The sequence below is a fragment of the Pelophylax lessonae genome, assembly GCF_965119305.1.
Source record: "Pelophylax lessonae genome assembly, chromosome: 3".
NCBI lineage: Eukaryota > Metazoa > Chordata > Amphibia > Anura > Ranidae > Pelophylax > Pelophylax lessonae.
This window is the reverse complement of record NC_138770.1, coordinates 660,144,631-660,288,809: the sequence shown is the minus strand read 5'-3', so window position 1 is coordinate 660,288,809 and position 144,179 is coordinate 660,144,631. Positions and strand designations below refer to the sequence as shown.

General features: G+C 45.2%; 2 protein-coding genes across 2 annotated transcripts in view; one reads left to right on the top strand and one right to left on the bottom strand.

The window, feature by feature from the left end:
* The window catches only part of MCM8 (minichromosome maintenance 8 homologous recombination repair factor), a 92,637-nt gene extending 83,617 nt beyond the window's left edge, over nt 1-9,020 (bottom strand). Inside the window, exons 1-2 of the mRNA XM_082251237.1 lie at nt 8,822-9,020; nt 5,390-5,482 (exon numbers count right to left, since the gene is read on the bottom strand). Coding sequence (XP_082107363.1) covers nt 5,390-5,482; nt 8,822-8,984 — 256 coding nt within the window. The 5' untranslated portion in view covers nt 8,985-9,020. The remainder of the gene's footprint in view (nt 1-5,389; nt 5,483-8,821) is intronic.
* A 16,635-nt stretch (nt 9,021-25,655) lies between these two features.
* Nucleotides 25,656-125,347, top strand: TRMT6 (tRNA methyltransferase 6 non-catalytic subunit). The gene is made up of 11 exons (XM_082251243.1): nt 25,656-25,818; nt 46,424-46,548; nt 55,667-55,776; nt 61,596-61,687; nt 85,842-85,925; nt 89,871-89,995; nt 101,031-101,404; nt 108,155-108,240; nt 111,508-111,610; nt 117,892-117,978; nt 124,934-125,347. The coding sequence occupies exons 1-11, from the start codon at nt 25,718-25,720 to the stop codon at nt 125,099-125,101; spliced, it is 1,455 nt and encodes a 484-aa protein (XP_082107369.1). The 5' UTR covers nt 25,656-25,717; the 3' UTR covers nt 125,102-125,347.
* Nucleotides 125,348-144,179: the final 18,832 nt, after the last annotated feature.

The following is a 144,179-nucleotide window of genomic DNA, read 5'->3' as shown; positions in this document are numbered from 1 at the left end:
CTTGTGAGATCTGAGGACTTTTTGACCCCAGATCTCACAAAAAAGAGGTCCTGTCATGCCTATTTCTATTACGAGGAATATTTACATTTCTTTTAATAGAAATAAAAATGATCAATTTTTTTTTTTTTTTTAAACGGTGTAAAAATAAAAAATAATAAATAAAATAAATAGTAAAAAAAAAAAAAAAAAAAAATTAAAGCGCCCTGTCCCCGTTAGCTCGCGCGCAGAAGCGAATGCATACAGAAACCCCGCCCACATATGTAAACGGTGTTCAAACCACACATGTGAGGTATCGCCGCGATCGTTAGAGCAAGGGAAATAATTTGAGCCCTAGACCTCCTCTGTAACTCAAAGATGGCAACCTGTAGAAATTTTTAAATTGTCGCCTATGGGGATTTTTAAGTACCAAAGTTTGTCACCATTCCGTGAGCGTGCGCAATTTTGAAACATGACATGTTGGGTATCTATTTACTCGGCGTAACATTATCTTTCACATTATGGAAAAAAATTGGGCTAACTTTACTGGTTTCTTATTTTTTAATTAAAAAAAGTGAATTTTTTCCAAAAAAATTGCGTTTGGAAGACCGCTACGCAAATACGGTGTGATAAAAAATATTGCAATAATCTCCATTTTATTCTGTAGGGTCTCTGCTAAAAAAAAATATATAATGTTTGGGGGTTCTAAGCAGTTTTCTAGCAAAACAACTGATTTTAGCTTGTAAACACCAAATGTCAAAAATAGGCCTAGGCAAGTGGCTAGGATGCATGATGATGCTCCTTGGATGTTAGGCCCCTCTATATGGCTAGGCTGTGAAAAAGTCTCACACATGTGGTATTGCCATACTCAGGAGGAGTGGCAGAATGTATTTTGGGGTGTCATTTTTGCTGTGTACATGCTATGTGTTAGGAATATCCTATAAATTGACAACTTTGTGTAAAAAAAAAAAGTTTTCATTTTTTTCCCACATTTTCCAAAAACCTGTGGAAAAAAATGATATGTTCAAACGACCCATAATGCCTCATAGAATATACGTTGGAGTGTTTGCTTTCCAAAATGGGGTCATTTTGTGGACTTTTCCATTGTATTGGTGCTCTAGGGCCTTGAAAAGTGTGATAGGTAGTAAGAAAGTTTTATGTGTATTTATGCTCCTAGAACGCCTGAATGTGCTTCTTGGACGTGGAGTCTCTTTTTGTGGCCAGGCTGTGTAAAAGTCTCACACATGTGGTATCGCCATACTCGGAAGGAGTAGCAGAATGTATTTTTGGGTGTAATTTTTGCTGTGTACATGCTATGTGTTAGAAATAGCTTATAAATTGACAACTTTGTGGGAAAAAAAAGAAAAAAAAAATTTTTCTTCATTTTCCCAAGAATTGTGGGAAAAAATTACAATTTCAAAAAACTCACCATGCCTCTTACTAAATACCTTGGACTGTCTACTTTACAAAAAGGGGTCATTTGGTCGGTATTTGTACTGTCCTGACATTTCAGGGCCTCAAGAAAGGAGATAGGCAGTCAGTACATCTGGTGTGATCAATTTTCAGTAATTGGTACCATAGCTTCTAGACTCAATAACTTTCACACAGACTAAATAATATACACTAATTTGGGTTAATTTTACCAGAGACATGTAGCAGTATACATTTTGGCCCAAATGTATGAAGAAAAATTTATTTTTTGCAAAATTTCATAATTGAAACTAAAAAAAAGTGTTTTTTTTTCAAAATTTTTGCTCTTTTTTTGCATATATCACGAGAAAAAAAAACCCCAGTTGTGATCAAATACCACCAAAAGAAAGCTCTATTTGTGTGAAAAAAATGATAAAAATTTTGTTTGGTTATAGTGTAGCATGACTGAGCAATTGTCATTCAAAGTGTGAGAGTGCTGAAAGCTGAAAATTGGTCTGGGCAGGAAGGGTGTCTAACTGCTCTGTATGGAAGCGGTTAATGGAAATTAAAACTATCAACCTACAGAAGGCTGAATTCAAAGACACTTTGAAAATCAAAGTGAAAAAATGATGCAGCAGGCTAGTCCATTTTAAAAGTGCAGCAACTCAAAATGGTTCACAGTAGTCTGTATGGCCCCCATGTGCTTGTATGCATGCCTGACAACCTCAGGAAAAGCTCCTAATGAGACGGATGGTGTCCTGGGGTATTTCCTCCCAGATCTGGACCAGGGCATCACTGAGCTCCTGAACAGACTGAGGTGCAACCTGGTGGTGTCGGATGGAGGTGTTCTATTGGATTTAGGTCAGGCAATCATTGGGGGGGCCATTCAATGGTATCAATTCCTTCATCCTCCAGGAACTGGCTGCATACTCTCGCCACATGAGGCCGGGCATTGTCATGCACCAGGAGGAACCCAGGACCCACTGCACCAGCGTAGGGTCTGACAATGGGTCCAAGGATTTCATCCCGATACCTAATGGCAGTCAGGGTGCCATTGTCTAGTCTGTAGAGGTCTGTGAGTCCCTCCATGGATATGCCTCCCAGACCATCACTGACCAACCACCAAACCGGTCATGCTGAACAATGTTACAGGCAGCATAACGTTTTCCACGGCTTCTCCAGAACCTTTCATGTCTGTCACATGTGCTCCGGGTGAACCTGCTCTCATTTGTGAAAAACACAGAGCGCCAGTGGCGGACCTGCCAACTCTGGTGTACAATGGCAAATGCCAATCAAGCTTCACGGTGCCGGGCAGTGAGCACAGGGCCCACTAGAGGACGTCGGGTCCTCAGGCCACCCTCACGAAGTCTGCTTCTGATTGTTTGGGGAGAGACAATTTACACCAGTGGCCTGCTGGAGGTCATTTTGTAGGGCTCTGGCAGTGCTCATCCTGTTCCTCCTTGCACAAATGAGCAGATACCGGTCCTGCTGATGGGTTGGGGACCTTCTACGGTCCTGTCCAGCTCTCCTAGAGTAACTGCCTGTCTCCTGTAATCTCCTCCATGCGCTTGAGATTGTACTGGGAGACACAGCAAACCTTCTGGCAATGGCACATATTGATGTGCCACCCTGGAGGAATTGGACTGCCTGTGCAACCTCCATAGGGTCCAGGTATCGCCTCATACTACCAGTAGTAACACTGACTGAAGCCAAATGCAAAACTAGTGAAAAACAGTCAGTAAAGATAAAAAGTAGGGAAAAAAAATGTCAGTGACCATTCCTGTTTTGGAAGTCGTTTCATTGTTGCCCGTCTAGTGCACCTGTTAAATTAACACCAAAACAGCTGAAACTGATTAACAACCCCCTCTGCTACTTAACTGACCAGATCAATATCCCAGAAGTTTGACTTGATGCTATATTCCGATTAAAAAAAGTGTTCCTTTAATTTTTTTGAGCAGTGTGTGTGTATATACACACACACACACACACAGTTAGGACCATATATATTTGGACACAGGCACAATTTTCACACTTTTAGCTCTGTATGACACCAGAATAAAATTAAAACAAAACAATCCAAATTAATTTGAAGTGTTTTAATTCAAGGGGTTGAACATAATCAAGTACAAATTTTGGGAACTGCAACCATTTTTATACACACACACCCCCCCCCCCCCCATTTTCAGAGGCTAAAATGTAATTGGACAAATTAATATAATAATAAATAATGAAAAGACATAATAAAATATTTACAAAAATGTGAGGGGTGTACTTACTACTGTGAGATACTGGTGAGCAGCACTTCAGTGCAAAAGCAATCAGGCCGTCCCACCAGCCGTATATAGAAATAGTCCACAGGGATTGCTGCACATAAGATTTATTGGAAAAATTCCCTACAATTTCTCCAATAAATACCATGTGCAGCAAACCCTGTGGACTGTTTCTATATATATAATTATTATACACACACATCCTACTTACTACGCTTCCTGGTTTCTGGCCAAAACGAGGTTATACATCCCAGGAGTCTTCAAGGGAATTTTTTTTCATTCATCTAGAGGCCGCAGCTAGAAACGCTGGGGGGGGGGGGGTTAAAGTTATTTCTCAACAACCCAAAGCATGGAGACATGGATGGATGGTGGAGTTTGCTTAGAATATTAAAAAAATAATTAAATTGCGTTTGGTGCTCAGACACAGTTAAGTTCTGATTTAAGCAACTAGGTTGGGGCTTCCTGCAAAAATTCACAAAATTAAGTTGTGCGTTTCATATCTTGTAATAATCTGTATGTAAGTGGTATGACCAAATGACTTGAGGGTAGATCTGTGTCATAGACTGCTGGTTCTAGATCAGGGGCGTCAAACTCAATTTCATCAGAGGCCATATCAGCATTATGGTTGCCCTCAAAGGGGCTGGTTGCATCTGTAAGACTAGATGTCCAGAGCAATACACCCCCCCCACCCATTATATCAAATGTCAAGAGCCTCCTACCCTCCCATACATCACAGTGCACCCCCCTTCTCTTGTGCTGCTACCAGGAAGAAGCTGGAGGCAGAGCTGGTAAGCAAAGGTGCCGGGTTTGGAGGAGGACCAGAGGAGGGCTGAAGTCAGCTATACTAAGAGCAGGGGAGGCAGAGACAAGGGGGTGCTGCAGTTGCAAGAGAGGTGCAGGATCAGTTGGAGTTCTTCCCATTGCTGCATGAAGTAGTGCAGGATCAAGCAGAGGAGTTATGTCCTTCTCTCTGCTACAGACTGCTGAGACAAGGTGGGGACAGAGACGAATAAGCATAAAGAAATTAATGTTTGTGACGCTGCCCTCCTGAAATGATCGACAGACAACTGTATTTGGGAATTTGAAAGTGGTAACAGGTAAATGCCTTCTATTACTCTCTATAGATAAAAAAATAAAAAATAAAACACTACAACAACATAAAAACTACAGTTACGAAAACTGAAGTCAAAAGAACATAAGGATGTAACATGTTACTAAAATTTACATTTTTGTTTTTGTAATTTATGCATCACGACAAGCAATATCCAGAAATTTACATTCAGTCCAATCTACTTTAGTATAATCAGCTGTGCAAAGTAGAATATTCAACTGGGGAAAAAAAAAAAAAAAAAAGCAGAGATACAATGCTAAAGGGAAATAATGTAATTATTGGGAAATGTTGCTGCCAAAGATGCGTGTCCTCTTTGAGAGTTGACAGGGTTAAGTGCATGACTAGCATCAAAATGCTTTCATATATTGCACAGAGAAATTGTGCGTCTTCCCTGACTCCTGACACCGGCAATCATGAGCACAAATTGAAAAATGTTGCCCTGTTAAAGATAGTTGATGGAACAGAAAGGAGGAACAGAGGCAGCAGATGACTAATAGCATGCTGGAAATAAAAAGGATTGAGGAAGCAGAGTAAAGTACTTTTCCTTTATTTTCCTTTATTGCTGCTGCATCAACCCTAGCATGGAAAGGTTCTTTGTTATCTCTCACGTTTTATGTTGTACCTTCAGAGAAGTAAAGCTTCCAGCCTTTGTATGGGACATATTTATCCAAGGAAGTCTGGGTATATCGAGGTCTGGCAGGTGATCCAGGAAAACCTAAACAAATAATAAAATAAAAAGAAGAAAAAGAAACAAAAAAGTAAGGAAAAAGAAAAAAAAAAAAAAGAATAAGAAAACAATCAATTGAAAAAAAAAAAAAAATCAGAAGTTGATTTGGATGCATTACTAAGGTTAGCTATACACAATTATATTTCTTTAAAGGCTAACTCCACTTGTATTTAGGGTGTAACATGTTGCTAAGCAAACCCCCGTCCCCATGACAGCATGTTGGGTTCTACGCCGCAGCCTCTGTCACTTTTGAAATCTGTGCAGGGCTCTATCTGCACAGCCGCGTCATTTAGTCAGAGTTCTTCATCTGAATAAACTACAAGTCCTCTCTGCCACTGCGGAAGACGGACTTGTAGTTCTCAGTGCAATACAAGTGCAGTGATCACCACACTGGTAGTCCATTGAGCCTTCCTCCATCTCAGTAACTGAAAGCCTGTATCTCTCTATGTACAGAGGGCTGGTGCAAGAGACTGCAGGAGCCAGGCACTGCATCCACTATTTACTGGGACCATTTACAAAGCTGCATGCACTGGGGGCAACCTGCTGTGAAGCTACAAGGAATCACAATCAGCTGCCCACAGTAAACATGCCAATGCCGTCGGGGACCCAAAGACGGATAAAGAAGCAGTTTGGGTGAGGGCGACGATGGACCCCTGGACAGGTGACGGTCATTTTATTAAAAGTCAACAGCTACAGTATTTGTAACTGCTGACTTTTAAAGCCGAAGTCCACCCTAACACTAAAATCCCTGCATCTACAGACATCCACGATCTAACACTAACTTATCAACCCAGTAAAGAATAAATTAGTAAACATATCTTTTCTGAAGCAGATCTGACCCGATCCCACGCTGAGCTGTCAGCAGCGGCTTCACTGTGCAGGCGGGTGCAGAGGACACATCTGACAACACAAGCCCCATAGTAAGTCTATGGGTGACGTCACTTCCCATTCATCTCACACCCGTTATCGGCCGTGTCCTCTGCAGAGCTTCCGCCTCTGGAGACAGGATTGGATCAGCTTAAAAAAAGGTAAGAATACTGATTTCTTCTTTACAGGGTTAGACAGGTTAGTGTTAGATTGTGGAGATCTATAGATGCAGGGATTTTAGTTTTAGGGTGGACTTATCCTTTAACTTTTTTTTTTTTTAATACAGGGTGAAGATCCTCTTTACCATATGGAAGAAGTGGAGGATACCAGTGGAGCTGCATGAAACCAGGCTGATCAGTGTGATTTCTGAGGACAGCTTTAAGCTACAATCACACCTCTGCGTTTTAGGTCTGGAAGAGTTTTAGCACGGACCGTATGTTTAGGCTCCTTTCACATTTGTGCAGTTTGTCATGTCACTTTGGACATCAAAGTCACATGACAAATGGCTCCCTATTTTTTCAATGGCATTCGTTCAAATAGGAGCGACTTTGAAAAGGTGCGGGCACTACTTTGGTGCGACTTTTGGTAAGACTGTCGCAGAGAATGTAAAGTCGGATCACAAATGCTCCAGTTGCACACTTTCGGGCAATGCGCTAATGTGAATGAAGTCTAAAGGTGTATTTTAGGTTTGTGTTAACAAAAGATTTTCATGTTACAATTTATTTCTATGGAAGATGATGCATTTCACTAGAAAATGCACCTGAAAAACAGAAACTTAAGTGAGCAGCACAGTGGCCAAGTGCTTAGCACTTCCCCCTAGTAGCATTAGGGTTGTTGGCTCTGAATCCCAACCACAACACTACCTGCCTGGAGTTTGCATGTTCTCCCTGTATCTGCGTGGGTTTCCTCCAGGTACTCCGGTTTCCTCCCACACTCCAAGGACATGCTGGTCGGTTAATTGGCAACTGTCTAATTTGGCCCTTGTGTGTGTATGTAGGAAATTTGAGTTAGGCTAAGTTCACATGTAGGCGTTTTGGGGCATTTTTCTGCTCTAGGATCAGCTCAAAAAACACCCAACAAGATCACATCTGAGCGTTTTAACCACTTGCCGTCTGCTCACTAGAGCTCTACTGCGGCAAAGTGGTTCGTTATCGTCTGGCGACATAGACCTATGTCGCCAGACACTCCCCTTTCTCGGTGGCACGCGCGCGCTGCCGGAGGCCCGCTCCCGCTGTATTCAGTCACAGCGGGAGTCGGGTCAGGGCGCCGCTGCTCTTCCCCGATCGTCGGGGAATCGAGTGCAGAGATCCGCCTGCTTGTGTAAACAAAGCCGGCGGATCTCCTAAGTGACAGGCAGTGTCAGATTGCAGGGTTCAGCACAGCTGAACCTGCGATCTGTCCCTGTGTCACATAGTCCCCTCCGCCCACACACGTTAGTAAGCACCAGGCATACATTAACCCCTCCCTCTCCAATAAAATTAACCCCTTCCCTGCCAGTGTCATTTTTACAGTAACAGTGCATATATATATAGCACTGATTACTGTAGTAATATCACTGGTACCCCCAAAAGTTTAAAAAATGTCAGTCAAGGGTCCGATCTGTCCGCCACAATGTCGCAGTCCCGCAAAAAAAAAAAAAAAAAAAAATCGCAGATCGCCGCCATTAATCGTTAAAAAAAAAAAAAACACCAAAAATGACAGAAATCTTTCCCTTAGTTAGTAACGCAATAACTTTTGCGCAAACCAATCAAAATACGCTTATTGTGATTTTTTTTTACCAAAAACATAGGTAGCAGAAAACAAATTGGCCAAAAAATTAGATTTTTACATTTTTTTGGGGGGAATTTCACAAAATATTGTTATTTTTTCAAAATTTACGCTCTTTTTTTGTTTATAGCGCAAAAAGTAAAAATCGCACAGGTGATCAAATACCACCAAAAGAAACCTCTGTTTGTGGAAAAAAAAGGACGTAAATTTTGTTTGGGTACGGCGTCGCACGACCGCGCAATTGTCAGTTAAATTTGCACAGTGCCGAATCGCAAAAAGTGGCCTGGACGTTAGACAGCAAAATCCTCCGGTGGTAAAGTGGTTAAGCAAAAACGACCAACGCTCAAAAAAGTACATGAGCTTCTTTTTGGGCAGATTACAGGCGTTTTAATTTTTTTCCATTGGTCACTTGTCAACCTAAAAACGCCCGCACAAAAACACCTGTAAAACGACTGTAAAAACGCCTGAAAAAACGCCTAAAAAAAACCTGTAAATAGCAACGCCAAGATGTGAACATAGCCTTAATGATCTTAGACTGTAAGCTCCTCGAGGGCAGAGACTGATGTGAATGTACAATATATGTAAAGCGGTCCATAAATTGACAGCGCTATACAAGTACCTATAATAAATACAATGTTTAAAAAAATGAGAATGCATCAATGTATTTTTAATTAAAAAAATTGTCTCACTTACATGAAGGCTCATTTCCAGGGTTTTTGTTCCAAAGTGCACTCTGCCCCCTCCCGTTGCCTCTTTGCTTCCAGGGTCGGCCTCCTCCTCTCCATGCCCTCGAATATTGATTTTCTCCTCCACCACCTCTCCAACCTCTTGATCCTCCTCTAAAGCTCTGACTCATTCCATAGCTTTACAAATTACTCAAACAGCAATACGGCTCTCTGTAAATCAAAGAGAATAAAGAGAAAATGATTGGGCTGAGCATGTGGTGAAGCTGAAATGCTAGGAGCGGCTCTATGCCTAGACCTAGTCTTCTCTGTTTATTCTTATGTAATTCCATCACTATTTCTAATGTTTCTGAACAGACATTATTTTTAACCACTTCGCCTTTTTTCTGACACTTGTTGTTTACAAGTTAAAAATCAGTATTTTTTGCTAAAACCCCAAACATTTTATATATATTTTTTAGCCTAGACCCTAGAGAATAAAATGGCGATCGATGCAATATTTTATGTAACACTGTATTTGCTCAGCAGTCTTTAAAACACATTTTTTTTTTGGACAAAAGTACACTTTCATGAATACAAATAAAAAAACAAATAAATAAACACAACAAAATAGTAAAAAGTTAATCCAATTTTTTTGTATATTTTGAAAGATGTTACGCCGAGTAAATAGATACCTAACACGTCGCGATTTAAAATTGCGTACACACTCTTTTTGCCTGTTCTCCCCCACCTCTTGCCCTTGGGGCTCTGCGACGGGCGCTCAGCCGGCTTTACCTGCCGGTGGATACCGTCTTTTCCCAATGTGTTGTAAGCCCCTTTCCTTTTTTGGGTTTCATAGTGAGAAAAGTTTGCTCTGGGTTGATACCCAGCCCACGTTAACTGCTGTCTGGCATTGCTCTGATACACGATGTTCTCCATTATCTGTAGATCTACTGTAGTTTCACTGAGTATCTGATGATCTTAGTTTTTTTTCCATGTCCTTTCATGCTAAGAGCCGGTTCACACTGTCGCGACCATAAGTCGCCCCATGTCGGAGCGACTTTTTAACGCGATTTTACCGTGACTTTACCGCGACTTGTGAATTATTTTGCGTGACTTGTTTGGCCAATCAGAATATGATGTGTTGTGACCTAATTCCCCTTTTCTGTTTTTTTTTACTCATTTCCTCATTGCCCACTAGTGCCACGTATCAGTGTCCACCAGTGCCACGAATCAGTGTCCACCAGTGCCACAAATCAGTGTCCACCAGTGCCACAAATCAGTGTCCACCAGTGCCACAAATCAGTGTCCACCAGTGCCACAAATCAGTGTCCACCAGTGCCACAAATCAGTGTCCACCAGTGCCACAAATCAGTGTCCACCAGTGCCACAAATCAGTGCCCACCAGTGCCACAAATCAGTGCCCACCAGTGCCACGTATCAGTGCCCACCAGTGCCACGTATCAGTGCCCACCAGTGCCACGTATCAGTGCCCACCAGTGCCACGTATCAGTGCCCACCAGTGCCACGTATCAGTGCCCACCAGTGCCACGTATCAGTGCCCACCAGTGCCACGTATCAGTGCCACGAATCAGTGTCCACCAGTGCCACTCACACAGACCAAGCAGAGATAATGAAATATATATACCATTACACACACACACACATATACAGTGGGTACGGAAAGTATTCAGACCCCCTTAAATTTTTCACTCTTTGTTATATTGCAGCCATTTGCTAAAATCATTTAAGTTCATTCTTCTTCCTCATGAATGTACACATAGCACCCCATACTGACAGAAAAACACAGAATTGTTGACATTGTTGCAGATTTATTAAAAAAGAAAAACTGAAATATCACATGGTCCTAAGTATTCAGACCCTTTGCTCAGTATTTAGTAGAAGCCCCCTTTTGATCTAATACAGCCAGGAGTCTTTTTGGGAAAGATGCAACAAGTCTTTCACACCTGGATTTGGGGATCCTCTGCCATTCCTCCTTGCAGATCCTCTCCAGTTCTGTCAGGTTGGATGGTAAACGTTGGTGGACAGCCATTTTTAGGTCTCTCCAGAGATGCTCAATTGGGTTTAAGTCAGGGCTCTGGCTGGGCCATTCAAGAACAGTCACGGAGTTGTTGTGAAGCCACTCCTTCATTATTTTAGCTGTGTGCTTAGGGTCCTTGTCTTGTTGGAAGGTAAACCTTCGACCCAGTCTGAGGTCCAGAGCACTCTGGAGAAGGTTTTTGTCCAGGATATCCCTGTACTTGGCCGCATTCATCTTTCCCTCGATTGCAACCAGTCGTCCTGTCCCTGCAGCTGAAAAACACCCCCACAGCATAATGCTGCCACCACCATGCTTCACTGTTGGGACTGTATTGGACAGGTGATGAGCAGTGCCTGGTTTTCTCCACACATACCGCTTAGAATTAAGGCCAAAAAGTTCTATTTTGGTCTCATCAGACCAGAGAATCTTATTTCTCACCATCTTGGAGTCCTTCAGGTGTTTTTTAGCAAACTCCATGTGGGCTTTCATGTGTCTTACACTGAGGAGAGGCTTCCGTCGGGCCACTCTGCCATAAAGCCCCGACTGGTGGAGGGCTGCAGTGATGGTTGACTTTCTACAACTTTCTCCCATCTCCTGACTGCATCTCTGGAGCTCAGCCACAGTGATCTTTGGGTTCTTCTTTACCTCTCTCACCAAGGCTCTTCTCCCCCGATAGCTCAGTTTGGCCAGACAGCCAGCTCTAGGAAGGGTTCTGGTCGTCCCAAACGTCTTCCATTTGAGGATTATGGAGGCCACTGTGCTCTTAGCAATCTTAAGTGCAGCAGAAATCTTTTTGTAACCTTGGCCAGATCTGTGCCTTGCCACAATTCTGTCTCTGAGCTCTTCAGGCAGTTCCTTTGACCTCATGATTCTCATTTGCTCTGACATGCATTGTGATCTGGAAGGTCTTATATAGACAGGTGTGTGGCTTTCCTAATCAAGTCCAATCAGTATAATCAAACACAGCTGGACTCAAATGAAGGTGTAGAACCATATCAAGGATGATCAGAAGAAAAGGAAAGCACCTGAGTTAAATATATGAGTGTCACAGCAAATGGTCTGAATACTTAGGACCATGTGATATTTCAGTTTTTCTTTTTTAATAAATCTGCAACAATGTCAACAATTCTGTGTTTTTCTGTCAGTATGGGGTGCTATGTGTACATTCATGAGGAAGAAGAATGAACTTAAATGATTTTAGCAAATGGCTGCAATATAACAAAGAGTGAAAAATTTAAGGGGGTCTGAATACTTTCCGTACCCACTGTATATATATATATATATATATATATATATATATATATACACACACACACATATATATATATATATATATATATATACACATACCATATAGGCATGGCTGCAATGTGGGGAATGCCTGGCTAATCTTTCTTCTTCCTGGAAAGTCTGGCAAGTCGCTTCAATTAAGATAAGGAGGCCGCTCCCATTGAAGTATATGGGACAAGTCGGATCACAGGTCGCCTCAAAGTAGTACAGGACCCTTTTCTGAAGTCGGAGCGACTTCAGTAGTGCCAATTAAGACGGCACTGATTGATTAACATTGCTTTTGTTATGTCAAGCGACCTGGGGCAACCTGGGGCAACACAAGTCGTGCTAGTGTGAATGGGCTCTTAGAGTAGATCTGTTGTCTATTTACTTTTTCTGCCTGACATTGTCTTATTGTATTCACCTTTCTCACTTGTTTGATGTATTTTGATTCTGTACGCTTCAACACAGCTATGTTTGAAAATGTGTACATTACTTGTATTCTTTCTTGTCTTTAATAAAGAAGAATTTGAAAAAAAAAAAATTGCGTACACTCAAAGAATGGCGGCAAACTATGGTACTAAAAATGTCTGTAGGTGTCGCTTTAAACATCTTTACCAGTTACCAGTTTAGAGTTACAGAGAAGGTCTTGCACTAGAATTATTGCTCTCGCTCTAACAATCGTGGCAATATCTCACATGTGGTTTGAGTACGGGTTACATTTGCGGGCATGACTTACGTATGCCTTCGTATCAATGTGGCAAGTGATGGCGCCCTAAGTGAAAAGGTGAATAGCTCCCCTTTAAGAGTGATAAACCACTCTCGAATTGAAAAGGAAATTAATAAAAGGTGTTGGCGCTTTACCGTGTGTATACTCCTATATGAACATCCATGTCCCTAGAGGGCCATCTGAGACTGAATAGACAGTATGAGTGAAAGAGAATTACATATAAATTAATTACGTATAATTACGATAAATTAAAACGTAAAACAATAATTGCAAAAATAAAGCAAAAATGCATCCAATGTGACTGTGTTCACCACCAATAATCAAGTGCTTCTTGATGCATAGGTCTTCTAATTGCTTCACCACGGGGGCTCAGAAGGTAGATGGTAACTCACCAGAGGTGTTTGACCCCTTTTTTTACAGAAGGTCAAAATGCACTTTTTAGAAAACCAGATTGGTTTCTTAGCTCACGCCACTCCAATGATCCCTCGGTTGTAACTAGAAAGTAAGGATGTACTCCACCAGGGACACAAAGAAGGACTTTATAGTGTAGTATATTTATTGATGTTTAAAAGAAGGCATAAAAAAAGATATTGCACTCACATGTAACAGTGCCTAGGCCTGGCACTGGGGGATCTACAGCATGTATGGATCTGTCAGTTTAGCGCCCGCGTGCATTCCACGCCTCGTTCTCAGTACAGGGCCTTGCTAAGAAGTGACAAGGGAATCTGGAATTGACAAATCCCCGCTCCGACGTACGTTTCACTGTACTTGGCGTCCCTAAAACGCTCCGAAGTACCTTTCACCGTACTTTGCGTCCTTGTTTGTGTCCCTGGTGGAGTACATCCTTACTTTCTAGTTACAACCCGATGGATCATTGGAGTGGAGTGATGTGAGCTAAAAAAACAGTCTGGGTTTCTAAAAAGCACACATTTTGACCTTCTGTAAAAAAGGGGTCAAACACCTCTGGTGAGTTACCATTACCATCTGAGCCCCCGTGGTGAAGCAATTAGAAGAAATATGCATCAAGAAGCACATGATTATTGGTGGTGGGCACAGTCACATTGGATTTATTTTTGCTTTTTTTTTTTGCAATTATTATTTTTACATTTATTAATTTATATGTAATTCTCTTTCACTCATACTGTACATGCAGTCTCAGATGGTCCTCTAGGAGAAATGTATGTTCATATACGAGTACACATGGTGAAGCGCCAACACCTTTTATACATTTCCTTTTCAATATACATATGCGTTCACTTCTGCGTTCGAGCACAGAGGGATGGGACGCTTTCATTTTTTTTTTTTACACTTTACCTTTTAATATATTAATTTTTTTGATCAGTTTTATTGCTGTCACAAGGAATGAACGCATCCCTAGTGACAGTTATAGGCAGTGACAGGTCCTCTTTATGGACCCCAAATTCCTCCTTTGCACATAAAAGCATTCAAAAACGCCAAGTTTGGCTGTTTGGAATACTGACTTTTTTTTTTTTTTAAATCTGGCACCTTTAAGGCTCCAGTAACTAGAAGTGATGTCATGACGCCGCTTCTGGGTTACGAGATCCGATCAAAGCCGATTGAGGCTTTGTTCAGGTCCCCACCTGACCAGTGGGACGGGAGACCCAGGCGGAGTGGCGGAAGGTGGGGGGGGCGTTGGGACACACATCCCCTCCCGCTGCTTGCTAAGACAGTGGATCGGTTGATTAGCCGCATTAGTTGTGATCACAAGAAAGCCGACCGTCTGCTCTAAAAAAAAAAACAGTACCGGGGTAATGCTTGTAGCTGCAGGCATTGCTTCTGTACAACTCCTTGAAGCATATTTGCATTACATTGGCGTGAAGGGGTTAAGGCGCTGTATACTTGCTGTAACTGGGCGGTTGAAGTAGCTTAAAGATGAAGAGCGTTCAGCTGCAAACACTGGTTTGCTATTTATAAAAAGTTTTTCAATATTAGTAGAACTAAAGGCATTTATTTTTTTAATTTTAGATAAGGAGGGGGGGGGGGGGTACTTTGCCATATGTGTCCCATTGGGGAGATTTCCCTTCACTTCATGTCCCATGGCTAAAACAGGAAATCCCTCCAAAGTTAGGTAATCCCTGGTTGTCACCAGAACTATTTTTTGAGTGGTTTGGTGTGTTTTTCTCTGACACTGCTTTGATACAAAACTGACATCCTTTGCAGGAAGAGAGAGGGTGTACCCCCAGGGACTGCCCATAGGCATAGCCAGAACTTTTTTTCTGCCTAGTGTCCTACTCCTTTAGAGGGCAGTATTTTACGGTAAGTCAAAAATCCAGTTTTCTCTATCGTTCATTGACGGACGCAGTCCTCTGATGCATATCAGTAGGGACGTCCCAAAGCAGTGCCAAAATGAGGGGTGGGAACAGCAGAACAAAAGACAGTCCCCCAAGGCCTACTGATATGCATTAGAGGACTGCGTCCATCAATGAACGATAGAGAAATACTGATTTTAACTTGTAAGCAACAAGTGTCAGAAAAAGGCAAACTGACCTCATTTACAAACCGAAGTTCAGCCCTTTGATCTAAGACCCCATTCACACTAGCGCGACTTGTCAGGCAACTTGTCAGCCTGACAAGTCGCGCTCCCTCGCGGTCCATTGACTGCTACAGGACCCGTTCTAATAGGAGCGACACAAGTCGCTCCGACTTAGAAAAAGGGTCCTGTACTACTTCGGGGGGACCTGGAGCGACTTGGATAGATTTCCATTATGTGAAGTCCCTGCAAGTCGCTCTGAAGTCGTGGTGCATGGGAATGCACAAGTCCCCCCCGAAGTAGTACAGAGTCGTGACGCCTAAGCCCCGGTTCACACTAGGGCGACCTGGTCGCCTCACAGGTCGCCTCCCATAGGGAAGCTGCAGACCCGTTCTAATAGGAGCGACACAAGTCGCTCCGACCTAGAAAAAGGGTCCGGAGCTTCTTTGGGGCGACCAGGAGGCGACCGCCATAGACTTCAATGTTATGAAGTCCGTGGTGGCCGCTCCGAGGTCGTGGCGCGCTGCTCTCACCGCGATCTCGGAGGTCACCCCGGGAAGTAGCGTCGCGCGTATGTGAACCGGCGCTTAGTGTGAACCGGCTCTAAAGCAACCAAATGATACATTGTTTATAGTTATCTCTCAGCGCTGAGCAACGTTGATAAATATTTGATGGAGGCTTTTTTTTTTTTTTTTTGACAGCTGTGAGTGAGCAGAGAAAGGCTCTGCACTGTATGAATCATGGAAATGCTGGATTTAGAGCCGTTTCACACTGGTGCAATGCGAATCCACAGCGTGTTCCCGCATCGCACCGACTCGCAGGCAGTTCACACTGCCATATGCAAACTGCTGGGAGTGTCAATACAAAGTTAATGACACCCCCAGATTAGTTCGCATATCGCAGTGCGAACTGTCAATTCGGACAGGAAGCGGATCACATAGGTGTGAACACCCATGCGATCCGATTCTGGGGTAGACCAAGAAAAAGGTCCTGCACAACTTTTGGTCCGAATGCGATGCAAATTCAGCCATACAATCTGTATGTCTGAATTTGTATCGCACAGACATTGCATGTGATTTGCAGAGCAGAGCAGAGCAGTGCAGCTTGAATCACATGGCTATAGTGTGAACCGGCACTAATGCTGGCCATACACTATACAAAAAATCATTCAAACTGATATTCGAAAAACGAACACTCAGCCGTGAGAGCAGACGATCGTGCCTTCATGTATTGACTGAATTTGGAACAATAAATCGTTCAATGGGACATAAATGAATCATTTTGTCACATATACCTAGTGCAAAAGTTTGGGCAAGAAACACATTAACCTTTCAATTTCGAAATTCAAAACCGATTTTCTATTTGTGCCCATTAACCATTAAACGAACGAACGGACCAAATGACAGATGTTCGAACGATTTTTCGGCTAGTGTATGGCCAGCATATGATCTTGACGGGTTGAATTGAGATCGCACTTTAACGATTAATCGTGCAGCTGTGTCTGTGCAGCCACTGCATCCTAATTAATGTGAATGGGACTGCCTGCACACAGATGTAACTCCTGTGCACACCGTGCAGGCAAAACACGACCCTCACATGGGTGTACACCTAAAGTATGCCTGTGTGAAAGAGGCCTTAAAGCGGAGTTCCACCCTAATTTTGAACTTCACATCATGCATATCTATATCCCTATCTAAACTCGATTTGGCTATTTTTTTTTTTTATGTTCCCTTACCTAATTTTTAATGAAAAATAACTTCACTTCCTCCCACTTCCTCCTTATGCGGCCGCCAACGTCATTTCCTCCTTTGCATTGACTCCTGGGAGATGAGTGTCATCAATCCCAGGAATCAATGCGCGAAGTGACGAGGGACACTGGTGCAGGCACGAGAACAGCTTCTGGGCATGCGTAATGACACGGAACCAGCTGTAGGATGACGCACCTGCACAGGAAGTGATGAGGTATAGCATTCTGGGACTCGCAAAATCCAGGAAGAGGGACACTGAGGCTTCAGCTGCCCACACCACAGGTGGCCGCGCTGGACAAGAACTTCACAAGGTAATAAATTCATCCTGCAGGTTAGGGCTATATTCATATCGCCGAAGACACGATATTCAGGCATTAGGCAGGGAGAAGTCGGGATTCGGGGGGAGGAGGACGACTCACAGTGATTACATCCGTCCCACACTTCCCTCCCAGCTCTGCCTCTAGTATCCAGCCGACCACTCCGCCCTGCTCCGCCCATTGTCTCTCCTGGCTGCATCGGGGGCGGGATCAGGCTGTAATGTTTTGTAAATAGATTCAATGGAGAGACAATGGGCGGAGCAGGGCAGAGTAATGGTCGGCTGTTGACTAAGAGGCAGAGCTGGGAGGGCTGGAGTGCGGGGCGGATTGCATGGTGGCGGAGAGGCTACAGTGTTTGCAGCAGGAGAGGGGGGGAGAGACGTCCGGAGCATGGCGGAGGAGCACCGCGGGACAAAGGCTGCTTCACTCAGCCCGCTTCCTCTACACTCCGGCTCCGACACAAGGCTCGGGCGGGAGAAGTTCTACAAGTGTGGTGGATCCCCTGGCAGAAAGCTGAGCTCTGCTCACTGATCCCTCCTCCGGAGACTGTCTGGGAGAAATATCGCGATATATATCGTTAAAAACAAAATATCGCAATATACTTTTTCCCCAATATCGTGCAGCCCTACTGCAGGCACACTAAACAGGGGACAGTTTAGAGGATATCATTGTTTAAATGCACTAGCCCTGACTATTCTAGGGGAATTTTTAGGTTAAAAAAAAAAAAAAATTTGGTCGGAACTCCGCTTTAATGTAGAAATGAATTGCTGAAACAAATGGCTCCTAAACATGCAAGCTACACAAGTATCATGTGGTGATGAATGAGTGCTCTGGCGGGGTGGGGCGTCTCCTTGTCAGAACACAATAGCTCAGCGAGGGAGATCGCTGTACTGACATTGGATCATTAGTACAGCGGCTCTAGGACATAGTACAGCGGCTCTAGGACATAGTACAGCGGCTCTAGGACATATAAATTGTAATAAAAACACTTAGACAGAGCACACCATTAGCAATACTCTGTATCATGTTGCTCTCCCTGCATGCTTGTATAATAAATACATCTACTTTTTGAAATCGGCTTCAGCAAACAGAATGGTACAGAGACCAGATAAGTTTGGGTTTCCGTGTCACACATACAAGAAAAAAAACGAAATGCAGGGAAGGTCTTTAAATTGAGGTTATCATTTTTACCTCTACTGTTGCCACCCAGTAGGTGATCATCTCCTTGGTTCAAACCATACACAAAAAAACTCTCCTGTAAAGAACACAGAAAAAGAGCCATTTGGAGACGAAAAAATGACGCAGTAGGGTAGTAATCAAAGTGTAAATTTATTGGTTATGCATCAAAGTGCAGATAATGGTAAAAATTGTGTTGTTAACAACCATGAGGTTGTTAGGGTGTTAGAGTTAGGGGGTTAGGGTTGCCTATTGCCGGTAAAGACACAGGGGATGGTTTTGACACAGGAAATGGGTCATGGACCCACCCCAAAGGTCACTAGTTTTTGGCTCAGAGGTCAAAGGTCATAGCTCCACCTAGTGTTGGACACCCTAACCATGAGGTTGGTATATGAAAAAGGGTGAGAATTTGAAAACAAAATACCCGTGTAACAACATGTAACAAAAAAACAGAAATAAAAACGTGTGGTGTAAGTAAATTGCGTCCCGGACGGCAGGTACATATTGGCAGAAATAGCTGAATCCCCACGGCAAAACAGCCGTATATAACTATACTAGGGATCGACCGATTATCGGCAAAACCGATATATTGAGGGCCGATATGCACTTTCCCCGATATATCGGAAACTGCCCCTGAGGTTACCGATATTTCAGGAAGTGCATGTACCGGAGTGATGCCTGCAGCTAGAGGCATCTCCCCAGTACCGACGTCCATATCCGACGATCGGCTGTCTTGTAATGACAACCGATGCGGCTGAGAAGCCGCTCGGCTGTCATTACAAGGAGCGGGAGGGGACAGCGGCTCGCTCGGGTCTCCCTTCCCACCAGGAGACCCGGGCAAACAGCCTGCACGGCCGCCGATAACCCGATCAAAGTCTCATTTGGCTCTGAATGGCCCTTGTTCGGGTTTCCATGCAAAAACCTGGAAGTGATGTCATAACATCACTTCCGGGTACTCGGCACCAGATTAAAAAAATTACAGCATTCAAAACAGCCAAACTTGGCGTTTTGAATGCTTTTAAGTGCAGAGGAAGGGTTTGGGGTCTTTTAGACCCCCAGATCCCTCCACAAAAGTACCGGTCAAGTGATAAAAAAAAAAAAATAAAAAATAAAAAATAAAGATAACGATATTCAATGGCCACAATATCGGTATCGGCAACAAAAAACCTATATCGGTCGATCATTAAACTATACCTAATGTAATGGACTAGGGAATGTCACATATGCCAAGCCCCTGGGAGCTCGAGCTAAAACAAGGCAAAGGGAACAGGAGAGAGAAGAAAAGAAATAGAAGGAACATGGGGACTGGAGGTGGGAATGCTGAACTCAATAAGGGGCAAATTGATTTTTATTTATGTTTTTTTTTTTTTTTTGTTATATGTTGTTACACGGGTAATTGTTTTTGAATTCTCACACTTTTTCATATACTAACCTCATGTTTGTTAACAACCCCATTTTAAGACCCCGGTCGCTCCGACTTAGGGGAGGACCTGTCAAGTCGCGTGCAGCAAGAACTTCACATAATGGAAGTCAATGCAAGTCGCCTCCAGGTCGCCCCCCGAAATAGTACAGGACCCTTTTTCTAAGTCAGAGCGACTTGTGTCGCTCCTATTAGAACGGCTCCTGTACTACACAGTGGGAGCGACGGTGCACAACTTGTCAGGCTGACCAAGTCGCCTGACAAGTCGTACCAGTGTGAATGGAGTCTTACCATTACCTGCACTTTGTTGCATAACAAATTGACACTTTGGTTACTACCCTACTGCGTCAATTTTTCGCCACCAAATGGCTCTCATTTTCTGTGTTCTTTACAGGAGAGTTTTTTTTTTTGTGTTTCTCCGTCACACATACTTTAATATTTTGTTACAAACAGATTTATAAATATATAATGAACATTTTGGAAACATGGATTGCAATTTATATTTAATGTTCATGCATATCTTATGTTGCCACAGCTGGCAACTGCAGACTTACAATTTGTTCTTCATGCAGTGGTTTGCAACCATGAGTACGCACAAAAACATTTAGCGCCGGTTCACAAATATGCGATGACAGACATTGCATGTGATTCGCAGCGCACTGCTCTGCAACCAGTATGGCTGAATTTGCATCGCATTCAGACACAACTCGCACAGGATCCTTTTTTGGGTCCGCAGCAGAATCGGATCGCATGTGTATTCACATCTATGCAATGCGATTCATGTCCGAACTGACAGTTCGCACTGCGATATGTGAACTGATCTGGGGGTGTCGTCAACTTTGTACTGACACCTCCAGCGATTCGTATATGGCAGTGTGAACTGCCTGCGAGTTGAATGCGATGTGGGAACCCGCAGTGGATTCGTAAGGTTCCCGCATCACATATTTATGTGTGAACCGGGTCTTAGAGGTACAAAAAAAAAAAAAAAACTGAATATTGGCAGTAAAAGGCAGTGACATGCTTAGGGGGATGCGGTACATTTTTTTCTGATTGTAAACTAAGTTTTGCTTAGTAGACAGCGGTAGCGCAGACCTCAGCTATTTATGCTTAAAGTGGTTATAAAGCCTTACATACTGTAAACCCAGGGAAGCAACTATCCTCAGGTGATACACAGAGATGAAACAAATCCTGCTATACAAGTTGTACCCGTTTACCCGCGGTCTTCTCTTCTCTACATCTGTTCAAGAATTCATAAAAGGTTGTCTGACCTGTCAGAAAATAGGGAGCAGAGAACTGGAATTACACTCTGCAGAGCTCAGTAAAGAGAAGTCTGAGAGCTGATTGGAGGGAAGGGACATCCCCCCTTTCACATAGCACACAGGAACAGAGCTGAGCCTGTCAATCAGGTAGAGATCCCTCCCCTGTCACCATTTTTCTCTTGGTGTCAGGAACACTTGTCAGAAGTTACTCATGCAGGGAATAGAGGAATGAAGTAGCAGACAGAAATGACACTTGGTTCTCTGGATTGAGACAAGTACACACTATAGAGGGATAGGCTTTGTTTATATTTAATATCTGAGGTTAACAATCAGTTTAACCACTTGCTGCCCACCCTATAGCAGAAAGTGGTTGCACTATCGTTGACTGGCCATCATATGACGTCCAGCAGGATAGACCGCTCAGCGAGGCTGCGGGGGGCGCACAGAGCGGCAATCAGTGGTGCGGTGTGTCACTCTGACACACCGCATCTCCGATCCCGGTAAAGAGCCTAATGATGTAGACTCTTTACCATGTGACCAGCTGTCTCCAATCACAGCTGGTCACAAAGTAAATAGGAAGAGCCATTGATCGGCTTTCCTTAGTTCGTGCCTGACTGGCACAAGTAGAGGAGAGCCGATCGGTGGCTCTCCAGACGGGGATGGGGGGGGGGGGTCTGTGCTGGTAGTCAGGGGATTGATTACCAGTGCAGACCCTTGGGGGGGGGGGGGGTGCCACTAGAGCCACCAGGGATTTCCCACCCATTGCCACCTGGGATGGCAATCAGGGCTCAGGGACCTTTTCAGTGCCCTCCTCATCAGAGCTGCCCATGATTGCCATCTATCAGTGCCACCCACCAGTGCCGCCTATCAGTGCCACCTATCAGTGCTGCATATTAGTGCCACCCCATCAGTGTTTGTCAGGCGGCCTTATCAGTGCTCATCAGTACAGGAAAAAACGTATTTACAAAATTTTATAACTTATTTTTTTTTTTTCAAACTTATCAGTCTTTTTTTATTTGTGTAGCAAAAAAGAAAAAAACCTTGCGGTGATCAAATACCACCAAAAGAAAGCTCTATTTGTAGGGGGAAAAATGGCATAAATTTGGTTTAGGTACAGCATTGCATGACCGCGCAATTGTCATTCAAAATGCAACAGCGCTAAAAGCTGAATTGGCCTGGGCAGGAAGGAGGTGAAAGTGCCCAGTATTGGAGTGGTTAAGTTCTGCCTCCTGACAGCAGTCACAGCATGCTTCCAATGTATGGTGTAACTGGGAAAACAGAATGAGGCAGCAAATATTTCATCTGATTCTGTGTCCTTTGTTTAGTAAGCGCTGGAAAACCTCAATTACATTTCTGTATTTTCCTCCCATGTACATTTTGAAAAGCAGTTGCCTATAATTAGTCACAATGAACATATTTTGTGTGGGCGGTCCCTGTGTGACCCTTTGCAAATGATTCAAATGCAGAAAAAAAAAGCCCAGACAATCTTTAGGCCTGGTTCACACATACATTTTTAGGTGTGTTTTCAGTTTTGCACAAATGCACTACAGTCAGTTTAAAGCGGAGTTCCAGCCATTCACTCACCTGTCCAACGGTCCAGCGATGCGGCCTCCCGAAGCCTCGATCCTCTCCCTCGGCATCACTGCTGTGGGCACCCGGCTGTGACAGTTTGCGGCTTCACAGCCGGGTACCCACTGCGCATGCGCGAGTCGCGCTGCGCGCCGTGATTGGCCGGCAATCTTCTGGGACCTCTGACATGTCCCAGAAGATTGCAGGGAGGGAGGGGGAGAGGAGAACTTCCGCTCAGGGCGCCGCGGCGCTCCGAGCGGAAGTGGGAGCGGGTACCTGTCAAAACTAGGTACCCGCTCCCCCCCCCAAAAAAAATGACATGCCAAATGTGGCATGTCAGGGGGTCAGGACCACCTAAAGCGGAAGTTCCACTTTTGGGTGCAACTCCGCTTTAAAGTGGAACTTAACCTAAAAGGGAAAGTTCAGCACGATGCCTCCCCTTCCCTACTCTACCATTCCGCACTTCATTTCTTTGTCTGTGGCCTTTCTTTCTCTCTCTCTCCCCCCCCCTTCTCTCCCCCCTTCTCTCTCTCTCCCCCCCCCTTCTCTCTCTCTCCCCCCCCTTCTCTCTCTCTCTCCCCCCCTTCTCTCTCTCTCCCCCCCCCCCCTTCTCTCTCTCCCCCCCCTTCTCTCTCTCTCCCCCCCCCTTCTCTCTCTCCCCCCCCCCTTCTCTCTCCCCCCCCCCCCCCCTTCTCTCTCTCCCCCCCCCCCTTCTCTCTCTCTCCCCCCCCTTCTCTCTCTCTCCCCCCCCTTCTCTCTCTCCCCCCCCTTCTCTCTCTCCCCCCCTTCTCTCTCTCCCCCCCCCTTCTCTCTCCCCCCCCCTTCTCTCTCTCTCTCTCCCCCCCCTTCTCTCTCTCTCTCTCTCCCCCCCTTCTCTCTCTCTCTCTCCCCCCCCCCTTCTCTCTCTCTCTCCCCCCCCCCTTCTCTCTCTCTCTCCCCCCCCCCTTCTCTCTCTCTCTCTCCCCCCCTTCTCTCTCTCTCTCCCCCCCCCTTCTCTCTCTCTCCCCCCCCCTTCTCTCTCTCTCTCCCCCCCTTCTCTCTCTCTCTCCCCCCCCTTCTCTCTCTCTCTCCCCCCCCTTCTCTCTCTCTCCCCCCCCTTCTCTCTCTCTCTCTCCCCCCCCTTCTCTCTCTCTCTCTCCCCCCCCTTCTCTCTCTCTCTCTCCCCCCCTTCTCTCTCTCTCTCTCCCCCCCTTCTCTCTCTCTCTCCCCCCCTTCTCTCTCTCTCTCCCCCCCTTCTCTCTCTCTCTCCCCCCTTCTCTCTCTCTCTCCCCCCCTTCTCTCTCTCTCTCCCCCCCTTCTCTCTCTCTCTCCCCTTCTCTCTCTCTCTCCCCCCCCCTTCTCTCTCTCTCTCCCCCCCCCTTCTCTCTCTCTCTCCCCCCCCCCTTCTCTCTCTCTCTCCCCCCCCCCTTCTCTCTCTCTCTCCCCCCCCCTTCTCTCTCTCTCTCCCCCCCCCTTCTCTCTCTCTCTCCCCCCCCTTCTCTCTCTCTCTCTCCCCCCCTTCTCTCTCTCTCTCTCCCCCCCTTCTCTCTCTCTCTCCCCCCCTTCTCTCTCTCCCCCCCCTTCTCTCTCTCTCCCCCCTTCTCTCTCTCTCCCCCCCTTCTCTCTCTCTCCCCCCCCTTCTCTCTCTCTCCCCCCTTCTCTCTCTCTCCCCCCCCTTCTCTCTCTCTCTCTCCCCCCCTTCTCTCTCTCTCTCTCCCCCCTTCTCTCTCTCTCTCTCCCCCCCTTCTCTCTCTCTCTCTCCCCCCCTTCTCTCTCTCTCTCCCCCCCTTCTCTCTCTCTCTCTCCCCCCCTTCTTTCTCTCTCTCTCCCCCCCTTCTTTCTCTCTCTCTCCCCCCCTTCTTTCTCTCTCTCTCCCCCCCTTCTTTCTCTCTCTCTCTCTCTCTCTCTCTCTATCTCTCCCCCCCTCTCTCCCCCTTCTCTCCCCCTTCTCTCCCCCCCCTTCTCTCTCTCCCCCCCCCCCTTCTTTCTCTCCCCCCCTTTTCTCCCTCTCCCCCCCCCCCCTTCTTTCTCTCCCCCCCTTTTCTCCCTCTCCCCCCCCCTTCTCTCCCTCTCCCCCCCCCCCTTCTCTCCCTCTCCCCCCTTCCCTTCTCTCCCTCTCCCCCCTTCCCTTCTCTCCCCCCCCCTTCTCTCCCTCTCCCCCCTTCCCTTCTCTCCCCCCCCTTCTCTCCTCTCCCTCTCCCTCCTTCCCTCTATATTACCACACTCTCCACTATGTCAGTCATCTAAGACTCTATTTAATCACACGCCCATTATTTGGCATACTTGAAACCACACCCATTTTTCAATGCAGCACGCAAAGCTACCACCTGCTGGACCACGCCTACAAATGAATGCCCCTCCCCAAATAAAATAATACTCCGCCTACAGACAAAAAAATTGTCCCTATATATTTTTGAAAAATTTTGGCAACCATGTGTTATGGCCCCCAGCCCCCCACATATATGAATTACTCCCGGGGTCACACATTATACAGGACACAATGGGCCCTTACCACTCCACTCCACAGACTAGCAAAACAGAGGAGAATAGTCTCCTGAACCCTAAAGAGCCTTGTAACTCCTCTCAGCTCCCCTTCCTGTAGCTTTCCTTCTATATTTACCAGCAAAACTGCAGTGAGGAATAGAAAAGAGAAAGAAAAGCAGATACAAGTCATGTCATTAGAAGCTCAGCGCACTCATTTACCTCACAACTCTCTTCTACGTCTCCCTCAGCTTCCTCAGTTCTAGTTTAGCGCCTTCCTGACGTCATTTCCGGGAGTTGTCGCCCGTCGCCAAGGCAACGAGGCCTTACTGACGGAGTACATCAGGTCTGAGGCAGGAGGCCCCGCCCCCCGGAAGTAGAGTGTGTGAGTCACACGTGGGTTCTGCTGGGAAGTCGGAGGAAGAGATCGGGGTGTCAGTAGTCGGCATGGCGGAGGGAATCCCCGGAGGGCAGCTCATCCAGGAGGGGGACTATGTGGTGCTGAAGAAGCAGGACGTGTACAAGGCGGTGCCGGTGCAGAGGAGGAAGTGAGTGTCTATGGATGGCTGATCACTGCATTCATACATTCTATTACATCAACGTGGTGCTGAAGGGAAGACCCCCCCCCCCTATTTATATATACAGTCAGGGAGGGTCACACCTGTCAGGTTTGTTTTGCCATCTGTGTCCCACTGAGGAGATTTCCCTTCCTGTCCCATAGACACAAAATAGGAAGTGAATTGGTGTCCCCATTGGAAGATTTCTCTTCTGTTCCTGTTATGGTGACAACAAAATTTGGGGGTTTTCTTTCACCCTCAGTGATAACTTTAAACAGGACAAATAGGGTGAATCTCCCTAACAGGGACACCACTATAAAAACTCCCAGGGGTTCTAATCCATCTCCACTCTACCCAAAAAAAGATTTAACCACTTTACCCCCGGAGGATTTTCCTGCTGTACGTCAGGGCCACTTTTTGCAATTCGGCACTGTGCGAATTTAACTGACAATTTTGTGGTCATGCGACGCCGTACCCAAACGAAATTTACGTCCTTTTTTCCCCCCACAAACAGAGCTTTCTTTTGGTGGTATTTGATCACCTGTGCAATTTTCATTTTTTGCGATATTAATAAAAAAAAGCAACAATTTTGAAAAAATAACAATATTTTTCTACTTTGACAGTTAAAAAAATATCCAATATATTAAATTTTTGTCATATATTTAGGCCAAAATGTATTTAGCTACATGTCTTTGACAAAAAAATGAGCGTATTTTTAACCGCTTTAAGACCGGAAGATTTTACCCCCTTCCTGACCAGGCCATATTTTGCGATTTGGCACTGCGTCACTTTAACGGACAATTGCGCGGTCGTGCGACGATGTACCCAAATTACATTGATGTCCTTTTTTTTTCCCACAAACAGAGATTTCTTTTGGTGGTATTTAAACGCCTGTGCGATTTTTTTTTTTTTTTTTTTTTTTTTTTTTTTTTTTTTTTTTTTTTTTGATCATGCGCTATAAACAAAAAAAGTTACAATTTTGCAAATAAAACAATATTTTTCAAATTTTTTATATGAAATTCCCCCCTACCCCCCAAAAAATGTAAAAATCTAAATTTTTTAACATTTTAGGCCAATTTGTTTTCTGCTACATATGTTTGGTAAAAAAAAAATCGCAAAAAGCGTATTTTGATTGGTTTGCGCAAAAGTTATTGCGTTTACTAACTAAGGGAAAGATTTCTGTCATTTTTATTGTTTTTTTAATGAGTAATGGCGGCGATCTGCTATTTTTTTTTTTTTTTTTTTTTGCGGGACTGCGACATTGCGGCGGACAGATGGGACCCTTGATTGACATTTTTGACACTTTTGGGGGTACCAGTGACATTACTACAGTAATCACTGCTATACATATGCACTGTTACTGTAAAAATGACACTGGCAGGGAAGGGGTTAACTTTATTGGAGAAGGAGGGGTTAAGTGTGTCCCTAGGGGCGTGTTTCTAACTGTGATTGGATGTGGCTGTGTGTGTAACAGCAGAGATCTATGATCCTACATAGCAGGACCATATGATCTCTGCTGTTACACAAGGGAGAATGACAGGTGGCTGTGTTTACATTAGCCGCCTGCCTTTCTCCCGGTGTAACCGACGATTGCGAGTGACTGGTGGACATCGGGTCCGCCGGTCACACGCGCGGGGGGGTCTGTGTCCGAGCGGGAGCGCGCCTCCGGCGGTGCGCGCTCGCTCCCTAGAGCCTCACAGGCTATTGACGTAGACCTACGTCACTTTGCCTGTGAGGGGCTGACTGCCGACGTAAATCGTCGTCAGGCAGTCGGCAAATGGTTAAACAGGACAAATAGGGTGAATCTCCCTAACAGGGACACCACTATAAAAACTCACAGGGGTTCTAATCCATCTCCACTCTACCCAAAAAAGAATTTAAAGAAAGTTTTGCTTTTAATTATACTTTAACCACTTAGTGACCAGCCGCCGCGGATGTACGGCAGCAGGTTCCAGTGAATCGCCGTACCCGCACCGCGCTTCGGAAATGCAGTCGTGGGGGGCGTGCGTGCCCATTCTCCAGGAGGAAAGCAGATCCGCGGGGCTGGCGGTGAAATTGCACAAGAGACGAAGCTTTCTGATGATGAAGTGAAGCGGCTGTCCTAGGATGGTTCAGGAGTACTGACAAATCTTTCTATACCCAACCTTTCCAGGCATTAGGTAATCACTTGCCGATCGTCAGCAGTACATATACTGTGGCAGGTCGGCTCTGTCCTGCGAAACAGAACTGTACCTTGCTTTGCGGGACCGCGGGTGGGGGGGGGGGGGGGGCTCACGCACATTTGCTGCAGGGGAATCTGATCTGCGGGTCTGGCACCTGCAATTGCTCCCCGTGGAGACAGAACGGCGGTCTGCTGTTGTAGACTCGGCACACCGCTGTTCTGTCAGCAATCAACACAGGGCTCCTCCTATTCGGGAACACAGGTCCCTGTGTTGATTCCATAAGCCCCCCCCCACAGTTAGAAAACATCCCCTAGGCATACATTTAACCCTTTGATCACCCCTGTTGTTAACCCCCTCCCTGCCAGTGTCATTAGTACAGTAACTGCATATTTTTAGCACTGATTACTGTAGTAATGTCACTGCCCCCCCCCCCCCCCCCCCAAAAAAAGTGTCAAAAAATGTTAGTCGGGGGTCCGATCTGTCCACCGCAATGTCGCAGTCCCGCTAAAAATCGCAGATCGCCGCCATTACTAGTAAAAAATAACATAAATCTTTCCCCTAGTTAGTAGACGTGATAAGTTTTGTGCAAACCAATCAAAATACACTTATTGGGATTTTTTTTTTTAACCAAAAATATGTAGTAGAATACAAATTGGCCTAAAAGGGGAGGGAGAAAGACAGACGGCTGGTGTAAACACAGCCGTCTGTCATTCTCACTGAAGTAGGCACAGAGGCTATGCGATCCTGCTGTATAGGATCGCATTTCTCTGTGGTTACGTCACTAGCCACGCCCCCTGACAGTTAAAATCACGCCCCTAGGGACACACTTGATCACCAATAAAGTTAACCCCTTCCCTGCCAGTGTCATTTTTACAGTAACAGTGCATATGTATAGCACTGATTACTGTAGTAATGTCACTGGTACCCCCAAAAGTGTAAAAAATGTCAGGGGTCCGATCTGTCCGCTGCAATGTCGCAGTCCCGCAAAAAAAAATCGCAAATCGTCGCCATTACTAGTTAAAAAAAAAACAATAAAAATGACATAAATCTTTCCCGTAGTTAGTAAACGCAATAACTTTTGCGCAAACCAATCAAAATACGCTTATTGCGATTTTTTTTTTTTTTTTTTTTTTTACCAAAAATATGTAGCCGAAAACAAATTGGCCTAAAATGTTAAATTTTGATTTTTACTTTTTTTTTTTTTTTTTGAGAATTTCATATAAAAAAAAATGTGAAAAATGTTATTTTTTTCAAAATTGTTGCTCTTTTTTTGTTTATAGCGCAAAAAATAAAAATCGCACAGGGGATCAAATACCACCAAAAGAAAGCTCTGTCTGTGGGAAAAAAATGACGTCAATTTCATTTGGGTACAGCGTTGCACGACTGCGCAATTGTCCATTAAATTCACGCAGTGCTGAATCGCAAAATAGGCCCTGGTCTTTGAGCAGCCAATCCTCTGGGGCTAAAGTGGTTAAGGGGGAAAATCTTCAGGTCCAGAACTGGTTAAAGTAGAACTATAGGCAACCCTTTTTTTTTATATATATTTTGGATAGAGTAAGGGAGGGTTATGAGCCCTGTCGGTTTTTTTTCCCCCATCTGTATCCTATTAGGGAGATTTCCCTTCACTTCCTGTCCAATATCCACAACAGGAAGTGAGAACTCCCTCCCCCCAGGTCACCAGAACTAGTGACCTCATTGGAAGATTTCCCCTCTGTTCCTGTTCTGGGGAAAACACAAAATTTTTCATTCACTTTCAATGATAAACAGGACAAATAGAAAGGGTGAATCTCCCTAATGGGGACACAGACAGCAGTAACAACTGACGGGGGTTCTAATCCCTCTCCACTCTATCCAAAACTTTAGTTATAATTTAAAGGAGTTGTAAAAGCAGAAGTTTGTTTTATCCCTATACATTAGTATAAAAGAAAAAGCCCTCTGTGTACAGCAGCCTCCCTCATCCCCCCTAATATTTACCTGAGCCCATCTCTGTCCAGCGATGTGCCCTGTAACGTTTATCTGTGTCCCATTGGGGAGATTTATCTTCACTTCCTGTCCCATTCCCAAACCTGAAATGACAGGAAATCTCTGCAAATTAACCACTCAATTAACCGACCGCCCGCCGCAGTTGTACGTCGGTACTTTGACGCTAAATACCGGGGGTTATGGCAGCGGATAGCTGCCATAACCCCGGTATTTTTTTAAAACGGCGGGCGATCAGCTTTCAGGTAAGGGTGGTCCCAGCGGCGGATTCACCGCCGGATCACCCTTATGGTGCGGCGAAAGAGGTGCCCCCTCCCACCTCGTCCCAGTCATTTGCCCCTGCTTACCGGACCCGCCCACAGCGGGGAAAATGATCCAGTGTTCCGTGAGGAAAAACCTACCCGTGAGAAATGCCTACCCTCGTCACTTCCGGTGCACCTACGTCATGCACGGAGGGTATGAAATGATCACGGCAGTGTGTGTAACGTGGCGGTTACATTAAAACAGCTGTGCTGCAATATGAGTCATCTCCGCTCCTGTCCCTGGCACTTCCCTGATCTGGGCTAGTAAATATAAGCGGCGGCGGCTGTATGAAAAGATAAATCACAGAGCCGAGAGCCGCTTTTGGATTTACTTGCCGAGATCAGGGAAGTGCCAGGAGGAGATAGGAGCGGAGATGACTCGTATTGCAGCCCAGCTGTTTTAATGTAACCGCCGCGTTACACACACTGCCGTGATCATTTCATACCCTCCGAGCATGCGCACTAGTCAGCTCCTCACCTGTTCCATTACGTATCCGGAGCTTTGAGCATGCGCACTGCTGCGCTGCTCAGCTGTTCCTGACAGGAAGTGATGAGGGTAGGCATTTCTCACGGAACACCGGTGTTCCGTGAAAAAACCATACCCGTGAGAAAACCATACCCTCGTCACTTCCGGTTCAGCTACGGAGGGTATGGATTTCTCACGGTAGTTAAACTTGCGGCGCTTACATTAAAACAGCTCCTCTGCAACATAAATCATCTCCGCTCTTCGCCCTGTCACTGCCCTCATCTCCGGTAATAAATATAAGGCTGCATTCACATGTCAGCGTTTGGATCGCGGGCAGAACCGCCGCGGGCAGAACCGCCGCGGTTCCGCCCGCGATCCAGAGATTATTGCAAATCGCGGGACGCCTAGCGTTGCCCGTTGATTTGCAATAGCCCCCCAAACGCCGAGCGATGTTGCCGCGATTTCCGCCTGCCGAATCGCGGCAACATCGCGCAAACAAAATCGCGGGACGCAATACGCTCCAAAGAAGCTCTTGTACTTCTTTGGAGCGTATTGCGTCCCGCGATTTTGTTTGCGCGATGTTGCCGCGATTCGGCAGGCGGAAATCGCGGCAACATCGCTCGGCGTTTGGGGGGCTATTGCAAATCAACGGGCAACACTAGGCGTCCCGCGATTTGCAATAAATCTCCGGATCGCGGGCGGAACCGCGGCGGTTCTGCCCGCGATCCATACGCTCACATGTGAACGGAGCCTAAAAGCGGATCACGGAGCCGCGATCGCCGTCACATTTACATCTCATACTCCCGCCGCCGCTTTTATATTTATTACCGGAGATGAGGGAAGTTACAGCGATAGCAGAGGAGATGATTGATGTTGCAGCCGAAGTGTTTTAATGTACCCGCCGCAAGTATAATATTAGAGACAGTGCCGTGAGAATTTCATGCCCACCGAGCATGCGCACTTGTCAAATTCTTTCATGTTCATTTACGTATCCGGGGCTCTGAGCATGCGCACTGCTGCGCTGCTCAGCTGTTTCGGACCGGAAGTGACGACGGTATGGTTTCTCCACAGGGTATGGTTTTTTGACGTTACACCGGTCCTCTCTCCACACAGACAGGAAGTCCAGTGAGGGCAAGATGGCACCCACTCGACTCTATGTCCTTGTGAGATCTGAGGACTTTTTGACCCCAGATCTCTTAATAAAGAGGTCCTGTCATGGCTATTTCTATTACAATTCCTTGTAATAGGAATAAAAATTATCACATTTTTTTTTTTAAACTGTATAAAAATCAAAAATAATAAATAAAATAAATAGGGGGGGGGATTAAAGCGCCCTATCCCCGTTAGCTCACACGCAGAAGCGAACGCATTTGGAAGTCCCGCCCATATATGTAAACGGTGTTCCGCCCACATGTGAGGTATCGCCACAATCGTTAGAGCAAGAGCAAGACATTTTTAAAGTGTCGCCTATGCGATTTTTAACTGCCAAAGTTTGTCGCCATTTGGCGAGCGTTCGTAATTTTTAAGCATGACATGTTGGGTATCTATTTACTTGGCGTAGCATTATCTTTCACAATATAGAAAAACATTGGGCTAGCTTTACTGTTTTCTTATTTTTTAATTCAAAGAAGTGATTTTTTTTCTTCCAAGACCACTGTGCAAATACGGCGTGATAAAAAATATTGCAACGATCTCCATTTTATTCTATAGGGTCTCTGAAAAAAAAAGAAAAAAAAAAAAATATATATATATATATATATATATATATATATATATATATATATATATATATATATATATATATATATATATATATATATAATAAACAGGCAAAAAATTTGGGGGAGCATACCCATGTATTTCCAAAGCTGCTGCAGCTATGATCCAAAAGACATGTATATTAAAAAAGAATAGCGCGCAAATGCAAAAGAAATTACTACCAAATCTGAAGAGAGTCCATAAATAAAAATGGGGGTTTGGTCCCACCATATGGCCATATCGTGCTCAAGCCCACTACTGCGTCAAAGTACCCCATTATCAGTGGGTCCTACACTATCCATGAAAAAGAGATGAATCCAGCCTTTCTAACCCTTGGAGATAATACTCCTTGCTGGGAAAAATGTGCAAATGCACTACAGGGGACTCCTCCTATATCCACTTGATGGTGGACACTGATTGAGTACAGGTGTGTGTGGGGGGTGGGGAGGGTTGCTCAACCTCGATAGTCTGGTCAGACCGAATACATAATAAACAGGCAGAAAATTTGGGGGCTTGAGCACGATTTTCTTTCAGTGTCAATGATAATATTAAACAGGACAAATAGAGAGGGGGAATCTCCCTAACAACGACACGGACAGCAATAAAAACTGACAGGGGTTCTAATCCCTCTCCACTCTATCCAAAACGAAAAAAATAATTGCCTTTAGTTATAATATTTTTTATTTATTTATTTCTTTTGCAAAATCATACTTGCCTATATGGACCTGTCCCTTGCCGGCTCCAACACGGAGAATCAAGCACCACCAATCGCTCGGTTCTCAGTGCTCCGTGAGCAGAGAGCTGGTGACTGTCAGTCATCGGCTCTCTGCTCTGCCCCCCTTCGCTCACTGGAGTGCTGGGCTGTGGAGGGGGTGGGGAGTGGCCAGGTCAGACTCTCAGTGGCTCGCTGAGAGGCTGAGCTTTGTGCCAGTCCAGGCATGTGGGCGGATCCCGACTTCATTGGCACGATCTTGCCCGAGCCTGAACCGGCTCTGTGACATCAGCCGATAGCGGGCTGCAGCCCGCTGTCTGCTGAAAACGGGTCACAGGATTGCAGAACAAACTACTCTCCTGTGATCCACAGCTTTGACTGTACTTCTCCTTTAACCACTTCTGGAACTGAAGGATTTGCCCCCTTAATGACCTGGCCATTTTTTTGCAATTCGGCACTGCATTATTTTAACGGACAATTGCGCGGTTGCGCAATGCTGTACCCATATAAAATTGATGTCCTTTTTTCCCCACAAATAGAGATTTATTTTGGTGGTATTTGATCACCTCTGCGATTTTTTTTAGTTTTTTTGTGCTGTAAACAAAAAAAGAGCATCAATTCTGAAAAAAAGCAATATTTTTCACATTCTGCTATATAACATTCCCAAAAAAATAATTTAAAAATCTAATTTTTTTTTTTTTTTCACCTTCCCCCCATTTTTTGGGGCTAACATTACTGTTTTTTTTTATTTTTTTTAATTCAATAGTCAAAAAGTTTATTTTTTTCCCAAAAAATTGCTTTTGAAAGAACGCTGCGCAAATAGTGTGACATAAAATATTTAAGGAACCGCCATTTTATTCTCTAGGGTCTCTGCTAGAACAATATATATATATATATAATGTATATGTTTGGGGGTTCTAAGTAATTTTCTAGCAAAAAATACTGATTTTAACTTGTAAGCAACAAGTGTCAGAAAAAGGCTTAGTCTTTAAGTGGTTAATCTGGCCTCATTTACAGACCAAAGTTCATCGCTTTGATCTAAAAGAACCAAATGATACAATGTTTCTTTTTATCTCAATGTTGTAATAAACTTTGTTGGTTGCCCTTTTTTTTTTTTTTTGCAGCTCTGGGCAGGGATCGGCTTTGCGCTTGTTTAACCGCTTCCATACAGAGCAGTTAGACACCCTTCCTGCCCAGACCAATTTTCAGCTTTCAGCACTCTCACACTTTGAATGACAATTGCTCAGTCATGCTACACTATAACCAAACAAAATTTTTATCATTTTTTTCACACAAATAGAGCTTTCTTTTGGTGGTATTTGATCACAACTGGGGTTTTTTTTTTTCGTGATATATGCAAAAAAAGAGCAAAAATTTTGAAAAAAAACCACTTTTTTTTAGTTTCAATTATGAAATTTTGCAAAAAATAAATTTTTCTTCATACATTTGGGCCAAAATGTATACTGCTACATGTCTCTGGTAAAATTAACCCAAATTAGTGTATATTATTTAGTATGTGTGAAAGTTATTGAGTCTAGAAGCTATGGTACCAATTACTGAAAATTGATCACACCAGATGTACTGACTGCCTATCTCCTTTCTTGAGGCCCTGAAATGTCAGGACAGTACAAATACCGACCAAATGACCCCTTTTTGTAAAGTAGACAGTCCAAGGTATTTAGTAAGAGGCATGGTGAGTTTTTTGAAGTTGTAATTTTTTCCCACAATTCTTGGGAAAATGAAGAAAAAATTATTTTTTTTTTTCTTTTTTTTCCCACAAAGTTGTCAATTTATAAGCTATTTCTAACACATAGCATGTACACAGCAAAAATTACACCCAAAAATACATTCTGCTACTCCTTCCGAGTATGGCGATACCACATGTGTGAGACTTTTACACAGCCTGGCCACAAAAAGAGACTCCACGTCCAAGAAGCACATTCAGGCGTTCTAGGAGCATAAATACACATAAAACTTTCTTACTACCTATCACACTTTTCAAGGCCCTAGAGCACCAATACAATGGAAAAGTCCACAAAATGACCCCATTTTGGAATGCAAACACTCCAACATATATTCTATGAGGCATAATGGGTCATTTGAACATATCATTTTTTTCCACAGGTTTTTGGAAAATGTGGGAAAAAAATGAAAACTTTTTTTTTTTTTTTACACAAAGTTGTCAATTTATAGGATATTCCTAACACATAGCATGTACACAGCAAAAATGACACCCCAAAATACATTCTGCCACTCCTCCTGAGTATGGCAATACCACATGTGTGAGACTTTTTCACAGCCTAGCCATATAGAGGGGCCGAACATCCAAGGAGCATCATCATGCATCCTAGCCACTTGCCTAGGCCTATTTTTGACATTTGGTGTTTACAAGCTAAAATCAGTTGTTTTGCTAGAAAACTGCTTAGAACCCCCAAACATTATATATTTTTTTTTAGCAGAGACCCTGGAGAATAAAATGGAGATTATTGCAATATTTTTTATCACACCGTATTTGCGTAGCGGTCTTCCAAACGCAATTTTTTTGGAAAAAATTCACTTTTTTTAATTCAAAAATAAGAAACCAGTAAAGTTAGCCCAATTTTTTCCCATAATGTGAAAGATAATGTTAAGCCGAGTAAATAGATACCCAACATGTCATGTTTGAAAATTGCGCACGCTCACGGAATGGTGACAAACTTTGGTACTTAAAAATCCCCATAGGCGACAATTTAAAAATTTCTACAGGTTGCCATCTTTGAGTTATAGAGGAGGTCTAGGGCTCAAATTATTCCCCTTGCTCTAACGATCGCGGCGATACCTCACATGTGTGGTTTGAACACCGTTTACATATGTGGGCGGGGTTTCTGTATGCATTCGCTTCTGCGCGCGAGCTAACGGGGACAGGGCGCTTTAATTTTTTTTTTTTTTTTTTTACTATTTATTTTATTTTTTATTTTTACACCGTTTAAAAAAAAAAAAAAATTGATCATTTTTATTTCTATTAAAAGAAATGTAAATATTCCTCGTAATAGAAATAGGCACGACAGGACCTCTTTTTTGTGAGATCTGGGGTCAAAAAGTCCTCAGATCTCACAAGTACACTAAAAGATAGAAAAAAAAAAAAAAATAAAATAATTATAATATAAAATGAAAAAAAAAAAAAAAAAGGACCTTTAAACCGTTTGCTAGGCAACAACATTTTCCGTAGCTCCGGTCCTCCAAGACCATAGAGTCAAGTGAGGGCAAGCTTGCCCTCACTCGACATCCTGTCTGTGAGGATTCGGGACCGGATCGTTTTCCCCGCTGCCGGCGGGTCCGGTAAGCGGGGAAAAGGACCGGAACGCGTCGGGAGGGGGGGGGGCGCCTCTTCCGCCATCCCGGAAGGATGATCCCACGGCGAATCCGCCGCTGGGACCACCCTTATCGGAAAGCCAACCGTCCACCGTTTAAAAAAATACCAGGGTTATGGCAGCTATCTGCTGCCATAACACCGGTATTTAGGTTTAAACGGACGACGTATATAAACCTTTTTGGACTTGGACATGGTGGCTGTATGAAGGGTGACAGGTACTCGGGTACTTTGTTGGGCAGGTGACAGGTACTCTGGTACTGATGAGCAGGTGGCAGGTACTCGGGTACTCCGATAGGCAGGTGACAGGTACTCAGGTACTCTGATGGGCAGGTGACAGGCAGGTGATAGGTACTGATGAGTAGTACTCACTGACTGATAGGTGATACTGTACTGATGGGTACTGATGATCAGTACTGATACGTGATAGGTACTGATGAGTACTGATTAGTAGTGATGGGTACTGATGAGCAGGCGGCAAGTACTTGGGTACTTCAGGCGTCAGGTACTCTGATGAGCAGGTGGAAGGTACTCGGGTACTCTGATGGGTAGGTGACAGGTACTCAGGTACTCTGATGACGGGTACTCCGTTGACAGGTACTCAGAGTACCCGAGTACCCGTCATCAGAGTACCCGAGTACCCGTCATCAGAGTACCCGAGTACCCGTCATCAGAGTACCCGAGTACCCGTCATCAGAGTACCCGAGTACCCGTCATCAGAGTACCCGAGTACCCGTCATCAGAGTACCCGAGTACCCGTCATCAGAGTACCCGAGTACCCGTCATCAGAGTACCCGTCATCAGAGTACCCGATGACAGGTACTCGGGTACTTTGATGGGCTAGTGACAGGTGCTCTTTATTGGGGGGGGGGGGCAATCAGTGTGTTTAGGGTGCACTGTAGTTGGTAACTAGCTGTTACCACAATCTCCTCCTCACACAGGATCAGTGTGTGAGGAGGAGAACACGGTGACAGCTAGTTACCGTGTTCTCTGTTGACATTTGTGACCGGCTGTGATTGGACACAGCCGGTCACGTGGTAAAGAGCCAATTTCATTGGCTCTTTACCTAGATCGGGGATCGACTCTGTCCAAGGGACGAGCCTCGTCCCCGATCGCTGCTCTGCGCGCCCCCGGGGGCGCGCATTGCAGAGAGAACGAGCGGCTCGTGCTGGAGCCGCTCATGTGATCGGCTGTGATTGACACAGCTGATCACGTGGTAAACAGCCAATTTCTATTGGCTGTTTACCTTGATCAGTGATGGGCTATGTCCGAGGGACGAGCCTCATCCCTGATCGCGCCGCTGCGCGCCGCCGGGGGCGCGCAGTAGCAGCTAGAACGGGCCGACGTCATATGACGGCGGCCCGGATCTAGACAACCACTTTGCCGACGTCATTTTACATGACTCGGTATGGAAGTGGTTAACATGAATTGTGGAAATGCCAGATTGTGATCTCTAAGGCCTCATGCACACGGGGCGTTAGAAAAAACGTGCTGCAAAGTTAGTTCTGACGCCATGAAAAAGCAGCTGTTAAACGTGCTTTCAGTAGCTTTTTCCATTGGCGTTATTGCACGTTTGGCCACGTCGCTTTTAGCAGCATTTTTTCTGCCTCCATTCAAAATCAATGGTTCCCTATGGGAGCCTATTGATTTGAATGGAGGGCGCATCGCAACATCGCAAGTGAATTGCGGTGCGACTTGCGCTGTGAGAATCTTGAGGGGGAACTCCATGCCAAAATGGGAATAAAAACTGAGTGGGGGGTCCCCCCCCCAGGTTCCAAACCAGGCCCTTCGGGTCTGGTATGGAATTTGAGGGTAGCCCCACGCCGAAAAAACGGGGTGGGGTCTCCCCCCAAAATCCATACCAAATCCTTATCCAAGCATGCAGCCTGGTAGGGCAGGAAGGGGGAGGGAACGAGCAAGCGGCCCCACCCCCCCCCCAGACCATACCAGGCCACATACCCTCAACATGGGGGGGGTGTTGGTGCTCTGGGGCAGAGGGAGCTCTGCACCCCAAAGCACCTTGCCCCCATGTTGATGAGGACAAGGGCCTCATCCCCACAACCCTGGCCGGTGGTTGTGGGGGTCTGCGGGCAGGGGGCTTCTCGGTATCTGGAAGCCCCCTTTAAAAAGGGGGTCCCCCAAGATCCCGGACCCCCTCCCTATGTGAATGGGTATGGGGTACACTGACTGTACCCCTACCCATTCACCCCATAAAAGGCAATGTATGTAAATAACGACAGGAGACGTTTTGGAAAGTTTATTAAAAATCTTCATCAGGTCTTCTCCGCTCTTCTGCTCTTCTCCCACTCTGCTCTTTTGCGCTCGGCTCTTCTTCCTCTGGTCCTCCTCAGACGATGTTGTTCCCAGTGGGACGGGAGACCCGGGTGAGCCGCGGGAGGGGGGGGGGATGTCCCCTCCCGCTCCTTGTAACAGCCGACCGGCTTCTCAGCCACATCGGTTGTCATTACAAGACAGCCGACCGTCAGCTATGGACGCCGGTACCAGAGTGATGCCTCTAGCTGCAGGCATCACTCCAGTACAGCACTTTCTGAAATACCGGTAATATTGGCCACCTTGGTGGCCGATTCTGATATATCGGGGAAAGTGCATATCGGCCCCCGATATATATCCGCTTTGCAGATAATCGGTTGATCCCTACTGCATTGATGCATTCACACAATTTCACACTAACTACCAGCAAGAATGAATCCTTACATTTAAATAGCACCTGTCATTTCAGATCCATCATGGCAGCACCTGTTAGTGGGCATTCACTCACCTGCTGCCGCCATGTCCCTTACCTTGTTGTGTCACTGCCGCTTTACCAGCCGCCCCATTAACCACTTGCCGACTGCCTAACGCCGATCTACGTCGGCAGTCAGCCCCTCACAGGCAAAGTGACGTAGGGCTACGTCACTAGCTTGTGAGGGTCTAGGGAGCGAGCGCGCGCCCCCGGAGGCGTGCTCCCGCGTGGTCACGGACCCCCCCCCCCCGCGCGTGTGACCAGCGGACCCGATGTCCGCCGGTCACTCGGCGGGGGAGAGGGAGAATGTCAGGCAGCTTGTGTAAACAAGCCACCTGTCATTCTCCTTGCTGTAAAGACACTGATAAAACGGATCTAGTATGTAGATCCGTTGATCAGTGTCCTTACAGCTCAAGCCACAGCCAATCACAGTAGAAAGCACGCCCCTAGGGATACACACAGCCCCTCCCTTCCAAATAAAGTTAACCCCTTCACAACCAGTGTATTTTTACAGTAACAGTGCATATGTATAGCACTGATTACTGTAGAAATGTCACTGGTAACCCCAAAAGTGTCACAAATGTCAGTCAAGGGTCCGATCTGTCCGCCCCAATGTCGCAGTACCGCAAAAAAATCGCAGATCGCCGCCATTACGCGTTAAAAAAAAAAAAACAACAAAAATGACAAAAATCTTTCCCTTTGTTAGTAAACGCGATAACTTTTGCGCAAACCAATCTAAATACGCTTTTTGCGATTTTTTTTTTTTTTTTTTTTTTTTTTTTTTTTTTTTTTTTTTTTTTTACCAAACATATGTAGCATAAAACAAATTGGCCGAAAATTTTAAAAAATTTTGATTTTTACTTTTTTTTTGGGGGGAATTTCATATAAAAAAATGTGAAAAATATTGTTGTTTTTGCAAAATTGACGCTCTTTTTTTGTTTATAGCGCGTGATCAAAAAATCGCACAGGTGATCAAATACCACCAAAAAAAAGCTCTGTTTGTGGGGAAAAAAAGGACGTCAAATTCGTTTAGGTACAGCGTCGCACGACCGCGCAATTGTCCGTTAAAATCACGCAGTGCCGAATCGCAAAATACCCCCTGGTCAGGAAGGGGGTAAAATCTTCCGGGGCTCAAGTGGTTAAAGTGAATAGAACTGTTGGTTAGTCAACAGCGGGTTAGAGGACCATCCACTGTGGGACAGAGATGACAGTTGCTCTTCAAAAATAATGATTTAAATCGACTTGATTCAAATTAAATCCACCCCGTCCATAAGCGAGACATTTAAAGCCTTTATGGGTTCCCAATTGAGAGTTACACGGAAGGTCTGGCACTAGAATTATTGCTTTTACTCTGACGTTCATGGCAATACCTCACGTGTGTTGCGATCTCTGTTTACATATATGTGCAGGACCTTTGTGTGCATTTGCGTGTGAATACGGAGGGGGGGGGGGCCTTAATACTTCTTTATTATTAAATTTATTTTTACATTTTACCTTTTTTTTTTTTTTTTTAACGTTATTGCTTTTACAAGGGATGTACAACATCCCTTGTGATTGCATGGACTTTTACAGGAGAGATCTGGGGTCTATGAGGCCCCATATCTCTCCTGTGGACTTCAAAACATCTGATTTAGTTTGGCTGCTTAAAAAGTCGGAAACGGCTTGTAAACCACCAATCTAAAACCAGAAGTGACGACATCCTCGTTGCTTCCCGGGTTGCAACGTCCCAGAAGAGAAGAAGGAACTTGTGTTCCTTGCACTCTTCACAGTGCATGCCCTCTGAGTGGTCACATCAGTACAGGGCTCCCCAAAGGGCCTGATGTGGGAGGGGAAGGACACCCTTTCCCCCCCTGTAAAAGTGTTCGAGTGGCTATGCAGATCACTTTTACTCGCCTCCTGAAAAAAAAAAAAAAAGATACCAGGATATTGACTGTATCTGTGCACCAAAAATGCTATATCATTTACTGTTAAAGCAAACTCCCCCATCCATCAATGTCTCCATTCTTTATTGTGCTGGGAATTAACTTTGAAAATCACCCTCCCACCATTTCTAGCTGCTGCCATCTTGAGTAAGGGCAGATGATTCATATAGCATGTACTTCCTGGAATCCATCTGCCTTTAACTCAGGAATGTGTGCCAGAGGGTGTGCCTAGCTGAGAAAGCCCCTCCCCTCCCAAAGACTCCTGGGATGTATGACATATTTTGGTTAGGCCAGAAACCAGGAAGTAAATTTAAATAAAAAAAAGTTTAAAACAAGTAAATCTAATATACCTTCCTATTTATTTACTAATGCTAGCGACATAAGGATTAAAAATAGATGGAGTAGTACAGCAAAGCTCATTTGGCTGTATTCCTCCTGTTGATCACAGTTCGTTCTGCATTCCTGTGACCCGTTTTCAGCAGACAACGGGCCAATGTCTGCTGTCGGCAGACGTCATTGAGCTAGACCAGGCTCAGGCAAGATTGTGATAATAGAGTCAGGGACCGCCCACATGCCTGGACCGACACCTAGCTCAGCTTTTCAATGAGCTGCTGAGAGGCTGAGCCGGCCGCTCCTACCCCCTCCACAGCCCAGCGCTCCAGTGACCCTGGAGGTTGGGGACAGAACAGACAGCGGTGACTGACAGTCATCAGCTCTCTGCTCGGGGAGCTGTGAAAACTGAGTGATCGGCGGTGTTTGATCGCTCGTTTCTCAGTGTTAGAGCCGACAGGGGATAGATGCAGCATCCACCTAGGTTAGTATGAGTGTGGAAAAAAAAAAAAAAACCCAAACATCTCTTATATGTTTAACCACTTAAGGACCGCCCGCCGCAGATTTACTGCGTCAGGCAGCCCCTCCTGCGTGAACTGACGTAACTGTACGTTGGTCACGCGCCTGCAGCTAGGGGGCAAGCGCGCGCCGGCACGCTCCCGCACCCACTCGGCAGCGGCGACTCCAATTGCTGCCGGGCACCCACAATCGTTCCCTGCTGAGAGAGGACGGTCAGCTATTGTAAACACAGCTGACCCTTCGGCTCCGTTCACATGTAAGCGTTTTGGGGCGTTTTTGGGGAGTTTTTCTGCTCTAGGATCAGCTCTCAAAACGCCCAACAAGACAAATCCTATTCATTTCAATGGCCCCTGTTCACATCTGAGCGTTTTGACGCTGTGAGCAAAACGCCCAATGCTCAAAAAAGTACACGAGGAATGTTGTATAGCAGAATGTGAAAAATATAGTTATTTTTTTTTGTTTTTTTTGTTTTTGTTTATAGCGCAAAAGATAAAAATCGCAGAGGTGATCAAATACCACCAAAAGAAATTTCTATTTGTGGGAAAAAAAGGATACCAATTTTTTTTATGTACAGCGACGCAGGACCGCGCAATTGTCCGTTAAAGTAAGGCAGTGCCGAATCGCAAAAAATTGCCTGGTCATTAAGGGGGCAAATCCTTCTGGTCCAGAAGTGGTTAAATTACCAGGCCAGCAGGCTGCCATCTTCCTGATGTAAGAGAAACTATATTAGAACTTCTGCTGTGAACTTTAAGAAAGAATTACCCCACAGCATCTGCAGCTCTGTAGGTCAGTTTGGGCTCATTGTAAGGGTCCTTTCACACGGCCGCTCCGCTGCTTTCCGTGTGTCCGCAAATCATCCTATTTTTTTGCGGATGATTTGCGGACATCAATGTAAGTGAATGGCACTGCGGATGTCAGCGGAATACCATCCGCTGACATCCGATTTTCCTCCTTTCAGTTCTGTTCCGTTTTTTGGAACGGAACAGAAACCCATTTTTCCATCCGTGTAAAATCGGAAAGGAAGGAAAATCGGATGTCAGCAGTGTCATCCGCTGACATCCGCAGTGCCATATACTTACATTAGGTCCGCATATCATCCGCAAACGGATGGGATGATATGCGGGCACACGGAGCGGATGACACAAATGTCATCCGCTCCGTGGAAAAAAAAAAAAGTCCTGCAGCGGACCTTTCACACGGAGCGGCCGTGTGAAAGGAGCCTAAAGCTTTTTTTTTTTTTTTTACTGCTCATAAAAGTTTAAATCCCATAAATATAATATAATTTTCCATTTATTAACTAAATCTAGCCGTATAAGGATCATAAATAGGCACTATTGATTGATTGAGTGGGGTTCCGCTTTAATGATATATACATGATTACAGAACTCTGCTTTTTTTTATGTTTGGCACAGACTGGTCGGGGTTTCCAGGTAGACAAATTAATGGCTAATTGAGTAAACTTCTAGAAAAGCCAGGCACTGCGCTGATGTTCATCTCTTCCAAGTTTATTTCTCCAGAGCTGTCGCCTGAAGGCAAAAACCTATTTTTAATGGATGATGTCATTGCTGAATCTGCCACAAGAGCTGCATTTTCTGCGAGCCTCCTCCACATGGCATCTGCTTGATAACGACCTACGTCTCCATTTATTAAAATTAAAACTGATCTGTGGCGCGTTATTAGGTCACGTTCCAGTTATAGCGCCTGAAGGAAAGGCTGTGATTTTTCTGCCGCCTTCTAATAAAGGGAATCTGGAAGGTGGCAGAACCCATCTGCGAGTGCGACAATCCAGAGTTGTCATTCTCCGTCTCCTGGGGATGCTTATTAGTCCTGGAGCCGCCAGGGAAGGCTAGTATATGGTTAGTACCTTTCCTACAGACTATATTACCTATTCAAAAGTAGAAAATAAAAAGGGCACCATGGAAAAACACCTACAGCCATTTTATGGGTATGTACTTTACTGGTCATATACTCGCAGAATATCTTCGATTTTTAAATCCAATAATACTCAAACCTTTTTAAAGTTGTAGCACCTTTTACATTGCAAGTCACCCCAGTCTAAAAATAGTAAATGTTATTTATTTATCAATGGAAACTTAGCCTGGGGCAATGCACTCAACCACCTTGATTAACTTGACTTCACATTAGAAGCCCCCCTTTTATGTTAGAGGTTACCCCCTCCACATCGGAGCCCTACCTTTTTGTTTGCAGCAGGGCGGCAGAGGACGTGGGGTCTGGAAGAGGCAGACTTCGGCCCTAAATGACGCCTGCCCTCGATCAGAGTCATGCATTGCCATGGTGCAGGCGAGCTGGCCATAGCAACAAATGACCATATGCATCCTGGCCCTAAATGCCTCCTGCTCTGGATCAGTCACGCATTGCTGTAATGCAGACAAGCTGGCCTTCTCCACCATAGCAACAAATGACCATATGCATCCTGGCCCTAAATGCCTCCTGCCCTGGATCAGTCACACATTGCTATAATGAAGATGAGCTGGCCTTTGTCACCATAGCAACAAATGACACTGTGTGTCCTGGTTCTAAATGCGGCCTGCCCTGGATCCATCCTGCATTGCAATGGTGCAGGCGAGTTGGGCGTTGCTACCATAGCAACAAATGAAGATATACATCCTGGTCCTAAATGGCCCCTGCCCTGGATCAGTCATGCATTGCCATAGTGCAGACAAGCTGGTCTTGGCCACCAAAGCAACAAATGACCATATGCATCCTGGCCTTAAATGCCTCCTGCCCGGGATTAGTCCTGCATTGCCATGGTGCAGGCAAGTTGGGCGTCGCTACCATAGCAACAAATGAAGATATGCGTCCTGGTCCTACATGCCGCCTGTCCTGATTCAGACTCATGCATTGCCATGGTGCATACGAGCTGGCCGTCACCACTATAGTAACAAATGACGATGTGTGTCCTAGCTCTAAATGGCACCTGCTCTGGATCAGAGTCATGCACTGCCATGGTGCAAACCGTCACCACCATAGCGACAAATGACGCTGTGGGTTTTAGCCCTAAATGCTGCCTGCCCTTGATCAGCGTCATGCATTGCCATGGTACAGATGAGCTGGCTGTCATAGCAACAAATGATGCTGTGCTTCCTGGCCCTAGAATGTCATTGGTTGCTATGGTGTTGGCGCCAGTCAAAGGAACGCAGCACAGATAGACGCCCCCATGTGCAAGATCCCTAAAAGTCATCCTTGCACTTGTAGATTTCCACTTTATAGCTTCCATGGGGCGGAAATCAGCAGTAAGATGACTTTTCATTTCTTATCAGAAAAGAGGAATTTTGTGCATGGTTTGCCAACTCATGAATGTCCAGTTACCTCCATCCCTATGTATATATGTGTAAAAAGAGGAGAGATGTGGGACACTGTTTAAGGTAGCGTCTATCTCTATATATTCCATAATACCATCTATTTTCTTTTTTCATATTAATACACCAACATAACCCATATCTCCATTTTTTAGACATATTTTTAAGCTCCTGATGAATGGACAGAGGTCCACGAAACACGTAGAGCCTACAATTACTCCAATGTTTTATCTTAACATGTCATATTTAAAGATTATGAGCACAGAGAGCATTTATGCGTTGATGTATCCATTATATTCTTGAGTGTTCCAATTTTTGGTCCAAGAAATATTGTATTAATTTTGGTTTTATTATGCATTATTATATTTGCTCTGTGCTGTATCTCTGTATATGTTTATGTAACAGTGATTTTTTTATTATATGTATTCAATTAATAAAATATCTTATGTCCAATCTGCCTCATTTAAAGTCCCACAACTCTCCTCTTTTTTCATTTCTTATCTCTGCACTTTATTAACATGCGTTTTTATTTTTTTGCTGTCAGAATACTATTATAATACTGTAATGCCTTATAATTCTTTTATGTTTATGGTTTTTATTTCTTTTAGATCTCTGCATAAAATGGTAATCTAGGGTATATTGTCTGGAGCTGGAACTTGTCCTGGGGGCCCATGAAATCAGGGCACCCATACCAGTTCTTGGTCTATATTGTATCTGGTCCAAAATTCCTCCTTTTTTCATATACTGTGGTTCATTTCCTTATCCATTTGCTGAACTCTGGCACTATTCCTCCCCCTGACACCAGTGACGGGGCACTATTCCTCCCCCTGACACCAGGGACGGGGCACTATTCCTCCCCCTGACACCAGGGACGGGGCACTATTCCTCCCCCTGACACCAGTGACGGGGCACTATTCCTCCCCCTGACACCAGTGACGGGGCACTATTCCTCCCCCTGACACCTGGCTTTACTTAGCCCCCTAAGTGCAATTTCCACAGAATGTTAATATTTTTTTTTTTCTTTTATTTGCAGGAAAATAATATTTGAAAAGCAATGGATATATTTGGATAACGCTATCGGCAAACATTATGGCACAACGTTTGAAATAACTGGAGGTGGAAATCTTCAAACAAAGAGAAGTGAAGCTGCAGCAGCAGGTATAGTTGATGTCTTAAGTTTAAGCTCTGGTGGACCACGTAACGCACATGTGCGGAAACAGGAGGGTGGGTCTTAGTACCCACATGTCCGTCTGTGGTGGCCGAGGATTTTTTTGCTGGGAGCGTTATCACTGCATAGGCACAAACAGTAAACTGGCCAGACACTAGAGATGTACCGAAGATTCGGCAGCCAAATGATATGGTGTTACTCTTTCGTTCATTGACGGACACAGCTCTTATATTGCCCCCTACAGGAGTAGGACACTAGGCAGTTTTTTTTTTGCCTAGTCAGGAGTCAGGACCTAGTTCCTTGCTGGGATCTCTGGTCCTGGCAGTTTTTTCTTTTTGGATAGAAATTTTTCCTGTGAGATCTACAATCAACTGCTGGACTGGGCGACGGGTTGGGTAATCTAGATCCAGAGGTCACCCCAGTCTGGCCAGCAAGCGCACGCAGACTGCAGCTCTGCGCTAGGTCGACTGCGACATAGCCCCACAGGACGGCAACTGGCTTGAGTTAAACGCCTCGCGAGGTCGCACGCGGCCGGGTCTCGGCCCAAGTCGCAGCTTTCCTCCTGGCCACAGCCCCCCATTGCGATGGTGAGGGGTTTTGTCTTGAGCGGTACCCGCCTGGTTCATGGTATGGTGAGTAGCTGTCCCTCCTCTCCCCCCTGGGGGGTTTTGGAGTGGACATGGGCCCCTCCTTTGGGAAGGTCGGACCCCTGGCTTCCCCTCCTTCCCATCAGGCACCCCCCTTCATCTGCCCCCTCCTTCCCCTCCACTTATGCTGGTGCTGTGTGGGTGGTCTGGTCCATCACCTGGGGTGGGGACAGGGCGCTGCGCTGGCGATGAGGGGGGGTGCGCCGCCGGCAACTGGACGATCAGCTGTGCGGGGGGGGTTGTACCTGGTGGGGGCTCCTGTCAAGGCCCTCCCCTGTCCTGCCTGGGCCTGTCCTTGAGGCCTAGGGATCCCTCCTGGGAGCCGCATAGTGCTGCGCGGGTCTGCCATTTTGCTGTAGACTGTGTGCTTAATGCACGGCCGCCATTTTTGTGTAGTCCGGCGGCCATTTTGCTGCGGTTTGCCTTTGGAAATAGGGGCGGCCATGACTGTGGAGCCCTTAGGGCAGCGATTTTGGCGGTGGGAGCCCCTCCGCATCCCCTGGTGCTGACTCCTGGATCTTTTTACTTCCAAATCGCTGCACGTGGAGTGCAGATTATCCTGGTGGCTGCAGGTGCCTGTTTCTGCTGGGTGGTGAGTCTGGGGGGGGTCCTCCGTCTCTGTTGAGGATCACTTGGTGCTGCCAGTGCGGTGGGGGTTGTCCCTTTGCAGTGTTTTTTTACTTTTTTGTGAGGTTCTCCCTACTTACTCATGTAGTCTTTGGAGCACATCTCCCCACCTGATCCCCTCTCTGAGGCTGCGGGGCCCTCTGGGTCCCAACCATCCATCAATGCACTGACTGCGGTCCTGGAGTCCTTTTGTGTCCCAGGTGGAGGTGACTTTCGAGCGCCTCCGCCTTCCCCTGCCTCGCCTGTCTCATCAGATCCTGAATTTGATTTGACCGCCGCGGACGTGAGTCTCCCTGCTGGGTCTGCGACCACGTGCCCGAAATCCTCAGATAAGGATGATTCCTCCACATCTTCAACCGTGCACGAAAAGGCACTGGTGGAGGTACTGATTGTATCTGTGCGTGAGACCTTAAAAATGGAGAACGCGGCTGCAGCTGCGACGGAGGCGCAGGTTCCCTGTGGCACTCACAAGCCATCCAGAGAAACAATGGTGTTTCCTTTCCCCGCCTGTTTTGACAAAATTGTTGCTAAAGTTTGGGGACGACCAAAGTGTCCCCTTGGGGTCCCTAACTGATTTTTTAGGAGATACCCCTGTGAGGAGCCCCCTATTAAGTAGTGGAGTGTTCTACCAGTGGTGGACCCTCCGGTTTCTGGATTGAACAAGGCAACCATGATTCTGGTTGTAGAGTCCCTGCCTTTTAAGGATCTGGCTGACAGGAAGACGGAGGCTGTGGCCCACAATATGTACACTTTGGCTGGTTTAGCACTGAGGGCTGGTATTCACCATTGCCCTGGTGTCGCAAACTCTGAGTGGACTAAGCTTTTACGCCGTGACCTGGAGGGAGAACAGCTCCCCCTGCCTTTGCTGAGCTGGCAGACCAGCTGGTCCAAGGCCTGCAGTTTATCTGTGATGCCTCCTTGGATGCTGCTCTCTGTTTCAGCAGCGGTCCTTCAGCGTGTCTTTTGGCTCAAATGCTGGTCTGCGGTCGGACGTCTAAAAAGGCCTTGACTGATCTCCCCTTTCACGGAGATCACCTGTTTTGAGCTACCCTGGATAACATCATTCAAGGACTCACAGGGGGAAAGAGTACCTTTCTTCCGCAGGCTACTGAGGGCAATGACCCTCATCGTAGACGTGGGCCCTCCTTCTCGGCTCATAAGAAGTTTTTTTTGCCCCTCAGAGTACACTGACAAGGGCTCAAAGCCTTTCAGGGCCTCCTCTGGAGGATCCAAACGAACCTGGTCTGGCAAGCCGAGAGTGGGCTTCTCCAGACCCGTGGACAAGGCTCCTTCATCATGAATTTGCACCCTCACCAGTATCGGGGGGTGGGGGGACGTCTTCGCTGGTTTCCGGACCCGTGAACTTCCCAGGTACGTTTTCATGGTTTTTACTCAAACCTGTTTACAGTTCCCAGGAAGGAAGGAAGGCAAGGTGCGTCCAATCCTGGACCTCAAAGTGCTGAACTGCTTTGTGTGAATGCAGAAGTTCAGAATGGAGTCCATTTGCACAGTGGTGGCTTCCCTGCATCAGGGGGATTTTCTTGCCTCTATATGTGCAGGTCACCAGCGCTTCCTCCGCTTTGCCGTGGGAGAAGAGCATTATCAGTTTGTGGCGTTACCCTTTAATCTCACCTCTGCTCCTAGGATTATTACAAAAGTGTTCGCCCCGGTGCTAGCATTGTTACGCCAACGGGGGGATCACGGTACTGGGCTACTTGGACAACCTCCTTCTGCGAGCGGAGTCTCCTACTGCTGGTGGAAAACCTGGAACGAGGTTGTTTGGCTGGATTCTGAGTTTTCAGAAGTCTTCTCTGGTTCCGTCCACAAAGCTGGACTATCTGCCTTAGCCAGAGTGCTCCTGGACAAACTCCAGAAATTGCAAGCTGCAATTCATCTCCTGCTGTCCAGTAAATGGTCATCCCTCCGGACTTGCATGCTAGTAATGGGCCTGATTGTGTCTGCCTTCGAGGCGGTTCTGTTTGCACAGTTCTATATGAGGTCCCTGAAAAGGGAGATTCTGGTCACATGGGACAAGACTCTGCAGTCTCTGGTCAATCAGATCTGGCTGAGCCGGGGAACGAAGGAGTCTCTGATATGGTGGCTTCTTTCTCCGGTGCTTCGGCTGGGCAAATCCTTCCTTACCTTGTATTGGACAGTGGTTTGTGTCTGGCTGGGGAGGCATCCTCTACATAAATTCTGCTCAGGGGATCTGGACACTGGAAGAGTCCAGACCACCGATCAATGTCTTGGAACTACAAGCAGTCAGACTGTGCCTGCACCATTGGACAGATCGTCTTCAGGGATGTCCAGTGCGCATTCAATAGGATAATGCCACGGCCGTGGCCTATGTCAATCACCAGGGGGGCATAAGAAGTGTCCTGGTGGCTCTGGAGGTAGCCTGCATTCTAAGGTGGGCAGAACATTTTGTTCCAGCCCTCCTTGCCGTACACTTTCCCGGGGTGGAAAGCTGGCATTCAAGTTACTTGTCAGCAGGCGTTGGACCAAGGGGAGTGCTCCCTTCATCCTGAGGTGTTCCATCAGTTGTGTCTCCAGTGAGGCATCCCTGAGGTGGATCTGTTGGCTTCCCGGCTCAAAGGAAAGGCGCAGAGGTTTGTGGCTCGGTCACGGGATCCTCTGGGGGATGCCACCGAAGAGCTGGTGGCCCCGTGGGGTCAGTATTGTCTGATTTATGCCTTCCCTCCTCTCAAGCTTCTGCCAAAACTTTTACGCAGGATCGAGACAGAAGGAATTCCAGTCATCTTTGTGGCTTCGGAATGGCCTCGCTGTGTTTGGTACACTGATCTTGTGCCAGCGTTCCTTGGAAGCTTCCTCTCAGGGAGGATCTGCTGTCCCAAGGACCAATCTTCCATCCTGCTTTACAGATGCTGGCTTTGACGGCTTGGCTGTTAAACGTCAGGTGCTGATGGATAGAGGTTTGTCTGCGTCGTGATTCCAACGCTGTTAAAAGCTAAAAAATCTACTTCTAGGAAGATTTACCATCATACGTGAAAGTACTAAATTGTATGGTGTTAGTCTCTGTTAGTTCATCCTTGCTCTTTTCTCCATGGCTCGGATCTTGACCTTCCTTCAACAGGGTGTTGAGCAGAAACTGGCCATGAATACTATCAAGGGTCAGGTGTCTGCCCTGGTGGTCTTATTTCAATGGAACAAACAAAGATAAAATTCCCAGTTCAATTTGCCAACCAGTCTGCTTACCAACCAAATTAACCTGTCTAACAGTTTGCGTCAAAACAGGGGTTTAGTTAGCACACATTTGCTAGGACTGCAGGTAACACAGGGAGCCGTGGAGAGGCCCAGCAGCTTTCACATGCGTTTGCAAATGTGTGCTAACTAAACCCCTGTTTTGACGCAAACTGTTAGACAGGTTAATTTGGTTGGTAAGCAGACTGGTTGGCAAATTGAACTGGGAATTTTACTTTTGTTTCATGTGCGTTGGCCTTCCATGTGTTCTTTGCTATGAAGGCCAGTAATAGGTGGGGGTAGAGGCCATTTTCTTTGTTGTTAATGTGTACTGGTGAGTGGACATACTGGATGCCTTTGCTGTGATACTATCAGCTGGGCTTCCATTATGCCCCCAATTACCTTTCAGGAGGGATGGGCCACCTCCAGGCTCACCTGCCCCCTATCTATCCATTAGTTTGCATGTGCTTCCACTGTGAAGACTTATAAATTCATTAGAGCTAGGACTGCAGGTAACACAGGGAGCCGTGGAGTGGCCCTGCAGCTTTCGCATGCGTTTGCAAATGTGTGCTAACTAAACCCCTGTTTTGACACAAACTGTTAGACAGGTTAATTTGGTTGGTAAGCAGACTGGTTGGCAAATTGAACTGGGAATTTTATCTTTGTTTGTTTCATGTGTGTTGCCCTTCCATGTGTTCTTTGCTATGAAGGCCAGTTATAGGTGGGGGCAGAGGCCATTTTCTTTGTCTTATTTCAATGGCCCTTGGGCACATACTCCCTGGTGCGTACTTTTCTTCAGGGAGTTAGGCACTTGGTCCCTCCAGTGCAGTCTCCATTGCCACCTTGGGACCTCAATTTGGTGTTCTCAGTCCTCCAGAAGCCTCCTTTTGAGAATCTTCGTTAGATTCCCCTGCCCTCGCTGTCCCAGAAGGTGGCCGCCTTGGTGGCTATCACATCTGCGCTCAGGGTGTCGGAATTGGCGGCCTTATCGTATCGTTCACCTTACTTGGTGGTTTACAGAGATAAGGTGGTTCTTCATCCCTGTCCGTCGTTCCTTCCATAAGATGTCTCTGATTTTCATTTGAATGAGGACATTGTATTGCCTTCCCTGTGTCCCAGGCCAAAACATCCAAAGGAAATTGCCTTGCATGCCTTGGATAAAGCCCGGCCAATTATGGTGTACCTGGCAGCTACAGAGTCTTTTAGAAAGTCAGACTCACTATTTGTACTCACGGATGGGCCTCGGAAAGGGTTGTCTGCTTCCTCTGCGACCATTTCCAAATGGACCCGACAGACGGTGATCCAGGCCTATTCCATCAGGGGTCAGGTTCCTCCTTTCCCTGTCAAGGCGCACTCTACTCCTGGGCCTTCCGTCATCAGGCGTCAGTGACGCAGGTTTACAAGGCGGCCACCTGGTCGTCGGTGCACACTTTCACAAAGTTCTATAAAGTGGATGTGTTGACATCTGCGGATGCTTCCTTTGGCCGCAAGGTTTTGCAGGCTGCTGTTTGGAGAACCTGGTTCTCTTTGAGGATGTATTGTTTTTTTCAGATGAGCTCCAGTTGTTTAGGTTGAGCGCCTGTTTACTTGGTTGCTTATAGTTTCTTTTTCGCTGTTCTCACCCCTGATGTTTAACACTGCTTTGGGATGTCCCAATAGTTAAGATTAGGTACTGTGTCCTTCAATGAACGAAAGAGAAAATGGGATTTTTGACTTACGGTAAAATCCATTTCTCTGAGGTTCACTGATGGACACAGCACCCACCCTCCTCTATGGAGTTGTAATTATTTTGACACTGCTTGTAACAAAACTGAGTACCTATAGCAGAGAAAGGGAGTATACCCCCTGGGACTGCCCATAGGGGTAGTCAGACTTTTTTTTCTGCCTAGTGTACTACTCTTGTAGGGGGCAGTATAACCAAATGATTAAGAAGATTAGAAGCTGTGTCCGTCAATGAACATCAGAGAAATGGATTTTACTGTAAGTCAAAAATCCAATTTTTCGACATTTTGCTGATAGAGAAAAAGGTGCAGATAATGGCACTGAAAACGCACATGATTTTAGTGTGCTTATGTTGTGTTTTTCATATATCACGTGACTCAAAAACTGCATCAAAAATTTAGCACGGGTGTGTTATTGATGCGCTCTTTCTACGTTTTCCTTGCATTTCAATGAGGAGGTGCATGTTTGGTGCAGCAAGCAAGAATAAGTTAACACCGCATTAAGGCATACATAGAATTTAAAGGGATGCATTTTTATTGAGCTTTTCTTGCACTAAAGGTGCCAATAAAGGCTGAAAATAAATGCATATTCATTTAAATTCATAGTAATTAAAAAGTTGAATATAAAACCATTTTATGTAAAAAAACTAGGTTTGACACCTCACACTTTTTTTTTCTGTTGGACTCATGGACCTTTACAGTGGCCCCTTGTAGTCCTGTTTTGACACAGTTGGCTCTGTTTTTCCAGCACCAGGGTATGTTGCTGTTGCTAGGGGTAATGGTCAAACAAAGCAGCATTACTGCTGTTTTTTCAAGACCAGACTCCTGATAAAAACTTCCTCCAGTTCCTAAAAAGAGCCTTGATCTCTGACCTTGAACCCCAAATGCAACCATCTTTTATGCTGCCTGCTTCCACTCACTCAACATCAGTAAATCTGGCCATGGACAGGTTAAACTTGGGCGAGTTCAGCAGGAACCATCTGAATTTTGATCCATCTATGGGCAGGCTAGTTGGACTGAAGCTGATCTATTGATCGACTTCCATGCAACCAGCCTGTTAGTTTTTCTTCGTATGGTTACTGCCGCCGGCTGTCAGAATACAATAGCATGAGGGATTCCTCTATCAACACTAACTGTGCTGGGGGAATCAAGCTATTTTCTTTTAATCTATGGCCAGCCTAAAGATTGTAAAATGTACCACTCAACTGTTTCTACAATACTTACTGAAGCAGATGGTGTAGAAGAAGGTGGGTGTTGGGATTCGTGTCCGGAGAACAAGACTTCTTTAAAGGAGATGTACAGCCAAAGCTTGTTTGGCTGTACATCTCCTTTGGATCACAGGAGTTCAGTTCGTTCTGCGCTTCTGTGACCCGTTTTTAGCAGAGAGCGGGCTGAAGTCCGCTCTTTGCTGACATCACAAATGTCAGTCCAGGCACCGCATAATCGCAACCACGGAGTCGGGGTATGCCTATTGCCTGGGCTGACACCCAGCTCAGCCTCTCAGCGAGCCGCTGAGAGCCTGAGCCGGCAGCTCCACAGCCCAGCGCTCCAATGAGTGAGGAGGAGGCAGAGCAGAGAGTCAGCAGCTCTTTGCTCGGGGAGCTGTCAGAACTGAGCAATCAGTGGTGTTTGCTCGCTCAGTTCACGGTGAAGAAGTGCCAGGGGACAAATGCAACATCGGACCGATGCTGCATCCACCTAGGTAAGTATACATGGGGAAAAAAGGAAACCCCATACTTCTCTTTTAAAGAACTAAAGGAAGTCAAGTTTTTTATCATGAGTTTTGGGCCTGATAAAACAGCAGTAAGTTGGCTTTGTTTGACCAATACCACTAACAGCAGACATACACCCTGGTCCTGGGAAGAGAGAAAACAACAAGAGAAGGGCGCACCGACCTTGTGCATTACCACTTTAAAGTTTATTAAAATCAAAGAAGGGTAGCGTACAATATACTCACAAACATAGCATATGAACAAGCATATAGGAAATGGGCACCGCTCGCTTCCAGGACACTTCTTTACTGCTGGATAGCGTGATGGCGTCCTCAAAACCTGATGTGGCTTACGCGTTTCGAGGGAGGACCCTCTTCCTCAGAGCCAAAATTTAAGTGATAATGCACAAGGTCGGTGCGCCCTTCTCTTGTTTTCTTGTAGTGCCTTTTGGATACCCTTGGTCCTGAGGGGGGCAGCAAGACCACTTCATTTGTGTCATAAAACCGCCTAGAAGTTTCACCTTCCCGCATACCACTTGAGCGCAGGAGAGATATTGTTGTTTCCTGGGAAGAGCGAGCCAACCGTGCCAAAACAAGGGGTCATCCTAAAGGTCCAAGCATCCAATAGGAAGAACAGTGATAGGTCAAACCACAAAGACCCAAAATAGGTAAGTAGGTGACATAAGTGAAGTCTCTTGCTCACTCGGTCCCCTCACATTCTTTGGGCTGAATTTAAGGGTCGGCAGAAGTTGCCAGGCCCTTGCCTTCTGGGAGTGATGCCCAGCATGGCCAGGCTTTTCTATGCTGTCCTGAAAGACTCCTGGATATAGAGTTTAACTCTAGTTTTTTTTTTTTTTTCCAATCCGTAGCCCATCTGCTTCAAAATCTGGGAAATTGCATTATATTTGTAGATCTGAACAGTTCTGCCATTGAAAACAACATATTTTAATAGATTGCAGTTTCTATTTAATGGATGCGTTCTGTAATTTTTCAGTAACTAGGAAGAAAACCCAAGGGTTCCCTTGGGCTGTAAAAAAAAAAAAAAAAAACTGCAAGTCCCAGCATGTCTTGCAGCTGAAGGGGGACTCATATTATCAATAGACTTTCTAGATGTATACCTACTCTCTGCACCGGAATATAGAACATACTCCCATACATGCATTTTTCATCCTGATTTAAAAAATTTATTTTTCCTCTCCAGAGCCTAAGGAAGCAGGTGCTGACAACCGGAATATAATCGACGATGGAAAATCTCAGAAACTAACCAGAGATGACATTGAAGCATTGAAGGAAAAAGGCATTAAAGGCCAGGTTGGTTCAATTTGCTGCATTAACATTCATAGAACTCCAGCTCCCTTTTTTCACATTTACCTTTATTTTGCTTACAGCAGTCTTGTCCATTATGTAGACTGCCAAACCTAGGCAAGTTGGCCTCTGCTTATTCGCGGTAAATGTTTCCTTTTACATTTTCAGTGCGTTTTTCTCTTCGGGGGGGGGGGGGGGGGGGGAAGCTAGGTGACTTATGTGAATATTAATTTTTTTGCATTTAGATTTATTTTATTCCTTATTTTATGAGAGATTGTTCTCGTTTTACAAGTCCAAACTAATAAAGGGATAAATTAGAACCTGCTTGTAAAAATGGAACCTAATAGACCCATAACAAGAACCAGTCAAGGTTGGGCTTACTCTAGGATATAAACGGTGTCCAATTATTATTCTTGTGCAGACCTGCTTATTCAAAATTGATATTTACCAGCTGTTTTGTCTGCGCACTTAAAGTGGCTCTTCAGTCATTTTTTCATCTTTCCATCTAATAAATCCTCTGCCCTTGTTTAAACTTTGGATAGTAAAACATTTTTTTTCCTGCCAGTAAATACCTTCTACAGCCAACTTCCTCTTTCTTGTCTGGTAATAAGCCTAGGCTAATGACATCATGCACAGCGTTTTCCCTCACTGTCGTGAGAGTTTGCTAGCAGGAGAGTGGGGATGAGTCATAGGACAGCCAGTGAGAGATGCAGAGCTGGAGGGGGACTGGATGAGCGTGGAGATAACAAGAGATTGCAGAGATTCATGAGTATTCATCAGGAGAGGAGAAATGTGTAGGCATGTGACAACTTCTTTTCATGTGACAACACTGAAGAAATGACACTTTGCTACAATGTAAAGTAGTGAGTGTACATCTTGTATAACAGTGTAAATTTGCTGTCCCCTCAAACTTAACACATGGTTATTAATGTCTAAACCGCTGGCAACAAAAGTGAGTACATCCCCAAGTGACCATGTCCAAATTGGGCCCAATTAGCCATTTTCCCTCCCTGGTGTCATGTGACTCGTCAGTGGTACAAGGTCTCAGGTGTGAATGGGGAGCAGGTGTGTTAAATTTGGTGTTATCACTCTTCTCTCATACTCGTCACTGGAAGTTCAACATGGAACCTCATGGCAAAGAACTAATAAAAAGAATTGTTGCTCTACATAAAGCTGGCCTAGGCCTAAGAAGATTGGCAAGACCCTGAAACTGAGCTGCAGCACGGTGGCCAAGATTATAAAGCGGTTATAAGGACAGGTTCCACTCAGAACAGGCCTCACCATGGTCGACCAAAAAAGTTGAGTGCATGTGCTCAGCGTCATATCCAGAGGTTGTCTTTGGGAAATAGACGTATGAGTGCTGCCAGCATTGTTGAAGGGGTGGGGGGGTCACCCTGTCAGGGTGCAGACCATACGCCACACACTGCATCAAATTGGTCTGCATGGCTGTTGTCCCAGAAGGAAGCCTCTTCTAAAGATGATGCAAAGGAACGCCCGCAAACAGTTTACTGAAGACAAGCAGACTAAGGACATGGATTACTGGAACCATGTCCTGTGGTCTGATGAGACCAAGATAAACTTATTTGGTTCTGATGGTGTCAAGCGTGTGTGGTGGCAACCAGGTGAGGAGTATAAAGACAAGTGTGTCTTGCCTACAGTCAAGCATAGTGGTGGGAGTGTCATGGTCTGGGGCTGCATGAGTGCTGCCGCCACTAGGGAGCTACAGTTCATTGAGGGACCCATGAATGCCAACATGTGCTGTGACCTAATGAAGCAGAGCATGATCCCCTCCCTTCGGAGACTGGGCCGCAGGGCAGTATTCCAACATAACGACCCCAAACACACCTCCAAGATGACCACTGCCTTGCTAAAGAAGCTGAGGGTAAAGGTGATGGACTGGCCAAGCATGTCTCCAGACCTAAAACCCTATTGAGCATCTGGGGGGCATTCTCAAACGGAAGGTGGAGGAGAGCAAGATCTCTAACATCCACCAGCTACGTGATGTCATCATGGAGGAATGGAAGAGGACTCCAGTGGCAACCTGTGAACTCCATGCCCAAGAGGGTTAAGGCTGTACTGGAAAATAATGGTGACCACACAAAATACTGACAATTTGGGCCCAAATTTGACTTTTTTTCACTTTCTTGCCAGCAGTTTAGACATTAATGGCTGTGTGTTGAGTTATTTTGAGGGGACAGCAAATTTACACGGTTATACAAGCTGTACACTCACTACTTTACATTGTAGAAAAGTGTCATTTCTTCAGTGTTGTCACATGAAACGATATAATAAAATATTTACAAAAATGTGAGGGGTGTACTCACTTTTGTGAGATTATATCAAATAAAATATTATGTTGATTTTTTTTTCCTACACACACTTTTTTCTATCTCTGCAAACACAGAAAAAGATACAATGTATCTCTCGTCCATTCACAGAGACAGAAGACACGGGGGCATGCTTCACAGTCACTGATCACTGTGATGGTCAGAGGCTATCATAGCGATCCGGTGATCCAGAATTGGTAGTTCTGGGTCCCGATCAATAGAAGGGGCTTTTGGTGAGACCCTGGTCTTTTTGCTAGGACTCTTAGAGCAAAAAGGGAGATACGCAAATATGCGGCCCCACCGAAAAAAAAACAGTACTGTGTGGCTGCATATTTGCGTACGGTCGACGTGAAGGGGTTAACGGACCTTGGACTGGCTCACGACGTCTGCTGCCTATCAGTAATAGGACACAGTTTCCACTCACTACTGCGTGTAGTACCGCTACGCTAGTATCCCTTTTTTATATTGATAAAAATTCTGGTTTAGCTTGAACGCCCCTTGTGTTATTGATGAGGTGCGGTTCCCTTTTAATTGTAAAAGTTCATAGTAACAAGGGATTGACCGATTATCGGCACCACCGATATGCACTTTCCCCGATATATCGGAATCGGCCCCTGAGGTTACCGATATTGCCGATATTTCGAGAAAGTTCTGTACCGGAGTGATGGCTGCAGCTAGAGGCATCACCCCGGTACCGGCATCCATAGTCGACGGTCGGCTGTCTTGTAATGACAACCGATGCAGCTGAGAAGTTAAACTTGGCGCTTTAAATGCTTTTCAGTGCCAAGGAGGGGTTTTAGACCCCCAGATCCCTCCACAAGGAGTACCTGTGAAAAAAAAATAAATAAATTATTTTACATGTCCGAAAATATCGGCTGATGACTAAAAGATCGGCATTAAAAAAAAAACGATATAGGTCGATCTCTAGTAGTAACCTTATTGCAATGATCTTTACCTGCACATTCTCCACAAAAGTGCCACTTTCACGTTTAAATCTCTTCTTATTCAGTGTTGTGTTTTTTTTTGTTTTGTTTTTTTAAGTAAAGGCACAGGGTCCCGTTGAAGTGATTTTAAAGGATCGATTTTTATATTGTAAAAAATAACAAACGTCATACTAACATGCTCTGTCTAATGGTTTTGCACAGAGCTGCCCCGGTCCTCCTGTTCTTGCCGATCTTTGCTCCTCTTCTTCTTATGCCCCCATAGGAAGCCACACTCTATAGATACTTCTAAAAAATGGGCCAGTTTATTATTCTTCAGACTTTATGGGGGCCAGACTACTGGCCATCAGGAGTAGAAAGTTGCCTGGCTTCGGTAACCATGCCCCATTATTGGTGTCAGTGGGAGGAATAGTGCCCCATTATTGGGGTCAGTGGGAGGAATGGTGCCCCGTCATTGACGTCAGTGGGAGGGATGGTGCCCCGTCATTGACATCAGTGGGAGGGATGGTGCCCCGTCATTGGCGTCAGTGGGAGGGATGGTGCCCCGTCATTGGCGTCAGTGGGAGGGATGGTGCCCCGTCATTGGCGGCAGTGGGAGGGATGGTGCCCCGTCATTGGCAGGGATGGTGCCCCATCATTGGCGTCAGTGGCAGGGATGGTGCCCCATCATTGGCGTCAGTGGAAGGTATGGTGCCCCGTCATTGGCGTCAGTGGGAGGGATAGTTCCCCGTCATTGGCGTCAGTGGGAGGGATAGTGCCCCGTCATTGGCGTCAGTGGGAGGGATAGTGCCCCGTCATTGGCGTCAGTGGGAGGGATGGTGCCCCCTGTCATTGGCGTCAGTGGGAGGGATGGTGCCCCCTGTCATTGGCGTCAGTGGGAGGGATGGTGCCCTGTCATTGGTGTCAGTGGGGAGGGATGGTGCCCTGTCAGTGGGGAGGGATGGTGCCCTGTCATTGGCGTCAGTGGGAGGGATGGTGCCCTGTCATTGGTGTCAGTGGGAGGGATGGTACCCTGTCATTGGCGTCAGTGGGAGGGATGGTGCCCTGTCATTGGCGTCAGTGGGAGGGATGGTGCCCTGTCATTGGCGTCAGTGGGAAGGATGGTGCCCCGTCATTGGCGTCAGTGGTAGGGATGGTGCCCCGTTATTGGGGTCAGTAGGAGGAATAGTGCCCCATTTGTGTCGGGTGGGAGGAATAGTGCCCCATCATTGGTGTCGAGTGGGAGGGATGGTGCCCCGTCATTGGGGTCAGTAGGAGGAATAGTGCCCCATCATTGGTGTCGGGTGGGAGGAATAGTGCCCCATCATTGGTGTCGGGTGGGAGGGATAGTACCCCATCATTGGTGTCAGTGGGAGGATAAATACCTCAAGGGCCAAATAAAGGCCAGCAAAGGGCCATAGTTTGGAGACCATTGCATTAAGGTAAAAAAACATTTTGGCTTTAGAACCACTTTAATGCATTCCACTCATCTTGAGCATCCAGCGGTGGAATTATAGGATTTTTCTCCAGTGCACAGTTTAGTAGTTATTATTGGGAAGTGTGCACTCCTGCCCGCTGTTGTGTTCTTGTTATTGAGAACAGAACTTATTTTCAGTCTGAAATCTTCATAGCCATGCTGCAGCAGATAAATTGGATTATTTTCCAGCCCTGCCTGGAGAATCCCATCCACCATGTGAAGGAAGCAGATTTTGGGTTTGTTGCAGTCTAGATGCTGATGGAAGCCCCATTAATTCAGGCTTTCTGCGTGTTGTATTTATTTATTTTCTTTGACTCTGTAGGGGATGAAGATATGTTTTAGTACACATACATTTTGTATATATGTGGTCTGTCTACCCAAATTACACGCTTTGACTGTTGGATTTTCCTGTTAATCTTAATAAATTGAGAAGTACACAGCAGTTTGGGGGGGTCGTGTATGGAAGAGCTGCTATTGCTATCTGCTCTCTTGCACTTGCCAAGTACTGCAGCATTCCGGTGGTATTCGCTGGTCGTGTGACTTTGAAAGGTCACTTAAAGCAGATGTTTACTGCATCTGAGCACCACAAACCAAATCTTTAATTCATTTTTAATGATGATCCATAATAATAGTAATAATAATCCATCCATCCATGTCTCCATGCTTTATTTTGGTTAAAAATCTCTTTTAGCCACTTCACAACCAATGGACGTCATATGACATCCTGGACACTTAGTGGAGATATCTGAATGATGGGTGCAGCTGCAGGCATCATTCAGATTATCTTTTTTTTTTTGGCAATTTTCTGCAAAGTGTAAGCCATCATAGCGGCTTGGTATGGCTTAGCCACTTGATTGCTTTTACGGGCGGGGAAAGAGGACGTTACCCCACCCGCCACCCTCCAGTGCTTTTTCCAGCTCACCAAAGCTCCAACTCCTTTCTAAAACTGTAAATGATCTCAGTTTTGAAAGCAGAGTGAGAAATTGTACCTGTGAAGTACTGCCTGGGGTACATGGTAGAGAAAATGTGATTTTCATCTAATAGTAGGAAAAACTGTAAGTATATCATTAAGCATGGAAACTTTATTTCTTTGCCTTTTAGGAAATTGTTCAACAGCTTATAGAAAACAGCACAACTTTTCGAGACAAAACTGAATTTGCCCAAGAGAAATATATCAAGAAAAAGAAGAAAAAGTAAGTTTTTATATATATATATATATATATATCTATATCTCATACAGTTTGCTTCAAAGTTGGTTAAATTGGGCTAATTTAATAAGCCTGGGTGCACACTAGATGCAGTGCGAATTCAACACCCCATCTAAATTGCAACCCGTCCATGTGAACCGATTGCAGAATGTATGTTAAGTTAATTACACCCCGCAATTGATTTGCAAAGCGCAGCGTGATTTGCAGAATCGAAACGCTTGGGTGTGCGGACAAAAAAAAAGAATCCTGCACCAGTTTGGTGAGAATGCAGTTGGCTTTGAGCCATGCAAATCCTTGTCTCAAATCGCACCACAGAGACACCGCATATTTTTTGTGCAGGAATGTGCTGCGATTCCTGTGCGAATTTCATGCAGTGCCTCGCACCGCAGCAGTGTGAACTCAGGCTAACACGAGCAAAGCTTTATGGGCGGGCGCAAAGAGCAAAAACTGAAAAGGACTCATATTTGTTTCTGCACAACCTCAGTGCTCTGGTCAATGAAAGGTAAATGCTGTTTTGTCCCATGTGGTGTTGCATGTGTCACATTGCTTGTTGGCTTATTAATTATAAATGGGTTCTGTTGTCCCACAATTTTGCTGTCCTATTCTAGCAATGCTAATTGTGGTGCTATAGTATTATTTCTTAGAATGTAATGCACCTAAAAAGGGAAGTTTCACTTCGTCCTATTCCTCCCCCTTCTTCTCTTTCCTCTTCCTTTTCCTTCTCCTCCCGCTTCTCCTCCTTCTCCTCCTGCTTCTCCTCCTTCTCCTCCTGCTTCTTCTTCTTCTCCTCCCGCTTCTTCTTCTTCTCCTCCCGCTTCTCCTCCCGCTTCTCCTTCCTTCCTTCTTCCTTTTTTTTGTAGTTGGTTACCTGGTTTGCACACATCTCGGGGGATTTTGGTCCACTCTTTACAGATCTTCTCTAAATTCTTAAGGTTTCTTGACCGCTCTAATTTTCAGCTCCCTTCATACATTTTCTGTAGGATTAAGGTCTGGAGACTGGCTAGGCCAATCCATGACCTTTTTAATGTGCTTCTTCTTGGGCCACTCCTTTGTTTCCTTGGCGGTACTTTTAGGGTCATTGTCATGCTGGAAGACCTATCTTCAGTGTTCTGGTTGAGGGAAGAAGGTTCTCATCCAAGATTTTTCGATACATGGCCCCATCCATTGGCCCTTCATTGTGGAAAAGTTGGCTTGTACCTTTAGCAGAGAAACGGTCCCAATGCATAATGTTTCACCTTCCGTGTTTAACTGTAGAGTATGTGTTCTTAGGGTCATAGTCAGCATTTTTCTTCCTCTAAACATGGCGGGTTAAAGCCAAAGAGCTAAATTTTTGGTCTCATTTGATCACAGCACTTTCTCCCAATCCTTCTCTGAATCATTTAGATGTTCATTGGCAAACTTCAGACGGGCCTGTACATGTGCCTTCTTGAGGAGGGGAACCTTGAGGGTGCTGCAGGATTTCAATCCATGGCGATGTATTGTGTAACCAGTGGTTTGTTTGGTAACTGTGGTCCCAACTGCCTTGAGATCATTCACAAACTCCTCCAGTGTAGTTGCTTATCCCTTACTTTTCTCATGATCCTCCTTACCCCATGAGGCGAAAAACTTGCATGGAGCTCCAGACCAAGGACGATTGATGGTTATTTGTATTTCTTCCATTTCCGAATAATTGCTTCAACAGTTGTCTTCTTTCTTGCCAAGCTTCTTGCTCATAGTCTTGTAGACCATTCCAGCCTTGTGCAGGTCTAAAATCTTGTCCCTGACATCCTTTGACAGCTCTTTTGTCTTGCCCATGATATTGAGGTTTGTATGGGAGCACCTTCCTAAATTGACAGGACTAATCTGTGTACCACATGAGCACTGTGTAGCCAGTCTGTGGGAGCCAGAATTATTGTTGGTTGGTAGGAGATCAGAAACTTATTTTACTCACTGAACTTCAACTCAATTTATAACATTTGTATCAATATATCAAAATACACCTACAGTATTTCACAAAAATGAATACACCCCTCACATTTTTGTAAATATTTTATTATACCTTTTCTTGTGACAACTCTGAAGAAATTACACTTTCTCTTACGTCCTCCGACAGTTGCCGCCCATCCATATTAGCCTTCACTAGTGGGTAATGGCACCCTCTGCAGGAGTAAGCTAGGTAGTTAGAAATGTTAATAAACTTTTCTATATTTAGACACACCTCTAGAGGGCCGACCCCAGACATTTTCCTGATCCAGTTACCACTGGTCCTCGGTTTTATGTTGCCTCAGGAGTAGGCTAGCTCTTCCTGGCTGGGATAATATAATGGGAAGAAAGCTGCGCACAAAGAAATTGATACACTAAAAAAGGCTGCTCGTACAAAGTATATCAAACCATGAATAAATGAAAGGAAGGTACAGTGCCACTGAATTAAATAACTAACTAATTAAACTTGCAGAGGTAAACCAGAGTCCATAAAGTCCACATAGGAGAAATGGTTCAGATGCGGAAAATATAGCCGTAAATCCAACATCAATCTTGCAAAGGAAGTTTCTGGTAATGATCACACAAGGCAATAAAGGATGTACCCTTACCGGAAGGTTGGACCCCCTGTTACGGAAGGTCAAACAGGCATGCGATATCAATCACCAGGAAAGAACGATGCACCCAATTTTCCTCCAATCGTCCACGGAACATCCGGGCAGGACCATGGATTCAGTAAGCCTCAATAGACCCCAGGTGTGCATAAGGGATAACCTTCAATAATACAAATGGGGGCGCACATGGTGAAGTATGTACAGAATTTTTATTCACAAATACCACTCACATGTTACTGCTTGATACAGGCATGTCAAAAAATCAATTGAATGGCCGCGGCTCGAACAGCGTGTCTGCATGGGGGCTATCGTGCCTGACGCGTTTCGTCCTGCAAAGGCGTTATCAAAGGCAAAGCCCCCCTAATGCAGCACGCTTTTATATGGTATCCCTAATCGTTTGGAATGTGGCCACGCACCATTTCCGGTGCGTGATGACGCGCTTCCGGTCGCGGCGTGCGCGATGACGCACTTCCGGTCGCGGCGTGCGCGATGACGCACTTCCGGTCGCGGCGTGCGCGATGACGCACTTCCGGTCGTGGCGTGCGCGATGACGCACTTCCGGTCGTGGCATGCGCGATGACGCACTTCCGGTCGTGGCGTGCGCGATGACGCACTTCCGGTCGCGGCGTGCGCGATGACGCACTTCCTGTTTACCGATCAGCAGCCCTGTGAGACGCTGCCGAACTCACAGAAGCCGGACAAATGAAGGGGGGGAAGAAAACAACAAATAGACAACGGCGATAAGAGGCAATGGTCACCCCAACCGCCCAAGGCTAGCCAGGGAAGACCACTCAAATCGCACTGGGTCCATTTGAAAAAGACCCCCTCCAGCCGGCAGTCAAATGGATTTACAATTAAGTTAAATTCCAAACAGTCACTTAAATATGAAAACAAGCATTATAATCATGTGAGTTTGCAATCAGGTTAAAAATTACAAAAAACCACACAGATATAAAAACAAGTAAAAATATGCATGATATATAAATAAAAATGTAAAAACCATATCAATTAGTAAAAAAAAACATCATGCCCCACCTGTCCACAAAAAATTATTGCACACCCCATAATGCATATGAGGCATTATAGCATTCAATCCAGTGCATATCTCTATGGCCCCTAATGAATCAGCGGGGATCGACAGTACCCCCAAAGCCCGTCAAAGGCAGAAGGAGGGAGACGGGATCGATGAAAATTGCAATAAATAGGTAGTATACATCTGATGACAGTACAGAGATAAATTGGAAATAAGATGGACCCCCAGACAATGTATGCAAGATTGTATCTACTCGATTGTACTGCAAATACAATGCCAAAGGATCATAAACAAAGGAAAAAAAAAAACAATGTATTTGCAGTACATTCGAGTAGATACAATCTTGCATACATTGTCTGGGGGTCTATCTTATTTCCAATTTATCTCTGTACTGTCATCAGATGTATACTACCTATTTATTGTAATTTTCATCGATCCCGTCTCCCTCCTTCTGCCTTTGACGGGCTTTGGGGGTACTGTCGATCCCCGCTGATTCATTAGGGGCCATAGAGATATGCACTGGATTGAATGCTATAATGCCTCATATGCATTATGGGGTGTGCAATATTTTTTTGTGGACAGGTGGGGCATGATGTATTTTTTTTTTTTTTTTTTTTTTTTTTTACTAATTGATATGGTTTTTACATTTTTATCATTTTTATTTATATATCATGCGTATTTTTACTTGTTTTTATATCTGTGTGGTTTTTTGTAATTTTTAACCTGATTTCAAACTCACATGATTATAATGCTTGTTTTCATATTTAAGTGACTGTTTGGAATTTAACTTGATTGTAAATCCATTTGACTGCCGGCTGGAGGGGGTCTTTTTCAAATGGACCCAGTGCGATTTGAGTGGTCTTCCCTGGCTAGCTTTGGGCGGTTGGGGTGACCATTGCCTCTTATCGCCGTTGTCTATTTGTTGTTTTCTTCCCCCCCCTTCATTTGTCCGGCTTCTGTGAGTTCGGCAGCGTCTCACAGCGCTGCTGATCGGTAAACGGGAAGTGCGTCATCGCGCACCGGAAGCGGAAATGCGTCATCACGCACCGGAAGTGGTGCGTGGCCGCATTCCAAACGATTAGGGATACCATATAAAAGCGTGCTGCATTAGGGGGGCTTTGCCTTTGATAACGCCATTGCAGGACGAAACGCGTCAGGCACGATAGCCCCCATGCAGACACGCTGTTCGAGCCGCGGCCATTCAATTGATTTTTTGACATGCCTGTATCAAGCAGTAGCATGTGAGTGGTTTATCTTTATTTGTGAATAAAAATTCTGTACATACTTCACCATGTGCGCCCCCATTTGTATTATTGGAGGTTATCCCTTATGCACACCTGGGGTCTATTGAGGCTTACTGAATCCATGGTCCTGCCCGGATGTTCCGTGGACGATTGGAGGAAAATTGGGTGCATCGTTTGTTCCTGGTGATTGATATCGCACGCCTGTTTGACCTTCCGTAACAGGGGGTCCAACCTTCCGGTAAGGGTACATCCTTTATTGCCTTGTGTGATCATTACCAGAAACTTCCTTTGCAAGATTGATGTTGGATTTACGGCTATATTTTCCGCATCTGAACCATTTCTCCTGTGTGGACTTTATGGACTCTGGTTTACCTCTGCAAGTTTAATTAGTTATTTAATTCAGTGGCGCTGTACCTTCCTTTCATTTCTTCCTGGCTGGGACCTAGTGTCTCAGTTTTCTTTGTTTTTTTTCCCCATCGACTTCAGGAGTGTCTGGTTCGGGTACAGATGGACAACGCCACGGCTGTGGCTTATATCAATCACCAAGGGGGCACCTGTCTTGGGCCGATTCGCACGTTCCTGCGATTTTGGCGGTTCACATTCAGGGTGTGGAGAACTGGCAGGCGGACTATCTGAGTCACCAGACTTTGGACCAAGGAGAATGGTCCTTGCATCCGGAGGTTTTTCGCCTCTTGTGTAGACGGTGGGGGACTTTGGACGTGGATCGGTTTGCGTCCCGTCTCATCAGAAAGGTGGGAAGGTTCGTAGCCTGAACCCGCGATCCTCTGGCGGACGCCACGGATGCGTTAGTGGTGCCTTGGCACCGGTATTGGCTGCTGTATGCGTTCCCTCCGATTCAACTGCTGTCCAGGTTCCTCCGCCAGTTGGCGTCGGAACGGATACAGGTCATTCTGGTGGCCCCAGACTGGCCGCATCGGTCATGGTACACGGACATCGTTCAGATAGTTGTCAAACCTCCCTGGCGGCTTCCGCTGAGGGACCATCTTCTGTCTCAAGGGCCGATCTTCCGTCCTGCTTTACAGTCTCTGGCTTTAACGGCGTGGTGGTTGGGAGCCAGGTCTTGAGGGATCATCCGCATGCAGTCATCCCTACCTTTTGTTGAAGGCTCGTAAAACTACTTCTAGAAAGATTTATCATCGCACCTGAAAAGCGTATATTGCCTGGTGCGAGTCGCATGGTTTCCATCCTTGCTCCTTCTCGGTGGCGAAGGTTTTGACCTTCCTGCATGAAGGGGTGGCTCAGCGTTTGGCGCTGACCATGATAAAGGGTCAGTTGTCGGCCTTGGCCGTCTCTTTCCAGCGTCCATTGGCAACTTATTTTTGATTCACACTTTTATCCAAGGGGTGCGGCATCTGGCTCCCTTGCCTCCCTGGGACCTGAATTTGGCGTTGTCTGTGTTACAACCACCTCCCTTTGAGAACATCAGAGAGATTCCTCTGCCTGTGTTGTCCCAGAAAGTTGCTTTTCTGGTGGCTATCACGTCTGCTCGCAGAGTGTCTGAATTGGCGGTTTTGTCTTGCCGTTCTCCTTATCTGGTGCTTCATAGGGATAAAGTGGTTCTGCGACCCAATCTGTCTTTTATTCCCACGGTGGTCTCTTCGTTCCACCTCAACGTGGATATTGTGTTGCCTTCGCTTTGTGCGAAGCCCAAGAATCCCAAGGAGGTGGCTTTGCATTCCTTGGATGTGGTCCTGGCTGTCAGGTTTTACCTGTCTGCCACGGAATCTGTTCGGAAGTCTGATTCCATGTTTGTTCTTCCTGAGCGACCTCGGAAAGGGCTTGGCCGTGTCCGCGGCAACCATTTCTCAGTGGATCAGACAGACGATTGTTCAGGCCTATTCCATCGAGGGTCAGGTTCCTCCTTTCCCTGTAAAGGCCCATTCTGCTAGAGCCGTCAGCGCCTCTTGGGTTTTTTCGCCATCAGGCTTCTGTGGCTCAGGTGTGCAAGGCGGCGACCTGGTCGTCTGTGCACACTTTTACAAAATTCAACAGAATTGATGTATTAGCATCCTCGGATGCTTCCTTTGGTCGCAAAGTTTTGAGTGCGACACTTGTTTGCGGGGACATGTGTTTTTCTCTCTCTTCGTTGGGGTGTTTTTGTTTTGGGCTTGTTGCCCTGTGGGATCAGGTTGTTTCTAGCCCGGTTGTTTGTGTTACCTTCTGAGTTGGTTGCGTCTTCCCACCCCTCACACCTGCACTGCTTTGGTACATCCCACTAGTGAAGGCTAATGTGGATGGGCGGCCACTGTCAGAGGACGGAAGAGAAAATAGAATTTTTGTAAGAACTTACCGTAAAATTATTTTCTGAGTCCTCTGACAGTCGCCACCCCCGCCCCTCTGGGTTTTTTTTTTTTTGATCTGGGGGTTATTGCCTTCCGGTACTGCTTACTACAAACTGAGGACCAGTGGTAACTGGATCAGGATAATGGCTGGGGTCGGCCCCCTAGAGGTGTGTCTAATTATAGAAAAGTTTTTTATTAACATTTCTAACTGCCTAGCTTACTCCTGCAGAGGGCGCCATTACCCAATAGTGAAGGCTAATATGGATGGGCGGCAACTGTCAGAGGACAAAATAATTTTATGGTAAGTTCTTACAAAAATTCTACTTTGCTACAATGTAAAGTAGTGAGTGTACAGCTTGTATAACAGTGTAAATCTGCTGTCTCCTCAAAATAACTCAACACACAGCCATTAATGTCTAAACTGCTGGCAACAAAAGTGAGTACACCCCTAAGTAAAAATGCCCAAATTTGGTCCAATTAGCCATTTTCCCCTTCCCAGTGTCATGTGACTCGTTAGTGTTACAAGGTCTCAGGTGTGAAAGGGGAGCAGGTGTGGTAAATTTGATGTTATCATTCTCTCACTTTCATACTGGTCACTGGAAGTTCAACATGGCAAAGAACTCTCTGATCTGAAAAAAAGAATAGTTGCTCTACATAAAGATGGCCTAGGCTGTAAGAAGATTGCCAAGACCCTGAAACTGAGCTGCAGCACAGTGTCCAAGACCATACAGCGATTTAACAGGACTGGTTCCACCCAGAACAGGCCCCGCCATGGTCGACCAAAGAAGTGGAGTGCACGTGCTCAGCGTCATATCCAGAGGTTGTCTTTAGGAAATAGGCATTAGAGTGCTGCCAGCATTGTTGCAGAGGTTGAAGGGGTGGGGGGGTCAGCCTGTCAGTGCTCAGACCATACGCCGCACACTGCATCAAATAGGTCTGCATGGTTGTCGTCACAGAAGGAAGTCTCTTTTAAAGATGACACACAAGAAAGCCCGCATACTGTTTGCTGAAGACAAGCAGAATAAGGACATAGATTACTGGAACCATGCCCTGTGGTCTGATGAGACCAATATAAACTTATTTGGTTCTGCTGGTGTCAAGCATGTGTGGCGCAACCAGGTGAGGAGTACAAAGGCAAGTATGTCTTGCCTACAGTCAAGCATGGTGGTGGGAGTGTCATGGTCTGGGGCTGCATGAGTGCTGCCGGCACTGGGGAGCTACAGTTCATTGAGGGAACCATGAATGCCAACATGTACTGTGACCTACTGAAGCAGAGCATGATCCTCTCCCTTCGGAGACTGGGCCGCAGGGCAGTATTCCAACATAACGACCCCAAACACACCTCCAAGATGACCACTGCCTTGCTAAAGAAGCTGAGGGTAAAGGTGATGGAATGGCCAAGCATGTCTCCAGACCTTAACCCTATTGAGCATCTTTGGGGCATCCTCAAACGGAAGGTGGAGGAGCGCAAAGTTTCTAACATCCACCAGCTCCATGATGTCGTCATGGAGGAGTGGACGAGGACTCCAGTGGCAACCTGTGAAGCTCTGGTGAACATCATGCCCAAGAGGGTTAAGGCAGTGCTGGAAAATAATGGTGGCCACACAAAATATTGACACTTTGGGCCCAATTTCGACATTTTTAACTTAGGGGTGTGCTCACTTTTGTTGCCAGCGGTTTAGACATTAATGGCTGTGTGTTGAGTTATTTTGAGGGGACAGTAAATTTACACTGTTATACAAGCTGTACACTCACTACTTTACATTGTAGCAAAGTGTCATTTCTTCAGTGTTGTCACATGAAACAATATAATAAAATATTTACAAAAATGTGAGGGGTGTACCCACTTTTGTGAGATACTATATGATAAAAATGATAGACCCTTCATTTCTTTGTAATGGGCAAACTTACAAAATCTGCAGGGGATCAAATAATAATTATACTATACTTGGAATTCATTTTTCAGTCTCTCAACCTAGTACTAGTAAAATAGCACACGCAATTAAAAATGTTTACTGAACTGATAACAGGTTACAGGCTACAGAAATAGTTTCTCTCTCCGGTTCCATCCAGGGTGCCAAACCTGCAGACATCACGCAGGCTGCCGAGCTTCCATCACGACCGCTGTTAAGGCAATAGCACCTGCCCTCCTGTACAGAGCCAGGCCCCATAAGTTCAACAGGGGAGCCCAGAGCAGCAGTAGTGTACAGAATTACTAGAACCAATCCCCTTTTGGCCCTCCCTGTGTTTACAATGCTTCAGTTTGTGAATGAACAGGGAGTGTCTGTACAGAGTGCTTCCTGTTCATTCACTCTGCAACTGAGGCTGCAAAGAAAGGATTGAGATATCTGTGTCTTCAATCTCTCTGGATCAAAAGTGAGAAGGTTTGGTGTCTATTTAGACCCCTGATATTTCATCAACCCCCAGAGTGCTGTTCAAAAATGTAAAATTGTAAAAAAAAAACCCATAATTATGGGCTCATTCTTACAGGTATTCTGGTTGCATGAATGAGTGATTTGTTCATGTGGCTGGAGTCGTCTGTTAGGCTTGTCAGCCTAAGCTAGACTGTATGAGGGCTCATGGTTTCTAACAGCAGCCCTGGCTCGATGATCACAATAACCGTTCCTTCCATCTAACCGTCCTCTGTCAGGCAAGGTGTGAATTGATTAATTCGGAAACAAAATCTAAAAAATAACCTCTGTCAGGCAGGTGGTGTTGGTCTAGCCCAGTGATGGTGAGCCTTGACACCCCATATGTTTTGGAACTACATTTCCCATGATGCTCAACCACACTGCAGAGTGCATGAACATCATGGGAAATGTTGTTCCAAAACATCTGGGGTGCCAAGGTTCGCCGTCACTGGCCTAGCCTCCAGTGGCTCTACACCAATGGGAAGGCCCTCCAAAGGAGCATCTTACGGCTCCCAAAGAGTCTATAATTAACAATTGCAGATGACCATGTAACAGAATGTTAGTCAACACATTCGGGGGCCTATAAACTTCCTTCTTCAGGGCTTAAAGCGGAGTTCCGGCCTCAAAAATGACTTTGGGCCATCCGCTTTCCGACATTAACCTTAAAAAAGAAATGGATAGACCCGATTTTTTTTTTTTTTTTTTTTTTTTTTTTTTTGTTTACTTACCTTGTTATAGAAGAAAATATACTTACCTTCCTTCCACTTCCTCCCTCTGCGGCCGTAGCCCGCGCCGTCTCTTCCTGCTTGTGATGACTCCTGGGAGCTGAACGTCATCGCTCCCAGGAATAAATGCGCCTGCACCTGTCCTGCTCGTCACTTCCGGGGCAGGCGCGTCATTCCCTGCTAAACAGCTTCTTGGCATGCCCAGAAGCTGTGTAGGGATGACGCGCCTGCCCCGGAAGTTACGGCGGGGCCGTTGCAGTGCATCGTGGGACCGAAGAAGACACGGAAGAGGACACTGAAGAGGACACTCCGGCTTCAGCTGCCCACACCTGAGATTGCAGCGCTGGACAAGACATTTTCAAGGTAAGTATTCTAAAAGGTAAGTGCGACCTGGGACAGTTCAGAGGCTATCCATTGTGGAATGTACTAGCCCTGACTGTCCCGGGGGTATTGTTTTCTAAGAAACTTTCTGAGTCCGGAACTCCGCTTTAAGTAAGAATGACAGAGCTTCCTATGATTATCTCTAATGCACACATTTATAAGACCGTCAATGTCACCTTCTTGATTGCACTTTTCCCAGGAATCTTTAGTTACATCCCTATTGGATTACAGTGCAGGAACACAGGACTCATGCCTTCCCTACAGACAGAACGGCAAGCTGCCTTGTTTACATAGGCAGATCGCCGTTCTGCTTGTGTACTGAACAGTTGGCGAGTGCCGGCGGACATCGAGTCCGCGGTACTTGCAGCTGGGCTCCCACAGTGGGAGAGAGCTGCAAGTGCACCCCAGACCCAGAAGTGTCGGATCATGTTCTAGGTACGTGATCCGGCACAGCCGTGCCACTTGTCCGCCGTATATCTTAGTCAGTGTTTCCAGACCTTATTTCAATTCAAGGCATCCTTTGTGCATAATTTTAATCTCGAGTCACGCCATTCTAAAATGTAAAAGAAACATGTAACAGTTTTACCTAATGCAGCAGCATCGACACACGTAGCACACCCAATATTAGAGATTATTTATTTTATACACCTTTGCACACTGGCACTGACCAGTCTTCCAGTATTTCTCCTCTCCCTCATTTTCCTTCCCTCAGTCAGGTAATGTGACCCCAGAGAAGGGCAAACAAGGACATCCTCAGATGCTCAATGTCTTCCTTATTAATTTATGACATTTATTAGAATCCCAACAGCTGGCTCGCTCTGTGCCCAATGTAATGCTAAACAAATTAAAACCTGTGGCTTTGTGTAACAAAAAAATGCAGGTGAGATCCACCTGCCAGCATGCTGACAAATTTGGGCAACTTGAGGCAATATTTTGCATTTTGCCAAGGCACCCCTGAATAGCCCAGAAGGCTCCCTGGTTGAAAAAGGCTGATCTAAGGTATACGGTCGGCAAGTGGCACTTGAGTATATTATTAATCAAATGGGTAGTAGCACAGGGTTGCCACATCATAAAGATCCCGAAGGGTCAGTTCACACCTCATGCAGTTCAGTGCGTATTTTTCTGCATCAAAAACGCATGGCTAGTAGGTTATATGGTTTTTAATGGCATAGTTCACACCAGTGCAGTCAGTTCCTGGAAAAAATGTAGAACATGCTGCATTTTTTCTGCACCGGACTGGACTGTACTGGAACGCGGTAAAACGCATTAAAAAACGCACTGAAACACACATGTCCTTAAGGTTAGGGGAAAAAATAAAGGGGGGGGGGAATGCACTGGACCGCACCAAAAATGCACTGGAGTGCATCAAAAACATGCCTGCAGAAAAGCATCCGGAACTCATTTGGACTGCGTTTCTATGTTGTGAACTGGCCCTAAAGAAATTTTATTTGGACCCCTGAGGGCCATTGGGTAAATAAAAGGATATCCAACAGTTTGACTAAGAACCTGCAGATCTCTTCATCACCTGGCGAAGATCTGACTTGCAAAGTGTGTTACTGAGGAGCAAAAGTGCGGTGGGGCAAGAGTGTGTGGCAACTAATAACATGTAATATGCCATGGTCATTCGGAAAAATCCACCATCAACCACTTGAGTTTTTTTTTTTTTTTTTTTTTTTTACTGTGTGCATATGTCTGAAAGTAAATGTGTCTCACCTTAGAATAAATGACAATACATTTCCATTTGTTGGCATTGCATTCCTTTAAGCCTTGTATCTTTTTTTTTTTTTTCTGTTGGCTGTTAGTGTAGAATTTTTGTGCCAGTGAATCTAGTATTGATCGATGCTGAACTTGCAGGAAATAGAAGGCCAATAATAAAGGTTTACCACTTATTTTATCTGCCTAACATCACCTCTATACCCCCTGAGGTGGTTTCTGTTCTCAGTCTGCTGCATCAGCTCCTCCGCACGGCGCTTCTCGGAAAAGCGTATTCAGTAAAAGTGGAAGCTGAGCAGTTGCTGTGTGACTTTCCTGCTGAGACAGAAATTGTCTGATCTCTGCACTGATCAGGGATGCTATTGTGAGCTGTATGAGATATATATGATCCTAACCTTTTAAAGGACCACTATTGTGCAAAATATTGTATTTGGTAGCATCAAGTCATACTGGTAACAATAGTGTTCCATATATAAAATCATTTTTTTTATTTCACATAGCATGGCATTTCTTTTCTTGGTAATGTGATCAAGCTGTCCGATATAAAAGTAAGTGACAAGCATTGACAGAAACTAGAATACAGCTGCTCAACCATCAAAGATGATTTGGTATCCAAATGCTCTCCATTGGGTAGACGCCAATGGCGCGGGGGCGCCGTTCCCCCGGCAGACGCCAATGGCGCAGGGGCGCCGTTCCCCCGGCAGACGCCAATGGTGGGGCGCTGTGGCCCCCTTAAATTCTAAAGGACAGTAAACTGGCCCTTTGTTTAGAAAGTTTGTAGACACTTGGCCTAGATCATGGCTCTTCTTAATCAAATTGGGGATTAAAGCAAAACTTTACTCTCTCAACCAAAATTGACTATTTTTAAGGCTAACGCTTAGCATTAATTATTGTGACAACAATCGGCGCAAATAAGCCCCCTAAAAAGTACTAAACGTGTAAAAATAGTTGTGAAGATCTGTGAAAGGAAATTACAAAAAAAGCTTGCTGCACAGCCAAACACTGTAAGTGACTCCAGAACATTTATCACCAGGCCATTGGCGACTAGAAAAAGCGGCCTGGCGTCTGGGCTGCACTGTGGCCCCGTGGACTAAGATGACATGCCGGAGGTAATTGAGGTAATAAATACCCAGCTGGCTGACAAAGTCAGGGACATATATTCCATACATTGACACCTCCTCAAGGAGGACAACTCTGTTGGTAAGTTTGTTTCAGGTTATCCACAGATGGTATACAGGAAGGCTCATTCTTTAAAATACCTCCTGGTACATAGTGACATTTCTTGGAAACCAAAAAGCCTCCTTAGAAACATGGGTTTGACCAGATGTGGACATTGTGATGTCTGTCCTTACATGATAGAAGGGGAAACTTTGGAGTTGCCAACAGGTAGGATCCTGAAGTGTAGGCAACGTGCAAATTGTGACTCTGTAGGTGTTATTTATGTCATTTTGTGCTCTTGTAAATCCTTTTACATTGGCAAGACCATTAGAACGATTCGCAAACAATTTCAAGACCATATATATGACATTAATACATATTACCCATGTGCTCCCTTAGCTAGACGTGTGTTTATCACACAATAGAGATCCCAGCTGTTTACGTGTCTGGGTTTTGGAGGTAGAGATTGCGATCGGCATTCTGGGTAGCCAGTAGAGCTGCACGATTAATCGTATGAAAATCGCGATCTCGATTCACCCCCCCCCCCCCTGACAATCTAAACCTGACATATTCTCCATTCTTTGCATAGCTGAGGGAGCAGAGAAAACAGCTGTGGAAAACTCCCAGTAACTATAAACAAAATGATTACATTGTATCTTTCCTCCCGCAAACGCCTATCAGCAAAGTCTCCCAGTAACTATAAACAAAATGATTACATTGTATCTTTTCCTTCCCTCTGCCAGGGAGAAAGGAAGTTTAACCTCTTAAAGACTAGACCTTTTTATGACACTTGTTGCTTGCAAGTTTAAAATCATTTTTTTTTGCTAGAAAAGTACTTAGAACCCCCAAACATTTTATATATTTTTTTAGCAGAGACCCTACAGAATAAAATGGCGATTGTTGTAATATTTTATGTCACACTGTATTTGCGCAGCAGTCTTTCAAACGCAATTAATAAACTTTAATGAATAAAAAAAAAAACGTAACAGTAAAGTTATCCCAATTTTACACAGAGAATCGTGAGAGAATCGTGTTCTTTATTCCAAGCTAAAAAAATCGTGATTCTCATTTTGGCCAGAATCGTGCAGCTCTAGTAGCCAGCTTGCAGAAAAAATCAGGAAGCTGCGAACACAGCGGCTTTTGACGCCCACACCGGAGATGGCCACGCTCTGCAATCATTTTTAAAAGTAGGGAAATGATCTACACTCAAATACTGTACTGTAATCTGAGAATAGTGTTAATGTAATTGGTGATATATTAGTATTAAAGGGGTATTTTTATTTAAAAAAAGTATTTTCGGCCAGAACTTCGCTTTAACTCTTTCATTTATCAGGAACCTTTGAGACTCACTACAGATATTTGGAGACAAGGAGTTTGTCCTTCCAACTATCCATGGATCAGTCCTTTTTGAGATTGACTCACATTTCCTCTCCAGTCCCTGTTACTTTCCATAGACAGGACATTGATCACCAACATAGTGACCACAGCAACTTCTTTATCTCCATGAACCCCACATTTCTAATACCTGTTTTGCATTAATATAAATAAATAAATCAATCAATCAATAAATAAATATAGATAGATATAGATTTTTGTATCATGGTACAATTAGTCTACTTTACATAGTGGAGGATGAGGGGTTGGCTGTATGAATGATTCGAAGTGTGTGTTGTCCTTGGTACCATTTTATTTCATGCTACCATGCACAAATCCATGACCTAGCATTTTGTGTGGTTTTTATTTATTTTTTGTGTTTCTCAATTAAAGTCCATTATATACTCGAGTATAAGCTGAGATTTTCAGCATGTTTTTTTCATGCTGAAAATGCCCCCCTCGGCTTATACTTGAGTCACTGTCTTTTTAAAAATGGCGCCGACATGTCACCGCGCATGTGCCGCATCCCCGGGAATAGCCGAACGTGTATAGGCTTTCCCGAGCATCGACGGCGCGTTTGAGGTGACGTATTGGCGCCGGGCATCGCAATTTTTAAATCGAAGGTGCCTCACCGAAAGGTAAGTGAGACTCATCCGCAGCCCCTGCATTTCCTCATGCAGTGCTGTGGGCATGGTACAGGGCATTCTCCTGTACCATGCCCATAGCACTGCATCTACTGTGCCATGCCCTTACCATGACTTGCGCCATCTCCTGTACCATGCCCGCAGCCCCTGTTTTGGGTCTTGTGGTGGTCCAGTTGGGTCCAGTAGCTGCTGCATTTCTCACCCTAGGCTTATACTCGAGTCAATCAGTTTTCCCACTTTTTTGTGGTAAAATTAGGGGTCTCGGCTTATATTCAGGTCGACTTATACTCGAGTATTTACGGTATATATATTTTTAGATATCCAGTAGGTATTTGTTCACTAATTCAATTTTTTTTTGGACTGGGTGGTATAGAGTATTAAACCAGTTTCTTTTTATCTTAAGTATATTATCCTATTGGCTTTTTACTGGTATACCCCCCCCCCTCCTTTTTTGTGGCGAATATTACTTTTCACGCCCTTTACATGTCTTGCAGTGCCTACCATCAGTTTTAATTCTGAAAGGAAAGTAAAGGTTTTTCTGACAAATCTGTTGGGGTGTACTCATTTACGCTGAACACTGTGTATTATTTTATCACATTACTACAATTGACCTAAAGCCTAATGGCTGGAATACACGAAAATTTCCGTTCAGCGAGCGATCGGCTGATATTCTACTTGTTAATGCCCAGCCATCAATGAGCGATATCGATATTGTGAACGAAAAATACCGTTTGAAAAACCCGAAAAATTCTGTCGTCTCGTTTGCGGATGAACGATATTCTATAAGTTGGTGTTGAGGTCGTTCATTTGAAATCTGTGTAACCTCCTCACCTCAAAACAACGTTTTCGACCGACGAACACTGTTTTCGATGGTCAGCGGTCAATGGTCGGGCCATATTCGGACCGTGTATGTTAGCAACATTTTCGACCGACAAATACTTTTCAAAAGTCGGTGGTCTAATGATCTTCAAATCGTGTATTCAGGCCATAACTCAGGAAACTTGAAAATTGATCCCTTTCAGTGAAGCCGTGTCTGTACGGCAAGAGTTGACTGCTTGTTTAGTCTTGGTTGAGAGTTTTTGCACTTTCTCTTCCCTGGTTCTCTGCTCCCATGGCAGATGGTGCTCCCCCATGCTCTGACAGTAGAATGTCTATAGGCGTCGTCACATCTATTTCAGGGCTGCAGACCCCTTATTTAGTCTTGATGTCAGGATCTTAGACCACTGGAGCATGTGAGGAATAGGGGACACTGCTGAGGACCAGTCTAGCAGTGTGGAGGATCGGGTAAGCCCCCGTTCACACTGGGACGACCTGTCAGCCGACCTGGTCGCCTGACAGGTCGCCGTAGGTCGCCTTGCATTGAGAAGCTATGGACCCTTTCTAATAGGTGCGACACAAGTCGCTCCGACTTAGAAAAAGGGTCCGGAACTTCTTTGGTGCGACCTGCATAGACTTCGATGTTATGAAGTCCGTGCCGGCCGCTCCGAGGTCGCAGTGCGAGAAGCGCGCCGTGACTTTGGAGGTCGCCCCGGGAAGTAGTGTCGCCCCAGTGTGAACGGGGCCTAAGTGGATCTTCTTTGGGCCATAACTCTAAAGCAGCAAGTACAAAAGAAATGAAACCATGTCATAAATATTCATTTTGATGAAACCAATCTCAGGCCATAAATGATGGTAAAGAAGGAAACTGTTCTAAGGATTTCCTTCTGCCTCACAGCCATAAAGCATTCTATTCAGCGGAGGCATTAGTCACCCACAGTTTACCTGTTGTCATGTAAAAGGCCTGTCATGACAAGACGCTGATCTTGTTAATGCTTCAATGGACTGTTTTCCTGTTCATAAATAGATAACTCTAAGATTACCAGCTGACATTTGTTTTCCATATCTACAACTGGTATTAATGAAAGTCAGCTGCTGTTTTGCAGGAAAATATTCCACAATGTTCTAAATAAATGATGATGATCGGTACATGGATCAAAAACAAGATTCTTCACTGCAACAAACCTCCGTAAGGCCCCTTTCTCACTTGTGCGACCTAAACGTTATGCAATTTTGTCTGGTCTTAAAGCAATGCCTGTGAAATCTTGAAGTCTGTGGACCTCAAAATGCATCAAAGTCGGACCAAAGTAGTGCAGGGACTACGTTGAAGTCCCACAGATATGAACGGTATTGATTGGAAATTGTGGCGTACGACTTGTCATGCAAATTTGCAGTCCCAAGTCAGGAAAAGTTGCACAAGTGGGAAAGGGGCCTAAATGCAGCCCAGATATTCTTAGGGCTCCACTCACACTTGTTGGTGCAAATTTGGAGTGCAACTTTGAAAGGGTACAACTTGGATACAACTTTTGATTTGACCGGTAAGTGGCGGTTCACACTGCAGCGGCACGACTTCGGGGGCGACCTGTGAAGTCGCATGCACCGCGACTTCGGCAACGACTTGCACGGACTTCATAAAATGAATGTCTATGCAAGTCGCTTTAAGTCGCCCCAAAGTAGTACAGGACCCTTTTTCTAAGTCGGAGCGACTTGTGTCGCTCCTATTAGAACCGTTCCTGTACCAGTCAATGAACCATGACAGTGCGTGACTTGTCAGGCTGACCAAGTCACCTGACAAGTCGTACCAGTGTGAATGGACACTAATAATGGACAACTATTACACACAAGTTGCACTGTATAACATTCAGGTCGGACTTTCATGCAACTTCTGAGGGTTAACATTGAAATCTATGGCCCTTAAGTTGCATGAAAGTCGGACCAAATTAATGCATGAACTATGATGTCTCTGCAATTTTAAGTCGCAAATATATGAATGGCTATCATTGGAAAACATAGGGAACAACTGGTCATGCAACTTTGATGTCTAAATTACCATGCCAACTTGTAAAGTGTGAATGAAGCCTTAAGTGGTGTTAAACCCAAAAGTAGACATTTATTATCCACTTGACCTCCGGAAGATTTACCCCCCTTCATGACCAGAGCATATTTTGCTTTACAGCATTGCGCAGTTATGCATCGCTGTACCCAAATAGAATTTATGTGATTTCGCGCCACAAATAGAGCTTTCTTTAGGTGGTATTTGATCACCTCCTGCGTTTTTTTTTTTTTTTGTTTTGTTTTGTGCTATAAGCAAAAATATACTGACAATTTGGGGGGGGGGTGAACTGTTTTTCCTTTCTGCTATAAAACACATCCAACAAAAAAAAATCTAATTTCTTCCTAAATTTAGGCCAATTTGTATTCTGCTATATATTTTTGGTAAAACAAAATCCCAATAAGCGTATACTGATTGGTTTGCGCAAACGTTACAGCATCTACAAACTATGGAATATATAATAAAATTTTTATTTAATTTTCTATACTTGTAATGGCGATCAGCGACTAATGGCAGGACTGCGAAATTGCGGCGGACATTCTGACACTTTGTGGGAACCAATGAGGAGAAAATGAGGGGGTGCGGCTGAGCCTTGGCTCTATGTGTCTTATGAATGTATAGAGCAGGGCTCAGGAACGAGCACGCACCAGTGCTCCCATAGCAAGCGGCTATTGGGGGGGGGGGGGGTTGTTAGGGAGGGAGTTTATTTTATTTATCTTTTCTGATTTATTATTTATTTAATTTATTTTTATTTATTTATTGCATTTGAGTAGAAAAAAAAAAAATGCACCAGTCTGCCCCAATCGCGCTACAGAAGTAGCACCAAACCTTTTTTGAGCTTTCGGCCACTTGGAGTCAGGATATTAACCTAATGATCCAGTGATGGCGAACCTTGGCACCCCAAATGTTTTGGAACTACATTTCCCATGATGCTCAACTACACTGCAGAGGGCATGAGCATCATGGGAAATGTAGTTCTAAAACATCTGGGGTGCCAAGGTTCGCTATCACGGAGTCCTAATCTATACAGATGATTGATTGATTTATTTATTTTTTTTCCTCCAGCATTTTGGAGCTTTGGGCTTCAAAATGCTGAGGTATGTATAGGTCCTGATGCCAACAACTAAAGGTAGGATAAAAAGCTGAGGTTTTTTTTTTTTTTTTTTTTTCAAATGACTTTATTGGGAAAAAGTAATAGCAATACATGAATACTGTCACATATAGGGGTATAATACAACATGAATATATTCAAGATAAAAGAATAACAATGGAGTTATTTTAGTCTAAACTAGATAACAAGAAATAAAAGGGAAGAATAAGGAACGCATTTAACAGTTCAGTCATTAAGCGGTATCGCATATTTCAAATACACGACCGTTATGATATTAAACAGTTTTCTGTTTCCTTATAGCCCACCACGCCCGAACCAAGTAGATCCCTGATTGCTTGTATGGAATCACGGCACTAAAGTGATGTACAGCAGACGGTCCCCCCATGCACCCCCTCTGGGATCAAACTGTGCTGGGCAGCAGATGACCCTACTCTCCAAGAGTGACTTGGGAAAAGGTTTTAACAATGATGTGCCTTTGTTTGCCATGGATTCCAGGATGCTTCATATTTGATGAATGCCCCATCCCTATATGCCAGAATTCATTCCCATTCTTGTATTTCATTAACCAAAAAGCTGAGGTTTTAACCCTTCCCATTCTCTCCAAAACTAGAAAGGGTTTTGGCTGGAGTGCAACCTTAAAGTATTACTAACCCCCAGAAGCCTGCAGTCACTATACCTGCTCCCCCACAGTACACAGAACATGGAAATGCAATTATTTTAGTAAATATAAACTGCTAAATACCTTTTCTCATCAGCAGTATATAGCAGTCTTGTGACTTCTATCAGTATCTGGTTAAAGCTTTTAGGAGAAGTTTTCATTCTTTTCTGACTGTTGTATGAGACTGCAGGACCCCTGACCCTCTGTCTAGACGGTGCTGATTGGCCCTGTGCTGATCACATGCACCCTTTAACCGCTTGCCGACTGCTCACAGTATATTTACTGCGGCAGTCAGCCCCTCACAGGCAGAGCGACGTAGGTCTACGTCGCTAGCCTGTGAGGCTCTGGAGAGCGAGCGCGCACCGCCGGAGGCGCGCTCCCGCGTGGTCACGGACCCCCCCCCGCGTGCGTGTGACCGGCGGACCCGATGTCTGCCGGTCACTCGGCGATCATCGGGGGAGAGGGAGAAAGTCAGGCGGCTTATGTAAAGCCGCCTGTCATTCTCCCTGGTGTAGAAACACTGATCACACGGTTCTACAATGTAGGACCATTGATCATTGTTCCTACAGCTCAAGCCACAGCCAATCACAGTAAGAATCACGCCCCTAGGGACACACACAGCCCCTCCCTCTCAAATAAAGTTAACCCCTTCACTACCAGTGTATTTTTACAGTAACAGTGCATATTTATAGCACTGATTACTGTAGAAATGTCACTGGTAACCCCAAAAGTGTCAAAAATGTCAGTCAAGGGTCCGATCTGTCCGCCGCAATGTCGCAGTACCGCAAAAAAATCGCAGAAAGCCGCCATTACGCGTTAAAAAAAATGACAAAAATCTTTCCCTTTGTTAGTAAACGCGATAACGTTTGCGCAAACCAATCAAAATACGCTTTTTGCGTTTTTTTTTTTTTTTTTTTTTTACCAAACATATGTAGCATAAAACAAATTGGCCGAAAATGTTAAAAAAATTAGATTTTTACATTTTTTTGGGGGGAATTTCATATAAAAAAAATGTGAAAAATATTGTTGTTTTTGCAAAATTGACTCTCTTTTTTTGTTTATAGAAAATGATTTGATATATGATCAAAAAATCGCACAGGTGATCAAATACCACCAAAAGAAAGCTCTGTTTGTGGGGAAAAAAAGGACATCAAATTAGTTTAGGTACAGCGTCGCACGACCGGACAATTGTCCGTTAAAGTCACGCAGTGCCAAATTACAAAATACCCCCTGGTCTTTTAGCAGCCAAATCCTCTGGGGCTTAAGTGGTTAAAGGAAAAAAAGAAAAAACTCTCTAGCAATACACACCAAACTGAGCATGTGTGACTGCAAAGGCTCTGTCTTATCAAGAGATTGGGGACAGTGGAAGAAGGGGAGAAAAATCAGAGAGGACGGGATCAAACAGCCTTTTTACACAATGCACAGGATTACCCCTTAAAGTAATTGTAGTTTAGTCTCATTTTTCTTTCTATTAAAATAAACCTGTTATACTTACCTCCTCTGTGCAGTTGGTTTTGCACAGAGCAGCCCAGATCCTCCTCTTCTTGGGTTCCTGGCTTGAGCTCCTGGCCCCTCCCTCCTGTTGAGTGCCCCCACAGTAAGCATCTTGCTATGGAGGCACCCAAGATGAGCTGCAGCTCCGTGTATCCATTCAGACACGAGCTGCCGTTCAGCCCCTCCCCCTCTCTATCCCTCTCTATCCCGATTGACTGACTTGAGTTTGGCAGTAGCCAAAGAGTGTCTCAGCCAACTAGGAAAGAGCGTCCCAGACGACTGAGGCACTCTTGGACATCGCTGAATAGAGATGCGGCTCAGGTAAATATTAGGGGGGCTAATTCTCACAGAAGGCTTTTTATCTTCATTAATAGAATACATTAAGATAAAAAAAAAAATCTTCTGACTTTACACCCCCATTAAGTTTCACAGTGAGTATAACAAGTAGGGATGCACCGATCAGATATTCGGATCGGATATCGGCCCCCGATACGGGCAAAATAGCTGGATCGGGGATCGGTAAAATTAACCGATCCATGGGCCGATCCGGTTTTGCTCTTTACATAGCTTGTGAGGGAGCAGAGAACAGCTGTCAAAGAAAAAAAAAAGAGCCTCCTGCAAATGCCTATCAACTCTCCCAGTTAAGTAAACACAATGAATTCAATGTATCTTTTAGAGCTGCACGATTCTGGCCAAAATGAGAATCACGATTTTTTAGCTTGGAATAAAGATCACGATTCTCTCACGATTCTCTGTGTAACAAAAAAAATTGGGATAACTTTACTGTTAAGTTTTTTTTTTTATTCATTAAAGTCTATTAATTGCGTTTGAAAGACTGCTGCGCAAATACAGTGTGACATAAAATATTACAACAATCGCCATTTTATTCTGTAGGGTCTCTGCTAAAAAAATATATAAAATGTTTGGGGGTTCTAAGTACTTTTCTAGCAAAAAAAAACTGATTTTAACTTGCAAGCAACAAGTGTGAGAAAAAGGTCTAGTCTTTAAGAGGTTAAACTTCCTTTCTCCATGGCAGAGGGAAGGAAAAGATACAATGTAATCATTTTGTTTATAGTTACTGGGAGACTTAGGCTACATTCACACCTGAGCGTAGCGTTTTTCGCGCGTTTTTTACCGCGATTTTACCGCGATTTTTGCGGCGTTTTTTACCGCGATTTTACCGCGATTTTTACCGCGATTTTTGTGCAGGCGTTTTTAGATTGAATAGAGATCAATGGAAAACGCCTGTAATCTGCCCAAAAAAGCTCATGTACTTTTTTGAGCGTTGGGCGTTTTGTATACAGCGTCAAAACGCTCAGATGTGAACAGGGGCCATTGAAATGAATAGGATTTGTCTTGTTGGGCGTTTTGAGAGCTGATCCTAGAGCAGAAAAACGCCCCAAAAACGCCCCAAAACGCCTAGATGTGAACGGAGCCTTAATGCTGATAGGCGTTTGCCGGGAGGCTTTTTTTTTTTTTTTTTTCCACAGCTGTTCAGCTATGCAAAGAATCGAGCATATGTCAGGTTTAGATCGTCAGGGGGGGAGAATCGAGATCGCGATTTTCATACGATTAATCGTGCAGCTCTTGCGAATTGGCAGCCTGTTCCTGCATCGCAAACACACCCTTGGCAGTTCACACTGCCATATGCGATATGCTGGGGGTGTCAATGAAATGTTAATGACACCCCCAGTTTGATCGCATATCGCAGTGCGATCTTTACAGTTCGCACAGGATGGATCGCACAAGTGTGAACCACTGTGCGATCCGATCCTGATGCGGCTAAAAAAAAGGTCATGTGCGACTTTGCTGCGGGTGCAGTGCCAATTTAGCCATACAAATTGTATGGCTTAATTCGCACCGCACAGCCGATCGCATGTAATTAAGGAGCAGTGCACTGCGATATTACATGCGACCGCCGCAGCCGCACTAGTGTGAACCGGCACTTAAAGACTAAACCTATGATATTTTAGATTTTGAATGCACAATTGTTATAAGGTATCGGAAGTATTATTTTGTTATAAGCTCACAAAACAGTACGTCCGGATCGGGATTGGAGATTTCACAAAGCAAAAGATAGGCATCGGGATCGGGACCAAAAAAGTCGGATCGTTGCATCCCTAATAACAAGCATGCTTTACTGCATATACACACTGATTTTACTGTTGTGGGTTTATTAACACTTTATGATTCATTAAACTTGTTACTAATAAAGGCTTGAAGATCCACCATCTACTTTCTGTATGGGCAAAAGTGAATTCAGAGGAACCTTCACGAAACGCGTCTTCTCCTCTCAGCCTCTGTACAGTGAATCAATTTGCCCAACTTTGTCGCAATCTTTTTGGAATTTGTTCATTAAATGTAGATAAAAAGTTAAATTTCTTATTCTAGTTCTATTGTGCCTTTTTTAACCACATGTTAAGTAATGTGATTTTCTTCAATCCCCAGATACGAGGCAAATATCTCCATTTTAAAGCCATCTACGAGGATCCTTGCAATGATGTATTATGCAAGAGAACCAGGGAAAATCTGGTAAGTTCCCTGTGATTTCTGGCCTTGTGTCTGAAAAAAATAGCAAGGATTGATAAAGAGTCAGTCATTTTGTTTGAGGTTTTTGTGTACATTGTTTGCGGAAAGCCAAGTCTCTTTCATACATCTACAGTGAGTGTAATAACTGCAAAATCATCTCTGTATATTTTGCAGACCTGATATTGTGCTGCAGTAAATTTATATAAAGGCAATGTGCTGTTATGGTGGTTTCCTTAACCACTTCAATACCGGGCACTTTCACCCCCTTCCTGCCCAGGCCAATTTTCAACTTTTAGCGCTGTTGCATTTTGAATGACAATTGCGCGGTCATGCAACACTGTACCTAAACCAAATGTATGTCATTTTTTTTCCCACAAATAGAGCTTTCTTTTGGTGGCATTTGATTACTGCAAGGTTTTTTCTTTTTTGCTACACAAATAAAAAAAGTTTTATTTTGTTATAAAATTATGTAAATAGATACGTTTTTTTTTTTGGCACTGATGAGGAGGCACTGATGGGGCGGCACTGATGGGGCGGCACTGATGGGGCGGCACTGATGGGGCGGCACTGATGGGGCGGCACTGATGGGGCGGCACTGATGGGGCGGCACTGATGGGGCGGCACTGATGGGGCGCACTGATGGGGCGGCACTGATGGGGCGGCACTGATAGGTAGCACTGGTAGACACTGATAGGCGCTGCTGATGGGCACTGATAGGCAGCACTGGTGGGCAATAATGGGCACTGGTGGGCAGCAATGATGGGCACTGGTGGGCAGCACTGATAGATGGCAATGGTGGGCAGCACTGACAGGGAGGGCACCACTGGCAGGCTCCCTGAGCCCTGATTGCTATCCCTGGTTGCCATGGTGGGCATCCCCGGTGGTCATGGGTGGGCATCCCTGGTGGCTCTAGTGGCAACCCCCCAGGGTCTGCACTGGTAATCAATGTTCTGATTACCAGCACAGACCCCCCCCCTGTGATCAGTGAGTAGTCATTTAGCAAAAAAAATGTTTCAAACTCACTGATCCCCTGGCTGCAGCACAGATCGTCTCTTCTTCTCCTCACTGACAGGATCTGTGTGAGAAGGAGATAAAAAGCCGTTACAACGACTGTATTTACATTACATGACGGCTGTGATTGGACACAGCCGTCATGTGATCAGGAGGGCCAATCACAGGGCCCTCCTGCCAAAACTTGTTGGTATATGTCCGAGGGACACAGGCACATTGAGGTCGCTCCTTCTGCAGGACATTCGGGAACGTCCGATCAGAAGGACGAGACTCCCACCCGGCCATATATGTACAGTGGCCGAGTTGGAGGTGGTTAAAGTGGGACTTTAGCCGGAAAATTAAATCCTGCTAGATCACTTCAAGCTGGCCTCTTTTGCAGGTAAAGATGTGTAAAACATTCAAAATAAGTGCCTATCCTCACACGGGGCACCAAAAAAAAAAAATAAAACAGTAATATAGTGTCTCACCCTGTTCCGCATATATTGCTGTCTTTTTTGGCACTGTGCCAAAAATGTGGAGGCTGATTTGCTGACAGCCTAAAGATTTACTGCTGCTCAGGGGCTTTAGGCTTCAGCGAAATAGCGGCCTCCAGCAAGAAGAAACCAGAGCATTGGCTGGAGGCAATTTACATTCAGAAAATTTCCCACACAGAACATGGGAAAAAGTGGTTATGTGGTTGGTTTTCAAATAGGCAGAGACACAAATTAAATATTTCCTATAAATATATTGTTTCTGTAGGAAAATAATGTGCAAATACAAATAAATGCATGTGCTGTTAAATCACTCAATCTATAGTGCTGTGACATAAAGACAGAAGACAAGACTAGACAAAACATTGCAACAACCGGCCGCTGTAAATAATTAAGTTGAGAACCACTGCTCTAGGACCCGAGTCCTCAATAGGCGGACTCCGGTCCCAGACGTGCTTAGATCTGGACCGCGGTGGTCTGTGCTGAAGCTGCCTATTCCTTTTATCACTGATTGCTAGATCACCGGCTGCCCGGCGTCTAGCAACCAGTGACGTCACACGCCCGTCGCCCAGCATTCACAGCGGAGTTGTAGTCCCCCGTAGTAGTCTGTCGACACATGGAGCTGAGGGAAGACGGGCTTCGGCGGCAGGCGGTGAAGAGACCTCTACTCAGGGCACTGTGCAGCCACAATGAGAGACTGCACCTGTCAAATTCAAGCTGTGATGTCGGGAATGGGGGGGGACTGCTACCCAGACCCGCCCTCTGTGTCAAGCAACACGTGCATAGGGAAGGAGGAGAAGGAAGATATGGCAGCCAGCAACAGAAAGGTAATCATGTGGAAGATGGGGGACCTTTGGGGAAGATGAGGGCAGCGGAGAGGTGCGTGTGTTGCAGAGGTTGTAGCAGCTGGGAAGAGGTGCAGTACAGAGGCATTTACGTACAGGTGATCAAATACTGCCAAAAAAAGCTTTTATTTGTGGGGAAAAAAAGAACAATTTTATTTTGGGTACAGTGTCGCGTGACCGCGCAATTGTCTGTTATAGTAACGCAGTGCTGTATCACAAAAAATGGCCTGTTCATGAAGGGGGAGGTAAATCTTCCTGTGCTGAAGTGGTTAATCACTCTTACTGCCTGTGTCTGTAACAGATATATTTACTGTGTAGCTATCACCTGCAGAGCACTAAACGGAGAGACCCAGGGATTTTGGGATATGTAGTTCCTTCACAGGAAGTGTTGGTTCTTGGACTACAGACGGAGGTCAAGCATTAACCCATGCAGTGCCATGTGGCATGCCCCATGTTTGAACACAAAAATAAACTTCTGATGCTGTGAAGATTTACTCTAATCTAGGCTACGGTGCAACTAATGACACCATGAAAATACATTATGTTCATCTTATGCAGGTAGGACTGTTTATAATGCCTTTAAGTACCGTATATACTCGAGTATAAGCCAAGTTTTTCAGCATGTTTTGTCATGCTGAAAAAGCCCCCCTCAGCTTATACTCGAGTCACGGTCTCGCTTACCTTTACCCTGGTCAGTGCGCATGCGCCACCGCTCGGTAAAGCCCGTACACGTTCGGCTATTCCCGGGCAGACGGCACATGCGCAGTGACGTTTTGGCGTAAGGCAGCGCTATTTTTAAATGTAAGGCGGAAAGGTAAGTGAGATTCGTCTACCATGCCCGCAGCACTGCATCTCCTGTACCATCAGTGCCATATCTGTGCCATGCCTGTACCATCTGTGCCATGCCTGTACCATCTGTGCCATGCCTGTACCATCTGTGCCATGCCTGTACCCTCTGTGCCATGCCTGTACCATCAGTACCATATTCTCTACCATATTTGTGCCATGCCTGTACCATCTGTGCCATATCTGCGTCATGCCTGAACCATCTCCTGTGCCATGCCTGTACCACCTCCTGTACCATGCCCACAGCCCTGCATCTCCTGTACCATGCCCACAGCCCTGCATCTCCTGTACCATGTCCGAAGCCCCTGTTTTGGGTCCAGTTGGGTCCAGTAGCTGCTACATTTCCCACTCTAGGCTTCTACTCGAGTCAATAAGTTTTTCCAGTTTTTTGTGGTAAAATTAGGTGCCTCGGCTTATATTCGGGTCGGCTTATACTCGAGTATATACGTTATATCACAAATAATCAACATTCTATGGAAGAGTATGCCTGGAATGTATAAAGCTACATTAAAGTCTTTTTCTCCCGTATGTTTACAGAGAGCTGGAAGTGCTCGGTGTAAAAAGGAACCTTATTACAGCATTGACTCATTGTGTGATGATAGCATTTGCTACAGATCCCCGAGGAAATAACTTTTTTATAGTTGGTCCTGAATGGCTGCAGTGATTTTCAGTCTTTTTAGATTGTAGAGGGGGAAAAAAAAAATTAAGATCCAATATCTAACAAATACAAATTTCCCGTGGAGTGGAAACATCATATTTTTCTTTTATCTTGCCAGCCAGCTTCGTTATGATACATTGGCACAGATGCTGACGTTGGGGAATATTCACGCGGGCAGTCAAGTGATTGTCATGGAAACCTGCGCTGGTTTAGTGCTGGGTTCTGTTATGGAGCGCATGGGAGGTAAGACATTAAAGCAACATATATTATACATTGAATCTGTTCAAACTTTAAAGCATTGTACAAATAGGCAGAAACCAAGGCCGTAGTTAGCCTGGACACCGCTTGATGTGAGACCTCCAATTTAAAGTGATTGTAAACTTTAACTTAATGACCTTTACATGCTAAATGCTTGGCATCATAAAAAATTAGCTTTTTTTTTTTTCATATTTTGTTGTGGCGCAGCCGGTCTTGCCTACTTGCATCCACTTCCAGCAATGGTTGCATGGCATTTCTTAGAGCAGGTGTCCTGATGATGGCAACAGTGGACCATGCTTGCATAATGTGTGTTTAAATGGCCACTTGTCTCCATTGGAAGCCCGTGTAAAAAGGTCAAGACTTACAGATTTTTAGATATTGAAAAATATTAAATATGTTGAAGAGGAACTTAAAGTGGTCTCTTTTTTTTTTTTAAATAAAAAACACAAACATGTTATACTTACCTCCTCTGTGCAGTTGGTTTTGCACAGAGCAGTCCAGATCCTCCTCTTTTCGGTTCCCTCTTCACTGCTCCTGGCCCCTCCCTCCTATCAAGTGCCCCCACAGCAAGCAGCTTGCTATGGGGGCACCCGAGCCAAGCTCCAGCTTCGTGTGTCTATGTCCGCCCCCTCTCTTCTGATTGGCTAACTGACTTTGACAGCTGCAGGAGCCAATGGCGCCACAGCTGTGTCTCAGCCAATCCTGAGGGAGAGTCCAGGACTCTTGAGGGACATCGCTGGAGAGAGATGGGGCACAGGTAAGTATTAAGGGGTGCTGGGGAGCCTGCTACACACAAGGCTTTTTATCTTGATGCATGGACCCCATTCTTACAGTAAAGCATGGAGGTGGTAATATCCTGTTATGGGGGGGGGGGGGGTAGTAATATCCGGTTATGGGGGTGTTTCTCTGCAGCAAGGACTGGATCACTTATCATGATAGAAGGAGAAATGGATGGGGCAAAATACCATCACATTCTTGAGGAAAATCTTCTGCCCAGAAAGTTGTCAATGGGAAGGTGGTTTACCCTCCAACATGACATTGACCCAAAGCACACAGTGGGCAAAGTAGAAAAAGGTGAATGTCTTTGCATGGCCTAGTCAGAGCCCAGACTTAAGCCTCGTACACACGCAACGATTATCGGCCGACCGATCGTCCGACTTTTGTCCAAGTGGTGTTTTGTTGGTTGGAATGTGCCTAGACTGCACACGAATTTTCTCGGCCAACAAAATTCTACTTCAGAAGTGATGTCATGTGTTGGTTTGTTTTCTTTGTGTTTTTTCTTCTCTGAGCATGAGACTTGCTCATCAGATTTTTCCCTGTCGAAATCTGTACTGACTGCACGAAAATCGGCCGTTGTGTTGACGGCCAACAAAAATTTTATAGCCTGCACACCAGATTTTTTTTGGCTGAAAAGTCGGAGTGGGTTGTCGTAAGCATCATACCAACAAGCCGAAAATCGGCCGATCGGCGGTTGGCCGAAAATTCCCTGCTGATTTTCGACGCGTGTGTACGGGGCTTTAAACCCCACTGAAAATCTGTGGAATGACTTTAAAACTAAAGTCCAAAAACGGTCACCATCAAATTTAACTGAACTTGAGCAGTTCTGCAAAGAATGGTGGGCAAATATTGCAAAGTCTAGATGTGCAAAGTTAGTAGCAACATCTCCCAACAGGCTAAAGGCTGGCATTAAAGCAGAAGGTGGTTCAACAAAATACTGACCCAAGGGGGGGTGATCCTTTTTTTTCCAACTCCGTGATTCGGTTTTTTATTTCATTTTTTTTTTATTTTTCCCTGACATGTTTGGGTTATGTCTTCACTTGGATGTTACAAGTTTCACTGCATAAATACAGTTAGAGAAAACAAAAACTGTGTCTGTCTTCATTTAAGGCTGCAAAGCAACAAAATGTGATTTTCTCTCACGTCCTCTGACAGTGGCTGCCCGATGATATTAGCCTTCACTAATGGGTAATGGGCGTCCTCTGCAGGAGCAAGGCTAGGCAGCAGAAAACTAAGTGAAACATTAAACTAAAGTAAACATTAGTGAAGGCTAATATCATCGGACGGCAACTGTCAGAGGAGGAGAAGAATTTTACGGTAAATTCTTACAAAAATCCTATTATTTTAAAAGGAGGCGATTCTTTTCTATACCCACTGTATACCTTTTAATGCCTGTGTTTATCACATCTACACTTCTATTAACCACTTAAGCCCCGGAAGATTTTACCCCCTTCCTGACCAGGGGGTATTTTGCGATTCGGCACTGCGTGACTTTAACGGAAAATTGCACGGTCGTGCGACGCTGTACGAATTTGACGTCCTTTTTTTTCCCCACAAACAGAGCTTTCTTTTGGTGGTATTTGATCACCTGTGCGATTTTTTTTTTTTTTTTTTTTGATCATGCGCTATAAACAATAAAAGAGCGACAATTTTGCAAAAATCACAATATTTTTCAAATTTTTTTTATAAAAATCAATTTTTTTTTTTTTTTACATTTTTGGCCAATTTGTTTTCTGCTACATATGTAAATCACAATAAGCGTATTTTGATTGGTTTGCGCAAAAGTTATTGCGTTTACTAAGGGAAAGATTTTTGTCATTTTTGTTGTTTTTTTTTTAACGCGTAATGGCGGCGATCTGCGATTTTTTTTTTTTTTATTTTTTTTTGCAGTATTGCGACAGACAGATCGGACCCTTGACTGACATTTTTTACACTTTTGGGGGTACCAGTGACATTACAGTAATCAGTTCTATAAATATGCACTGTTACTGTAAAAATGACACTGGGAGGGAAGGGGTTAACGTTATTGGAGAGGGAGGGGTTAAGTGTGTCCCTAGGGGCGTGTTTCTAACTGTCATTGGATGTGGCTAGTGGTGTAATAGCACAGATCAACGGTCCTACATAGCAGGACCGAGTGATCTGTGCTTTTACACAGGGGAGAGTGACAGGCGGCTTTGTTTACATTAGCTGCCTGCCTTTCTCCCTCTCCACCCAACGATTGCAAGTGACCGGCGGACACAGAGTCCGCCGGTCACACGCGCCGGCTTCATCGGGTACGAGCGGGGGCGGCGTGCCTCCAGCGGCGCGCGCTCGCCCCCTATTCGCTCCCAGGCTAGTGATGTACCGGTACGTCACTTTGCCTGGGAGGGGCTGACCGCCGCCGTATATAGTCGGACGGCGGTCGGCAAGTGGTTAAGAAGCTCCTGTCATGCATTTTTTTGTTTTTTTACCCAAAATTGTATAGGTGGTGAAGCAATTTGGAAAAATATGGTGACCATTTTTCTTTCACCTTACAAGTGGAAGATTTTCTAACGTTATAACAATGTTCTTTTCCACAAGTGTCTCTTGTGTTGAACACATTTACAATTCCGAAAAGGATTTGGAAGTCTAATGACTATCCGAGCCGGCGCCCCCCTTCTTTTGTAACATTGATGTTACCTGCGTCAGCCCTTTCATTGATGGCTATATTCAGAGTGGAGTTAAATCTCTGTGTCTCTAAATATACAGCCTGGAGCCAGGATTAGTCGTGTTGCAGAGGTGTTGGAACACAATAGGACACGAAGCGCGTGAATGTTTTTCCTTTGTTGTTCTTATTCGTAGAGAACACAACCATGGCAGGTTCCTATGACGTTCATAAATTATGGAATGATTGTGTAGGTGATGCACAGGATATACTGGCCTTGTCTCTGTCATAGTCTGCAGGTTTTATGTAAAGAAAATTGGCACTGTAAGTACAAACATTGATGGATCTCTAGGGAAGTAAAAGGGGCTCCTTCATAATTTCAGGTTGTTGGTTTAGAGAAGGAGGCCTTCTTTTAAAGAGATCCCATTGGGTCACTAAATTAACCACTTGCCGACCGCTCACGTTGAGCCTACTGCGGCAAAGTGGTTCGTTATCGTCCAGCGACGTAGACCTACGTCGCTGGACTCCTCTCCGTGTGGGCGGCGCGCGCGCACCGCTGGAGGCTCGCTCCCACTGTATTCAGTCACAGCGGGAGTCGGGCCAGGGGAGGAGCGGCGGTGATGACCGCCGCTCTTCCCCGATCGTCGGGGATCGAGTGTGGAGATCCGCCCGCTTGTGTAAACAAAGCGGGCGGATCTCCTAAGTGACAGGCAGGGACAGATTGCAGGGTTCAGCATAGCTGAACCTGCGATCTGTCCCTGTGTCACTCAGTCACCTCCCCCCCCACATGTCAGTAAGCACCAGGCATACATTAACCCCTTGATCAACAATAAAAGTTAACCCCTTCCCTGCCAGTGTCATTTTTACAGTAACAGTGCATATTTATAGCACTGATTACTGTAGTAATGTCACTGGTCCCCCCAAAAGTGTCAAAAATGTCAGGGGTCCGATCTGTCCGCCGCAATGTCGCAGTCCCGCAAAAAAAAATCGCAGATCGCCGCCATTACTAGTTAAAAAAAATAAAACAATAAAATGACATAAATTTCCCGTAGTTAGTAGACGTGATAACTTTTGCGCAAACCAATCAAAATACGCTTATTGCGATTTTTTTTTTTTTTTTACCAAACATATGTAGCAGAAAACAAATTGGCCTAAAATGTTAAAAAATTTTGATTTTTACATTTTTTTTTTTGGGGGGGGGGGGGGGGGGGGATTTCATATATAAAAAAAAATGTGAAAAATATTGTTATATTTTTCAAAATTGTCGCTCTTTTTTGGTTTATAGCGCAAAAAGTAAAAATCGTACTGGTGATCAAATACCACCAAAAGAAAGCTCTGTGGGGAAAACAAGGACATAAATTTAATTTGGGTACAGCATCGCACGACCGCGCAATTGTCCGTTAAAATAAAGCAGTGCCGAATCGCAAAATATGGCCTGGTCAGGAATGGGGTAAAATCTTCCGGTCTTAAAGCGGTAAAAAATACGCTCATTGATAATGTTTTTGTCAAAGACATGTAGCTAAAAACATTTTGGCCTAAATATGACAAAAATTGAATATATTGGATATTTTTTAACTGTCAAAGTAGAAAAATATTGTTATTTTTTCAAAATTGTCGCTTTTTTTTATTAATCTCGCAAAAAATGAAAAGCGCAGAGGTGATCAAATACCACCAAAAGAAAGCTCTGTTTGTGGGAAAAAAAGGACGCAAATTTCGTTTGGGTACGGCGTTGCATGAACGCGCAATTGTCAGTTAAAGTCGCACAGTGCCGAATCGCAAAAAAAGTGGCCTGGACGTAAAGCAGGAAAATCCTCCGGTGGTAAAGTGGTTAAAACATCAAAGATGTACTTGGGAACCTCCTCCCTTTTCTTTTGAGGATGTGGCTTATGAGGCTTGATGTACCACATATGGTGGGCATCCGGGGGGCTTTGGAATGTGGTCTTCTCGATGCTCCAACAGGTTACTGAGCTGCAAATTCCACAGCAACCCAAAATTGCAACTCAACTAGGTCCAGCGTTGAATGGAGAGCTCCACGTCTGATTCTTCCATTCGTCCCTGATTCTTTTCTTCCTCCTGTCTTCGCTCTTCTTTCTCCTTTCTCTCATGCGCTTTGACTCCCTCTTCCTTGACTTTTTCAACAGAGGTATTATACAATTATGTCAAATAGATAATGTAGTCTCCTGTCTGATGGCCAATGTCTACTATTTCCCTTCTATTGTATTGCTACAGCCTCCATCACTCTGTGTCCGATGCCAGTGTTCTCCCTGGTTTACTGCAGTTCGTTCCCTTGACTCCTACGTCTGTGACAGCAGTGACGTAGGCAGGAGGAACCAAATCAGGAGACACCACCATCTCATACTCTTGGAGGTGTCAAATACCGAAGAGACCGACATAGGCTGCAGCACTGGAAAAGAAGAAAACTAGGCAACATGGCCCAACTAGACAAAACCCTCCTAATGTAGAACTATCTTTTAGAGCAGTGTTTCTTAAAGAGTAGCCGCAGGCTCCCCCCCCTAAAAAAGAAAAGTCAGCATGTACAAATACTGTAGCTGCTGACTTTAAAACCAGGGACACTTGCCTGTCCAGGGATCCAGCAATGTCCTCAACCGAGCCGATTTTTCAGTTGGCTTTGGTTGCAGGCACCGGCATCGTAAGTCAGGGAAACCGGCAGTGAAGCCTTGCCCATTCTCAGCCAGTTTCGTACTGCGCATGTGTGAGTCGTGCTGCGCTCTGTGAATGGTCCTGATGTCTTCTGGGACCTGTGATGTGTCCCAGAAGGCTTTGGGGGAAGAGGAGGGGTGGGCAAACTACCCATTCAGATCGCTATGTGGAATGTGAACCAGGTGCTCGCTCACCCTTCCCCTAACCCCCCCCCCCCCCCCCAAAAAAAAAAATTGCCAAATGTGACAGTGGAAGGAGGGAGGGAAGATGCAAACAAACACAACTTCTCATTTTGGGAGAAGTTCCGCTTTAAGCCAGGTTCCATGGAACCCTAGGTTGCTAGGGGTTCTGTGCAATTTCTGTCTTTTAGATAACTTCCCACTGACACCATTAATCTTTTTAGCTAATCTTCCCAATGACGACACGTGTAAGGAGCATTCTTCCACTGACCATTACACTAATGTATTATAAGTTGTAGATAGAGTCATTTTTAGCATTTGTTCCCCGAGATTGGAAAGTTATTTCAAGGGTTCCTCTGTGTTGAAAAGGTTGAGAAAGGCAGTTTAGAGTAAGGTGCACATTGAAAGGCTTTGCGTAGAGAAAACAACACAAAGGGATTAATTTACTAAAACTGGAGCATGCAGAATTTGGTGCAGCTAGAAACCAGCCAATCGGCTTCCAGATTTTTTTTCTTTTGTCAACGCTTATCTGACCAGGCTGAAGTTGGAAACGGATTGGCTACCATGCAGAGCTGCACCAGATTTTGCATTCTTAAGTTTTATTTAATCAACCCCGGGTCCCCAGTGCACAGCATTTGCAGATATATGTGGAAGCTCCATTACCTCCTCAAAGCTTCTCTTTCTAGTGCGGTCCTAACTCTGAGAGTCTCTATTGGAGTGCATCCAGAACGTATTCACAGCGCTTGACTTTTTTCACATTTTATTTTACAGCCTTATTCTAAAATTGATTAAATTCTACAAACAATCCCCCATAATGACAAGGTGAAAGGAAGTTTTTTTTAAAATCTTTGCAAATTTATTTAAAAAAAAAAATGGAAAAAAAAAATCATATGTACATAAGTATTCATAGCCTTTGCCATGACATTCAAAAGTGAGCTCAGGTGCATCCTGTTTCCACTGATCATCCTTGAAATGTTTCTACAACTTGATTGGAGTCCGCCTGTAGTAAATTAGATTGATTGGGCATGATTGTGAAAGGCACACACCTGTTTATATAAGGTTCCACAGTTAACCATGCATGTCAGAGCACAAACTAAGCCATGAAGTCCAAGGAATTGTCTGTAGACCTCGAGGCACAGATCTGGGGAAGGCTACAGAAAAAGATTTCTGCAGCATTGAAGGTCCCATTGAGCACAGTGGCCTCCATCTGTAAATAGAAGAAGTTTGGAACCTCCAGGACTCTTCCTTGAGCGGGCAGCCTGGCCAAACTGAATGATCGGGGGAGAAGGGAGGTGATCAAGAACCTGGTGGTCACACTAACAGAGCTCCAGAATTTCTCTGTGGAGGGAGGAGAACATTCCAGAGCAACAACCATCTCTGCAGCACTCCACCAATCAGTCCTGTATGACACAATGGACAGACGGAAGCCACTCCTCAGTAAAATCCACATGAGTTTGCTAAAAGGCACCTAAAGGACTCTCCGACTATGAGAAACAAAATTCTCTGGTCTGATGAAACAAAGCTTGAACTCTGGCCTGAATGGCAAGTGTCATGTCTTGAGGACACCTGGCACCGCTCATCACCCGGCCAATTTCATCCCTACAGTGAAGCATGGTGGTGGTGGCATCATTCTGTGGGGATGTTTTTCAGCAGCAGGTTCCGGGAGACTAGTCAGGATTGAGGGAGAGATGAATGCAGCAATGTACAGAGACATCCTTGATGAAAACCTGCTCCAGAGCCCTCTTGACTTCAGACTGGGGTGAAAGTTCATCTTCCAACAGGACAGTGACCCTAAGCACACAGCCAAGATAACAAAGGAGTGGCTATGGGACAACTCTGTGAATGTCCTTGAGTCGCCCAGACTTGATCTCGATTGAACATCTAAGGAGAGATCTGAAAATGGCTGTGCAACGACACTCCCCAATGAACCTGGTGGAGCTTGAGAGGTCCTGCAAAGAAGAATGGGAGAAACTGCCAAAAAAAATGTGCCAAGCTTGTAGCATCATACTCAAAAAGACTTGAGGCTGTAATTGGTGCCAAAGGTGCTTCAACAAAGTATTGAGCAAAGGCTGTGAATACTTATGCACATGGGATTTATTTTTTTCCTTTTTTATTTTTAATAAATTTGCAAAGATTTCTAACAAACTTCTTTCACATTGTCATTATGGGGTATTGTTTGTAGAATTTTGAGGAAAATAATGAATTGAATCTATTTTTGGAATTAAGCTGTAACATACAAAATGTGGAAAAAGTGAAGGGCTGTGAATACGTTCCGGATGCACTGTAGGACAACCGATAAATTAAGGGTAGGTATACCAGGAGGGAGCCCATTTCTCTTTAAACAAGTCCAGCGAGCACAATGGCAGTTGGTATACTTCCTAGAAAGGTACTTTTTAAAGTGTATGTAAGCCTTAACAATGATTTGTTCTCTGTTTAATATATCCCTGAAAGCATTTTGGTATTTAAAAAAAAAAAACTTTTTGAACCTGCCAGAAATCCTGTGAACCTATAACATCTTCTGCACTCAGATCAGTTAGCATCGTTTTAATTTATCTTTTAGAACTACAGAACACATCCCCCTGTGTAATGGATAAAAGAAGCAGTTGTGGAAGGGGGATGAGGGGTTTTGTAGTCATGCCCATTCAGTGATAATGCTGCTCTCTCTGTGGGTACAGTGCAGTGAGTGTTATGCTAGCACAGGAAAAGTTACTGGCAGTTTCGCCTAGGATGAAAGGCCTGAAATATACAATTTATTGTAGCCTTGCATCAAAGGACTGGTAAGATGCAATATACTCCATTTTTTTCTTGGGTTTAGCTGCCCTTTTAAATATAGATTTCTGGCAAGGTCCCTAATCTGATTTTGTTTCTTTTTTTTTTTTCTTTATTTTCCCTTCTTTCTTTTCCTTCACTGTTTATTCCCTCTTGGCTCCTTAGGCCCATTTCTCCTGTGGCGGACTCCGCTAGTTCAGCGGGGATCGCTCTGTTGAACAGGCGTATGACAGGTCTGTCTCTGCTCACTGTGCTGAGACGGACCTGTCAGAATCCCGCCCTCCTCTATGGGGAGATCCAATGAAAATGAACAGCATGTCCGTTTTCATCAGACCTGACCCACTGGTCGGATGGCAAACGTATCTTATCTGATGACAGATGGGTGACAGCGGACACATCTCCGCTGACATCCACCTCCCCATAGAGGAGAATGGGTGGCCCGATCAGGTCCGCCTGAAAAACGGACAGGCGGAGCTGATCGGTCCGATTGCTTCAAAGGGGCCTAAATCTTCATTCTTTCTCTCTCCTCTCCCTCTTCTCTCGCCTCCCCTTTCCCTCTTCTCTTCTACTCTCCTTCTTCTCTCCTCTTCTTCTCTCCTCTCCTCTTCTTCTCTCCTCTCCTCTTCTTCTCTCCTCTCCTCTTCTTCTCTCCTCTCCTCTTCTTCTCTCCTCTCCTCTTCTTCTCTCCTCTCCTCTTCTTCTCTCCTCTCCTCTTCTTCTCTCCTCTCCTCTTCTTCTCTCCTCTCCTCTCCTCTTCTTCTCTCCTCTCCTCTCCTCTTCTTCTCTCCTCTCCTCTCCTCTCCTCTTCTTCTCTCCTCTCCTCTTCTTCTCTCCTCTCCTCTCCTCTCCTCTTCTTCTCTCCTCTCCTCTCCTCTCCTCTTCTTCTCTCCTCTCCTCTCCTCTTCTTCTCTCCTCTCCTCTCCTCTCCTCTTCTTCTCTCCTCTCCTCTTCTTCTCTCCTCTCCTCTCCTCTTCTTCTCTCCTCTCCTCTTCTCTTCTTCTTCTCCTCTCCTCTTCTCTTCTTCTTCTCCTCTCCTCTTCTTCTTCTCCTCTCCTCTTCTTCTCTCCTCTCCTCTCCTCTTCTTCTTCTCCTCTTCTTCTTCTTCTTCTTCTTCTCCTCTTCTTCTTCTTCTCCTCTTCTTCTTCTTCTTCTTCTTCTTCTTCTTCTTCTTCTTCTTCTTCTTCTTCTTCTTCTTCTTCTTCTTCTTCTTCTTCTTCTTCTTCTTCTTCTTCTTCTTCTTCTTCTTCTTCTTCTTCTTCTTCTTCTTCTTCTTCTTCTTCTTCTTCTTCTTCTTCTTCTTCTTCTTCTTCTTCTTCTTCTTCTTCTTCTTCTTCTTCTTCTTCTTCTTCTTCTTCTTCTTCTTCTTCTTCTTCTTCTTCTTCTTCTTCTTCTTCTTCTCCTCTTCTTCTTCTTCTCCTCCTCTTCTTCTTCTCCTCCTCTTCTTCTTCTCCTCCTCTTCTTCTTCTCCTCCTCTTCTTCTTCTCCTCCTCTTCTTCTTCTTCTCCTCTTCTTCTTCTTCTCCTCTTCTTCTTCTTCTCCTCTTCTTCTTCTTCTTCTTCTTCTTCTTCTTCTTCTTCTTCTTCTTCTTCTTCTTCTTCTTCTTCTTCTTCTTCTTCTTCTTCTTCTTCTTCTTCTTCTTCTTCTTCTTCTTCTTCTTCTTCTTCTTCTTCTTCTTCTTCTTCTTCTTCTTCTTCTTCTTCTTCTTCTTCTTCTTCTCTTCTTCTTCTTCTCCTCTTCTTCTTCTCCTCTTCTTTCTCTTCTCTTCTCTCTTTATTTTTTAATTCTTTAACTGTGTATTCCCCCTTGGCTCCTAGGAAATGATTCCTGGCTACTGAGGTGCACATTATTTTAGTATGCCCATTTTCGTATGCGATATGGCCCATTATCCTCCACCCAAAATAAACACATTATCTGTGGTCATATCCTTTAATTTGCATAGAAAAGTCATTGAACCTAATTTTAAGAATTGTAATTTCCCTGTTTGTTTTTTTTTTCATTTTTTCTCTCTAAGGATTTGGATCTGTTATCCAGATGTACCCAGGCACTGGACCTGTTAGAGCTGCAACAGATTGCTTTGGTTTTCCCAAATCCTTCTACAAATCCCTGTATGAATTTCCTCTCAGTAAGGTGGAGAGTCTGATCTCTGGGACTTACTCTGGTCACCCCCGTGTTTCTGCAGAGCAGGACTCTGTACAAGGTGGTGATGAGGAAAGCAATGGATCAGCTGACGAAAAACAACCTGCTCAGGACGTTGATAAAGACTCTTGTCCTGCCACAGAACCTGAATGTACGGCAGACTCTAGCCAGACGGAGAACCAAGAGGAGATGGAAGTCTCTGGTGAGGAGAGCAACGAGAGAGACCAGAATGCTGAAAAGAAACAGATTGTAAGTGCCAGCTTGCCACATTGGAAAGTTTTTTTCTTTTATAAACAGAATAACCGTAAAAGTAATACTGTCATTTTGAAGCAGAGCTTCAACTACTCACAAATCTTGTAGATTCAAAAGTTTTCGTGTAACCTACCTTTTTTTTTTTTTTTTTTTTCCCCCTTCCTGGTTTTTAGTAGGCACTGGTGACATAGCCAGGACCTTACAGATGCCCCCTGGGAAGGCTACATCACCTTTGATTTCCAGGAAGATGATTATTATTATACAGGATTTATATAGCACCAACAGTGTGCGCGGCACCTTACAATATAAAGCAGGGGTGGGGAACCTTTTTTCTGCCAAGGCCCATTTGGTTATTTATTAAATTATTCAGGGCTCATACAAAATTATCAACTTAAAAATTTGCCTGTTCTATTTGGTCAAACATTTAATTAACTCGCCCCTAATGTGATCGTTGGAACAGCTTCTCTTTGGTAAGGTGCGTGATGTTAGCTGGTATTGATGATGTTGCTACTCGCAACTGGTTTTCCAGGTTTGAGTTGGTCTATTTGGTCGCAGTCGACTCTTTGCGGTGGTAAGTTTTGAAAAGAACTGCCGGCGGGTACTGCTTGTGGGAAATGCTGGCTGGCACTGCTGACGGGTACTGCTGGCTCTGGCTGGTAATGCTGCGGGTACTGCTGGCTCTGGGTGGTAATGCTGTGGGTAATGCTGGCTCTGGGTGGTAATGCTGTGGGTACTGCTGGTTCTGGCTGGTACTGCTGGTTCTGGCTGGTACTGCTGTGGGTACTGCTGGCTCTGGCTGGTACTGCTGTGGGTACTGCTGGTACTGCTGTGGGTACTGCTGGCAGGAGTGGCGCCGTGCTGGAGGAAGAGGCGACGCTTCCTGTATTGGTCACAGGTGGAGTGCATTTGATATCACTCCGCCTGTGACTCACTCAGACTGTCAGGACGGAGCCGGAACTATACAAGTAACATCGGCTCTGTTCTGACAGCTCAGCTGAGAGACACAGCAGACTCAGCAGCACGGGGGGCTGGACCTAATAATTTTGCGGGCCGCAGGTTCCCCACCCCTAATATAAAGTGAGGCAACAATACAATTTAATACAACACGGTTAGGAGGGCCCTACTCCTGTGAGCTTATAATCTAGTGGGGATCTTGCCTAATTACGTTTGATGCACAGTTGAACAATAACTAGCTGCACCAGATCTTACATGGTGCATGAGCGAGATCCAGCACAAACATCAGCAATGAACTGGCACACAATAGGGAAGAAGCGGAGGGCCAATGACGCAATACTTAAAAATTGCAGTGCGGGATGTGGAGCTTAAATGTGCGCAGTTTAGGTACCTGAATTTGACTTGGTATCCGCTTTTTGCAGTCCCTGCACAGCAGAGTTTAAACTGCAGGAGGAGAGAACCCTCACATGGAGCCAGTTGTGCTGATAGGAGGAGAGAGGAGAATCATAGACAAATGAACTAGCGGTGAACCAAAACAGAAAATTCAGGATGCACTTGGCTGAAAACCATAACCGAAATGGACAGTTTTTAAACAAAAAATAAAAATGTTTTACTTTAATATAGTGGGTGTTTTTTCATTGGATTTAATGGGACTTGATTTTGCCTTGAAGTCAATAGGGGGGTCGCGATTTTGCATTGAAGTCAATGGGACACAGTATGCCATTATCTGCACATTTTTTTTTTTTTTTTTTTTTTTTCAGAAAAATGCCAATAACCCTATTTTCGGTGCACAATATATCTGTGCATCCCTAAAATGAACTCATTCATCTGCTGCTTCTTATTCAGTCACAGAATGAGATAGAGACCACTATAATTGTTGCTTAAGGCTGAAGTCTGGGCAAAAACTTTCTTGAGGCCTTAGCTAAGTACCAATAGGGTACCGCAAATTATGTGTGCCCCACTAGTGGCTGCTGCTTCTTTCTTTAAACCAAAAAAAGAAAGATTTTGCATTGAAGTCAATAGGGGGACATGATTTTGCCTTGAAGTCAATAAATAGGGGGACACTATTTTGCCTTGAAGTCAATAAATAGGGGGACACGATTTTGCCTTGAAGTCAATAGGGGGACACGATTTTGCCTTGAAGTCAATAGTGGGACGCGATTTTGCCTTAAAGTCAATAAATAGTGGGACACGATTTTGCCTTGAAGTCAATAAATAGTGGGGACACAATTTTGCCTTGGAGTCAATAGGGGGACACGATTTTGCCTTGGAGTCAATAGGGGGACACGATTTTGCCTTGAAGTCAATAGGGGGGACACGATTTTGCCTTGAAGTCAATAAATGGGGGGACACGATTTTGCCTTGAAGTCAATAAATAGGGGGACACGATTTTGCCTTGGAGTCAATAGGGGAACACGATTTTGCCTTGAAGTCGATAGTGGGACACGATTTTGCCTTGAAGTCAATAGTGGGCCACGATTTTGCCTTGAAGTCAATAAATAGGGGGACACGATTTTGCCTTGAAGTCAATAGGGGGACACGATTTTGCCTTGAAGTCGATAGTGGGACACGATTTTGCCTTGAAGTCGATAGTGGGACACGATTTTGCCTTGAAGTCAATAGTGGGCCACGATTTTGCCTTGAAGTCAATAGTGGGCCACGATTTTGCCTTGAAGTCAATAGTGGGCCACGATTTTGCCTTGAAGTCAATAGTGGGCCACGATTTTGCCTTGGAGTCAATAGGTGGACACGATTTTGCCTTGAAATCAATAGGTGACGTGTTTTATTTCATCTGTGAATTTAGCCATTTGCCTGGGGCTTTAAAGTATAACCAAAAGCAAACTGTTTTTTTTTCTTTGGTTTTGGATAGAGTAAGGGGGGCTTATAACTCCTGTTTTTTTTTTTTTTTTGTTTTTTTTTGTCATGTGCCCCATTGGGGAGATTTGCCTTCATCTCCTTTCCTATAGCCAAAACAGGAAGCGAGGGGAAATTTCTCCAAACAGAGAGAATCTCTGGTTGTCACCAGGGTTACCAGAACAAATGTCCCAATTAGAAGATTTTCCTGTTCTGCGGACAACCCAGAATTTGGGATTTTTTTTTGCTTTCACTACCCATGATGGTGAACAGGACAAACCGAGAGGATGAATCTCCTTAACAGGGGCACTGACGGCAATATAAACCTGACAGGGTGTCTAATCTCTCCCCAATCTATCTTAAAAAAAAAAGAGAAGTTCTGCCTTTTAGTTATACTTTAAATAACAAAAACCTCAGTGTTGTGATAAAATATTGTTGGTGCAATTTTACATTTCTGCTTATCTGTATACCCTTCCTATTCTAACAAGTCCATATTCACGTGTCCAGTGCTGAGCAATTGAAGGCTTATTTCATTCATCTGTAAATCATTTTTGATTTTCCGTTTCTTTTCTCTAAAATGCTTTTTAGCCTTTTTCATCTGTCTCCTCAAAGGATAAGAAGGCAGCATTTTGTAGAATGAGTTCTGCTGAGTTCCTTGGATGGCATTCGGAAGATGAAAGAAGGGTTATTTGCATGCCGGGATAATAATCCTGCTCTCTATTGTGGGTTTGATTGTTTCTGTGTTTTTCTATCAGCCACAGTTGAGAGATATTTGCATTTTTTTTTTTTTTTACCTGCCAAATTGTGTTATTCTGTTCAGCAAGTGCTGTAATTCACTCACTTCTGCAACATTCTATATGTAGGAGGGGAGACCACACACACACACACGCAATATTCATGAGCTATAGGTTCCTTTGTCACCCTCCAGCCACCCTATAATGACCATCAATCATATAAAGTAGAAGGGGGGACACCACCACCACCCAATCCATTACAGTACTTTAAAGTCAAAAACCTTGCATAGTATTTCTTTCGTCACCACCACCACTCCTTTCATTTCAGTACTAAAAAGTCATAAACTTTGTACAGTACATCCACCACTGCAACCACTACACCACCACTCATTTTATTCCAGTACTTTGAAGTCAAAAACTTTTCATATGGTTTCCACCACCACCCATTTCATTAGAGTACTAGAAACTGAAAAGCTTTGCGTAGTACTACCACCATCACCGTCATCCTTTTCATTCCAGTAGTAGAAAGTCAAACGCTTTGTGTAGTTCTACCACCATCACCGCCATCCTTTTCATTCCATCCTTGTCATTCCAGTAGTAGAAAGTCAAAAACTTTGCGTAGTACTACCACCATCACCACCACCACCACCCTTTTCATTCCAGTAATAGAAAGTCAAAAACTTTGCATAGTATTTCCACCGTCACCACCACCTCTTTTCATTCCAGTTCTAGAAAGTCAAACTTTGCATAGTACTTCCGTCATCACCACCACCACCCCTTTCATTCCAGTAGTAGAAAGTAAAAAGTTTGCATGGTACTTCCACCACCACCTCTCCTTTCATTCCAGTACTAGAAAATCACAATCTTTGCATAGTACTACCACCATCACCACCACCACCCATTTCATTCCAGTAAGTATAATGTCAAAAAAGTTGGATGGTTTTTCCACCATCACCGCCACCCATTTCATTCCAGTACTATAAAGTCATAAACTTTGTACATTGCTTCCACCACCACTCATTTCATTCCAGTACTTTGAATTCAAAAACTTTTCTTATGGCTTCCATTATCACCACCACCCATTTGATTCCAGTACTAGAGACTCAAAAGCTTTGCGTAGTACTACCATAATCACCACCATCCTTTTCATTCCAGTAGTAGAAAGTCAAAAGCTTTGCGTAGTATTTCCACTATCACCACCACCCCTTTTCATTCCAGTACTAGAAAGTCAAACTGTGAGTAGTACTTCCGTCATCGCCACCACAACCCATTTCATTCCAGTAGTAGAAATTAAAACGTTTGCATGGTACTTCCACCACCATCTCTCCTTTCATTCCAGTACTAGAAAGTCACAATCTTTGCATAGTACTACCACGACCACCACCACCCATTTCATTCCAGTACTATAAAGTCATAAACTTTGTACATTGCTTCCACCACCACTCATTTCACTCCAGTACTTTGAAGTCAAAAACTTTTCATATGGCTTTCACCATCACCACCACCCATTTCATTCCAGTACTAGAAAGTCATAAGCGTTGCATAGTACTACCACCATCACCACCATCCTTTTCATTCCAGTAGTAGAAAGTCAAAAGCTTTGCATAGTACTACCACCATCACCACCACCATGCTTTTCATTCCAGTACTAGAAAGTCAAAAACTTTGCATAGTATTTCCACCATCACCACCACCACCCCTTTGATTCCAGTACTAGAAAGTCAAACTTTGCATAGTACTTCCGTCATCACCACCACAACCCATTTCATTCCAGTAGTAGAAAGTAAAAAGTTTGCATGGTACTTCCACGACTCCTTCATTCCAGTACTAGAAAGTCACAATCTTTGCATAGTACTACCACCATAACCACCACCACCCATTTAATTCCAGTATGTATAATGTCAAAAACTTTGGATGGTTTTTCCACCATTACCACCACCAATTTCATTCCAGTACTATAAAGTCATGAACTTTGTACAGTGCTTCCACCACTCCACCACCACTCATTTCCTTCCAGTACTTTGAAGTCAGATGCTTTGCATAGTACTTTTAGGGGGCCCAGCAGCCACTCCATGACCCAGGGAGACTGATCAGTCTTGGGCACATACTTCGTCACTAGCCAGAGGCACCTATTTTGCTTTACTCAATTCCCTGGTGATGCAGTGGGTTCCATCTTTCCAGGTCAGTACCATAGAAAAACCACGTGTCCCAGGACACACACAGCCATCCAGCAAGCTGTAGCTGCACAGCCCTGGGAAATGCTAGAAGCCAACCCAACAAGTACCATTCCCGAGTCTTGTCCCAGGAGACATGCCATTAGTCTGTAGCCAGCAGAATGTTAGGATTTCACTTCTCCATAAAGAAGTGTCACACAAGGTTGCTCTTGCTTAACAACTAAAACCTTCCTGTAACTAGGGTACCAACAGGGTACATACTACTTTTTTTTTTTGTATCTTGCCCTCTATTCTTTAGAAGTAAAACTCCATTCCTCATCACTTTCCTTCTGCTTCCAAGTTAGAGGTGGTCCCATTCACAATTATTGCCATTGTGGCATCAATATTTTTTTTCTAAAGCTGGTGATACACATGCGTATTTTTTTTTTTCCTGGAAAAAAAAAAAAAACGGATAGCTTCATCCATGCTGCACAGCGCAGATGAATGAGTCTTCCGTTGCGTCCGTTGTACTTTGACATCTGTCCCCACTGGCTGATAAAATCCCCAAACATTGCCTCCATCTGACTGAACGAAGCCACTGTTCCGGCAACAATTTTCCAACTGACTCCATTGATTTTCATTCGAAGGATGCTGGGTGTAGTGGTGCCGATAGGGCCAACCACTGATCAACTTTCATCCGGTTCACCAGGAAGCGGCGGAAATTTGCACAGTATATGGCAGCTTAAGCTTTCATCTTCAATGGGCTATTAAGTGAGACGTATGAACTATATACATGGTGCTGCCTTCAAGCTATTGTGTGTGTATGTGTGTGTGTGTGTGTGTATATATGTATATATATATATACATTCTTTTTATGGATTGCAAAAAAAAGTAAAATAAAAAAAATCTTTAATGAGATAAATAATAATGTGCACATCTCATTGGCTTCAGATCTTTACTGCTGTTTGCTTTGTTAAATATTCAGTTAGGTTTTCCATCCACGTATGTCTTCAGAAGAATACCAATTGGATTATTTTTTTAAATCTGTATAGGCAATGGAAAAGAAGCGTAAACAGGATGAGAGAAGGAGGAGGGAATCGGAAACCGCAGCCTTGTTACAGAACAAAAACGCTGACGGGTGAGTTGAAAACAAATTGATATTTTAATAACTGATGGCCATAAAAGCCTGGGGCTGAATGGATGGACACTGGTGAGTTTGAATTGAATCTGCAGACCACATTCACATACATGTCTAAAGAGATCAATGAGTGCTAATATTAACCAGTTCATATTTATCCCTATTTTAAATACTACTATGGTAATCTATGGTAGGCTCTTCTTAGCCACGGCGCTGTGTTAAAAGGGAGCTGGGTTCAAGTGGCTACAGTCAGATTTGGCTGATAGTGGCAGTGTCCCATGTCAACCGGGGTCCTATGCTTCCCCCAGTAGCTGATCAGTCTTTAAAGCAGAACTTTACCTTAACCACTTAAGCCCCGGAAGATTTTGCCCCCTTCCTGACCAGGGCCATTTTGCGATTCGGCACTGCATGACTTTAACGGACAATTGCGCGGTCGTGCAATGCTGTACCTAAACGAATTTGACGTCCTTTTTTCCCCACAAACAGAGCTTTCTTTTGGTGGTATTTGATCACCTGTGCGATTTTTTTTTTTTTTGCGTTTACTAACAAAGGGAATGATTTTTGTCTTTTTTTTATTTTTATTTTTTTTTAAAGCGTAATGGCGGCGATCTGTGATTTTTTTTTTTGCGGGACTGCGACATTGCGGCGGACAGATCGGACCCTTGACTGCCATTTTTGACACTTTTGGGGTTACCAGTGACATTACTACAGTAATCAGTGCTATACATATGCACTGTTACTGTAAAAATGACACTGGCAGGGAAGGGGTTAACTTTTTTTGAGAGGGAGGGGTTAAGTGTGTCATTAGGGGCGTGCTTCTAACTGTGATTGGTTGTGGCTTGAGGTATAAGAACAGTGATCAACAGTCCTACATAGCAGAACCGTATGATCACTATTCTTACACAGCGGAGAATGACAGGCGGCTGTGTTTACATTAGCTGCCTGCCTTTCTCCCGGTGTAACGGACGATCACGAGTGCCCGGCGGACATCGGGGTCCGCCGGGCACACACGCGCGGGGGGGGGGTCCATGACCGAGCGGGAGCGCGCATTCGGTGGCGCACGCTCGCTCCCCAGAGCCTCACAGGCTAGCGACGTAGACCTACGTAGCTTTGCCTGTGAGGGGCTGACTGCCGCAGTAAATATACTGACGGCAGTCGGCAAATGGTTAAAAAAGTATTGCAAACAGGCAGGATTTTAATGCATAAGAGACATACTATGTGTCTTCTGCATTAAAGTTGCTTACCTGCCTGTCTGCGCTGTACACAGTGTAAGAATTTTGGCAGTGCCGGGGTGACTGGGCTCCTGCACACACCGGCGTGACGACAGCGTTGCCCGGCAGGGGATTGATACCAACAAGCCCCCCCCCAGGCTGAAGATGCCACTGGGGAGCTCCAGGACATCACAGCTGTGGAGAAAAGACAAGTATAGCTCTTTAAAGCTGAAGTTTAGGTATATTTTTATAAGAATATTTAATGAATTTATTATATTACATAGGTGCATTGGACTGCTCCCCCAACAGGTGCCATTCAGAGGACACTTTGCATTCTCTCCTTGAATGCAAAGCGTTCTCTGAATGGACCAGGTGGAGAAGCAGGGGGATGATGTATTGAGCTTCACATTGTCCAATCAGAGAACACTTGCAATTATTGAGAAATGCAAAGAGTTCCCTTAATGGAACCCATGCCAAGCGACTGACTCCTGTATAAGTAGGCAGCAGGGCAGCCACTTGGCTCAAGACCCGGAAGCTAGCGGCGATTACTGTACATGTTCCATAGTGTCCGTCAATAAAAAAGGAAACAAAGGAAAATGAATGTATTGTATCATTATTGCAGCTGTACCTTTTTGTGACTTAAGTATTTTTTATTTAACTACAGATGTACATTCTTATACTGTTCCTCATTGGGGTAAAATAAGAAAAAGACATTAAAAAAATTAAATAAAAAAAAAGTGTAAAACCTAGCAACAGTGCAAAGTCTTATCCATATGCCTCAGTTTCCTTAGCAACACCACGCTAGAATAAACTCACGAGGGATCAGATCTCCATTAGGTTAAATGAAGTCAATAATTTTGTACAAGAACGCCATTTTAAAAGTAAGAACTTTTTTTTGTCTTCCTCATCATGACAAACTCCAATATCCATACCAGATCAAATTTTATCACCAATCGCAAAGAGAGAGGGAGAGAAAAAACAACAAACAAACAAACAAATGAAAGGAACACTTTTTAATCAGAGTATAGAATCAAGTCAATAAAACTCCTGGGATATTGATCAGGTCTGTTAAGTAGCAGAGGGGGTTTGTTAATCAGTTTCAGCTGCTTTTGGTGTTCATGAAATTAACAGTTGCACTAGATGGGCAAAAAAATGAGGTGTCCTCTAAAACAGGAATGATTTTACAGGTGGGGGCAACTGAGACTTTTTTCCCTACTCATCTTTTCTAAATAGGAGTTGGACTGACTGTCCAACCTCTATAGGGTCCAGGTATTGCCTCATGCTACCAGTAGTGACACTGACCCTAGCCAAAAACTAGTGAAAAACAGTCCGAAAAGATGAGTAAGGGGAAAAAATGCTAATGGTTAACAGGAAAAATAGAGAAGGTGACTCTCCCAGGGGCAAAGATGACAGTAAAAACTGACAGGTGTTCTAATCCATCTCTACTCCATCCAAAATAAAAATAAAAAAGAATGTTTTGCCTTTAGTTATACTTTAATTTGTCTGCCTTTAGTTATACTTTATTTGGTGACATCATACACGCCTCCCCTTTCTGTACGTTTTTTGCTAGTGTCCTAAGGTGATGGACTTCTTCTCCCTTACAGAGATATCACTCTTAACTAGTTTATTTTTTTCTCATTGGATTCTTCAGTCAACTCTTCACGGTCTTCTAATACCACCGATAGAAGCATTGCATCTGGATTGGTTGATCCTCAGTAAAACTTTGGCAACTTTACCCGAATCCCACACTGTGGGGATTGACTGTAATGTTGCTTCATGCAATGGGTCCTGCACGGGACGCTCAGCTTGGCAACATGTGGTAGTATAAATAACATTTTACCAATAAACCACATTCCCTTGGTCAAAAGGAGCACTAAGAAAGTGCCGGTGGTGGGCCATTGAACAGTTTCCAGAGTTCTTCTGCTCTACACCCATCTCCTTTAGCAGCACAGTCTTCCAGTCTGTTCCTGGCTTGTGTTCTACGCACATCAATACATCTCTTGCCTTTGCCGCATTTTAGACTTCTTTTCTTTTCAACCATGTTCTTTCGTTTCAGGTTAATTATAGCCTCGCGTTTCCACCCTGCACCTCTGCTCCTCACATTGCTCGGCTTTGTTTCTCCATCCAGACCTTTTGTTGTCTACTGTCAGTATAAAGAGGTAAGAACTCCGGGCATATTCTTTGTAGTTGTTATTGAGCAGCTTTGTAAGATTTTTATCGTTTTTTTTATAAAATCTTGTAAACTTGATGTAATTTTTTTTTTTTTCTCGTTATGAAAGTGTCCTTCTGCTGATATAGCCTGACAAATGTGCACATTTTCCCAACACCGTACAGTTAGTCATAGCATACTATTCACAATATTGCTATACATTATTCATCTGCAGTGTTATCTGTAATGAAAGCAGCTTTGGACAATCTGTGCTTCCCTAACTGTTGCAGCGTGACCTTTTTAGTTTATATCTGTTCAACTCAACAGTGCTTGTTTTTGCTATTAAATAAAAGGTTTCAGTGATGTAGAAAACATAAAAACACTCTGGTCAATGGATAGAGTTAAAGAGGAGTTCCGGCCACAGAATCGTTTTTTTTTTTATCAATACTTCCCAAACTGTCACCCCCCCCCCCCCCCCTCCTTCATACATCAACTAATTCGGTTTTTTACAGTATAGTAATCGATTGGCAATTATAAAATCTTACTTTATAAAATGTGTCCTGAGCACCGCCATCTTTGTCCGGGTTCCCCTGAAGCCGCTGTGTGTAAATGGACGCCCTGCTTCCTGGTTCGAGATGGAGGGGGGCCGGTGAATGCAGCGCGAAATCTCGCGCATGCCCAGTACTATGCGATCGGCATAGTATAGGGATGCCTATCATCGCGTTATTTCCTGTTTGCAAATAAGGCGATGAGAGGAGCGGCCGGCCGCCTACGTTACTGCCCATTGCATCCTGGGAGTGATGAGTAAGAGCTCCCAGGATGCATTGCGGGACAGGAAGTGAAGGCGCGGGCCGCGGCCGTAGAGGGAGGGAAGTGGAAGGAAAGGGGAGTATATTTTTCTTCAATAATAAGGTAAGTAAAAAAAAAAAAAACATAACTACCCATTTGTTTTTCAGGTAACAAATAGCAAGCGGATGGCCCCAAAATCGATTAGGTCGATTTTGTGGCCGAAACTCCGCTTTTGAAGTAATTTTAAAGGTTGTTATTTAAAAAAAATGTTATACTTGCTCTGTGTAATGGTTTTGCATAGAGCAGCCCCGATCTTCTTCTTTTTGGGTCCCCCGCAGGCGGTCCTGGATCCTCCCTTCATTGCCGGGATATGAACTTCTGCTCTGACCGCCTAGCCTAGTGCTCTCCAAACTGTGGCCCAGGGGCCAGATGCGGCCCTCGCTTGCTTTTATCTGGCCCTTGGGGCACAATTCCCCCTAATGACACCAAGCATGGGCCACAATTACTCCCACTGAAACGATTAGGCATCATTTTTCTCACTGACATTGGGACATTTTCTACTTCCAATGGCCACAGTCTGGACCCTGCTAAAGTCCGAAGGACAGTAAACTGGCCCTTTATTTAGAAAGTCCTCCATTCTGCTGAGTGCCTCTAATAGCAAGCCTCATTGTCCATTCACACACACAGCCCCCCCGCTCTCTCCTCATTGGCTGACTGGCTGTGAAGCCACTGCTGTGTGAGCCTATGAGGAGAGAGAGACTCGGGAAAGCCGCTGCTCTCATGCACATGGCTGGATAAAGATAGGGTTCAGGTAACTATAATGGGGGGGCTCAGTACATAGCATGTATTAAGGTACAAAGCCTTTTGCCTTTTGAACCACTTTAATGCTTTTGTCATGGAGAAATGCTGTTTTTTCAGTCAATGGGCTCATATTTTGTTGACTTTGGTGCTCACAATGAGACTGCAACACCTGGAAGAGGAAAGAGAAGGGGGTTAGTGTAAAAGAAAAGTGCAGTCTGTGGTTCACAGGCAAAGCACATAGAATTTCTTTAGTATAATTGCACGTAGCTAGTTCATTCTTAGTTTTACTTTATTTTGAAGCTAATTAGCTGTATGACGTGTGAAAATTCAATTCCCTGAATGGACTGTAAACCAATTGTTTGTGCAGGGGCATTGTCCTTGTGGAGAATCCACCTGTCAGGCCAGAGCTCCGGTCTTTTCCTCCAAACAGATTCTTGTAGCCTTTTCAGAATTTCGAAGTTATATTGTTGGTTGAGCGCTGTACCATGTTTTATAAACTCCATAGTTAACTATCCCCTTGTGATAAAAAAAAAAAAGTCAGCATGAGCGTACGAGGATTCGCAATCTGTCCACATATTTGCATCCGTCCATCCGCACTTTTAGCAGCCCACTTCTTGCGTCGTTATGAACATCTTCCTGCCCCTCCTTAACTACTTGCCAACCGCCTACCGCACTTCTACTGCGGCTGGTCAGCTCTATTGCATGAAACGACGTACCTGTATGTCATTTCATGCAATAGACACTGGAGGGCGCACGCGTGCCCTGCCGGAGGTGCAATCGCACGCTGATTGGACACATAGAATGCCAAACAGCAGGCCCAGTGGAGCCGTTGTCCACCGGTCACCCGCGATCATTCCCCAGAGACAGAACGGCAATCTGCCTATGTAAACAAGGCAGATCTATGTTCTGACGGGAGAAGATGGAGATCTCGTGTTCCTGCTAAGAAGAAACATCGATCTCTGTCTTCATCCAGTCAGAGCAAGCACCAGCTAGACAAACAGTTAACCCTTTGATCGTCCCTGATGGTAACCCCTTCCCCGCCAGTGTCATTAGTACAGTAACCGTGCATTTTTTTAGCACTGGTCACTGTATTAGCGTCACTGGTTCCCAAAAAAGTGTCAGTGTCTGATTTGTCCGTCCCAATGTCGCAGTCCTCACTGATCGCCGCCATTACTAGTAAAAAAGAAAAAAGCCATGAAAATATCCCACAGTTTGTAGACGTGATAACTTTTGCGCAAACCAATCAATATACGCTTATTGGGATATATTTTTTTACCACAAATATGTAGCCGAATACAAATATTGGCCTAAATTGATGAAGAAATTCGATTTTTTTACATTTTTTTTTTTTTTTATTGGATGTGTTTTTTAGCAGAAAGTAAAAAATAGCTTTTCTCTTTTGTTCATTGACTGACACGGCTCCTGATCCACTGGGTTATACTGCCCCCTACAGGAGTAGGACACTAGGCAGAAATAGAATCTGGCTATGCCTATGGGCAGTTCAGGGGGATATACTCCCTCTCTCTGCAATAGGTACTTTTTTTTCTGCCTAGTCAGGATAAGGACATAGTTCTTGCTGGGCACTCTGGTCCTGGCAACCTTTTTTTCCTTTTAGATAGACATTTTTTCTCCTGTTTTTTTCCTGTGAGATCTACAATCAACTGCCGGACTGGGCGACGAGCTGAATAATCTAGATCCAGTGGTCACCCCAGTCTGGCCAGCATGCGTGCGCAGACCTCAGCTCTGCGCTAGGTCAGTCGCGACATAGCCCCACTGGACTGGGGCTGGTCTGCGAGTTAAATGCTTCGCGAGGACGCATACAACCAGGTCTCGGCCTGAGTCGTAGCGTTCCTCCTGCCCCCCCATTTCGATGGCGAGGGGTTCTGTCTGGAGTGGTGTCTGCCTGGTTCCTGGTATGGTGAGTGGCTGCCCCCCCCCCCTCCCCCTGTAGGGTTTAGGGGTGGACGTAGGCTTCTCCTTGGGACAGTCGAACCCCCGAGTTCCCCTCCTTCCCGTCAGGCACCCCCCTTTTCATCTGTTGGGTGCGTTCATCAATGGGGGATCACGGTACTAGGCTACTTGGACGACCGCCTTCTGCGAGTGGAGTCCCCTACTGCTCTGGTGGAAAACCTGGAAATCCCCATACGAACTTTGAGGAAGTTCAGCTGGATCATTCTCAGAAGTCTGCTCTGGTTCTGGCCACAAAGGTGGACTTTCTGGGTCATACTCTGGACTCGGCCTTGGCCAGAGTGCTCCTTCTTCTGGACAAACTCCAGAAACCCCCCCCCCCCCCCCCCTTCTTGCACAAAACCCTTGTTCTCAAATCCCTGCTCTTGGCACAAACCCAGCTACAATCCCCTCCCATTTCCTCCTGGAGTTAACCTGGATTGCTCTCAGATCCATTACCTGCCCCCATCCACAATTTCTGCTACCTGCACAGGAGTAGTGTGGGGAGGAGATGGGGGCAGTAATAAAATCCTGCATATTGGGAGGAGAGCGCTACTTTTTGTTATCTCCCATGCTCTGCAGGGAGAGAGAGCGAGCACAGCCCACATGGCTCTTTACTCCTTCCTGCTGCTACAGTACATGTACTATTGCCTGCAAAACAGAAAGCTGTAAGGCCACCCAACATGTCCTTAACCAATAATGTAATCGGTTGTTAGTACACAGGCGGGCGGCCCGCATAGCTTTCTGCTTTGCCGGCAATAATACAGATAGCCGAAGAGAGAAGAAGAAAGCTGTGCGCCCTCGCTCTCCTCGCGGAGTCGCAGTGCACGGGAGTTAACACTCAGACCCCTGAGGACTCTCTGCGGCACCCTGGTTGAAAAACCCTGATTTACATCAGATTTGGCACGCTGTATACTTCTTGATTTTGTTAGAACTGGCAGGTTCTCTTTCAAAAGACTAGTCCACTACAAACCAATATAGAGTTGAGTCTGGCTGGTGAAATCACCCACTGGTTTCTTGTATTCTCTGGCTAACTACATTGTCAAGATTTTCCACACTGTGCTTCTTTGTTTTTCTGGGGTCCAAGCACCCCCTTCATCAGGGCCTAACTGGCAACAATGTGAACAAACCAGAGTGAACTGGACCTACAATGGTGTTTTTTATAGTATGAATAGCCAGAACAGGCTGCCAAAAAGCTGCTGATAAGACCTGTGCTTGTAATTCATACTGGAAAAAAAAATATCATAGGTCCGGTTTACTTCTGTTGACATTGTTGCCAGTTAAGCCCTGAAGGGGATACTTGGACCCCCGAAATGCGTTGGCTACATTTTGCCTAGTGGTGCACCGAAATTTCGGCAACCACAATTTTCAGCCAAAAATGGGCCTATCCCATTTCAGCTGAAAACGGGTCATATATGCCGAAAATTAATGGCTGTCGCAGCAGCAGCTTTCCCTTTAGCTTATATGGTGCGTGACCGGCCGCGGATGGCTCCTGAGATCCGCCGTTTGTACCTCCTCGCCTGCCCTGTGCTAGATTGGTTGCTAGAATCGTCAGCCGCCTGGCGTCTAGCAACCAGTGATGTCACGGTCCCGAGAGGAGAGTGAGGCCGAGAAGAGGACCCAGCATGCAGAGCGGAGGAGGATCTTCCTCGTCCTCCTCCGCACCTATTACTGACTCTCTGGCTCCACCCACCTCCTCCCCCTCCATCTTCTACTGTATGGACACTGCGGATAGGATGGACAGGAGCAGAACCAGAGTCAACCTGTTATCTATGGGGGAGCAGTGAGTAACAACATATTATGTGTTATGATGTGCATCATTGTTTCTCTATACTTGGCTACCCCCTGGCACTATACCTGTATAAAACAGCTATGGGACAGGTATATTCATTAAATTCAAGTCTAATATTAATAAAATTATAGAAAAAACTATTTTAAAATCATTTGGGGGAAAAAAGTCATTTTCGGTTTCGGTTTTCTGCCAAGGGCATTCTGAATTTTCTGTTTTGGCCCAGAATTTTCATTTCGGTGCATCCCTAATTTTGGCTTGTACACCTGACTTTTAATGGAATAACGTTGAACCTTGACCTCTTAGCAGTGGTATGATGCCTCAGTTTCAATTCTCATTTCATTACACTACAAGCCAAGGAGACTTTGGAGATCCTCTCGGGCGTAGAAGCTGCCTGCCTAGGAATCTGATTATTTACGCCAACAGCCGATACAGCTCTATCTTTCCACTTTTCTCAAAAGATATCCACCTGGGGTTTCTCTGTTTTTTGGAGTCTCTCTCTAACTGCGTTCTTCGTAATAGAAAAGAAAATATCAATCCAAGGAAAGCATGAGGCCCTTTGATGACTATAATGGATGGGTCAGACACTGTGCCGCAGGAGTACCCTGGAGATATGAAAAATGTCAGTAATTTTAACATTTATTTAACTCTCTGAAATATGGAATTTGTGTAGACCGATTTCACAAGTTATCATGAAATGTTAAACCAAATTGATTGCAGAGTGCAACAAATGGATTTTCCTTTGCTGCATTGTCAACAATAAACCAGACATCTACCTTAAGTACCATTAGTTCTTAATAGATCTCATCTTTTCAATGGCATGTTTTCACTTCTTTATTTAAAATGTGTTTTTCAGACATTTTCAAGTGGCACGACCTCTGATCACAGTAATTGTAGACAGAATGTTATATTAGGCTGTCAGCAGTCATCCCCCTCTTCACACAATGTGCCTTTTTTTCCCCCAGCCTCTGCTTGAATGCTATACGAAGCTCCGAGAAAAAGGCGGTGTCATTAATCTCAAGCTGTCAGAGACTTGGCTGAGGAATTACCAGGTAATATACAGTTTCTAATAACATACTGATCAATGTGAAGTATTGCTGTCTCACAACAGAAGCCTAGTGAGTTGTTATTGTGTTCGTTCAGAGGAGACGGTATGCCCTCCACATTGCCATTTAGTGAAGTGGGTTGGAGGCTGAAGTGGGACTGACCAGAATGAGATTTATTCTATCATGTTGAAGCATTTGTGGGCGTGCATGCCATTATGCCATCAATTTATTTTCGGATCAGAAATGTTGGCACTTGCCCAGAGTGGAGGGACTAATAGCTACAGTAGAAAAATTATGTCAGCATTTTGTTACTTGAACGTTAACCTGCTTACAGGTTTAGTATTCAATAGTTTTTATTAAGTTTTATCAGAACCGCAAAATAGTAAAACATAGAAAAGGGGTAGCATACAGAAAAGTACCACGCACCACAACAGTGCGTGTCGGTATATAAACCATGACATTATCGGCAACAAAGCAAACAATATTAAGATATTTGGCATTATGGTATACCAAGTCCCAAAACTGAGGTACTTCAAAAGGAGGTGCAGCTAGAGTCCAAAGGACCTACCAGGCCGGAGAACAAACTGGTGAGCAGAGGCCCCGCCCCACCCCAGACACCCCTAATGGGCACAAACTGTGTCCCCCCCCCCCCCCCCCCCACAGGAAGAACTAGCATTCAAACATAATCAGTGTACATGGGTTATGTAGAAACAAAGAAGAAACCAATGGGCTCCCTCTAATATCCTATAATATACCAACCCAGACCCATATTTGGGAACCTAAACTAGAGCTCCAAAACCAGAGTAGATAGCGTCTCTCCTGCAGCCAGACCCCCAAGAGAGCAAGAAAACAAAGAAAAGAAAGGCAAGAAAAGGAGAATAGTCCACACCACAATGGGCAGAGAAAGAAAAGGAAGGAAAAAGAAAATAAGAAAAATAAAAAGACAGAAACAAAAACAAATTAAAGTAATCAAACGTCCCCCCGCACCGGACCCCTTTCCATCCGACCGCAACTACGGAGCCTGCAAATACGCAATCCAGGGGTTCCACATGCTGTCAAATCTATGATTCCTATCTAAACGAATACTAGCCAACTTTTCACTAAGCATAATCCAGGACATTTTATGTTTCACCTGCAATATATTGAGTCCAGGCGTTTTCCAAGCACGCGCTACTGCTTACAGGTTTAAAGTCCCCTAAATTGGAACCATGGCCAGACTACAGACATCACAGCAGAAGGGCCAAAGCCCTTTTCGCCCTACTTCTCCTGGGGATGGCTGGAATATACTTTGTTCTGCACTCCTGTGACCCAAAGTTAGCCAACAGGAAGGCTCAAATCTGTTGTCAGATGACGTCACTCAGCCGGTGAAGGCCTCTGGAGAGAACCCAACTTTACAGTCCGGATCCACTCAGATACTTGACTGGCAGCTGGCTCAGCCTCTCAGCATGCTGTTCCAGTGCGCACTGGATGGGCCGAACAGGGAGAACTGGGCGATCAGCGGCCTTTGATTGCTCAGTTTTCAGTGTTGAGGCAGCAGGGGACAGATGCAGCATCGGATCAATGCTGCAGCCACCTAGGTGAATATGTATTTTTTTGTTTAAATCCTGAACTTCTCTTTTAAAAGAGAAGTATGGGAAAGCAAAAATATATAATATGGCATGCTTCCATGTCTTTACTTCCCTTCCTCAATCCTATAGTTTGTGCAATATGGGCACTTAAAGTGTCAGGAAGGAGCCAGGATGGCCATTCTGTGTTTTGAAAGTTTTTAGAGGGGGTGGATACAACATCTGCAATCCTCCCCCTCTTTAAGTCCCTCCTTCCCTCGGACATGGCCACCCTTGGTAAATGTATACACACCTCAGCAGCAAGCTAGATCATGCATGCTTTTCACTTGCCTCCATTTCCATGGCAACATGTCATCACACTAAAACCAGGAAGCAAAGCCAGCGTAATAAGCTGGGCACTCATACCTCCAGCAGCTCTCCTGCCCTGTGATGTCAGCTGCATCTTGTGTCCTTTCTCCTCTTATCCTACATCGGCTCTGATCTCTCCCACCCCCCACCCTTCCCATCACCCAGCAGCATCGAATCTCCTCCAGCCATTGCCAGCTGGGAGGGGAGTGTTAGTGAACACAGGATCGTCTGCCTGGAAGAAGGAGAGAGAGGGGGGGGGGTAGAAGGGAGAGGAGCTCTCTGTTTTGTGTGAACTCTCAGAAGCGAGCAGAGAGCTTCCAGCTGACTTCATTAAAAAAAGAGAAGGAAGGGATTGTGTCCCGACCAGATTGTTGGCATGACACTCCAGTAAAAGACTGTAGCCCCTCCCACAGATTAACTCTATTTTAAAAGAAAGGATGCACTTGTGTGAGGGTAGGAAATATTTGTAGGCACTAAGCTTCTCTTTGCAAGTGTTCCTAACATGCCTCAAAGCAAACTTTCACTGACCTCTGCAGAAGGCACTGTGCAGCAATTCATCCTCAAAGTTTACAAATGGAAGCAGTAGTCATTTTATGGCCCGTGTGTGTTTTAACACAGGAAAAGTCACCCCAGTATGTATAAACTTTTATCCTTCCCAGATCACTTTTTCCTGCATTTGAGATGTTCCTGGGTTACCAAATGGTTTGGTTTACTTTTGTGTAATTACAGCTAGACCGAATGCACCTAGGTGTTACTAAATGTTTAGGTTGTGCATTCACCACAGCAAAGCATTTACACACTTCCAGGTATGTTTAAAAATTTGCTCCAAATGCAGCTGGAGGCCCCTTTTTTTCTTTCCCATGTGCATAGGGCCTAAATCAGGTCTCTGCACTGTACTTTTCCTGCTTTGTTTGCTTTAGGTTTTATAGAAGGCTCGCAGGCTGCCAACTCAATGTTGAAGGAAGGGAACATAATCTACTGAGAGAAAATAAAAATGTGTTTTTGTTGTACATGTTGACAGTAAATTTCGCCAGAGTGCCTTCAGCTTCAGAGATCCATTTGTTTAACCTCCCTGGTGGTATGATTATGTCTGGAATTTTATACCAAAAGCGGTACAATTTTTTTGCATGGAAATTTGGGGTTATGTATTATAGGCCTACAATTCTTAGTAATTACTGACTTAAACCTGACCAAACAAGACTCTAGTAGACATCCCAGATGTGATAAACTTTGAAACACAAAATCATGAATTATAATCTGATAAATAATGTAATTTTATTCAATAATGTAGTAAATAAGGAAAACTTGTCAAACAAAGAAAATTCAATAAACATCCTGTGTGTGATAAATTTTGAAACAAGGAACTACACAAAGTCCGACGTCACAATCACGACAATGGAACCTGGTTTCCTTTCGGATTTTCTTTCCATTGCTATCGCGTTTTGAGCAGCAAACTACGCACATCCTGGTCGGTGCTGCCTTTTTTGCGGTTGGCGGGATATAGTCTGCAAAGTGACAGCCGGTCAGACGTTCTGGGTTGACAACGTCAACAGCGCGACGTCCAGGTCTATTTACAACTCCTGATGGTGTCTGGTGCTTTACAAAAATCTGCTCAGCCACCTTCCAGACAAACTCGGAATGAGCAAGAGGCTTGTCACTGTTTGCTCTGTGCAGGATGTAAGCGTTCCAAAGACATTGTTCCAGAGGATGTCTGAATATTTTTTTATAATATTTTTTTTGCTGTTTTCGCATAGCGGGATAGAAGGTCATGGCCTGATCGGCTCTGTCGACACCTCCCATTGTTTTGTTATAGTTTATCACGACCTGCGGCTTCAGCACATCTGTCCCACATTTTGTGTGGACCATGGCAGTGGAGGCATTGTGCACAGTGCTCATGAGACACACGTCCTCCTTGTCTCGCCATCTCATTGCCATCATCTTACCCTTCTGCCAGGCAACCATTTCTCCGGTTTTTAGTTTTTTTTTTTTTGGCAAACCAAGATGGCATTTCTCGTCGGTTAGGCCTAACGGTACCATATGCGTCGGTTTTATTTTGTAGCAAAACATCATATAGTTCCGGGGACGTGTAGAAGTTGTCCGTGGTCACACAATATCCCTGGTTCAGCAATGGCTCCAGAAGTGTAATGACGGATGATGTGGCCATCCCATAGCCGCTGTACCTGGGATTGAATTTAGTGCCTTTACCGGTGTAAATTACCGAATTCCAGATGTACCCCATGGATGACTCGCAGAGCATATATGATTTGATGCCAAACCGTGCTCTTTTGGATGCAATGTACTGAATCCAGCTTAGGCGTCCCTTGTAGGTCATCAAACTCTCATCCACGCTGACGTCCCTTTTCTTGCACGTAGGTCCGCTGGAAATTGGCCACAATAATTTGCCATACCTCCCAGATTTTTTTCCGTTTGGGCGCAGGATGCGTGGCCTCATCAAACTCCTCATTTTTTGTGAAGTGGAAATACTTCATAATCAGGGAGAAGCGATACTCAGACATCACAGTGCCAAAAAACGGAGTGGCCAGTAACCTGTTGGTGGTCCAGTACCATTTCTAGAATGGTTTCCCCACCAACCCCTGAAGAAAGAGGAGTCCTAGAAACTGCCACATGTCCTCTTTCGTCACCGGTTCCCACTTTCTGCTTCTGGAAAACCTGGCATGCAGCGTAGCGGATTGCTGCTCTTGGTAGCGATTCGTCTCCGTGACAATTTTTTCAATTACCTCCTCAGTGAGAAATAATTGCAGGTATGCCAGAGGGTTGTCACGCTTGACATCTACCTTCATCCCAGGTGATCCAGTGAACGGGAATCTTGGGGGCGCTACCTGGTCCGCATCGCAATCAATAGCGCACCAAGTGCGCACATCGCTCAGGTCAGATGCAGGGTCATCGCCGTTGTCACTTGCCAGATCCGTGTCAGACGACAAATCACCCCACAACTCGCTATCGCTCACTTCCGCGAGCACCTCCGGGTCGCTGTTGCTGCCGCTGTCACTCAGCTGGTCCAAAAGCGCTTTAGTAAACTGGCGCTTTTTTGATGCCATAATATATATTTTTTTTGGGCACAAATCACAAGTATAATATCAGAAGGGGCACTGTACTGTCAGATCTGAGGTAATCTGTTGTGATACAGTGTAATCCTCTCAGATTACATTGTATCACCTCTTTTATTTATTTTTACTATTTGAAACTCCCGCCCAGTTCCGCTCCCGTGCGCCGCCTCGCAGGGAGCGGAACCAGGAAGTCAGACGCCGGTCACCCGGCGATCAGAGCGAAGGACATCGCTGGATCGCCGGGACAAGGTAAGTGCATTACCCGGGAAGCTAAGGGGGCTCCGCTGGCACTCTGCAATACTACCCCGAGCGTGACTCGGGGTTAACGCTCCTGATAGAAAAAATGAACCCCGAGTCATGCTCGGGATCACCGCCAGGGAGGTTAACCACTTAAGCCCCGGAAGATTTTACCCCCTTCCTGACCAGGGGGTATTTTGCGATTCGGCACTGCGTGACTTTAACGGACAATTGCGCGGTCGTGCGACGCTGTACCTAAACGAATTTGACGTCCTTTTTTTCCCACAAACAGAGCTTTCTTTTGGTGGTATTTGATCACCTGTGCGATTTTTTTTTGATCACGCGCTATAAACAAAAAAAGAGCGTCAATTTTGCAAAAATAACTATTTTTCACATTTTTTTATATGAAATTCCCCCAAAAAAAAAAGTAAAAATCAAAATTTTTTAAAATTTTCAGCCAATTTGTTTTATGCTACATATGTTTGGTAAAAAAAATCGCAAAAAGCGTATTTTGATTGGTTTGCGCAAAAGTTATCGCGTTTACTAACAAAGGGAAAGATTTTTGTCATTTTTGTTGTTTTTTTTTTTTTTAACGCGTAATGGCGGCGATCTGCGATTTTTTTTTTTTTTGCGGTACTGCGACATTGCTGCGGACAGATCGGACCCTTGACTGACATTTGTGACACTTTTGGGGTTACCAGTGACATTTCTACAGTAATCAGTGCTATACATATGCACTGTTACTGTAAAAATACACTGGTTGTGAAGGGGTTAACTTTATTTGGAAGGGAGGGGCTGTGTGTATCCCTAGGGGCGTGCTTTCTACTGTGATTGGCTGTGGCTTGAGCTGTAAGGACACTGATCAACGGATCTACATACTAGATCCGTTTTATCAGTGTCTTTACAGCGAGGAGAATGACAGGTGGCTTGTTTACACAAGCTGCCTGACATTCTCCCTCTCCCCCGCCGATCGCCGAGTGACCGGCGGACATCGGGTCCGCTGGTCACACGCGCGGGGGGGTCCGTGACCACGCGGGAGCGCGCCTCCGGGGGCGCGCGCTCGCTCCCTAGACCCTCACAAGCTAGTGACGTAGCCCTACGTCACTTTGCCTGTGAGGGGCTGACTGCCGACGTAGATCGGCGTTAGGCAGTCGGCAAGTGGTTAATGACAACATAATGCTTTTAGTATCCATAGGGGTTATTTACTAAAACTGCATGGTGCAAAATCTGGTGCAGCTCTGCATAGAAAGCAATCACTTTCCAGAGTTTTATTATCAAAGCTTAATTGAACAAGCTGAAGTTAGAATCTCATTGGTTACTTTGCACAGCTGCACCAGATTCTGAGTGCTCCAGTTTTAGTAAATCTCACCGCATATGACCCAACCCCAACTAGTAATACAGTGTATACCAGAGTTTCTCAACCAGGTTTCCTCCAGAGGTTGCTAGGGGTTCCTTGAACAATGAGAAATGTCTTCCTCTCCGATAAATTCCCACAGACACCATTGATCTTTTTATCTATTTGTAAGGGGGTAATTCTTCCCAATGACTGCCACAATAATGAGCTGTGGATATAGCAATGCTTAGCAGGGGTTCCCTGAACCTGGAAAGTTATTTCAAGGGTTCCTTTGTGTTGAAAAGGTTGAGAGAGACTGGTATATACGGTCTACAAATTAGCCAATTTCTATTTTTTTTTTTTTTTATTCTTTTTTATGTTGTCTAATTACACGCTTTTACTTTTTGCAGGTCATGCCAGACAGAAGCCACCCAAAACTGGTGATGAGCAGTGGGGGAGGATACCTACTTCATGGAATTACCGTAGCTAGAGAAACGGCAAAGCCCAACAGCAGCAGCTCAGAGAGAACCGAAGAACCAGCAGCAAAAAAATTAAAAGTTGCAGAACTTGAAAGCTAGACTTATTTTTTGTTTTATTGCATTGTCATCACATGACCAAGATCCAGCATATATCGCTTAGCCACAGAGAACCAGCATTGTTACCTTACTGTTCTTTTTCCAGTTTTAGAGACTCGTTTGTACAGGGATGTTTTTATGTTTGCCTCTGATTCCAAAATACAAGCTTGTACTTTGTGTTTATAATTTTATTGGACCTTTAATTTAATTGTCATGATATTTATTTTGTGATTATGTTTGGCTGACCAAAACAAAATTAAAAGACCTCTCCTAAAAACTCCTAAATGGTATCCTCAGGATAAGGAAAAGTCGTTGTTTAAAGAGCTTTGTGGGGGTGACGGGGAACCCAGGTATACAAATTCAGGAGCGCCAATTAGGTGCTTGAAGGACATATGTATATTCAATGGGTTGTCCGGACCAGAGACTTGGGGAAAGGCATAGAACACTGCGGAATGTCTATACATTGACTATATGCAGTAGGTGCCTTAGTGTAGATAGAATATACATTCCTTCTTTCACCAAAAAAAGAAATAAATATTTGCCTAATTTTTTCTTTCCTGATTCCTCATTAAGCTGACCTTTTACATGGGTTTCTCTGCTCAGCCAACCCTCTTTAAGACATCCCCTCCTCTGTTTCATTAGCATTCTCCATTACACTGAGAATAGGCTGCATTAAACCTGGATAATAGTTATCTAAAGTTGCAGAGTTAGTAAGGTTAAAAAAAAAGACTGATGGTCCATCAAGTTCAACCTTCTACATCTTTTATGATTTTGCCAAAATTGGGCAACTGCTGCCAATTTGTAAAATAAAAGGAAATAGTCCTTCTAGATTCCCTTTTCCTATAGTAATTATAAATTATAGATACGAGGGCTATACCCAAAGTAATGCTAAAGTGGGCATAACTTTATTAACTTACATAGGTCATCCAAATTTCACTCTTACTCTATAGTAACTCTTCTTTTTCATTGCAGGTAAATAATGAATTCCAAGCAGAAGCAATGTTCCCTCATTGAGTTCTTGATGGAGGCTGTCCAACATCCACATAAGGCTACAGAATGTTTACGGACAGAATACCACTAACAAGAGTCGCCAATGACAGGGGCGTAACTACAGGGGTTGCAATTGCAACCGGGCCCCATGCTCCAGGGGGCCTGTGCGGCTCCCCTGTACACCACGATAGGAGGGGCGGCGGGGGTAGCATGTAAAGAAATCACTGTCCTCCTTTTTCCTCCTGTATGCTGCCCCCACCACTCCTCCTATCCAGTTCACTGGGCCCCCTGTGTGCTGTCTCTGGGCCCCTGTGTGCTCCCCCGTTCCCCCCTCTACTGTGCTGAACCCCCCCCCCCCCCGCTGTGCTCCTTTCCCTCTTCTGCCAGCTGCTGCAGGGATTGTGTTACAATAGAGAACATGGAAGGGGGTCGGTAAATATGTAATTTACCAGCTCCTTCCTTCTCTGAATAGACAGTCATAGTCAGTGACATTGTAAAAAAATAAAATAAAATGATAAATAATACAATTAAAATACCAAAAAATAAAAACTACAGACACCAGTGGGTGAACTTCCAGGATCGCAAAGGTCACACTTGTGACCAGGCCCTGGCATTCCACTACCGTGGGGAAGCCACAAGATGGCAGGAAGGGGGCCCACTGCAGAACTTGTGAAAGGGTCCCGCTGCAGGACTGTAATGAAGGGCCCCACATTGAGAGTAAAGGGCCCCAGGATCAGTAGGAAAAGCCCCAGGCTTGAAGGGAAGGGCCCCAGCCAGGGGTCCAGGGGGGGGACCCTTCATGTTTTCTTGCACCGGGGCACTGAAGGTTCTAGTTACGCCTCTGGCCAATGACAAGACATTTCAGTTGTCAGTGGTGTCATCTCTGTAGCCTTCTGTGGACATCAAACAGCCTGCACCCCTCCTTCATCAATAACTCCGTAATGACACATTGATTCTGCTTGGAATCCACCATTTACCTGCAATGAAAAAGAGGAAGAGTCACTCTACCAGCATGTGAAATTTGAACAACCCATGTAAGTTAATAAAGACTTATACCCACCTACTTTTTTATGCATTTCTGTTAATCCTCTCTGTAGTGTTTGGTATTGTCTTATGACTATGTCATTTGTATTTTCACTACTGGATTTGATGGAGCTACTGTAATTCTTTTTATACGAGTTTAATAAACAGATTGAACGAAAAAGTTAATGCCCTCTTTTGCATTACTTTCGGTACAGCCCTCATATAAATTGTAGATATTAGTTTTAAGGTGATCATCAAGTCGTTTTTTTTAATGGGGAAAGATCAGCTGCAGGGAGTCCACAGGTAATACCATTGACTAATCCTTTCCCTTATTTTAGGCACAGCTTTTCAGCTCTGTTCAGGTCTGCTTTAACAGCTCTTACAGTAAAGAACCCATTTCTAAGTTATTAGTAAAAAATTTTCTTCCATACATATGTAATAAGTGACAAGGGGCAAGAAATTCTGCCTCGCGCTCCACCTATGCCCCTTCACAAGAGTTACTAGAATGATAAACCAGGATTAACATTTCATCTTTTTTTTTTTTTTTTTTTTTAATTTTTTTTATCATGCAATAGGAGTTCCAAACTGTGTCAAAAGTGTTTCATATAAGACATATCGGTAGTGGAAATACATAAGATGGGTATTAAGGCCAATAGCATATGTACCTAAAATAATCGTCACATGTATTCTTCCATTAATAAAGTACTGGACACCTTTTCCCGTAGTCTGATACATGCAGTTTTCCCTTTTTATCCCAACCCCCAAGAAAGGCAACAGGCCTCAGCTTCCAAATGTAGAAAGAGAACAAAACAACCTTAAGGGCCAGTTCACACTAAATGCAATGCAAATTCACAGTGAATTTGCTGCAAATCCGCACGGCATCGAAATTGCAACCTGTTCATGCAAACTGATTGCGGAGTGTATGTTAAGTCAAGGACACCCCGCAATCCGTTTGCAAAACACAGTGTTACTTGCAGAGTCGGATCGCATGGGTGTGAACGCCCATGCGATCCGATTCCAGTGCAGATGTTGCACAAGTTAGTTCTGCTGCACGAGTTAGGTCCGATTGCAATGCAAATTCAGCCAAACAGTTTTTATGGCTAAATTTGCATCGCACAGACATTGCACGTGATCCGCACAGCAATGGCAGTGCGAATCACAGTTGTGTGAACTGGCCCTCAGACAGATTTAAACCAGGGCACTTAAACACAATCCCTGTAGTTCCAGCAAGAGTGGTACCATATCCCCAGTAAGAACCAATGAAAAATTACCATCAGGTCTCAACCCTATGAATGTATCTCCAATATCCACCTCTCCCTCTTGCATATCTGTAGAGTCCACCCAGCAAAACCAGACCTTCCTAAACTTTTTGGGGATCCTCATGCCTCGTGTCATTCGATATAGCGGAATGTCAGCATTTACTCTTTTTATCCACATCCCCAACATCAGCTTTTCAGTATATATCCACCTCCTTGCTATGAGTATGCGAACACCAAAGAAAAGGAGTCTAAGGAACAGTTTCGTAGCCGCATCCATCTCCTCATCTTCAATAATTCCCAAAAGACACAGCAAGGGGGAACATATATTAGGAAGACCAAACTTATCAGCTATAAACTCAATCACCATAGACCATAAGGGCCTTACCTTAGAGCACTCCCACACCATATTCAGAAAAGTTCCCTCAGCCATTTGACATTAAAGCGGAGTTCCGGCCTCGGGGATGAGATTTAGATAAAACTACCCCCGGGACAGTCAGGCCTAGTACATTCCACAATGGATAGCTTCTGAACTGTCCCGCGTCGCACTTACCTTTTTTAGAAGAAATACTTACCTTGAAAATTTCTTCTTCAGCGCTGATGTGGGCAGCTGAAGCCAGCGCGTCCTCTTCCGTGTCCTCTTCGTCCCAGAATGCCCTGCACTGGCCCCGCTTGTCACTTCCGGGGAATGCGAGTCATCCCTGCACAGCTTCTGATCATGCCCAGAAGCTGTTTAGCAGGGGGTGACGAGCGGGGCCAGTGCAGGCGCATTGACTCCTGGGAGCGATGACATTCATCTCCCAGGAGTCATCGCAAACCGGAAGATATGGCGCGGGCCACGACCGAAGAGGGAGGAAGTAGAAGGAAGGTAAGTATACTTTCTTCAAAACAAGGTAAGTAAAGAAAAAAAAAAATCGGGAGCATCCATTTGTTTTTCAGGGCATTCAGAGCAAGCGGATGGGCCAAACTTGTTTTTGAGCCCGGAACTCCGCTTTAATGACAAGTTGCAGAATCTCTCTCATGTATATGGATAGGGACGGGCCGAACGACCCCCTGTTCAGTTCGCACCAAAACTTTCGAACATTGCAAAAGTTTGAAACCGACTAACGAACCCCATTGAAGTCTATTGGACTCGAACTGTAAAAATCAAAAGTGTCCAATTTGAAGGCTTATATGCAAGTAATTGGGCATACAATGGTCATGGGGGTCTGGGTACTGCACTGGGGGACATGTATCAATGAAAAAAAAATTTGTAAAAAAAACAATTTTTAAATGAGCAGTAATTTACTGATGTTTAAAGTGAAAACATAAAAATTAGAAATATAAAAATGAAAAATTCCTTTCAATATAGTGCCTGGGGGTCCCCTTAGTCTGCCTGTAAAGTGACACATCTGTACTGTGTGTAGAACCTGCTGCAGAAATAATTGCATATATAAAGCCCCAAAAAAAATGACATTTCTCTTACGTCCTCCGACAGTCGCCGCCTCTTCATATTCGTCACAATGGGGGTTATGACCTTTGCTCCGTAGGAGTAGCTAGGCAACAGAATATGTCAATATTAAGGCTTTTAACATATCCCACCCCTCAGTCAATACCCTCCTACTTCCTGTATCCATACCTCAGTTTCAATGTCTAGCTTGTCAGGAGTAGCTGGATGTCTCTATGCTGGGGCATTTTGTCTCAGCCTTTCTCTTCTTTTTTGATTTTATTTGAGTTTTTTTCTCTTTCTTTTGTCAGCATTAGTTAGGTCTTCTGATGAAGAGGATCATGCGGGCTGGGTCTCGGGCTGATTCCCCTGGTCGCAGGTTGTGGGTCAGTGGCTTCCCAGCCTGCCATCGAGCGTTCAGTCAGGTACTGCTCCTGGCATTCTGAACGACCCATCCCTGTTCGGTGCAGGGATGCTATGGTGAGGTGGCTACCTCACTGGACGCTGTGCGGTTTCTCAACCCCAGTTCTTCTGCGTCCTGGATGCGACTTTCCCTGTCCCATGTGCAGTGGCTTGTTCGCCTGTGCGGGTTCCCCACGCCATTTAGGAGGTAAGTGTATCTGTGGGGACCTGTCTGTTTGGGGGGTGTCAGTCTGGGACTGTGTAACCCTGCCTCTGGTCACACTGTTGGACTCCTTGTTTGCTGACTGCATTCTGTGGGCTGCAAGGAGGGGGGCTATGCTGCACTGTTCTGTGCCAGTTTTATGTGCTGTGTCTCACTGTGTGACAGGCTGTGTGCTGAGGGGCATGATTGTATCGTGTTATGCACATTGCGGCGAACGTTCCGACGTTCCACCATTATTTTTATTTGCTGCATGTGTTTTTGGTGGTTTCGCTGTGGTGGAGGAGCGGCGTTTCGGCGGCAAATGCCGCCATTTTGGCGGCGCTCGCTCCGGTCGCATGGTAGCACTGCAGGCGGCCATTTTCTTGTAGCCTTCCATAGGCTTTAATAGAGCGCCCTGCGTGACATCACTTCCTTTTCCCTGGGCGCACCGATCGAGGCAGCAGCAGCGGCGATCTCTCCAGGTTTTTACCTCCCTGTCCCTGTATCCTTGCCTGAGTTGTACTTTTTCCCTGTGGGGGTCGGCCTGTGCTGGTGTATGTGTGCGGTGGGCTGCGCTCGCCGCGCTTTTTAAAGGGGCAGTTAACCCTTTATTCTTCCACATACTTTGGGGCATGGATTCTCAGGAAAGCAAATTTCCTGCCACATTGGTGGGAGGCCAGGGGACTGCTGTTTCCCCCCCCAGGGGGGGATTTGGCTACAGTTGTGGCTACCCTTGCTGCTCAGGTGCAAATGCTGGTGGCTGCTCAATCCACTAAACGGCCCAGAGTTTCAATTTCCTCTGATTCAGAGGGTGATGGTGATGGGGCTGCTATGGCTGGGGTCCCCTTATCAGGGTCACGTTCCTCCCTGGATCTTGTGGGGTCCGAGGTGGAGGCTGAGGTTGACGGGGTCGATAATTCTCCCCCTGGCTTGTCTGAAGAGCTTGCACTCATGGATGAATTGGTTGCTTCTATCAAACAAACACTGCGATTACAGGATGAACCGTGTCCTCCTGCTGCCCTGGCAGCTTATGGGACGCAGAAAAGACGCAAGACATCGCAGGTCTTTCCCTGCACTGATGATTTTCAGCGCGCTGTTAAGGAACAATGGCGCAATTTACGCAAGCCTTTTGCTGTGCCAAGTAGGTTCAAGCTGCGTTATCCTTTCACGCCCGCTACTGATGAGCGTTGGTGTGTACCGCCCCCGGTGGATCACGCGATATCGGTTTTGAATAAGTCCACTGCGATTCCTGCAGAGGGTGCCCCGGTGTTCCGGGATGCCATGGACAGGAGGCTGGAGTCTCTTGCCCGTCATACTTATTCTATTACGGGTTCTATGTTAAAAGCTCTATTTGCTTCACTTATGGCAGCCCAGGCTGTCGCGAGTTGGACGCAGGTACTTAGACGCGTCCTGGTGGCTGATTCTGCCTCACCGGCGACACTGGATATGGTGGATCAAATCCTTTAGGGTGTCATGTATTTGTGTGATGCGGACTTGGATATAGTACCGTTGGCTGCACGTGTACACAGTGTGGCGGTATTGTCTCGCCGCCTGGTTTGGTTGAAGTGTTGGTCTGTGGACCAATCTTCGGGCAAGACCTTAGCCAATCTGCCCTATGATGGATCTCGCCTTTTTGGCGACTCCTTGGATACACTGATAAAGGGGATCACGGGTGGTAAGAGCACGCTCTTGCCCCAATCCCACAAGGCTAAGGCGGCTCCTGGTAAGAAGACCGCTGCTTTTCGGCCCTCTCAGGTTTCCTTTCGTGCCTTTCGGTCGCACTATAAGGGTAAGCCGTTCAAAGGCCAAGGCTCCCAGAAGAAGCCGTGGACAGGTAAGCAGAAGTCCGGCCAGTCCGGTTCCGCTGCCCACAACAGTGCGGCCTGAAGGGGCGCCCTCACCCGATTCTGGGGTGGGGGGACGCTTGCTCGGTTTTTGTTCAACCCTGGCTGGCCCGTGTTCGGGACAGGTGTGTTCAGGAAATCGTTCGATCTGGCTACAAGATCGAGTTTCTCTCTCGGCCGGAGAACAGATTTTTTCCCTCAAATCTTCAACTGTCTCCGGAGCGTTTGCGGGATCTGCACCTGGCGGTGCAGAACCTGCGGGCTCCGGGAGTGGTGGTTCCGGTGCCTCATCGGGACAGATTTCGGGGGTTCTATTCCAATCTGTTCACCGTACCCAGGAAGGAGGGCAAGGTACGTCCAATTATGGACTTAAAGGCTCTGAACCGCTTTGTGCGGGTTCGCAAGTTCCGCATGGAATCCCTGCGATCGGTGGTGGCTGCCCTGGTTCCGGGGGAATTCATGGCCTCCATAGACTTGAAGGATGCGTACCTTCACATCCCGATTTTCGAGGGTCACCAGAGGTACCTTCGATTCGCAATTGCGGAGTATCATTACCAATTCGTGGCGTTACCCTTTGGTCTCGCTTCGGCTCCGCGGGTATTCACCAAGGTGCTTGCACCGGTTCTGGCTTTGTTGAGAGCCCAGGGCATCTCTGTCCTGGGATATCTGGACGACATTCTGGTTCGGTCTGCGACCAGCCAGGGTCTGGTGAAGGACCTGTCCGTCACGATGCAGACTCTGCAGGAGTTTGGTTGGACGATAAACTTTCCAAAATCGACGCTGTGTCCGTCGGTTCGTCTGCCTTACCTGGGTATGATTCTGGACTCGGTCCAGGCGAGGGTCTTCCTACCGGACGACAAACTCAGGACTCTTCAGGAAGAAATCAGGTCCCTCAGGTCCCTCAGGGACGTTCCGTGCTCGTCCATCCGGACGTGCATGCGCTGTTTGGGATTGATGGTCTCAGCTTTCGAGGCGATTCCCTTCGCCCAGTTTCACACGCGGGATCTCCAAGCGGAGATCTTATCCAGGTGGGACGGACGACCGCAATCTCTGGAACTCCAGATTTCGTTGAGTCATCGCACCAGAAGGGATCTTCTGTGGTGGCTCCAGTCCCCGACGGTATCGGGGGGGCAAGTCTTTTCGTCCTCTCTCATGGACGGTGGTCACCACGGATGCCAGTCTATCGGGCTGGGGTGGTGTTCTGGGCGTTCTGTCCTCCCAGGGAATTTGGTCGGAGGAGGAATCTTCCCTTCCGATCAACATTCTGGAATTGCGAGCGATAAATCTCTGCCTTCGACGTTGGACGGACAGGCTGCAGGGCCGTCCGGTTCGGGTGCAGACGGACAATGCCACAGCGGTGGCCTATATCAACCACCAAGGGGGCACCAGGAGTGCCCGCGCGGATCGGGAAGTGGCCGACATTCTGTCTTGGGCCGAGACGCATGTCCCGGCGATAATGACTGTTCACATTCCGGGAGTGGAGAACTGGCAGGCGGATTATCTGAGTCGCCAGACCCTGGACCAGGGAGAATGGTCCCTTCACCCGGAAGTCTTTCGGATGTTGTGCGCGAAGTGGGGTCTTCCAGATGTGGACCTGTTCGCGTCTCGTCTGAGCAACAAGGTGAAAAGGTTCGTGGCACGGACACGCGATCCTCGGGCAGACGCGTCAGACGCGTTGGTAGCTCCGTGGCATCAGTACCGACTGCTGTACGCATTCCCACCGATTCAACTGCTGTCCAGGTTCCTTCGCAGGTTGACTTCGGAACCGCACACGGTGATTCTTGTGGCACCGGACTGGCCTCGCCGGTCCTGGTACGCAGACCTTGTGAATCTGGCGGTCGACGCCCCGTGGCGTCTGCCTCTTCGAGAAGATCTCCTGTCTCAAGGACCGATATTCCATCCGCCTGTACAGTCGCTGGCTTTGACGGCCTGGCTGTTGAAACCGAGGTCCTGAAGGATAGGGGTCTCTCCCCTGAGGTCATTCACACTTTGATCAACGCGAGGAAGTCTTCCTCTGGGAAGGTCTATTACCGTACTTGGAAGGCCTATTTTGCCTGGTGTGAGTCCAGGGGGCATTCCCATCGCACGTACTCGGTGTCTAGGGTGTTGTCCTTCCTTCAAACGGGTGTTGACCAGCGTTTGGCGCTGGCTACGATCAAGGTGTCTGCGTTGGCCGTTCTTTTTCAACGTCCTGTGGCATCTAACTCCTTGGTTAGCACTTTTGTCCAAGGGGTGCGACATCTGGTCCCTCCTAGGAGGGAACCCCTGCCTCCTTGGGACCTGAATCTTGTTCTGTCCGTGTTACAACATGCTCCCTTTGAACGGATCAGAAAGATCTCGTTGCCCATGTTGTCCAAGAAGGTTGCCTTTTTGGTGGAGATCACTTCGGCTCCCCGGGTGTCGGAGCTGGCAGCTTTGTCCTGCAGGTCTCCGTATCTGGTCGTTCACTTGGATAAGGTGGTCTTGCGACCTAACCCTTCTTTTCTTCCGAAGAGAATTTCGGATTTTCACCTCAATGAGGATATTGTCCTACCTTCGCTCTGCGCGAAGCCCAAGCATCCGAAGGAGGTGGATTTGCACTCCCTGGATGTTGTTCGGGCGATCAGGGTTTACCTGACATCGACTGAAGTTTTTCGCAAGTCGGATTCCTTGTTTGTCCTTCCAGAGGGTCCTCGGAAGGGCATGGCGGCGTCGGCTTCTACCATCGCCAAATGGATCAGACAGACCATTGAACAGGCATATGCTTTGAAAGGAAAAGTTCCTCCTATGCCTGTGAAGGCGCACTCTACCAGATCTCTGAGTACGTCTTGGGCCTGTCATCGGGCTTCTGTGGCCCAGGTGTGTAAGGCGGCGACTTGGTCGTCCGTTCACACCTTCACGAAGTTCTACAAGGTGGATGTTCAGGCATCGGCAGATGCTTCCTTTGGCCGCAAGGTTCTTAGTGCGGCGGTTCCTTAGGGTCCTTTGTTTTGGGCCCTTGGCTGTTTGGGATGTACTTTTATCCCTAGGTTATTTGTTTTTTCCTGGGTTGTTGCTCCTGTTGAGCACCTTTTTTTTCATGCTGCCCAGCTGGGTTCCTTCCCTTGGTAAGGTTCCTTTCTCTGATGTGGAGACGGCGTTGCCTTAGGCGCGACTGCGTTTCCCACCCCTCATGTTTGCACTGCTTTGGGATGTCCCCATTGTGACGAATATGAAGAGGCGGCGACTGTCGGAGGACGTAAGAGAAAACGGAATTTTTGTAAAATCTTACCTGTAAAATTCCTTTCTCTGAGTCCTCCGACAGTCGCCGCCCCCGCCCCTCTTTTGGGGTTTGATTGTATACTCTACTGCTATTCCACTGAAACTGAGGTATGGATACAGGAAGTAGGAGGGTATTGACTGAGGGGACCACCCCCTGGGGGTGGGATATGTTAAAAGCCTTAATATTGACATAGTCTGTTGCCTAGCTACTCCTATGGAGCAAAGGTCATAACCCCCATTGTGACGAATATGAAGAGGCGGCGACTGTCGGAGGACTCAGAGAAAGGAATTTTACAGGTAAGATTTTACAAAAATTCCGTTTTTCCCAGCAAGCTTTTTTTTTTAATTATGTAAACAACAACTTGGGGAGCCAGTCTGTATGATAAGGCCACAATGTAGTGCACTGGGAACAAGATTAGAGATGTTTTTGGATAAGTTCTGGTGTCTCCTCCGCAGACTTTGGATAGAAGTAACCGGTGAAAAAAACAATTGATCTTTGGTTGTCGGAGGTGCCTTCACCCTGTACCTCTATAGAGAGGTACTCTTGATGAACGCAAGAATTGACCTTGCTGTCAAAATTGAAATGATATGCACCTGTCAAACGAGTGTGAAAAAAATTGGTCTTGAGTGTCTGTGGCGCCTTCATATTGTAACCCTATAGTGTTACTCTTGATGAAAGCAAGAATTTCCTTGCTGTCAAAAATTAAAATATACATCTGTCAAACAGGTGCAGAAAAATTGGTCTTTGGGTGTTAATTGTGCCCATGAAATCTACACCAAAAAATTCTTGCAGATAAATCAACACCCACACGCTAGGCACCTAAAAGTCTTGCAGAGATTCCACATCCCAAAAACACTTTTTCAGTGACATCGGCAATCAGGGGCTTCATAGCTGCTGGTAATCCAGGATTGATTCATTTTAATAAATGTCAATCAACTGAGTCTGTGGACAGACGCATTCTATTATCAGTAACAAAACCTCAAGCAGCACTGAATGCCATTCGGAAAGCACATTGGATGCAGGCAGCCCAGCAGTTCAATTGTGTACTTGGCATCATCCACCATATGATACAGAGGCTGCTGATGAGATGTGGAAGAACCCTGGGCGGTGATGAGGACTAGAAAAAATGGTTAAATGCATCACTTAGGTGGCCCCCTTCACTGCCCCTCTCTTGACAAATAGAAGCCTCAAACTACATTTTCCACTACACTGTAACCAGAGTCTGGAACAGCATTAAACTCATCTTTAAAGTGATTTTATCTTCTGCACCCTCTGCCTGATGTGTTCTGAGACTTACCCGTTATAACGGAGGTCAAGGAAGGTTGCCAACCAATAGTGATCCTTCTCCTTGATGCCACGTATTCTTGGGTCCTTTCACAGGCTTTGAAGCATGAGGGACCATGCACAACAAGTTTGCAGAGGCATGGGAAGCAGACTCCTTGGGGTCACTGAGGACTACAGTATCTGGAGGTATCTTAAGGTTTGACGTCTGTCTTCCTCTGCTTCAATGCTTCCAAAAGTGCCAGAACCCTCCTTCTCCTCCTCCCTCTCCTCATGTGTGTTCTGTGGCTTAGGAAAAATGATGTCTGCATAATGCGTGCCATGAGAGGAAAGGAAGTCCTCCTCTTCCTCCCGGTGCTCTGCCTCGAGTGCCCTGTCCATAATGTCATGCAAAGTCTGCTCCAGCAGAAACACAACAGGGATTGTGTTACTGATGCATGCATTGTCACGGCACACCATCCTTATGGCCTCCTCAAATGATGACAGTACAGTACATGCATCCTTTATCAGCAGCCATTGGCGTGGGGGACAAAAGCCGAGCTGGCCTGAGGTTGTCATCGTGCCATACTCACACAGGTACTGGTTGAGGTCCCTCTGCTGCATGTGCAGCCACTGCAGCATTGTCAAAGTCGATTTCCACCTGGTGGGCATGTCACAAATCAGGCTTACGGGCAGGTGTATTTCTCGCTGAATTTCAGCCAACTGAGCACTGTCTGTGTATGACCACCTGAAATGGCTACAGACTTTTCTGGCCTGCTTTAGCAGATCTTCAAACCCTGGGTACCTATTTAGGAAATGCTGCACCACCAAATTGAGGACGTGTGCCAGGCATGGCATATGTGTCAACTTTCCCTGTCTAAGGGCCGACAGGACATTTGTGCCATTATCGTACACCACCATTCCTGGCTCCAGCTGGTGTGGCGTAAACCACCTCTGGGCCTGCCCCTGCAGAGCTGCATGAATCTGCTCCAGTGTGGTTCCTGTCCCCTAGACATGCCAACTGAAGCACTGCATGGCACCTTTTAGCCCGACTCATTGAATAGCCCCTTGAACGCTTAGGGGGTTCTTGTGGTTAGTAGGACAATTCAGCAGAGGAGGTCATGGAGGAGGAGGGGGTAGAGCTGACAAATCTCACATCATCACCACCACTAGCTGTATGGAGACGTGGCGGCACAACAAGCTGCAGCACTGAGCCCTGTCCTGCATTCTTCCAAATTGCAAGCAGAGTTACTCGAGTTACGAAATATAGCACCCTGATTATGCTTGCTGGACCACGTGTCAGCAGTAACGTGGACTTTGCAGCTGACTGCCTTGCCTAATGATGCCACAACATTGCCATTGCCTTCCACGTGATGGTACAGAGCTGGAATGGCCTTACGTGAAAGGAAATAGCGACTGAGAACCTGCCATTGTGGTACAGCACATTCTGCAAATTTACGGAAGGGGGAAGAATCCACTAGATGGAAAAGCAGAAGTTGTAACGCCAGCAGCTTTGACAATCAAGTAATGGCTGTACATTGTGAAGGAGCAAGTGGCTGACGCTGTGGTCAAATAACTCAGCTGACTCCTCAATGCCTGATGCTGGGGCTATGGCAGAAATAGTTGTGGGCAAGGAGGCAGATTTAGCCACTCTGGCAGCTGCAGTGGACTGCGCACTAGTCTGCTTGGGTGATGGTTTAGTAAGCCAGTCCACCACCTCCTCTGCATGCTGTGTCTGGATAGCATGGGCAACATCACTAAACAGAGGAAATGATACCCTGCCTGAGGACTGACCACGTCCAACTTTGCCTGTGAAAACATACGCTGCTGGCCTCCTCACAGTTCCATGGAAGCATCTGCCTCTCCTTGTTGGCCTCCCAGACATAATGGGGGGATGCCTTTTAACAAAATTTAATAAAGATGTGTAAATGTGTATGTGGATGCACTTTAATCAATGGAAAGTGGTGTTTGGTGCACTTTAACTCACTAAACAGACACACTCCACCAACACACTGCAATATACTGCGTTAAAGGTGCAGTAACGCACAGAAATATACTGCGTTAAACATGCAGTAGCGCACAGAAATACGCTTTGTTAAATGGCACGTAACGCACCAAAATATATTGCTTTAAACATGCAGTAACGCATTGAAGTATACTTCGTTAAATGTGCACTAACGCACTGAACTATGCTGCATTAAACGGCACGTAACACACTGATATATACTGTATTAAACATGCACTAACGCACTGAAATATACTGTATTAAACGTGCACTAACACACTGAAATATACTGCGTTAAACGGCAAGTAATGCACTAAAATATACTGTGTTAAACGTGCACTAACACGCTGAAATATACTGTGTTAGACGGCACGTAACGCAGTGAAATATTCTACGTTAAATGTGCACTAACACACTGAAATATACTGCGTTACACGTGCACTAACACACTGAACTATTCTGAAGTAAACCTGCCCTGACAAAAAAAAAAATGACGCTAATGTAAAAATGAATGGTCACTATACTTGCACTGACTGAACTATCACTAGATTCACACTAAACTAATATTCTACACTGACAATAGAATCAGAATCGCACACTATAGCACACTAAAGCTGGATACACACTATACAATTTTCTTTAGATTTTTTCCTTTAGACTTACCAATACCATATAATATAAGGGTCAGACCTAAACACTTTCGATGTGTATGCAATTAGGCAGGCCCTTGCGCTACATAGTTGAAGGTAAATCTAATGGAAATCTACCAACAAAAGTTGTATAGTGCGTATCCAGCTTTACTGAACAGAGCCCTGTTCTATCTCTCTCCACAACGATCTCACACTACAAATGGCCGCTGTTGAAAGAATACTTTTATAGTGTGGGGCAGGACTAGGAGCAATGAGCCATGATTGGATAGAGTCATCATTACTTTCTCCAGTCATGGCTCTGACAGTGCTCTGTGCCCTAATTGGGACAAGTTTTAATTTGCTTCAGCCAATCAGGGCTTCCAATGCACTGTGCCGTGGTGCAGAGCATTGTTGTCATTTGGCGGGCTGAACAAACAGTCGAACACCCCGATGATTTGAGTGTTCGTGGAACAGGCAAACAGGCCAATGTTCAGCCTGAACTCATGCTCGGGCCGAACCGTTCGCCCATCCCTACATATGGAATAGGCGTACAGGTGTATAGTACATCTGATGTAAAAATCGTAACCTAATCATCCTATCCCTGAAGACGTCATACGCTTGATGACGAAATGCGTCGGGTCCCGTGCTACGTCCTACGTCACTTCCGGGTTCTGGAACGCAGCCGGAACGCAAACCGGCCTCGGCGCTGCTCTTCAGCTGTTCCTATGAAACTTTAACTGTAAGTGACTATTTTTTCATTAAACCGGAGTTTATGCATACTATACCATGAGATTCCTTGCATCTTTCATGACATGTTAATACCGCCCTACGTCTGAATGGGACGGATATTGGGATCCAGAGCCAGCCCTTTTTAACCAGCCGTAGGAGATCCTGGATATATTTCCAGCGGGGAGATAAGAGATACTGTGATTAAGGACACCATTTACCTACGCCAGACCCCAAGGGGTCGTCTGGTAAGTGGGCTGAGCACCAGGTGAAGGATTCCCCATCTGCATGAAGAAATGCAATTTTGCTGCACATGAAGCACTTTAAGAACAAGCACATAATTGTCTTTGCTGCACGTCATTTATATAGCAATATATGCACAATCACTTTAATATTTGGGCACTTTAGGGGTAAAAAAAAAATCCCCTTCCCCTTTATTTTCATTTATTGTGTTTTGTGATTTGTGTATTTATATATGTATTTAATTTATCCAAATATCTGAATTTGAATCACATTATTGAGCGCTGTCTCACATTTTTCAACTATCTGTTGAGATGACAGTGATGAGGCAAGTAGCAAGCACATCCAGCCACATCTCCTCTGAAAACTCCGGTGCAAAAACCAGCCATCGGGCCCTAGCTTGTTCTATCAGTTTGGGATCCCTTGATCCCAAGGACATATAATATCTGGATATCCTCTTGGCAGAAGCGGGGTATAACAACATTTTCCAAAGGAAGTATTGTTGAGCTGTACATCACCCAAACTGCACAAGCGCATGATGGAGCTGTGCCTATTTGAAGCGGAAGTATTGCTGCTTTTTTACCTTTTACCTACAGGTAAGCCTATAATAAAGCTTACCTGTATGTAAAATATCTCCTAAACCTGCAAGGTTTAGGAGATATTCGCCCTGCATGCAGCCGCTAAAACCAGCGGAGCATGCGCTCTGAAGATCCGGCGGACCTTCCGAGCTCTTTGCCGGCTCCTTGCCGGAAAGTGACTCCTACGCACGTCATCGTGGCTCCGGCCACTCAGAGCGCCGAACCCGGAAGAGACACCGAGGGAACATGACAGCTCCCTCAACCCGGGCGACCGTGTCGGGGCTTCGTTTTAAGATAAGTATTTCATAATGAGTTAGTATGCGATGCATACTAGCTCATTGTGCCTTTATCCTGCAGGTTTTTTTTTTATTTTTCGGTGAGGATACAACCGCTTTAAAGTGCCAAGTACTGGGTACCCCAAACTGCCTACGTAGCTGCTCAAAAATACATTGTTTACTCTCTTGAAATATTTGAAGTTTAAAAAATTCTCCTAGGCACACGTTGAACCATAGAGGATTATTAGGGGTCATTGATAAGGGGGTATCACCTACATTGTGGGAACATATGTGAAAAATCTTCTGAGCCCACTTCTCTACTGGGAACCCCACCCCTATAGAGCATATTAAGTAAAGCCTCGGGGGACGTGGCCACCCCAATTCATCTCTGATAAGACCGCAAGAAGAAGGAGGTGAATGTTCTTGTCCAGTCCGATGTTGTGGTGAACTGGTAAGTGATCCTTTGACACCTTAGCAGTTTACATTGTGGGGAGCATCTAAAAGCAACCCTAGGACTAAACTAGGAGGCTGTTTACACTAGCCTGCACATTAAAACACATATGCACCGGTGTACAGTGAGAGGGGCAATGTACTTTTAAGATTTATCTCATTTCCTTTTTTCCTTTTTTTTTTTTTTTTTACCTTTATTTGAAGTCACAAAATAAAACTTTAATCAAGTTTTTGTACCACAGAGCTTTGTGACTTGTGATGAGTTGTGCTGCATACAAATGCATTTTTTTTTTGCATGCATGTCAACAAAGTGTTAGTGCATACAGTATCTCACAAAAGTGAGTACACCCTTTACGGTTTTGTAAATATTTTATTATATCTTTTCATGTGACAACACTGAAGAAATGACACTTTGCTACAATGTAAAGTAGTGAGTGTACAGCTTGTATAACAGTGTAAATTTGCTGTCCCCCTTTTTTTTTCAGAGCGGTCCTCTCTCACATAAAAGTGGTCCCAGCCATGGATTTGCGGATTTTTTGGGCGGCGGGAGAGGTGCCCCCCTCTCCTGTCGTTTTCCCTGCTTACCAGAGCCGTCGGTAGCGGGGAAAACACTCCGGTCCTTTCCCCTCCTAGGCAGGAAGTCGAGTGATGGCAAGCTGGTCCCACTCGACTCTATGGCCTTGGAGGACCGGAGCGACGTCATACGTCGCTTCCTCCCAACAGCCTTAAAGAGCCTATTTTTTTCATGGTGAAAAAAAATTACTTTTTTGCTTTTTAGTGTAGATGTGAGGTGTGAGGTCTTTTTGACCCCAGATCTCACATTAAAGAATACCTGTCCTGCTTATTTCTATTACAAGGGATGTTTACATTCCTTGTAATAGGAATAGGTGATAAAAAAAAAAAAAAAATAATGTTTTTAAAGGAATAGTGTAAAAATAAAAAATAAAGGTAAAATAAATAAGAAAAATAAATGTAAAGCACCCCGTCCCTGTTAGCCCCGTCCCTGTTAGCTGGCGCGCAGAAGCAAACGCATATGCAAGTCGCGCCCACATATGTAAACGGTCTTCAAACCACACCTGTGAGGTATCACCACAATCGTTAGAGCGAGAGCAATAATTCTAGCCCTGGACATCCTCTGTAACTTTAAACTGGTAACCTGTAGAATTTTTTAAAGCGTCGCCTATGGAGATTTTTAAGTACCAATATTTGTTGTCATTCCACAAGCGTGCGCAATTATGAAGCATGACATGTTGGGTACGTATTTACTCGGCATAACATTATCTTTCACATTATAGCAAAAAAATTGGGCTAACATCATTGCTTAGTTTTTTAAATGCAGTGAAATTTATTTTTTCCCAAAAAATTGTGTTTGAAAGACCGCTGCGCAAATACTGTGTGACAAAAATGTTTGCAATGATCGCCATTTTATTCTCCATTTACTGCGGCAGGCTGACTTTGGCTGCGCGAGCCGACGCAGGACTACGTCGGCTCGCGGTAGCGGTCCTGGGGCAAGCGCGCGAGCGCTCCCACCCCACTAGGCAGCAGGGGGGATGCCGATGCACGGAGACCAGCGGCACCGATTGCCATCCGCGATCGTTCCCCACTGAGAGATAAGAACGGTCAGCTGTTATAAACAAAGCTGACCGTTGTTCTCTCTGAAATGATCACAGAGCGCCTGTGATCCTTCTATATAGGATCACAGGACTCTGTGTTGATTCCACAAGCCCCGCCCCCATACAGTTAGAAAACACCCCCTAGGCTCACACTTAACCCTTTGATCACCCCTAGGTAAACCCCTTCCCTGCCAGTGGCATATTTTTAGCACTGATTACTGTAGTAATGTCACTGGTCCCCCCCCCCAAAAGTGTCAAACGTGCTGTTAGGGGTCCGATCTGTCCACCGCAATGTCGCAGTTTCGCTAAAAATCGCAGATCACTGCAATTACTAGTAAAAATAAATAAATAAAAATTACAAAAATCTTTCCCCTAGTTTGTAGACGCGATAACTTTTGTGCAAACCAAACAAAATTTCTCTATCGCTCATTGACAGACGTAGTCTTCTTGATTCTCAAGAGCTGGGTTATGTTGTCTCCGCAGGAGTAGGACTAGGCAGAAAGACAAAACGTTCTGGCTCCACCTTAGGGGCAGTCCCTGAGGGTATATCCTCCCTCTCTCTGCTACAGGGAATCAGTTTTTTTCTGTCTAGTCAGGAGTAAGGACCTAAGTTCCTTGCTGGGATCTTTTGGTCCTGGCAAGACTTTTTTCTTTAGAAAAAGACATTTTTTAGGTAGTTTTTCTCCAGTGTCTTTCCTGTGAGATCTTCAAGCAAAAATGCCGGACTGGGCGACACTTGTGGTCACCCCAGCCGGCCTACGAGCGCGCGCAATCCATTGCATTGCGCTTGGTCGGCCGCGACACATTCAAGTAAGTATGCGGGGCCGGGCGACGGGCTGGATGTTGAGATCCAGTGGTCACCCCGGTTTCTGCCTACGAGCGCGTGCAGACCAGAGCTCCGCGCTGGGTCGGCCGCGACGG

What these genes read in the sequence shown, in the direction of transcription:
- TRMT6 (XM_082251243.1), top strand. Translation starts at nt 25,718, where the DNA reads ATGGCGGAGGGAATCCCCGGAGGGCAGCTCATCCAGGAGGGGGACTAT. An exon ending in ATCAAGAAAAAGAAGAAAAA is followed by an intron (nt 61,688 to 85,841) that starts GTAAGTTTTTAT and finishes TTCAATCCCCAG; the next exon opens with ATACGAGGCAAATATCTCCA. An exon ending in CTTGGCTGAGGAATTACCAG is followed by an intron (nt 117,979 to 124,933) that starts GTAATATACAGT and finishes TACTTTTTGCAG; the next exon opens with GTCATGCCAGACAGAAGCCA.